Below are 144179 nucleotides of genomic sequence, written 5' to 3'. Positions count from 1 at the left end.
AGACAACAGAGTGGAAAAGACCATTTATAATTTTTTGAGACAACCTAATCCAATTATTCCACAGTTTTTTGGAGTACCTAAAGTCCATAAATCTATTGTTGAACCACCATTCAGACCTATTGTCTCAGCAAGAAATTCTAAAACACACCCCCTGGCGGTCTATATAGATAGAACTACTAAGAATATTGTTACAAAAATGAATCATATTCTTAAAGATTCCTGGGACTTTCTTGGTAAAATTAATAATGACATGTGGTCTGAAAATTGCATTTTTTTAACCATAGATGTAAAGGATTTGTTCACCTGTATCCCACGGTCAGGAGGTTTTGAATTTTTTGAAGACAGTATTCACAAACATCTGGATGCATCCTTAGACCAGAAACTGTAGATTTTGGAACTAATGGAAGGCGTACTAGATAATAACTATATAGGCTTCCAAGGGGAATATTTCCAACAGTTGAGTGGAGTAGCTATGAGGGCTGCATGTGCCCCCATCTACGCCAACCTAGTGATGTTGGAATGGGAAGAAAGATATATATTTAACAGTGTACATACTAAATACATCAAGTGCTACTTTAGGTTCTTGGATGACATTTTTGTTTTATGGGAAGGTACAAAGGAACATTTGAAGGAATTCATGGTCTATTTAAACAACACAACTAATTTTTTATCATTCACACATACTGTTGGTGAAAAAAGTATTAACTTCCTTGACATCACAGTTAGCAAAGTTGCACAGGGTTTTAAGTCTAGGATTTTCAGAAGGAGACATGGTGTAATGGGTATCTACACTTTGATAGTTATCACCCTTTTCATCAAAAAAGGAGCCTGATTAAAGGGCAGGCTGTAAGGTTAGCAAGGATGACTTCAGACTTCGAAGACTTATTCGAAGAATTTGTTTTCTTAGGTGAAAAATTTATAGAGAGGGGGTATCTGAAAGCTTTGGTGGTGGAATTTTAGAGGAAGTATACAATGGTTGGGGGATGAAATTTAAGTCACTACTGGGTAAACCTTTTAAGAAAATAGAGGAACCTGATAAGGAAAAAATAAACTACCAAGGGACATGTATAACTGAATTTAATGGTTTCTCTGAAGAATTTACCAAAATTTTGGAAACCAATTGGTCTATATTAAAGACCAACAAGGAAGTACATGAAGCAGTAGGTAATAGACCCCATTTTACTTACAAGATAGGTACTAATTTTAAAAGAATGTTCGAGAGAGACGGAAGTTATGGTAACATCAAAAAAGCTACTAATTCCTGTGGTAGATGTGGACAATGTACCCATATTTATAAAAAAGAATTTATAAAATTAAACAATGGTTTGGGAAGTATAGTCTATTTCTGTAAGGGTAACTGTCACACAAAGATGTTAGTTTACTTAGCTATTTGCACACAATGTTTGTCTTTTTACATAGAGAAAACTGAAAGGGCACTAAAGGATATGATTTACGAACATATGAATGACATTAGAGTTAAAAAGGAAACCAGTGCCCTTTACAAACATTCATCCGTTTGTAGTTCATTCAAAGGTTTTGAATTTGGGATAATTGACTTGGTCAAAAATGATTTTAGGGGGGGTGATTTGAAGAATATATTACTTTATAGTGAAGTGAGATGGCAGTTGAGACTAAAGGCTAACATTTTCCCTGGTTTGAACGAATAAATTAGCATTAAAGCTATCTTAGTTGACAAAGCAGAGAAAGTATAAAAAATGTTATTCCTGTCCATATTTATTAAATGCAACACATATACATAAATATATATAAAACAATTTTTTGTCCAAATCAATTTTATTAAGTTTTTAACAATTTATTGTTTATGTATAAAAAACTCTTTAAAGTCAATATAGAAGTGTTTTAAATTTTATTAACATTGTTACTGCACATATTAGTGTGATAGATTAATTAATTAATTTTGTTCAGATGTTTTTAAAAATTTTCAACTTTATTGATTGATTGAGACAATTAAGGGTAGTATAAATATAGGAGTGGTGCCATTATAATTTTGTCTGATGAAGTCTATACTGGTAGATGAAAGCGCTTACTATCTGTTGTTGGAATAAAGAATTATTTATCTTCCTTGGTGACTTGGAACCACTTTTTGTCTTATACAGTCGATTCAGGATTATTGGTGTGTTTTGTTCCTTTACTGGTTCCCTTCGTTGCCTGAGGGAGGCTTAGACATTTTTTCATTTTTGTTGGTACCACTATTATGGAAGGAACATCTAGTGATTCTACAATTATAGCTCAAGAAATCCTACTCAGTCCGAGTAGATTTACTAAAACGCAACAAGAAGTGGTTAAGGTACGAGAAGAACTAGCTACCTTAAGGGGTGACCTCACAAGGCTTATTGACTTGCTTAGTCAATCTGAACCAGTAGAGGGAGCCCTAGCACCACAAAATCAGCTTGACTTGCCTTTGACGACTTTTTCGACGTCATCTCCACGCTCGCGGTTTGAGAGCCATGGTGCAACTAAGGCAAACGCCGTTGACAGTGTACGAGGTAATGGAAACGAAGGGGTTTTACTATCCCCACACAGTCGAGGAGAAGTCCAGCGTACTAGTGCGAGGCAAGAGGTGCGGATTTTGCAGCAGCCTAACAACAAAGACAAAGGTACTGTTCTACAAGCCCATGCTTGTTCTAAAGGGCCAACTATTATTCCCAATGCTTTGGGTAACTTGCCCAATTCACCACCGGGCAATGTAGACTATCTTTGTTTTAAGGACATTTTGGAAAGAAATTTTGACTTTAACTTATCATTCTCTGTAAAGCACCCAGTACGTAGTACAAATGAACACAATGTAAACGGAACTGATTTCCCTACGTTAAGGGAAATGATTTTTTCTTTTGAAAAAAAGTTATTTAAATACAAATGTTTGCAATTAGATAACCGTTATTTGCATAGTTGTGTTTGTCATAAGATAGTCCCTCAGGGACTTAGAATTTTTAAATACCCTTTTGGCATATTTTACTCGGAAATTGTTTTAAAAGATTTTCACGAGTTTTTTGATGAATGTGGTCTAGGGTTGATCATGAAACTGATTAAACACAACGAGACAGTGTTGAATAGTTTATTAACAGATTTAAACAAACTTAATGTAGATATTTCTAGAGATTTATTATTTGATGAATATAAATATCTGTATAATAGGGTCTTAGACATAACAGTTACTAGGATCAACAAGGTGTTCATTAGGAAACAAAATAAGTTTTTAAGGGACAAGGAACAATATACAAAGGGTAAAATGTACCCAGGGCCTTTTAACAACAATTTTAAAGAAAGAATAAAATGCAGATTCAGTATAAATATCATGAAACTTTTGAACCTATTATTTCACCTAGGATTAATTCCCAAGGTAGAAATGTACACAGTATGGGTAATGTTAATAGAGGTATGGATGAACTGGATTCTTTTTCTGAAAACAATGAAACTTTTTTAGGCCTCAGAAGATCAGAACGCCTAGCAAGCAAGGCCAGGCTCCCATCCGACCTAGGTCCCCCAGCACATTTGGATGGGAACAATTATGGATGGAAGGATGTGAGAAGGAAGGGCAGATAAACCTTATAACATCGGATGTTAATGGTATAATTTTTGAACATAGGGGTTTTAAGATTTTTAACTACACACCCATTGTTCTGGGTTTTGAACACTTTAATCTACTTTCTAAAGGATTTAAATTTGTCAGATCTCAATATGGAGACTTAGCCCACATTTTGATAGAGCTCAAGATGTATCTTAGGAAATTAAACCTTAAATGATTATACAAAAAATCAGTTATTGAAGGTTCCACGTTCAACAGAGAGTTGTCTAGGAGTAGTACTTACAACCCCCCTCTGCATCCAGCTATATTTACCTTTGAAAATATTGTTACGAATGAGATTTATGAAGCCTACACTAAAAACAGAAAGGATAGACAATACTGCAACTTAAGTAAAGGTGAAGAAAAATTATTATTGGAGTTTAAAGAACAGAACGATATTAGAATTATGAAGCCCGACAAGGGAGGGGGAGTTGTTCTATTCAGCAATGAGGAATACAACAACGTCCTCACCAAAATCTTTTTGGATACTAATATATACGCGTCCGTGTCATACAATGAGATACAAATAGCCTACAGGAGGATTGATTCCCTCTTGTATGAATATTTGTTAGACAACAGAGTGGAAAAGACAATTTATAATTTTTTGAAACAACCTAATCCAATTATTCCACAGTTTTTTGGAGTACCTAAAGTCCATAAGTCTATTGTTGAACCACCATTCAGACCTATTGTCTCAGCAAGAAATTCTAAAACACACCCCCTGGCGGTCTATATAGATAGAACTACTAAGAATATTGTTACAAAAATGAATCATATTCTTAAAGATTCCTGGGACTTTCTTGGTAAAATTAATAACGACATGTGGTCTGAAAATTGCATTTTTTTAACCATAGATGTAAAGGATTTGTTCACCTGTATCCCACGGTCAGGAGGTTTTGAATTTTTTGAAGACAGTATTCACAAACATCTGGATGCATCCTTAGACCAGAAACTGTTGATTTTGGAACTAATGGAAGGCGTACTAGATAATAACTATATAGGCTTCCAAGGGGAATATTTCCAACAGTTGAGTGGAGTAGCTATGGGGGCTGCATGTGCCCCCATCTACGCCAACCTAGTGATGTTGGAATGGGAAGAAAGATATATATTTAACAGTGTACATACTAAATACATCAAGTGCTACTTTAGGTTCTTGGATGACATTTTTGTTTTATGGGAAGGTACAAAGGAACATTTGAAGGAATTCATGGTCTATTTAAACAACACAACTAATTTTTTATCATTCACACATACTGTTGGTGAAAAAAGTATTAACTTCCTTGACATCACAGTTAGCAAAGTTGCACAGGGTTTTAAGTCTAGGATTTTTCGTAAGGAGACATGGTGTAATGGGTATCTACACTTTGATAGTTATCACCCTTTTCATCAAAAAAGGAGCCTGATTAAAGGGCAGGCTGTAAGGTTAGCAAGGATGACTTCAGACTTCGAAGACTTATTCGAAGAATTTGTTTTCTTAGGTGAAAAATTTATAGAGAGGGGGTATCTGAAAGCTTTGGTCGGTGGAATTTTAGAGGAAGTATACAATGGTTGGGGGATGAAATTTAAGTCACTACTGGGTAAACCTTTTAAGAAAATTGAGGAACCTGATAAGGAAAAAATAAACTACCAAGGGACATGTATAACTGAATTTAATGGTTTCTCTGAAGAATTTACCAAAATTTTGGAAACCAATTGGTCTATATTAAAGACCAACAAGGAAGTACATGAAGCAGTAGGTAATAGACCCCATTTTACTTACAAGATAGGTACTAATTTTAAAAGAATGTTCGAGAGGGACGGAAGTTATGGTAACATCAAAAAAGCTACTAATTCCTGTGGTAGATGTGGACAATGTACCCATATTTATAAAAAAGAATTTATAAAATTAAACAATGGCTTGGGAAGTATAGTCTATTTCTGTAAGGGTAACTGTCACACAAAGATGTTAGTTTACTTAGCTATTTGCACACAATGTTTGTCTTTTTACATAGAGAAAACTGAAAGGGCACTAAAGGATATGATTTACGAACATATGAATGACATTAGAGTTAAAAAGGAAACCAGTGCCCTTTACAAACATTCATCTGTTTGTAGTTCATTCAAAGGTTTTGAATTTGGGATAATTGACTTGGTCAAAAATGATTTTAGGGGGGGTGATTTGAAGAATATATTACTTTATAGTGAAGTGAGATGGCAGTTGAGACTAAAGGCTAACATTTTCCCTGGTTTGAACGAATATATTAGCATTAAAGCTATCTTAGTTGACAAAGCAGGGAAAGTATAAAAAATGTTATTCCTGTCCATATTTATTAAATGCAACACATATACATAAATATATATAAAACAATATTTTGTACAAAGCAATTTTATTAAGTTTTTAACAATTTATTGTTTATGTATAAAAAACTCTTTAAAGTCAATATAGAAGTGTTTTAAATTTTATTAACATTGTTACTGCACATATTAGTGTGATAGATTAATTAATTAATTTTGTTCAGATGTTTTTAAAAATTTTCAACTTTATTGATTGATTGAGACAATTAAGGGTAGTATAAATATAGGAGTGGTGCCATTATAATTTTGTCTGATGAAGTCTATACTGGTAGATGAAAGCGCTTACTATCTGTTGTTGGAATAAAGAATTATTTATCTTCCTTGGTGACTTGGAACCACTTTTTGTCTTATACAGTCGATTCAGGATTATTGATGATGGGATAGTCTTCAGTGAAGTTTGTATTGGAAACACATGGCACTTCTGTAAAAACCCAGACTAATTAGGTTACTATAGCTTTTTTTTTTATTTTATTTTTTTTTATATTCTTTCTTTATTTATTTTTTTATACCATTTAGTAAGTTAGTGGTTATTGTGGGTTACATTGTTGCTGTGGTAGGTTTATTAGATGAATTTAGATGCTTAGGTCAGACAGACAGCAATTATATAATTTCAAGTCATTTTGGCATTTATTAACTGAGTTACATTTTTTCACATCCACTGTTTGCTATAAACAACTGTAAAATAAAAATACAATTTTGCCCAGCTTTAGACTTTCTTTTTTCAATAGTTTATGCATGCCATTTTCCCATCAAAGACATTTCAATTACAATTCACATTAACATTTGTGTTATATTTATTCTTGTCAGCAAACCATTTGATGGAAATCTAAAATACAAGTTACATACAAACTGCATATTAGAATCTTAATGGTAATACATTTGTTTTGTATTATAATGCAAATGCTTGTTGTGTATTAGAAAACTTGCACATTTGGCTCACATGTAAAATCCTAAGGAAAAAAATGGTTTCAACATGTATTTTCCTCAGGTTCCAGTACTAATAGCTTTGGGGTTGTGATCATAATCAAGAAATACTGACTAAGTCAGAATTTAAATAAAATGTGTGACTCTTCATGTAGATTTGCTCTAGTGCAGAAATTTTCACAAAATGAGTTTTAACACTACTACAGCCTGATGAGTAAAGAAGCCTTAAACACTGTAAAAGAGGTATGTTGGTTCAATGTGTCACATGATCTAGCCAATGGCAGAGGAATACCCAAGGAATCTAAAGGTAATAAGATCTGTGAATCTGGCACTAAAAAAAAATTCATACTTCTAGGAGCTGAGAAAATGCTGCCCAGCAGTGCAGTCCTCAGTTGGCAAATCCAAGATCACAATTACATACACTTGTAACCTTGATGAACTCTGAAATTACTAGACAGAAAGAATACAAAATATACAAAACAGAACAAGTCGGTTTATTACTGCATGCAAAGGACAGGATGAAGAGTTACTAAATAAATCAAGACACTGATGTAGTTGGATTGCTGTTAATGTATCTGTGACCAGAAGGACAGTGATCTTATGTAAAAAGGAGCATCCATTAGAGAACACTCCACATCGGATAATACAGTGTGCCCCTCTAGTACTGATACCAGGCCAAGGACTTGTAATAACCACCACCTTATTAATGAATTGGATCATCACATGGACACAGCAGATTGCATAAGATACAATAATGCCCACACTACCCATCTTGAAAGACATCAAATCAGAAAACTTGCCCCTTAAAAGGAGGTCCCTTCATTCAAACAGTATTCTAGAAAGTGGATACCTATATCATCAGATATTTAAATCAGAAAATGTGCCCCTTAAAAGGTGGCCTCTACATTCAAATGATATTTTAGAAAGTGGATGGATATATCATCAAGATTGTGATTACCACAAAAGAGAAACTGCAGGACCTAGTAAAGCTATGGATCCTCACTGAAGATGAAAACTTTTCCATCCAGCAAGCAGTCAACAGGCAGTATAATATCGTGTCTATATTAGAACACCGAACATTCAAAATGTCGAGTGTTCTAATATCGAACCCTAGCAATCGAAAAAAAAAACCATTGTTCGGAACAGCTAATTTTTTCCTAGGGAAAAAATTTGCTGTTCCAAAACACATACACACAACACAAGCACACCAAACAAACTGCAATCCACACACATACGCCTAAACTCTAACACCTAACCCTACACTAAACTATACAAACACCACTAACTATCCACTTAACTTAACCCAAACCCTAACCCTAAGGTCCGTCACTATCGCACAGTCACCTCACCCGCGCCCTAATCCTAACTCACCTAACATGCCCTAACCCACACGTCCACACACTCGCACACTTACCTGACCCACTCCCTAACCCTAACTTACCTAACCCGTTGTAAGCCACATGTCCACACATTCGCACACTTACCAGAGCCCGACCTGTAGCTTTCCACCAGAGCGTTGAAAATACCAAAGCAACAGAAATGGACAACCAAATTCTTTTCCTAAGAAAGAATTTGGTTTCCTGTTACTTCGATATTTTCAGTGTTCACTGAAAATGGGTCAATATTAGAACACCCAACATTTCAAATGTTCGGTGGTCTAATATAGACCCATAATATCTGCTCATGAGCAAGATGCCATTGCTGGCATAAATGAGATTCGGTAACAAACCAATTTGCCCATGTGCATATTCAGTGGTGCTAGGGCTGGTAGAAACAGGATGGAGGGTGGCGGGAAGAATGTTAAAGCTAGGATGAAAGGGAAGGAGAAGGGTAGAGCTTTGAGAAGTGAATAGTTAACTTAATAAGGGAAGGTTTGGAGGAAGTGAGGTAGGTTTAGGGTGGGGCTTAGAGGTTTCATGTGAATGCAGCTGGGAAAGGGGTCAGAATTAGGCATGATCTCACTACCCACCCACCCTTCCTTATTTTTTGGGACATTTTGGATTGTTTAGCCATTGTGGTTGGGTGTTTAGGTAGAGAGGAAGGTCAGGCTTGTCCCTCTTCTGTTCCACCTCTGGTTTTGGGTGTTTGATGCAAGGAGTTTGGGGATGAAAATGAGCAGTAGGACACTGCTTGATTAGTAAGAATAAGTGAATGGCGGTGAGGGCACTGCTTATTTGGGCAGGGTCAGCAGGGATACACTACTCAGATGAATGGTTATGAGGATGTTCATGTTGTGATTAATAAACTGAAATGATGCAATAAGGTTAAGTTAATGGAAGTTTAATAAAAGGTCATCAAATGCCATTTTGTTGGATTGAGTTTTATTGAAGGGGACTGGCACAAAGTATCCTGTGGCGTATAGTACCAAAGTGGACCTCTGCAAGAAATACTTATTAGACTTAAAGACTAACTGACATATATCTGCATATCCATATCTATCTATATCTATATCAATCTCTATATATATGGATTCACTTTATAATCTTGAAATACTGAAATATCGAATTTCAATATTTCGAAACTATAAAGTCAAATGTTCAAAATGTCGAAACCGCAAAACTGCAAAAGTAAAAATCTTGAACGTAAACACTCCATACACCACACAACACATACAGCATCCTACTCAGACAACAATCAAAAAACACACAAACACAAAGACACAAATAAACAGATCTACACTACAAATAAGCAGAGGGGAAAGCACCCCTGCACCCCCCATGTGGGGCGCTGCACCCCCACACCCCCGCTACTTATATATACTAACTCCGAGATCACACCAAACTGAAAAAGACAGCAAACTCACCACCAGACACTCTACAGTCCCCCTCGCACACACACATCACATAGATGCAAAGACCACCACTTTTAACACTAAAACAGCCATACTTTTACCTGCCGACCCTAACCCACACCTACAACTTCCAAAAACACTAGCACACATTCAAACACCTACCCAAAACCCTTACAAAATAGTCACTTACCTGAAATTCCAGCCAAATCTACACACTAAACCATACACCATGCAAATAGTACATCCCACGCCATGTACCGGAACACCATAACTGTGAATTTGACATTTCTGGATTCGCAGTTATGAAGTTTCGCTATTTTCAAAATTTGACTTTATAGTCTTGGAATACTGAAATTCAATATTTCAGTATTTCAAGATTATAAAGTGAAACTCTCTCTCTCTCTCTCTATATATATATATATATATATATATATACATATAAGCGCTACAGAATCCTGAAAGCCCAAAATCCTGAAAGTTCAAAATACTGAAAACTCAAAATACTGAAAACACACAGGATACCAACACTCACTATATTCCAGCACAAGTACATACAGAAACACATAAAACACAAACAATATTACTGTTCTCCAACTATAAGCAGGGGGGGCAAGGTCCTGTGGCACCCCCTATGTGGAGGGCTGCTCCCCCCACACCCCCCCGCTACTTAAATATATCAACTCCAAGATTGCACTTAGTATAGTGAAGTGCAATCTCGGAGTTAATATATTTAAGTAGCAGGGGGTATGGGGGTTGCAGGGGGGCTTGCCCCCTGCATATAGTTGAAGGGTAATATGTTTCTGTATGTACTTGTGCTGGAATATTGTGAGTGTTGGTATCCTGTCTGTTTTCAGGATTTTGAGTTTTCAGTATTTTGAACTTTCAGGATTTTGGTGTCAAGATTTTGGTCTTCAGGATTTTGAGCTTTCAGGATTCTGTAGTGCTCATATATATATATATATATATATATATATATATATATATATATATATATATATATATATTTGTGTGTGTGTATGTGTGTGTATGTATATATATATATATATATATATATATATATATATATATATATATATTACATATATACATTTATTGATGTAAACACTTTTGCTATGGATAACTGACTTGTAACTGAGTTTGTTTTTCTGACAAATTTAACTTTTTTTTTCTTTCCTTGAGAGCTGTTTAAAATTCACTTCTTAATATAAATGTTCTATGATACAGATTTACTCCCCAGGTGTACTATAAAATTGGGTCACGCCCATTTGGACATTCCTGGCCAACAAAGGGAAATAAATAAATAAATATAATTTTATTATACTTTGAATGCATCACCACAAAATCTGTCTGATGAAACCTTCCATCACTAATCCCAAAATGATTCTTACAGTGCAGTGCAGTAATGACTTCAGTCACGAGCTAATGCCATTTTAGCCTGTTTAAACTTTATAACATGCATATCCATAATAACCATAAATTAAGTTTTAGTATAATGGCAAACTTCTACTTTTCCTTTCTCTTTGGTAGCAAGTTAAAATCACTACTATTTTTCATGTAATCAAATATAAGTTCTATTTTTTTTTCTTAAAAGTTGTAAGCATCCACATCTTTCGACACATTTTATGGTAGCAGTTGTAGAAACATGTCTAGCACTGCTATACAGATCTGAGAGACAGTTCAGTCACTCAGTATGTTTGTTTATAGCTCTTGCATTCCTTAGGGAGAAGGAAATCATACATGCATAAATTAATCTCCTGGAAAAGATGCCCATTGTCATCCATTATGTAGTGTCATCATCAGTCACAACTATTTCCATAAAATACCCTGTTTAATATAGAATATGACACAATGTGTGCGAAGACACTATCACCAGCATTCACTGTGTACTTTAGGAGCATCTCTGGTCATGGCCAACTTAAACTGTCCAGGAAGCAGAACTGAGTAGAGATCGGGAATTAAAAACTTTATATACTACTGGGTACACAACATGTCATGTCATATGATATCTGTCCTCTGAAAGAACAATTAATATCAGACAATCGTTATAGAGCAGACACTGATACCTTTGAGAAGGCAGGTCATTGTTATATAATGTCATCAATTTTGTGTCCTTCTTTTAAGATCAGAATAAACTATATACATGGACATTTGAAATGCTGTTCATCTTCAGTCCAATATTTAGTCTGCATTTTTATAGTACGTGCAAACACTATGCATATATCCTATTTTAAACTTGCAAAACGATAATATGAATGCTTTAGGAGACTTGCATATGTGCCCACATTATCCCATTTAAGCTGTATATTTTTTCTTTGTGCTACACATCAGGACTACTGGCATGCATGTAGATTCTAATGTGCATAAGACTTATGCCATGACCTTTGTGCATGGCACAATGTATATATGATCACATTTCAAGAACTCAGGTGCAGCTCATGTCACCATTTGAGATGCTGTCACCTTGCACTAGTCCTTAACATGTTTCAGTGGCTGTCAGGGCAGGAGAACTTGTCTAGGCTGCATGAATGCATCGCTTGAAGACCTTACTCAGACAAGGATAAAAAAGCTTGGAATGCATGGAAAAACATCCCTTAAACAATGACCTTTGGCAAGAATATCTCCCTCAGAAAATAAATAGAATTCCTATAAATGTCAGTACGGTGACCCTCTTTAAAAATAAGCTGGTTTCACTGGTATATAGTCATATGCTTTTCTGCAAATCTATAAAGCAAGTTATAGGGCATATAACTCATTCAGCATATCATAATAACTGTGTCAGGATGTATAATAAATTCAGCATTTCTTACCAACTGTGGCAGGGCATTTAGCAAATTCAGGATATAAAGTCAACTGTGACAGGACATATACCAAATGCAACATACTAAACCAACTATCACACAAATTACTCCTTTTATTGCACATTGCATTTGGAGTATTTTCTCCTCTTTCTCAACATGTTCTTAGCTAGGAAGTCATAACCCAAAACTTACTACTGGTAACCTTACAAACTCCTCGCAATCAGAGCTATATGCTTTAATTTGAAAGAAATTTACCTCAGAGCATTATAGAGATATCTTGGCTCTATGGTGCAGTGATAAGGGGTGGCCAGGGTTTAATTAGCAGCCCCAACACTGAAGGGATCAGTCTGAGTGGGTGAGGAGTGAAGGGATGCGGCTCACTTACCTCACCCAGGGGAGGGTATTTGGTGAGCATAAAGGTGTTGAAGGTTTCTCTGCTGGCTATCAGGGGAACAATTACCAGTGCTTGATGGCAGAAGAGCAGAGCTGTCTGCTAGTAATGTCTCCAACTGGAAGTGAGGAGGGAACAGCATGGTCAGGCCATACCATGCCTCCTTCTTGGACAACACAGTATGTGTAAGGGTTGTAAAGTATATAAAATCCAAACCACTCTACTTGCTAGCTTCATAATGGTCTCTACCAGTTGATTCTAACTATGGTGATTGGGAATGAATGGCTTTAGTGGCTTGGAGGGTGATGATCATCTCTACATAGCAGAGGCAAAAAGACAAAAAAAAGAACTGTAGACAGACGTCTTCGAAACATGATAAAATTCCTGATTTAAATTTGTTATCCTGTATCCACCCTTTCTCATCTTTTTGCTAATGCAATAACTCTTTTTGTAGCCTCTCTGTTGCAAATAAAATTGGCAGTTTAGGCATTTCAAAATTATTTTAGTTATGCACCTCAACAGGACAGAGAAAAGAAATCCAATATTATACAATGACTGGCCATTAACATTTAAAAACAAGCATGTTGATTGATCAACCCAACTAGCGTGCCTGTTATAAATCAAGCATATACCAACAGGAAAAGTCCGGCCACTAAAGTATCATTGAGCGGTCACACTTTCCTATTGGCATATGCAAAAGAAATAGCCAGAACACTTCAATCAACAAATAATCTTATACACAGAGAAGGTATTCGTAAGCTACTAAGCCAGTGGTGATGTTCTGCATACAAGAAAAAAAAGGTAAGTACAAAAAAAAAAAAAAAAAAAAAGAAATCAAAAATCTACCTGATTTTTCTTGTACACAGAACAACAGAACAATGTGGCTGACATTATTAACAACTTCTCCAGCTACAAGAATTCAGGGCAGACAGATAATCTTTTATGCACCACCAACCACTATGAAACACAAGGAAAATAACAATAACTTCAAAGTAAAGTAATAGGACCAAAAAGCATGTCAAATACAAATGTATTTAATTTATTTTACTTGTTTCCCGTAAAATATAGAGATGACAAACTTCCAATATTTTGCACAAAAGCTCTCGGTCTTATTAGTTTTCAGCTCCTATTACATTATTTTCAGTTTACTGCTGTTTCACACTGGTAGTAGGTGGATTGTAGATTAAAGATTACCAGTTTGTTTACTGATATGTACAATAATTTAAAATACAAAAAATAATTAATTAATAAACTGATCTACTTAAACAGAACAAATTAATTAATATTCCAAAAGGAGCATGCTGATTTGACAGTCCAAAAACTATGCAAGTTTTGGATAAACTGAATAAATACTTAAAAGAAAAGAAAAATACAACACATACAATATAAATCAAACTATAAAAATAAAGAACTAAAAGTCTGGAACTATTTCCTCTCAGAAAAATTGGAAGAACACAAAATAAAACAAACAGAAACCTAAATAAAAACAATAAAAGCAACACAAAACACCACTGTATAATAACACCAACCCAAGGGTGGGTGTGGGTAATGCTGATTTACCCACGGTTGGCTTTGTTTTTATTTTATTTTATTATACATTTATTTTACATTTGTTGACTGGGATAGTCCAACTGGATGCATGTCCATTTTCAGCGGAGGCCCAGGGAGAAAAGCTCCAAGGTTAAGCAGATACAGCATTACATAATACCAGAATTACATATTACAAACAGACTATTTACAGAGATTACATAAGTAAGCAAGTTAAACAAGTTCCACAGGTTAGAGTAAATCCCGATAGTAAATCAGGATTAAATTAAATTACACAGTAAGCTGGTTAACAGATTTATACACATTCTAGAGAGAGTTAGCCAGGCTTGATACATTGACATAGCCAGTTAAGTGACAAATGTTGTTTGAGTCTAGTTTTAAATTGACCTATGGTGGAAAGTAAGGTAATATCAGCTGGAAGAGAGTTCCAGGATCTACTTACAAAGTTTGCAAAGAGAAAGTCACCGGCTGTGTTTTTAATTTTGCTAGTCTGAATTAGTACTTTGTTAGAGGATCAAAGCAGTCTAGGATTGTTATAGGGGGTGATAATATTTTTAAGTGCAGGAGAATTGTCTGGATTATAGAAGATTTTATAGGCCATAATCAGTTGGTTATACTGGATTAGGCTGGGTAGTTCAAGCCACCCAAGCTGATTTAGATTGATGCAATGATGTGTCCTAAAAGGCAGCCCAGTGGCAAACCTGGTAATGTGGTTGTAGCAAATTGAGAGTTTGTTAAGGACAGTCTTGTTTAAATTTGAGAGTAGAGGGGATGCATACAGAAGGGTTGAAAGAAGGTGAGAGCGAGCTATGGCAATTTTAGCTGGAGGGGATAGGAAGGCTTTTATTCTGTAAAGTGACCCTTGTTTTTTATTGATGGTTTTGATAGTTTGGTTAACATGTAGGTCAAATTTTAGATTATTATCTATTATGACACCTAATAGTTTTGTAGAGGGGTCAGGGGAGATTATTGTGCCATCATTTGAATTTATGGTAAAGGTGAAAGCGGTAGACCTATGTGTTGGTGAAAATAACAGCATTTTAGTTTTTTGGGATTTAGGATCAGATGACGTTTAGAAAGTCAGTTTTCTATTGTATTAAAGGTGGTATGGGTAGCTGACCATAACTCTATTGAAGATGTGGCAGAGCAAATCAGAGTAGAGTCATCAGCATATTGGATACAGCTGACTTTTAGGATGACAGTATAAAGGTCGTTAATGAAGATGGAGAACAGCAAGGGCTCTAGTATAGAGCTTAGTGGTACTCCAAGGTTGTTAGGTAGAAGGTTAGAGAGTTTGTTCTGCCAGAGGACAGCCTGCTGTCAACCATTCAGGTAGGATTGAAACCATTGAAGGGCTCTAGTATCTAGACAGAATGTTTGCAGGGTGTGGATTAAAAGTTGGTGATCAACCATATCGAATGCCTTGGAAAGATCCAAGAAGAGGGCTGAGGATATATAATTATTGTTGCGATTATGGTTTATCGTGTTGGTAAAGGCTAGGAGGGCTGAACTAGTGCTGTGATGAGGACGGAAGCCATGCTGAGTGTCTGCCATAAGGTGATTCTGGATTAGGTGATGCATGAGTTGTCTGAATACATTTTTCCATAATCTTTGCAAGTGGAGATACTATAGCTATTGGCCTATAATTGGAGAATTCAGTAGAGCTGACTCCATTGTGAAGTTGGATATTTTCCAGATGGTGGTAATTTTAGCTTCTACTATGGTTCGATTGAGAAGTATTGAGACGGTGTAAGCAATAGCATCAGCTGAATTTTGTAGGTACTCGGCAGGGAGTTGATCAGCAGAAAGTTTAGTGGGTTTTAATTTTTTGATCAAGGTATGGATAAGTGAAGTCACAACTGGTTGGAAGCTGAACGCGAGTAGATTTCTAGGGGTGCTACTTTCAGGACCAGGGGAGCTAGGAGGTAGTCGGCTAGCTAGGGCTTGAATTGTCTCAGTAAAGAATCTGTTAAAACTGTCAGAAACATCTTCAGGGGTTTTATCAATAGTAGCAGCAGGGATTGGGGTTGATGTTTGTCCAGGATGTAGTAGATTATTTAAACCTGCCCAAAACTTCTGAGGGTTATTTTGATTTACTGTCTGTAAATTACAGTAGTATTGTTTTTTTATCTTGTAAAATGGATTTTTTAGTTTTGTTCCTGGATTGCCTGTATTTAATGTGATCTTGGGGGTCTTTAGAAGAATGCCATAAAGTCCATGCTTTGTTTCTAAGGGTAATTTTGAGTTTAGACTCTTTAGAAAGCCATGGCGCAGTTTTTGCCTTGGTTCTCTTTGAACGAACAGGTGCATGAAAATCAAATTACAGTAGTATTGTTTTTTGTTTTGTAAAGGAATTCTCAAGGAATTTGTTGTTACAGTATGCTACTGCTTCATCTAAGGGGAGGTGTTTTAGAATAGACCAATTACATGAGTTTATTTCTTGTTGGAATTTGGCAGGGTCAAAGTTTTTATTGTTTCTAACCTTTCTGAGTAAGGGTTGTTGGGAATTAATGGCTTTGTGCTTAATTACATATGTAAGAAGGTAACTGCTTAGGCCATCAGGGAGGGTACCTGAGGTGTGCAGTTGGGGGTGACTATTTATGAGTACCCAGTCAAGTATGCTTTCTTTTTGGTTGGGTTTACCTATCCTGGTAGGGGTGGATATGATTTGTGTAAATGCATGCAAGTTAATATGGGTGGTTTGGGATTCTGAGGAACAGGTGCCCCAGTCTATGTTAAAGTCTCCAAGTAGTAGGGTTTCTTGGGGGTAGTGACATGATAGCCAGTGCAGGATATCTTCAAGTGTAGATATATTGTTACCTGTGGGAATGTACATGCAGATGATATTAATGCATTTATTTTTATTAGGTTGCAATTTGGTGGAAAGAATCTCTGAGTTATTAATCTGAGGTGGTTGTATTACATCTATGGTGACATTCAACTCAGATTTATAAAGTACAGCTACCCCACTCCCCTTCCTCAAAGCACGATCCAGCCTCTGTATGTTGTACCCAGGTGGTAAGACTTCATTGTCTGTAGTGTTAGGTTTTAACCAGGTTTCAGATCAACAGAGAATCTCAGGGGAGTGGACATCCAGAAGTGCATGCAATTCATGTACCTTGTTATTAATGCTTCTAATATTGAGATGACATGCTAGGAGAGAGTTAGTTGGCCTATTAATTGTAGGTTTGTAGCTTAGATTGCAAGTAGAGGGGATATGTGTATCTGAAGTGGGTGGGCCAGGGTTGCGGTGAATATCACCACCAAGTATTAGGTTAAGTCTATACTTTGTGATGAACTTCAGGAATTTGTTTATTAGTTTGTGGTAGTGTTTGGATCTAGAGCTAATCTGCCTGGGGTTGAGATGTTGATAGACTGAACAAGATGTTGGATAGGACCTGGTACTGTAAGTATGTTTGAAGGTGGGAGGATTTACAGCTGGGGTGATAGTATGGCCTTTCGGGACCTGAAATCTCGTGAGAAATGGGTTTTCATACAAGGTAAGGAGGTATGGTGTGAACAAGAGGGGTAGTAAAGAGGAGTATATCATTATCTGTGATTCAACTAGTGAGTTAAGGAACTGTTTTTCCTGGTGATGCAAAACCAGAAGATAAAGTGGTGAGGTCAAGGTACTGAAAGGGGGATGGGAGAATGCCAGATGAAAGCTAATAGGTGCTATTAAAATGTAGGTAGAAGAATCGGGGTGGGAGGAATTATCCCAGATAAAAGCAGATAGGACCTAGAAAGTGGGAGAGTGGCTATAGTACTATAAATTTAGAGGTACTGGGGGTGGGAGGGAATTGGGGGCAGGGAGGGTAGCGAAGAGTTCCTGAGCATAGGGAGGGCGAGCGTAGCAGGGCTATTGCAGTTTTCAAGGTTTCCTAAGGTGTCCTAAAGCTATAAAGTAAGTATTATAGCTCTTAATGTAAGAGTCAGTTTACTTAAGTTACAGAGGAAGGGGCAAACACTCAAGTAGAAAAAAGAGCCCTATGGCTGACCAAAATGGTGACCTGCAAAATTACACAGCACTGTAAGTGAAAGCTTAACAAATGCGTTTTCTGTGCAACCTACTCTGCTTAAATGCTGAGAGAAACTGATTTTGTTATGGTGACCAATTGCAGTCCTGTAGACTCTGTTTTGTAGGGAACTGTAGAGTTCAACTAGGAAAAGAGAAAAGCAGAGATTCTAGGCTAAGCATGAAGGCAACAACAGGCAGTTATTTTATAATAATACATTCAAAAAGGTTTGAGGGTGGGGGGGTGGTAAGGTAGCACAATTCAGAATTAACTAAGATTTATAGCTAAGAAACCTAGGCAAGAGAGCAATGCAGTAAATAAGCACTTGCCAGATTTTAAAGATATACCAGAAAAACGAAATCAATTGTTCACAATTGTACAACTGGAAAATTGCCAGTAAAAGCACTTCAGGTATAGCTAGCCCAAGTTATTCAAGTCATAAAATCACTTCTTCAATGTGTGTGTGCAATTTAAACATTAAAAACACATGCAGCAAGTAGGAGCTCTGATTATACACTTTCTCTAGGTACAGGTTCAGTTTAAACACAAATATTACCACAGAAATTCAGTGAAGTCACTAGCTACTTATAGAGCCTCTGCAAAAAAAATACAGCAGTCCGTGCATAATCAGAATTTAGCAGCAGGTCATTCAGTTACACAAAAAACAGCAAAAGATCCATACAATGAAGAAACTTACACTGAGTCACACCAGGTCAGCCAAGGGGGCAAGAGAAAGGGAAATCATAAGCACCTAGATTTGAAAATGATGCCTGAACTGAATTGTAGCAGTTTAACCTGTTTGAGGAAAGAGGGGGGTGGGGGGAAAAGAGAAGGCAGTAGGAGTGGTTACAGGGAATACCCTGATTGACTCAAGACACCACACCAGAGGTAAGTTGAATGTAAGGGTCTAATATCTGCACTCAGTAGTACTATAATGTTATTTGCACTCAGTACTTTAATTTTAATGTTACTTTCACTCAGCACTGTAATTTCACTTATATTTAGCATGAAAGACAGACCAACAGTATACAATTTTGGGAATTTTTACAAGGGTTACTTGTTCAAATGTCAGGCTATTGCAGTTTATAAGGTTTCCTAAGGTGTCCTAAAGCTATAAGGTAAATATTATAGCTCTTAATGTAAGAGTCAGTTTACTTAAGTTACAGGGGAAGGGGCAAACACTCAAGTAGAAAAAAGAGCCCTATGGCTGACCAAAATGGTGACCTGCAAAATTACACAGCACTGTAAGTGAAAGCTTAACAAATGCTTTTTGTGTGCAACCTACTCTGCTTAAATGCTGAGAGAAACTGATTTTGTTATGGTGACCAATTGCAGTCCTGTAGACTCCGTTTTGTAGGGAACTGTTGAGTTCAATCTGCTTAAATGCTGAGAGAAACTGATTTTGTTATGGTGACCAATTGCAGTCCTGTAGACTCCATTTTATAGGGAACTGTAGAGTTCAATCTGATTAAATGCTGAGAGAAACTGATTTTGTTATGGTGACCAATTGCAGTCCTGTAGACTCCGTTTTGTAGGGAACTGTTGAGTTCAATCTGCTTAAATGCTGAGAGAAACTGATTTTGTTATGGTGACCAATTGCAGTCCTGTAGACCCCGTTTTATAGGGAACTGTAGAGTTCAATCTGCTTAAATGCTGAGAGAAACTGATTTTGTTATGGTGACCAATTGCAGTCCTGTAGACTCTGTTTTGTAGGGAACTGTAGAGTTCAATCTGCTTAAATGCTGAGAGAAACTGAATTTGTTATGGTGACCATGCCTGAGTGATGAAATCATACCAACCATGGGTAAATCCAGTATGACCCACAACCACCTGTGGATTATTTCTATAACAGACAACACTATTGTCTGAATAAAATGTACCTTCTATGAGATGTTTTAAAATCCCTGGCACCTTGGCATCATATTGGGGTCAGACAGAACCATAATTTTGCATGCCTCTTATATAACAGCATGCCAATTAGTCAGGTAAACCTGAAGTTATTCTTAAAATGACAGTACATAATTTTAATGTAGAGCATAGAGATAGCTCATTACACTCTGATATTCGGAAAAAGGCAAACTAGTTAACTGCTAAGGTGGCACATGACCCAAACTTAATGTTAAGCACCCCATGTTAAAGGTGTTAAGGTCAAGTCTAGTACTAGGCAGTAAAATCTGACAGAACTGTCCAACAAATGAGAGAGGCAGAACAAAAGATTTGTTTCTGCCTGCTGTCCATACATATAAGGTGTCTCTAATTTCCTATTATGAGCATAAAAAGTAGTTTAATTATCAGGAAGGGCATTCATCTGCATTTCCTAAAGAATACGTAAGTAATTATTTAGAGACTTCAGTCCTTAGTATTTTTTTTCTGAAAACCCAAGATTTTAGGAGGAATAGACCAAAAATAAGAAGCAATAATCTGTAAGTTCTGTGAAAATTTGGATGGTTGAGAGGTGTGAAAGGTGAGTGTAAATGTAAGGGACCATGTTACATACACCACCATCCTCATAATAAGTGTACATGTAAGGGACTATGTTGCATACACCACCATTCTCATAATGAGTGTAAATGTAAGGGACTTTGTTATATACACCTCCATTCTCATAATAAGTGTAAATGTAAGGGATTACATTACATACACCACCATTCTCATAATGCTCATTAAGTGTTTTATGGCTTTGAGTCTCTGCAAAATACTTAGCATTTTATTTTCCTCTTTTAATGTATCTTGTAGTACATGGAGAAGATAAAGCTCCATGCACTACAAATAATTATGACTGGTTCACCGATCCTAACCTATAGTTATGTGTTCTCGACATGGGTGTCATGATTCACCTTGAGAAAAAAGGCATCCATGTCTCAAGCACATAATAAGATGGTTAAGATCGGTGAATTGATCATAATCCTATATATCGATAATATGCATTCACTTTTCAGACCTGATTTCAATAAAATATTTGCAATTTTACAGTACATATTTTTATCATCAACAAACTGCATTCACATTTCAATTATGTATTCAAGAAAATGTTTTGCCTGTACACCTCTGCATTTAATTGCAAGTGCTAATATGTTTAATATTTCAATATAAGCAATGTTCCCTTTCTAAGACAGCTACTGTTCAAATAAGTTCATAGACAATCAGGATTTCATAATAATATTATAAACATTAAACCTGTCATGGCATGCTTTATTTCAGCAAAGGGTATTACTAAAAGATTTGCCAAGCACTCCATTTCTATGTCATCCACATATTGTAATCATCCCCTTTGTACGTCATGTTTCATTTCATCAATATACTAATACTACTAATAATAATAATATCACCCATTTTTATTGTGTAATTTTTTTTTTTTTATTTAACATTAATTTTGTACTATGGATATTAATTCAGGTTTAGTTAGATGCTTTGTGGTAGTTTTGTAGTCCGTTTTATTATTATCATTTTTATTTTTTATTTTTAGTGCATAACATGTAAGCATATTTCATTTTGCCAGACAAGACTTTGTCTAGACTCTCTGACTAATCAGAAGTTTCTGTAATACCCTGAAAATGTGCATATATGTTATAAATGTGCATCATAGCTCTCCACTGTTCAGATTTCCTCAGAATGTCAAGATTTTTGCCTTATATGTTTGGTCTGTTCCTCATAAAATTTGTGGTTTTCTGGATTTTTGGGGCAAATCTGAGAGGATTGACTTCACTAAATAATTATAAGCATTTACATTTTATACTTCATATCCTTTAAAAAATGTATGGTAACCCAGGACACTTTATACTAGCTACTTTTTAAGTTAAGAACAATATTTAAAATATGTCCTATTTTGGGGCTTTGTCCCCCCATTTTTTGGCTTTGCCCAGCTTTTTCATGCTCAGAGATTGAACGCTATTTGGTGGTAATGCAAATGTATCCATTACTGTCAAATTTTGCATTTGCATCCTACAGTGAATCCATGAACCAATACTGCCCTCCACAGGGTTTACTAGACAACAAAGGAATGGGAATATGATTATAGAAGTAGGTTGTCAGGTCTTTCTTCGGTATTATACATACATTGCATACACATCTGAGAACAATTCAAAGTCACAATTCAACTTCTGCATGCCATTAGGATGTAGGATCAAAATGACCAACCCAGAGAAAGCCAACACAAGCACAAGGAAGATGTGCAGGCAGATTGCATGCAAGAAGACATGTCAGCCAAGAACTGAACTGGAAAGCCTCTTATCTCGTATAGAGAAAGCCTCTGTTGTCTTTATATATAAATATGAAATGTGCAAACATTTCAACACAGATAATCTACTGCATGCATTCTATCCCAATGTGTGCATCGGGTCTTTGTCATCACTTCAGGCGTTCAAGTGGAATCTTAACAGTTACTCTGCCACCACCATAATGTGTGACTTGTATTAAAACTAGTGTGTATACAGCCATATATGCACGCACACATGCACACTGGATGACAACTATTACACTGCTAGCTTTGCCACGTGACTTAATAATTCAAACCTACTCCTTTATCCAAATAAAACAAAACTGATACTCTTTAGCCTGAAACATTATTTGCATTAAAATAATCTTTCTTGGTTACATCTGCAAACAGTACTAAAACTGAGGTAGCACCACAGACTAAATTACTGGTTATTGTAATAGATAACAACCTTAAATTTGATCAATATATTCTTCAAACAATTAAAAAGACCTGCCAGAGACTTGGTTCTTTTTGCAGGGAAAACAGTACCTTACTGACCCAGTAAGAAAAAACATATCCTTATTCTATTTGCATCCAAACTTCTTATATGCCTCATCCATCCTGACAAAACTAAGATCTACACTAAAATCCAAACTAGCCTCTTGTGACAATAAAGTAGCTAAATTTGCTACCAACACTGCATATCAAACTCATCACTACTGAGCCTTAAAACAGCTAAACTGGCTAGAGGTTAACAACCACAAAACATCCTCAGCTACTTATGGCATACAAACTGATATATTATCTTGTCAAATGCTCTGCATTAAAAAAAAACACACATAATTTCCCTACACCCCCCACAAGGGACCTCTGTTCTGGTGAAGAATTTCTATTAAGCACTACTAAAGCAAATAATTCATTGGGGGGCTCACTGTACTCCGCTTACATCTCAAAACTCTGGAATGCCATCCCTACACAGGTAAAAATGTTTAACATACTTTCAAGCTATAAAATCCAACTCAAAAAATCCCTTATCCAGTCCTGGTCATGCTGATGTCTATCAACAGACTGAGACCTCTAGTGAAAACACAAACTTCTTTTTTCTTATCACTTACTTTTTCACCTCTTCTACTTCAATCATTACATCCCTAACATTTCTTCCTGCACATGAAAGAATACATCCATTTTCAATGCCCCATAAACAATACTTCTTCTCTTTCTCTTTTTCGAAATGCCCCCTTCCACTGCTCTGCCTTTCTCATGCATCCCATGCATACCTGAGCTATAAACCTTCTAGATACGCCAGTTTGGAACAGGCAGCCTAAGTAGAACTAAACCAACACTGTGGTCTCTAAGTGATACGGTATTATCCCTATCTTCCTATACACTACTAATACAGCCCCTCCCGTCCTACATAATTTTATAATATACTTCATTTTATCTCTTGGACTCTTTATAAACCTATACAATACTAAAATCTGTCTTCCTACATAATTTTATAGCTTACTTCATTATATCTCTTGAACTCTTTGAAAACATTTCTTTACTAAAATGTAAGAATACTAAACTCCATTACAATTTTTTCCCTTTTGCAGTATCAATCCATTTACTTTCTGCAAACAGAACAACTGTGCAGACTTACAATTGCTGACGTAAATACTTTACTGTATATACCTGTCTTGTAAATGGGGTTTGGGAACAAAGCAATTTGTCCAGGAACTTCTTCGAGTGAGGGTCAAGTAAGAATAGCAATGAGAGTTACGATGGTAGTGGAAGAAAGTTAGTTAGTGTTAGAGACATGGAAGACCTCTCTGATTATGTAGCCCACGCCACTATGACCCTGACCCTGAGTAGCATCCTGCCCTCACCAAGACTGATGTCACAGTATAAAGAAAAAATGATCAATTTCAACAACTGGCTAAGTTTCTGATGTCATTCAAAGGGGATACAGTATCTGTCCACCTGGGATGACATGCTCAATAAGCCACATTGCTTCACAAGAGATGGCTTGCACATGTCACCCTTAGGCTTTCAAATACTGGCCAAGGCTTTTGCCGACCTCATAGTGCCTTTTTTTTAGGTAAGGCTCAAAAGACAAACCCACTATCGTAAATAGCACAAGTAATCAAAAACTGAGGGTAATGCTACTCAACGCCAGAAGTCTAACCCTCAAAATGCATGCACTCGAGGCACTCCTTAGTATGGAGAACATTGATATCTGTGCAGTAACAGAAACCTGGTTTAAGGCTCCAGAGAGCACCCCAGCACTACCAGGCTATAACTCATACCATACATTTCGGCCACAGAACCCAGACTGAAACACAAAAGGTGGGGGTGTATCAATATTCATCAAGGATAGCCACACCTCCAGGTTAGTGGCACAGCACAATGCATCAGAGATCATCCATGTGCAACTAACAATGGGCAAAACTGCAATTGAAATTGTAGCTTGCTACAGATCACCCACCATGACCCAGGACCCCCATTCTACGTTTCTGGAGACACTGGAAAATATGAAGGTCCTACCAAATGCCCTAATATTGGGTGATTTCAATTATCCAAACATTAACTGGGAGAACTACTCAAGTACTAACTCCCTTGCCCAACGCTTCCTAGAATTTATAAACACGAATGCCCTGGATCAACTGGTCAGCACCCCCACCAGAGGTGAAAACATATTGGACCTGGTCATCACCAACATGGGCGACCAGTGTTCTACACCAGAGGTCATACCCTCACTGGTGAAATCAGACCATAGATTAATCACTCTGGATATCCACATTCTGCCCCCATCCCCAACCAAGGAAACCACTGTGAAAAAATTTTCAAAAGCAAATGTCACGTTACTTAAGACCAAGGTGGAAAGGTTCACAGCCCCCATGCTAAAGGATGACTCTGTCCAAGCTGCTGAATCCCTTACAAAAGCACTCTATGAACACCTGCAAGAATGCATGGTTCATGCTACCCCAAGCAAAACCAAGACTCACTCCTCCAAGAAAAGGAAACCAGTCTGGTGGACCCCTGCCATAAACAAGCTATACAATAGAAGGAGGAAACTAGTGCAGAAAAGAGTAAAATCTCAAGAAGGAAAGACATCCCTGATCAGTATCAGCAAGAAACTATGATCCCTCATAAAATCATCCAAGGCTATCTTCCAAAGAAAAATTGCCAAGGACTCCAAAGATAACCACAAAGCGATCTTTAGCTATGTCAAGAACCTAAGTGGAAACTCTCAGATCTGCTCTGAGGTAGTGCAGAATGGCACAAAATACACTGAACCGACTGATATTGCCAACATTCTGGCAGACAGGTTTAGTGCAAACTTCACCCCCATCAACCCTAAAGGGCCCATAACCATACCAGAAGAATGTAGTGCCCCAGCAATCACTGACACACAGGTTAAAACAGCCCTATCCAAAGCCAAAAATACAGCTTCAATGGGACCAGACTGGTGTCCCAGGCTGTGTCTTACACGCACTCCAAAATGAACTTACCCCTCACCTAAACACACTGTTCAAGCTCAGCCTCTCTACAGGCTACATACCCATAGAGTGGCACACAGCAACACTTATCCTGTTCCACAAAGATGGAGCCACAATGGACCCTGGGAACTGTTGCCCTATAAGCCTGGTCTGCAAGGCTATGGAGTGCATCATCATGTAATTCATTAACAGAGACATTGGGAACCTTCAAACATTGGACCCTACCCAGTTTGGCTTTGTTAATGGAAGATCATGCCTCCTAAACCTGGTGGACTTCTTTGAGACAGTTGCCAAGACATTAGAAGAGGGAAAGGAGGGCCACACAGCCTACCTAGACCTCGCAAAGGCTTTCAACACCATCCCCCATTCAGGTATAATAGATAAGCTCATCAGCCTGAACATAAACCCCTACGTCACGAGATGGGTTGCCAGTTGGCTCATGGATAGAATCCACACGGTGAGAGTTGCAGGCTCTAGGTCCGACTCTAAACCAGTTACAAGTGGCATCCCCAGGGCTGAGTCCTGGGACCCCTCCTGTTCGGTATATACTTCTCAGAGGTACAGGCAAGCACAGGAGGACTATGGTTGACCAAGTTCACAGACGACTGCAAACTGGGCGCCATAATTGACTCTCCAGCTGATACAGACATCCTCCAGAAGGGTCTCACTGAGACAGATACCTGGTGTCAAAATCATGGCCTCAAGCTAAATGCCAAAAAGTGCATAGTCATCCCCTTTGGAAAAAACAAAGTACCCGCGAACTACCACATATGTGGTAGTCTCCTAAATAAAGAAAATGTAATAAGGGATCTGGGGACCCAAGAAGATAGTAATCTCTCCTTTGATAATTATATTGCCAAGGTGGTTAGAAAATCCTTCTATGTGGCCCACCTAATCACAAAAGGGTTCGCATCTAGAACAAAAGAAGTTATTGTGCCCCTCTACTCATCACTCATCAAACCCATCATAGAGTACAATGCCCCATTTGGGCTGTACCTTACAAGACACCTGCAACAGCTGTAAAGACCACACAAGTACCTCACCAATAGGATTACTGGCCTCAAACATATGCCCTATGCAGCCCGACTGAAGAAACTCCAGCTGTACTCAGTTGCATACTGCTTACTCAGAGATGATCTCTGCCTGACATACAAGGCCATGTCCAACCCAGAATTGATGGACATGCTCCACCTAAAAAAAAACAAATCCCCAAGAGCCATACACTTTAGGGATCTAAATCCCACCACAATGATAAATAGGATGTGCTGGAGGGATAGATTCCTGTCCCAGAGACTCCCCATGCTTTGGAGCAGGATCCAATCTACATTAGGCAGAGCCCCTTACTAACACTCTTCAAGAGAAACCCTGACGAGTGGATGGGAAAAAGAAAATTTACCCCAGGGATCACTGCAGTGGCTCTGCTGGACAGAGGCACAGGGAACTAATGGCTCTGCTGGACCAAGGCACAGGGAACTAATCTAAGGGGGCGGCAAAAGCCAGCACATTCTGGATAGGTTTATAGATGCCCTCGGGCAGATAGCCTAGTACTTACCTATGAACCTATGAGAGGATGGAAGGGTCAAACTGGGAAAGTAGGAGGGTTGGAGGAAATGAGGTATGTACAATGAGGGACTTAACTGGTTTTGTGTGAGTGCAACTGGGTAAGGGATCAGATATTGGTGTGAACTTGCTACTGCAAGTTGTACGACCATGACGACCAGTAGGTACTTGAGAGCAGGTAGTCCTTGGGTTAATTATGGTTGGTACGGGGAAAGGAATTAATGAAAAACATTTTTTTTGTTCTTATGTGATTGGCTTGGGCTAATGGTTGGAGGTTTTTTGTATCAGGTCGTTTTGAGTTAATTGCCCGAGTTTGTTAGGACTGGTTAAGGTCGATTACGGAGGTGTGCTTGCATTTTGTTTTTCTGCTAGGATATGATACATGTCTGTGTGGTAGGAAGAGAGTTTTGGGCTAGTGTTGTTTGTGGTTTATCTATTTGTCTCATGGGTTTCATGTGGGGTTGACGGTTCTTGGGCCTCCATTCGTTCATTGGTAATTTTCCCTGGTAGAGGGTAAACATCTTGGTGGAATAGTGTGCTTTCCTTTCCGTTGTCAGAATAGAGTTCTTGCATCCTTGCAAATGGTTACATTCCCTTATACTCCATCATGTATACCATGTACCCAATGTGTGATACCTGGAGTAGTTTGTCACATCTGGTTAAGAATAAGCTCTTCCTTTTGCTGGGATGATTCACAATGTGTCCACAGTGTTACTGATGGGTTTGTGGACGTCTTTTTATCATCATTAGTGTTAGTAATTTTTCCTTTTACTGGGATGATTCCCAAGTGCATAAAAGATGTTTGCAAGGTGCCTGAGAATAACTGTTGAGGATGCAAGAGGAGGGCTGTTGCTGGGCAGATGTGTGGTCCATTTTTGCAATGGTTCTTCATTTACCAGTGCTACTTGCAATGTTCATTGCATAATGCATCTCGCCCAGCTCGCATAAGGAAAAAAAAAAGAGAGACCAGACTGTTTATTAGTGCAATAGCAGTTAGTGTAGATACATTTTACTTTAGTTTGAGTGACAGAAGTAAAAGGAAAATTATGATATTCTTTGTAGTACGTGTTAAACACCGATCATAGTTTATTGGATTATGGCTATTTTATGGTCCCTGTGATCTTTTATAGCAAGTGAGATGTTTTACATTTTAAGTACTGTGCACGTAGATGTAAACTAGTGCTGTACTGCCACCTGTTTAAAATACTCCAGTAATTTTGTTGGAGCTGTTTTGCAGTAGTTGTTAGTATCTGTGTTGTCTGACTTTCCATCATTCTACAGCAGTTGGTTGTGTGCGTGTGTTTTTTGTTTTGGATTGTAAATCTGAATAGCCTTATATGGTTAAAATTCACAGCTGCTGTTTAAAAAAAAGAGAGAAAAGAATGAAGAATAAGATAGTGCAAGGTATTTGGCACATCGGTACTAAGTGGATACTGCATCAACCAGTCGCCTGAGGAAAGTAAACTCATCAAGTGATGGATGCTGATGTGGTGAATGTTCCAGCCATTAGAGTGGTGAGCAATCAGGTGACAAGTAATGATACAATGTTAGCTGCTCATTTATGCATCTCAGAGTGGGTGCTGTTTGGGAGTAGTGAGTGGAGGGACAGGTGAAGATGAGATATGTCAGGGGCAGAGTAAAGCAGGTGGTGCGGCTGAAGAATGACTGGTTTAGGGGGGGCTCTTTTTAGTGAGGAGAAACACTTTCACAAGGAGGCTTTTGGTGATGAGGAAGGTTTAGGTTAGATTATGTATAAACTGGTGTCAGAGTCATGGACTAAAACTAAATGCCATGCGTAATAGTATCCTTTGGGAAGTCATTCATCCCTGGTAACTATCATATTAACAACACACCCCTTAGAGTTGACCCAGTAGTCAGGGAATTGGGGGCACACATAGACAGTAAGCTAGCCTTTGATCATCACATCTCTACAGTGGTGAGGAAATCATTCTATGTTGTGCAACTTATGAACATAGGTATGGCATCTAAGTCCAAGGAAGTCATTGTTCCACTGTATTCAGCATTCATCAGATCTATCATTTAGTGCAATGCCTCCTTTGGTATGTACCTAACCAGGCATATCCAACAACTGGAACATCCACAGAAGTTCCTCGCTAATAGAATACAGGATGTAAGTAATATGTCCTGTGCAGACTGCATCAAGGCCCTATCCCTGTATTCTGTCTCTTACAGGCTTTTGAGGGGAGATCTATGTCTGGCATACAGGACATTGTCAGACCCCACTCTAATGGATCGCCTGCATATCCACAAAACAAACAGTACCAGAATTACCTGTTCTAAAGACTTAAACCTTGCCTGTGATATAGATAGGACCTGCTAGAGAGATAGGTATGTATTCCAGAGACTACCCCGTCTATGGAGCAGGCTTCCTATCCATGTTAAGCAGATTTCATCTTTAATGCAATTCAAGTGCAGCTTGGACAATTGGATGGGAAATCAAAAATTCATCCTTGGTTTGGCACCTATGTCTCTGATACAAACCGGTAACCTGTAAATGGTTCATCTCCCCAGGCCCATGCTTACACTTATCAAGGGTATCAGAACTCGTCAGAGATTTGGGTTGCATGGCTAGGCTTAAAAGGGCCCTTGTGGTCATTAGCCTAGTAAACACCTGTGAATCTATGAAGCTATGTGAAATCAGGGTTAGCCACAGGTGGGGTGGAGTCACAAAAGCATGAGGTTGGGTCAGACTTTGGGGATCCAGATGGGTGATTTGTTAGATAAGCAGGTACTGGGGCGGTGTGTGTGTGTGGGAGGGGGGTTGAACATTTTTTTCTATTTTCAGATTTTCCATTCTTGAAAGGATCACAGATGAAAATAACAGAGGTGTTGGGAAGAATTTATTATTGCACAAAGAATTATGTTGGCAGTTATGTTTGAATGCCAGGAGTGTACCAAGTTTAAATGAAGCAGTATACAGTACTAGTGAACTGAAATATAAGGCTTCTAAACTTTGAACTTTGACTGCACATTTTAAAGTTATTTTTTCTGCAGCCCAATTTATTTAGAGTACTCAGTGGCAGAATGTTATTTTTACTTTCAAAGTGGATCTTTTAATACTTTCTTGCTTGACTTGTTGCCAGTGATTTTCAGTGTTATAAAGTTTCACTATGTTTTTAAACAGCACAGGTTACTTTTGAATTGCACGTCACTTTAAGAATTTTGGCTGCTTTTTTTACTACATTGTTACATATTTCCTGTTTGTTACACACTTCCTGTTTGATATAAAAAGGGGCTATTTTAGAGTGCTCTCGTGATGTTAGAGTCTGTTTGATCATGTTATTTCTTTCTGAAGATGTCTACAATAAGTTAGATGAAAGCACTAATATTTTAAATGGTTTCACAATAAAAGTTACCCTTGGAACCGGTTGGCTGTCCTGATTGTTTTGGTATTTGGATTTTATTTGGTTTACAATCTGCAGTGGCTCCTTTTGCTGTTTGGTTTATGTTTTAAAGAAACGAGTTGGTAGGGAAATCCACAGACAAGGTGCAAATTAAGTATGCCATGGAGCAGTTTGGGCTCCTGAAGTTTGCATATCAGGTGTTCACTCGGGTCATTCCTTATGTGTGTTCATTGGATTTTGTTGAATGGAGGGAAAACAAACAGCACTGCATGAGGTTTGATAAGTTGGTGCATGCTGATTTAACATTGTGGCTGTCTTTTTGGAGCAGTTTAATGGTATGGTTTTTGGCAGGCTGATTGGATTGCTCAAAGGGATTTGCAATTATTTACAGATGGGGCAGGGCATATTGGGATGGGGAAATATTTTGGGGAAATGGTTTGTGGCTTGCTGTTTGGCAGGATGGAAGGACAATTGGAGGAGGGATGTTGACTGTTTTGGAGTTAGTTCCAATTTGGTGGGCATCAGAGGTCTAGCAGACATTGTGAGGGAATAAGGTTAATTTTCTTTCGGTCCAGGACGACATTTTGATTGTTAAGGAGCAAGGTGATGATATGCAATCAGTCTGTGTATGTGATGAGTTGAGCTTTTTGGTGTTGGTTTTATGGGACAGAGTTTTTTCAGTCATTCTTTGTGCATTGTAAGAGTATCACATTTAGCGAGGGAAGGCAGATTCATTGAATTCATTAAGAGAGTGGGTCATTGGTCATCAAATGCTTTATGGTCTTTTATTAGTTAATTGGGTATGGTGACTGGATTGACATTAAATAATTTTTTTAGTCAAGAAAATCTCATTTTGGTCATTCTTACATCCATTGGGCGGCAAAGAGAGACACAGTCAGGCTGGATGGCACACAATTAATTTGGCATTGTTTTAGGTGGCATTGGGTTCCTTTGAGTCCTGGTGGTACATTTGGCGGGTAACAATTTGGGAATATTTCCTAAGTTAGACTGGGAGTTAGGATAAGTCAGGATCTGTTTATTCCAAAGAGGTTATACCCAGATATGTGTATTATGTTGTCAGAGGTAGCACAACAGTTATTTTGGCTTTGAAAAGAGCTCATCAGTTTGTTAACATTAGGCTAAGCTAGGCAATTGGCAGCTTTGGATATTTATATGCTAGGGCATTGGGATGGCAATGAAAGGGATCCAGTTTCATTCAGACAGGATGGAGTACACCTGAATGATTTTGCTGGGACCTCTTTAATGTTTAGGTTTGTTCTGGAAGATTTGCTGAAGGTTTTGGAGTGAATAAGGAGGAACAGCTTGTGCTGGTCTGGTTGGTGGAGAAGACATGCAGGATTGTACTTCTTATCTTCCCCCTCTGGTGTTGGATGTTTAATTCAGTGAGTAGGGGAATGAAAGTGAGTGATGAGACACTCCTTGATAAGTAAAAGTAAGCAAGCAAAGGTGAGGACGCTACTTATTTTGTTAGGGTAAGCGAGGTTACGCTGCCCTAGTAAATGGTTATATGTATGTTCATGCTGTGATTAATAAATATTGTTCAATAAAGTTATTTTTCTGGAAGGTTAATAAAGGTCATCAAGTGTCATTTGGTGTGGTGTGTTCATTGAAGGGGACAGGGACAATAAATAATGTGAACACATCTCTCTACCTGGATGCAATTATTTCTGGGTATAAACAAAACCAAAAAATTCACTAATAAACAAAAACTGGATAAAGCATCATGATGCTGTCAGCATTAAGGGGCACCTTATTTCTGAGTATAGTTGATAAAAAGTGGTATCAGTCTGTTTGATTACATAGTAAAAGTCTTTTTTCCTCTTTTTTATTAAGCATTTGTTTCAGATATCTTTAGGTGATTAGTTTGTAATGGAAAATGTTCTTTTGGGTCTAGTCTATGTACATACAGTATTAAATAAATAAATATCATATACATGTGTGTATGTAAATAAATGATAGACAAATAGTACACATGCATGTACAAATATATATATCATACTGAACTCAGAGACTGAAAACAGTTTGGATATTTCTGACAAAAAATATCCGAACAGTATAAGTGTACATATCAGAAAGCAGTCTATGTCACCTAACTACCATGGTTGCACCATTATATTTATCCCAGAAAACCTCAGTTTCTTAACTTCCTATCCTCTCCAACATATAAAGTCATGCACTCTAATTAACCATCTGTCCTATACATTCCCTACTATATACCTAGCATTCACCTCTCTTGTTATTAGCTCATTTATTGCAGCACTTAATATTCTACAAGCTCTACTCTCTTCACTCCATACTTACATATACTATGACAGTTATATTGGCTTGATCACATTCACTTTACCTGTAATACCTGTATTATAAATTGCATAGTCCTAATGCAACTTCTTTTTAAATCTGTTTGCAACTATGTGTATATTGTTTTACATGTATGTTATGTTAGGTAACTAAACTGTATAGATATGCTTTTAATCTTACTTTATTACTCTAAGCTTGTAACTAGTCATATTTAATCAGGGCTCTGGAAAACAAAAACTAAATAAATAAATAATGTTGTATGATGTGTACAAGCACTGAAGCACAGCTGATTAATGCTGGGATATTGAAAACATACTTAGTAAAAGTATCAATTAATTAAAACTACAACTGATCATAGATGAAAATGAATACTTACCTTTTAAAAAATCCTACCACAAACTTTAGCAATATGTTGTCTAAATAGGAATAGCATAATAGGAAGTTTTTTTTTCCCTACAGAAAAAAAAATAATTCTGCACATCCTTACTAATGTGTGCTAAGCTTTGACCTAACCCTGCCCTGTACTTAAAGTCAGTCTTGCACCCACCTTACCTTAAGGAAAGCCCATTACCATGGCACTGTCACTAGACAAGTCATTCTGATAGAAATTGTATGCACTAGCATGTGCACGCAGACACACACACACACACAGACACACACACACACACACACACACACACACACACACACACACACGTATGTAAAATATAACTTATAGCAGTTTGCACTAACATTGTACTGTCAATCAATAATTTACATTGAAAAAATAAATAGAAGTTAGATATTCATTAATATGTAAGAAGAATACAAATTTATTGTGAAGAATAAAAGTAAACCTTGACATTAAATGGACAACTAGTTAGAATTTTAAATAAATGGTGTCATGAGGATCTCAGCTTCTTGAGAACTAAGAGCAGTACTCTGATGTGTGTGTGTGTGTGTGTGTGTGTGTGTGTGTGTGTGTGTGTGTGTGCGAGCATCTGTGTGTGTGTGTATTTATGTGTGTGTGTGTGTGTGTGTGTGTGTGTGTGTGTGTGTGTGTGTGTGTGTGTGTGTGTGTGTGTGTGTGTGTGTGTGTGTGTAGTGTATGTACAGACAAGAAAGCACACACATGCACACACACACACACACACACACACACACACACACACACACACACACACACATGCTCACACGTACGCACATATGTATGTGTGTTTGCATTAATGACTTGATATGCATATACATAAGCATGAGCACTCATAAGTGACAGTCTGTGTATTTATGCACATTTTTATTGTATATTTCAACTCCTTAGAACATTCTGAGCACTATATTTTTTAATTATTAGGTGAATGTCATTGAATTTGTTTTTAACATTTTTCTCTTACTTTGCATCCATCTTTGTGAGGTGAGCACCATTCAGCTTCTAACTTGGAGAGCTTTAATGAAGCTGGCCACTCGGTAGGACCATACTCAACTAATCCACCCTTCTTACCATAGCAGGGTGGAACTTTTAGTTAAAGCATACTCCCCATTCTATATTTCCAAATTCCCACTCCCTCTTAGAGAAGCTAACCACAGATTAATTATTATTGAAACTTACCTTACCTTATCTTTAAGCTAAGCTACCTTCTTGCTCAATCAATCTCTTGCTGTTACTGATAGGTTTCTGCAGCTTTAAGTTCTCTTGCTCCAGCCCTCTCCATTCGCCCTTTCAGTTCACTCCTCTCCCCTCCCTGACCCCAAATTCCACCTGCCCCCAGTGCTCCTACACTTATAGCCCATATATCCCCACCCCTCCACAACAGCCTATCACCATCCCTCAGTCATCAGATCCACTCCCACTTCCACAACACCCCCCCCACCTCACAACAACCTCCTCTGTACACCCCACCCACACCATGCAAGGCATACTAGGACTACTACTACTAACTGTCACCACTCTAGCTTACACCACATCCATGCACTCTAACATACAAACAAACACTACCTACCATATAACACACACCCACACACACACACAACCTCACACAAATATAGTAATATGCTCCACACTATTTAACAACTCATTACTCTACATACAAAAAACAGCAACCAAACTACCTCACAAAAGGCTAACAGTACCCAAAAAAACACATCAATGTAGCCCATGCCATAAAACTCACACTATTCCTCAGAAAATGGCTACTAATCTCAAGGGACATACACCCCAGTCCAGGTCCAAGAACCAATCCTATCCTAGAAACATAAGTCAGACATACTTATTATCAATATAAACACACATAGCATATCCAACAAACTACATGACTTTCATGCATTCATGTCAGACTACTCCCCAGACACACTAACTGTTGCAGACACCTGGCTAAAACTTGCCACACAAAATGAAGAAATTCTTCCAATAGGCTATAACATCCTAAGGCAAGATAGAGGTACCAAAAAGGGAGGTGGAGATGCAATCTTATTTAAAAATACACTCAACCTCCAACCACTAAAAACCCCACTTCCCAAATTCCAGAATGCAGAGACATTAGGCTCCATTATGTCCCTTAAAAAAAAAAAGAGAATAAACATCCTTTGTAGTTATATTCCTCCAGGAAATAACTCACCTATAATAGAAGAGATACTACTATGGGCCACAATCAACCTACTCAAAGTAACCATCCTGCTAGGTGACCTAAACTTAGACTGGCTAGCCTGCAACTCCAACAAAACTTAGGCTGGCTATCCTGCAATTCCAACAACCCCTCAAACCATATTAACTTATTTGAATTCTCACAACTAATCCAAGAACCCACCAGCGTAGACAAAAAATCCAATAGAACCTCTATTCTAGATTGGACACTAGTTAATATCCCCACAGAAAATTGCCATGTGGGCTGCTTACTTAATACATTGAGTGACCACTGCCCCATATTCCTCCTTCATAAACAGGCAAAGACACCCAAATCCATGCTATTCAAGGAGACTTAGGGACGAGCACAAAGTCAATCCACAACCTTGTAACAGTATGCTCCTGCAACAGGACTGGAATCCACTAAAAACTCTACCTTTAGACCAGGCAGTTGATTTTTTTAATACTACTTTTATGAATGTACTAAATATACTAGCTCCCATCAGGAAACTCAGGACAAAACTTAACTATGCCCCATGGCTAAATAGGACAATAAAAGCCTTAATAAAAGCCAGAGACAATGCCTGGAAAAACTAGAAAAAGAATAACACTATCCAAGACAGACAGAAATATCATGAACTAAAAAATAAGGCCAAAACCCAAACAAAAGTAGATAAAAAGAACTACTTCTTAGACGTCCAAAACAAGCACTCTAGAAACCCCCAAAAGTTCTGGAAGGCCAGCTATACCCTTCTAAAACTGGGCAAAACCATTGCCCCATCTCCCAACAATTCTGATAATGATAGCATAGCTTCAGAATTCAACCATCACTTCACAGAATCTATCCTCGCATTATCTATCCAACTAACCAACAAGAACACTAAATCCATCCAAACTGTATAACAAACTAACATACCCAACTTCACACTCTCACCTGTACCAACCTCTTCAGTTAAAAAGCTACTCTCTAAACTAAAACCCACCACACTTACAGTAGATGGCTTATACGCAATGTTTCTAAAATTAGCTGCAGAATCACTAGCCTACCCTGTCTCAATTCTTATAAACAGCTCTATACAAGAAACCTATGTACCCCATCTATGGAAAGTATTACATATAATTCCCCTTCACAAAGGCAGAAACCCCTATGAAATATCAAACTACTGGCCAATTGCTATCTTGTCCCCCCTTTCCAAGCTTCTGGAGAAATGTATTCACACCCAAGTAATGCACCTCTTACCCTTACATAACCTCCTCTCCCACACACAGCATGGTTTCCACCAGAACCATAGCACAACCACTGCTCTACTCTCCTTTACCAATCAAATTAACCATCTTAGCAACAACAACAAATTTGTCTCGGCCATATTCCTAGATCTATCAAAAGTGTTTGATATGGTCTCCCATAACCTACTCTTAGATACTCTGTCAGCCTTATCCTTCACCCCCTCTACTACTTCATGGTTTAGAAGCTATCTCTCTGACAGAAAACTATCAGTTAAATGGCAAAGTACACTATCACCTCTATTACCGACTACTATAGGTGTCCCACAAGGATCAATACTGGGTCCTCTACTAGTCACCATTTTCACTAACAAACTATATACTTCCACCCTGCATGCATCACTTATACAGTACACAGGTGACTCCACCCTAATCTGCTCAGCCCCATCCATAACCACTCTTCAAAAGCTTACCCAAGAATCCTTCAGTTCCATGGAACAGTGGAGTACCGATATACAACTCATTCTAAACCCCAACAAGACCAAATTTCTCCTTTTTACCCCCAATAAATCCAAATCCGCACCTCCTACCTTCACTACCACCTCCAAAAACGGGACCACAATCTCCCCCTCCTCTCACACTAAGCTGCATGGGGTTGAAATAGATAACAATCTAAACTGTAATGTCCATATCTCACAAACCATCACAAAGGTACATAAGAAACTAGGAACCCTATACAAACACAAACCGTTCCTATCAGACTAGGCTAGCATCTCCTTAGCCCAAACCCACCTCTTGTCTGCCCTAATGTATGCATCACCAATCCTAATTCATATCAGGAAAACAGACCTAAACAAAGTAGAGTCATGTTACAATAAAATTGTAAAATTCGCTGACAACTCCACTTTTACAAGTCATCACTGTCTTGCCCAGAAGCAACTACAGTGGTTAGAACTCCATCATCTAATTAGCTATCACCCATTAGTCCTCACCTTCAACATAATAAGGACCCCTCAGAAAACCCCAGCCCTAAACCAACTTCTAAAACAATATTCTGCAAATCGCCCTCTACGCTCGTGGAACAAAACCCTGCTCTGCATAACCAAAGCCAATAACAGTGCAGGGAAAAGTCTGTTCTCCCACACCATTGCTAGGAAATGGAATAACCTCCCCCAAAGTATCTCCTCTGCACCATCCACCTCAGTTTTCAAGACATCATTAAAGTCACACTTCTTGCAATCATGGCTCTGTTCCTGTATCACATAAAATCTTTTCTGCTCTCCTCCTAACTTGCCACACCTCATCTCCTCACTGCTTACCTCAGCTATTTCTGTACTACTCAAATACTCCCTATCAGGAACTACAATCCTACAAACTATTTATTTATTTATTTGCAGTTGGTTTACCAGGATAGTCCATTGGGCCAAGATGAACCCGTTTTCAATGGAGTCCTGGGGAGAAAAGCTCCATTAACAAGGTTATATAGTTATACAAATATAATAAAAGATTAGCAATCAAGTTATCAATACAATACAATTACACTGTTAGAGCAATCAAGTTATCAATACAATACAATTACACTGTTAGAGCATAACACTGGTGTTGACTGTTACAGATGGTACTTTCTATAGAAGTGATTCAGTTTGCATTTTGTACAGAGTTAAAATGCAGTATTTACAGAATTGTACAAATTACAGTTTGTAGATGGTACATACTATAAAGTGAGTCATATTGCAGTAATTGTAGAATTTTACAGAATTACTGTTTGAGGATATAGAATCAATGTTTCTTTACGAGATGCAAAGGAACTTATTATCAGGAGGAGGAAGAAAAAAAGGTAGTTTTGAAAATATGAGGGTGGAAGAAAGAACATTGAAATTATGAAGGGTGGGTACAGGAGCATTCCCACTATTCTCACACTATGACATATCTCCCGAATAGCATTATTTTCCAGATTCCATTCCTTCATTTTTATGCTTTGTACAACTAATAGGGAATTCAAAGTTATGCTATCTATATACCAAGCTTGCTCAAATCAAACTAAGGTACAAAAATTCTCCTTGATTGTATATATGCCACTGTATAGGAATTTTCTGTCATTCGTGGATTATGTGTTGTCATATAAAGACATGTAGCTCTGATTGTATATATGCCTCTGTACAGAAACTTTTTTGATATTTGTTGTATTTGTACTGTTATGTTATGGAGCTTTTCTCCCTGTGCCTCCACTGTAAACGGACCTTGTTCCAATTGGATTTTCCCAGTAAACAAATGTAAAATAAAAAAAATATATATATATTTTTTTTTTAAAGCCCTTATCAAAACCTAGCAGGAAAGTAGTGCTTACATAGCTAAATGTCTGCTAAGCTGTTCCTAAAATAGATTTTATAAAATTCAAAACAAAAATAATATTCCTCAATAGATAAAATATATTGTTTCTGAACAAATTCTTTTTTTGGGTATGTTTAGTAAATAACATCAAATCAGTGTGTCACTATTATCTATAAGACTCATTTTACAGGCTTCGCAAAGCAGAGATCCTTAACTAAGACAAAAATCTAGGCATCATTTGAGAAATCCAGACTATGTCAGATCCTGTTATGAATCTGACCCTATTTCTTTGGTACATGTAGCTAGTCTCAACTGCACTATGCCACCAAGGTGAATAAAAGTACACAGCAGCTGTGACAGTGTAAAGGTTAACTGATGAGCTAGGCTGCAAGAATCTCACACTGTCTGTTGCTGTCCACATACTTCTTTGAAGATAATCTATCAAAGGTTCCCTTGAGCATACTGCAGGGAATACTTCTACATGGTTCTTTTCAAAGTTCATCCACACAACTGTCTTTCTGAAGTCATGATCTCCTGGAATGAAACAAAGGAACATTTTTTTTTTTTTTGCTTTTGCACTTGAATGATTTTCCTTTGTTCTGTATGTATTGTTCTGTCACGGTATTTCACAGAAACGCTCTGGTAGTAAAAACAAAACTAACATACTTAAAGCATGTTGCAGTCCAGTTATAATGGGAGGCAATTTTTATTCTGAAAATGTGTAAATGTAAGCAGCCTTCAAAGATTAGCTCTGCACACTTATGGTGTGCTAACATTTGAGGAGGTCTCTGTTCAAAGTGTAGTCGATCTAATCAGACATACTTTAGTCACATACCTCTCAACTGTAAAGATTTTCGCAGAATGTCCAGATTTTTGCTTCATATTTTTGGTGTGTTCCTACTAAAATCTGTACCTCTCTAGCAAATAGCTGAAGATTGAAGTCATTAAATAATGACAAACATTTGAATTTAAGACTCCACATCCTTCAGAAAATTCATGCTAACGCAAAACCTATTATTCTATCAACCTTCTAAGTTTGTAAGAGCAATATTTAAAATCTGTCCCTATTTGTTTCCCCATCATTTTAGGCTTTGTCCAGGATTTTTGCTCTAAGAGGTTGAAAGGTATGTTTAGCCAGTGATAATATCTGCATGCACAATGAGAGTTGTAGTGGTAATGGGAGCGAGAACTAGGCTGTAATATCAAGCTACCAGAGTGAAAGTAGGTCACTTGGTCATTATGAGAGAAGTCACACCCGAGACCTGTGATGAAGTAAAACATTTTTGATTAAGAATGCATTGCAATTGCCTCAACATGACTGTGGGCATCAAAAATACCAGGTGAAATAAAGCAAAAACTATAAATAATATATTTCAGTATTTTTAACAGGGATATCTCAAGCTGATAATAAAGAATAAAGCAAAGATCACGCAGTGTACTAAGACTGAAATCTATGAAAAAGTCTGCATGGGCAGACCATATCTTAGTCTGAGTGGAATCACAAATTTCACTGTCAGGCAGAATATTTTCATGTGCGTTACAAATAAGTTTATTTAAGCTATTTGTTTATTTATAAGTCAGAAACAAAAAGTTTAGAGAAACCAGGCAATTACAATGAATTTTAATGGCATTTCTGTATGGCAATTACATCACACATCCAAGATTGTTGCAGTTTAGCAAGGAGTTGAATTTACCTGCACTAGATAATTAGTCTGATCTTGTCTGCAATAATATCTCAAAATGAACTTCTTGGTTGAATTGTGTTAGGAATATCTTTCTTTTCATATTCACAACTTGGATTGATTTCCTGTATCAAATTGTTGGGATTTATGTCTTTCATTTAACTTTGTTGCTGTAGTGCTCTCCTGGTATCTAAGCTGATTTCCTGTCATGAGTGTTAGATAAAAATTTGGACTCCCATGCTGGGATTCAAAAGCATGCCTCCACACAGTCACACAAATACTTCTATACATATATGGAGTTGCATGATACAGATACAATGCAGTCATCAGTTAAGAAGGAGCTATATGGTACCCCACCATTAACTGATTTAGAAATCCACTCATGGAAATGGCTGTACTAGTGAAGAGAGTGTTGTTTCATTGGTATGTCTGCAGAAATCTCTAGCAGTTGTAGGGTGCATGGTGTATGCATGCAACTCTGCATGTCCCCATGGGAAAATTACTGCAACCCACAATAAGAGACTTACATCAATATCACTAGTAAGCTTTATTTATTGAAATTTGGAGGAAACAAGAGCATGGAAAAGTCTGAATGGTAGAAAAGCAAGCAGCAGCACATACTCAAGGACTGAGGAAAGGAAAGTGATGGAATGAGCAGGGAAACAAAAGGTGTACTTGTTGTGCCATCCTGATCTATATATCTTATTGACCTCTGGTATTAAGCACTGATCAGACCATTTATAGAAAACAATGACATCTTTAGGATGCATCTCGTCGGGAATTTCAAAGTGCAAAAGAGCCAAGACGGTGCTAACAAAGAACATGACAGGCTTAAAATCCCAACAATAAGAAAAGAATAGTAACACTGACCATCTTTCTGTGTATTACAGGCTCTTTAGAGAAGAGCTATACTTCACCTTCTGAGTAGTCATGGACCCAGTAATCCAGAATCCTTTGTAAAATCAAGCTGTCCCACAAAGGTCAGAACAAAGACTCACTACTTTATGGTGCTTCCATCCTTACTAGCCACCAGCCATCACAAAAAGCAAAACATCAGCAATGATGTAATAAAGTAAACCTGTGGCAAATATTCCTTTCAGAACCTACAACTCTATAGCACGAAAAAGCCTAAATTGTTTAGATCTTCCACGCCAGCTAACATATACACAGCTACTTACCACCTGTAAGATTATCCAACATCCATTTGCTTGTCCAGCACTAAATAACATTCTACAGAATTACGTTCCCACTCAGTCATTACAATCCAGTGAACAAGAATTCCTCTCCATCCACAAACCTATGAAATCTACCAGGAATGGTCTGTACCTATACCATGTAGCTAAGGCCTGGAACTTCTTACCTGTATCCATCAGGTCAAAGCCCTCCCTTCCAGGTCTTTAAAAACATTCTGAAAGACTTAAATAAATAAATGGAGGACAAACCACACTGGACCAAAATAAACGATAAAAGTTAGTGCTTTTGTTTACTAGTTTAGCAAACTTCTTCAGAGAAGCATACAAGTGAACAAGTACAATTTATAAATTCAATAGTAGCGACATCATTTCCTGCATATAAAAACCAATTACAGTTTAAAGTCACAACATTCCTACTAAGATCCACATCCAAATTAAACCTACCCTTGTTAACCAAAGTCACAATTTCACAAGAATGTAAACTCAACTAGAAATACACATAAATGCAAATTAGTTAGAAAAAAGAACAAAATATGAATGTTCCCTTCAAAATCATAAAATGTAGTATATAAAAGATAGTAAAAACAATATATATATATATATATATATATATATATATATATATATATATATATACATACATATACACACATGTATGTATACAAAGGTGTATGAACATATATATATATATATATATATATATATATATATATATATATATATATATGCAAATCCATTTATAAATACTTATAAATATAGCATTCATAATTTCAAAAAATGATAAGGAAAGACACAATATATTCCCACCTATAATCAAAAGCAAACCAAGGGAACAAATCCAGTCAAATCAAACATGACTAACAGGTGCTTAAATGGAACTTCAATGTATTAAAACCCTCAATTTTAGAACACTTTTAATAGATACTGAATCATTCAGTCCTGGCAAGGTCAAAGCATTCAGCTTGAGTTGCCAAATCAATTCCTTCTCTTCTAGCCTTAAATCTCTAGTCCCCCCTCTCATGTTGTCAAATATTTTTTCTATAACTAAAAACCTAAATTGATGGTCGGGAAAAGCATTAATGTGTCTTGCCAAAGCATCATTTTAAGTTCTTCTTTTCAATTGCATACAAATGCTCATAAATTCTAATTTTCCGGGGTCTCTCAGTTTTTCCTACATAAAATGCAGGACATTTTGAACACAAACCTAAATATACAACCCCTCTTGTGTTGCAGTTGAATTTACCATTAATATGGTATTTTAAGTCATTAATAATAAAAAAAAGGATGTAACATTAATATGTTTACACCAATGGCAAGATTGACACTTGAACATGCCACAGTGTGGTAAATGGCATTTGGGAATACCAAACTCAAGAAAATGTTTCAAATTTCTACCCTTTCTGAAGACAACAAGTGGAAAATCCCCCACGTTTTCTAATTAAACTGTCATCAGTAAGAAAAGACCAGTTTTTATAAATAATCAATTTCACTAGGGGGGGCATCAATAGAAAAGGTAGTAATAAAACTTAATTTAGCTAGGTTTATCTCAAAGGGGAAATAAGTAGTGTTGGTGACAGCCATATTTTCATTCGAATTACCTAATGGGCAATATCATTGACAACAACCAAATCAATAGGTCCATCAAGATTTATCAAATCCAAGTTAGTAAGAGTAGAACTGTCAATAATATTTAATAAAGGTTTAAAATTACCCATTGATTTTTTCAAAGATACTTCCCAATGACATCTTCTATCAACTTCAAGGGATAACCCCGTTTAATAAACATCTCCTTTAAAAGTTGACACTCAAACAAAAAATCACTTTCTAAAGAAGTCATCCTTGCTGCACGTACTAATTGACCTTTGATTACCCCCTTCTTCTGAAAGAAAGGGTGGCAGCTGGAGAAATGAAGAAATGTGTTGGAATAGGTAGACTTCCTAAATATCTTCGAAGTGTATCCATTCAAAGAATAATTTTTGTTTAAATCAACATCCAAAAAGGAGATTTTATCAGCATTAAATTCCCATGTAAATTCTAAAAAGTTAGTGAATTTAGTGATATGCTGAACAAAAGTTTCAGCTGAATGTCTATCACCTTGCCAAAGTATAAATATTTCATCCAGGTAATGGGTGTATCATCATTAAACAGGAACTTTCTCTCCCAGAAGGCCATAACTGTGTTGGCAAATTTGGCCCCACATGGAGAGCCCATTGCAATACCCATTCTCTGGAGATAATATTCATTATTAAAGAGAAAGAAATTATTACTCAAAATGAGTTCCAGCAAATAAATTACCAAATCAATATCAGAACCCTCAAACCCTTTTTCAAGTAGGAAATCTCTAACCCACTCACATCCGATGTCATGTGGTATAACAGTGTAGAGGTCGCGGACATCTATTGTAAGGAAGTTCAGGTCCTCTGAAAAGGGTAGTTCATTTATGGCTCCCAAAAAGGCACATGAGTCTCTACAAATCTGGGACTCATTTTTCAGGGCGTTTTTTTAACTTAGTTTCAACAAATTTAGCGCATCCATAAGTGATGGATTGTCTTCCGTCAATGATTGGATGAAAGGGGGGGGGTTCAAATCTTTATGAATTTTAGGCAGACCAAATAAAGTAGGTACCAAGGGGTGTGGTATGGACAAAAAGTTAAACAAATCAATGTCAATCCATCCATCTATGAATAAATCATTAATAAACCCCTTGATACGTTGGTAAGCCCCATTAAATTCATTCAAGGATACTTTAACATACACTGAATTAGCTAAAAGTAGATCAATTCTATTATTGTAGTCTGCAATATCCATGAACACCAACCCACCCCCTTTGTCTGGCTTCATAATACGGATGTTAGCAAATCTCAAGTCTTCCAAAGCATCTCTTTCCATTTTTGACAGGTTAAACAAGTTAGTATTACTAAGTACTTTTTTACCAAAAATACTTCTAAAGTCATTCTCACAAATTCTTTCCAACAGTAAGATGATGGGATTTAATGCAGGGTTAAAAACACTATCAACCCTAAAATCCTTAGTCAGGCTGGAATTGTTCCCAAACAAAACATTCAAATTAAGTTTACGAGTAATCATTTTTAAATCTACCAAAGTTCTTGCTAAATCACCTCTAATAGAAGGGACAAAGGTCAAACCCTTAGCAAGAACTTCGATAAGCAATAAGCTAGGAACAAAGGTCGAAAAATTATATATTTTAAAGTCTTATGTGCTATTCAGTAAAACCCGAACAGATTCATCAGAAACATCAGTCAAATTAGAATCTAATTCAGAATGAATAGGAGGGTTTACCTCCTCCTTTTGTTCTGCACTCTCTTCTTCCAATGTTGCCGCTGTTGTGGGTATTTCTGCTGCCCACCAGTATTGAGTTTCTTGTTCCCCTGAAAACCGTGGTTAGTGTTAGAATTGTTCATGTTATTATTATCCCTATTATTATTATTAATACTTGTGTTCGTAACTCTATTAGCTAACCTCTCACTTCTCCTAACAGGGGATACACTAACCAGGGTTTTCAGGGGAAAAGGAAACTCAATACTGGTGGGCAACAGAAATACCCACAACAGCGGCAACATTGGAAGGAGAGAGGGCAGAACAAAAGGAGGAGGTAAACCCTCCTATTCATTCTGAATTAGATTCCAGTTTGACTGATGCTTCTGATGAATCTGTTCGGGTTTTACTGAATAGCACACAAGACTTTAAAATATATAATTTTCGACCTTTGTTCCTAGCTTATTACTTATCGAAGTTCTTGCTAAGGGTTTGACCTTTGTCCCTTCTATTAGAGGTGATTTAGCAAGAACTTTGATAGATTTAAAAATGTTTACTCGTAAACTTAATTTGAATGTTTTGTTTGGGAACAATTCCAGCCTGACTAAGGATTTTAGGGTTGCTAGTGTTTTTAACCCTGCATTAAATCCCATCATCTTACTGTTCGAAAGAATTTGTGAGAATGACTTTAGAAGTATTTTTGGTAAAAAATTACTTAGTAATACTAACTTGTTTAACCTATCAAAAATGGAAAGAGATGCTTTGGAAGATTTGAGATTTGTTAACATCCATATTATGAAGCCGGACAAAGGGGGGGTTGGTGTTCATGGACATTGCAGATTACAATAATAGAATTGATCTACGTTTAGCTAATTCAGCATATGTTAAAGTATCCTTGAATGAATTTAATGGGGCTTACCAACGTATCAAGGGGTTTATTAATGATTTATTCATAGATGGACGGATTGACATTGATATGTTTAACTTTCTGTCCATACCACACCCCTTGGTACCTACTTTATTTGGTCTGCCTAAAATTCATAAAGATTTGAAAAATGCCCCCTTTCGTCTAATCATTGATGGAAGACAATCCGCCACTTATGGATGCGCTAAATTTGTTGACATTAAGTTAAAACAAACCCTGAAAAATGAGTCCCAGATTTGAAGTGACTCATGGGCCTTTTTGGGAGCCATGAATGAACTACCCTTTTCAGAGGACCTGAACTTCCTTACAATAGATGTCCGCTACCTCTACACTGTTATACCACATGACATCGGATGTGAGTGGGTTAGAGATTTCCTACTTGAAAAAGGGTTTGATGGTTCTGATATTGATTTGGTAATTTATTTGCTGGAACTCATTTTGAGTAATAATTTCTTTCTCTTTAATAATGAATATTATCTCTAGAGAACGGGTGTTGCAATGGTCTCTCCATGTGGGGCCAGATTTGCCAACACAGTTATGGCCTTCTGGGAGAAAAAGTTCCTGTTTAATGATGATGTATTCCGTGAGAGAACCGCATGGCACACCCGTTTCCTGGACGATATATTTATACTTTGGCAAGGTGATAGACATTCATCTGAAACTTTCGTTCAGCATATCACTAAATTCACTAACTTTTTAGAATTTACATGCGAATTTAATGCTGATAAAATCTCCTTTTTGGATGTTGATTTAAACAAAAATTATTCTTTGAATGGATACACTTCGAAGATATTTAGGAAGTCTACCTATTCCAACACATTTCTTAATTTCTCCAGCTGCCACCCTTTCTTTCAGAAGAAGGGGGTAATCAAAGGTCAATTAGTACGTGCAGCAAGGATGACTTCTTTAGAAAGTGATTTTTTGTTTGAGTGTCAACTTTTAAAGGAGATGTTTATTAAACGGGGTTATCCCTTGAAGTTGATAGAAGATGTCATTGGGAAGTATGTTTGAAAAAATCAATGTGTAATTTTAAACCTTTATTAAATAGTATTGACAGTTCTACTCTTACTAACTTGGATTTGATAAATCTTGATGGACCTATTGATTTGGTTGTTGTCAATGATATTGCACCATTAGGTGATTCGAATGAAAATATGGCTGTCACCAACACTACTTATTTCCCCTCTGAGATAAACCTAGCTAAATTAAGTTTTATTACTACGTTTTCTATTGACGCCCCCCTAGTGAAATTGATTATTTATAAAAACTGGTCTTTTCTTACTGATGACAGTTTAATTAGAAAACATGTGGGGGATTTTCCACTTGTTGTCTTCAGAAAGGGTAGAAATTTGAAACATTTTCTTGAGTTTGGTATTCCCAAATGCCATTTACCACACTGTGGCATGTTCAAGTGTCAATCTTGCCATTGGTGTTAATATATTAGTGTTACATCCTTTTTTATTATTAATGATTTAAAATACCAAATTAATGGTAAATTCAATTGCAACACAAGAGAGGTTGTATATTTAGGTTTGTGTTCAAAATGTCCTGCATTTTATGTAGGAAAAACTGAGAGACCCCTGAAAAATAGAATTTATGAGCATTTGTATGCAATTGAGAAGAAGAACTTAAAATAATGCTTTGGCAAGACACATTAATGCTTTTCCCGACCATGAATTTAGATTTTTAGTTATAGAAAAAATATTTGACAACATGAGAGGGGGGCCTAGAGATTTAAGGCTGGAAGAGAAGGAATTGATTTGGCAACTCAAGCTGAATGCTTTGACCTTGCCAGGACTGAATGATTCAGTATCTATTAAAAGTGTTTTAAAATTGAGGGCTTTAATATTGAAGTTCCATTTAAGCACCTGTTAGTCATGTTTGATTTGACTGGGTTTGTTCCCTTGGTTTGCTTTTGATTATAGGTGGGAATATATTGTGTCTTTCCTTGTTATTTTTTGAAATTATGAATGCTATATTTATAAGTATTTATAAACAGATTTGTATATATATAGGTTCATACACCTTTGTATACATACATGTGTGTATATGTATGTATATATCTATTGTTTTTATTATCTTTTACATACTACATTTTATGATTTTGAAGGGAACATTCATATTTTGTTCTTTTTTCTAACTAATTTGCATTTATGTGTATTTCTAGTTGAGTTTACATTCTTGTGAAATTGTGACTTTGGTTAACAAGGGTAGGTTTAATTTGGATGTGGATCTTAGTAGGAATGTTGTGACTTTAAATTGTAATTGGTTTTTATATGCAGGAAATGATGTCACTACTATTGAATTTATAAATTGTACTTGTTCACTTGTATGCTTGTCTGAAAAGTTTGCTAAACTAGTAAACGAAAGTGTTAACTTTTACCTTTTATTTTGGTCCAGTGTGGTTTGTCCTCCGTTTATTTATTTTAGTGTTGCAGTTTTGTTTTTTACCAGTTTTTAGTGTATTCTAAAAGACTTGCTAGCCAATGTCTGGGTCTGTTCTTGCTCAACACCAGAATAAACTATATCCCTAAATTATTAACAAGTACCTACTCATTCCTTACAACTCCTTACTCCCCCTTCACTCACTTACTTACTTCAATCAATTTCACTCCTCCTCGACTCTTTATCTAAATATGTCATAACCCTCTTTTTTTCTGTAACTTCTTATTGTAGTTCCTGTTTGCATTATCCTAACTTACTTTTAATTTGTTTATTCTGCCTAAATTACTCTAAATATTAAATCACTAAAATACATGATGTACCTATTCTTATCCAAAGTTTTCACATTCTGTCTAATTTGATATAATTGTTTAAACTGCAGATGTTTTTTATTGTATTATTTCTGAAGACTGGAAAACATTGTTCTTAACTTGTTTTCCTAATACTTTGGAGCTTTTCTCCCAAGGCCTCTAAAGAAAATGGGCACTTATCAGTCGGACTTTCCTGGTAAACACATGTCAATAAAAAATACACAAGGGATCTTAACCTGGTTCAGCATATCAATAAAGTAAGATGGAGGGACTGAGTCATTAGTCAGTGTCTCCATTATCACAAGAATAGCCTCTCCCTGAAGATTAATCAGAGGAATGCACTGTCTTCTCTCAAATGACATAACTACATGAGGTTTCATAAATTTACCCTGACCTTGACTGGTATAGCTCTCTTTAAGTAGGGAGGTAGAATGTAATTTGGTAAATGGGAAGTCATGATGTTCTCAATACAGAGAAGACCTTAACATCCTTTGATTTCTATGACCCCTAATCTAGAATGGTACCATGATATCATATTTCAAGAATGAGGGAAAGAGAACTTATCTGTATAGAGGGGTCTGTATCTCTAATGCATGTCTGTATGCGTGTGTGTGGGTGGCATATATAAAAATAAATTCAGGTAAGTTTCTGTTGCTGTAGATAGAATTGCACTAGAAGGCACTGGGCTCAACTCTGGTTGCTGAAATCCTGGAGAGACACAGAGTATATCTCTTTCTGTAAATACACAGTGGAAAGCTTATCTGGATATGGCAGATGTTGGTCATAACTTGTGGATGTAGCACACATTTTGGATGAAACAGATGTTGGGTATTTATCCAGGAAGTAGTATACATTTACCATATGCCATTAAGGCCAATCACCCCTCAAACGGTTATTTTGTAGTCAGAGGTATGGCTTCTGAGACCATAGCCCCTGTTTCCATATATATATATATATATATATATAAATATATATATATTGGCATTAGCAGTATAAAATTTACAGCTTGTCCCCTTTACCTCACAAACTAAATAAGTGTAGCTAAACTGCATTGCCAGTAGGTTTGTCTCATCTTAATAATGAATGAGATCTGTTGGGATTTTCTTCAATGTCAAAAAAACAAAATTAATGTTTTTCCTCATAATGCACAATGTGATCATGTCAGTCCTTGACACCGGTTTAATTTTTAACTGCACCATCATTATTTTTATGCAGCTCTTAAACTTTCTTTCAGTCTTTCTACTATATTGTACTTTGCTTTACTATGCAGTCGCATAAAAATAGATTTTACAGCACATTATAAACCATAGAATACCACAACTAAAATTCATAAAAGTATTGGCATAAGTTTTTGTTTCAGGAAAATAACCATAACTAATGTATTTTTTTTTTTTATCTATTGACACTGAGTAACTTTTTTCATCTTAATTTCATATCTGAGATGTTAATAACAGCCATTTAGGATAGTTAATTATAGATAGCCACACTTAGAATATTTACCAGTTAAACTATGCAATATGCCGTTTTGGGTAAATACTGTTACACGTCTTAAATATAACATCAAGTCAGTAGTAATTCAAAAGATAAGTCAGCATGAGCAGTGTATTTTTTGTCTTGCCCATGTTTAGCTAACATCTAAAGCATCTCTTTATTTTTATTATGTACTGTTATTATTTACTTCTATCACACAGAAGCCATTTTTTCTGCACTTACTACAACTTCTATCATGTGTTCGAAAAATGAAGGTTGCAGAAAAATAGAGAACTCATTACAAAATGATTCATTTTAAGCATCAGCTCTTCTGCTTTTCCTGAAATGTGCGTCATTGACACGGACTGATTATAATGTTTCATAATGCGCCTGTCATGATAGACCTGCACTCTGAACTGCTGAGGCTAATGGGCATGTAGACTTGCATAGGTATGAATCGAACAAGCACTATGTGGTAGTTACAGCTGCATTGAGGAGATAGACAGATTAAAATCATCATTGGTCCACCACCTCAGTGATTAATGTTATCAGTTCCAGTTCTAAATTTTCACCGTGAAATAGATGGACTGGGCCACTGAACTACTGTGAACTGGAAGAATGTTTATGTCACATAGACAGCCAGGCTGAAAGCTTGTAGGTTATGTAGTGGGACAAGAGAAAAATGTTATATGCTCTAATTTATTGGAATGAAAACAAACCACCCTTAAAAATTCATGGACTGAAATGTTACATGTTGACAGAATATAAATGTTTGTGCAGGGTACAATGTCATTTGTCTACCTCCATTCTAAACAAGATATTGCTAATTTTACAGATTCATTTACTTTGTGATTAAAGTGACAAGGAATGCTATTTTCTGCAGAATAATCAAACTCAGTTTGTAGTTTTGAATTAAATATATTCAATTATTGAATAAAGTCCTTCTGAATATTCTTGACCCACCAACATAGGCTGCCAATGTAACACTGCTACACAATAAAATGCTGTTTATTAGTCTGTATCAGATATATTTGGTTTACCATTCATGCACAAAATAGTAGTGCAAAGTGGTTCTAAGAAGAGCCCCACCATTAATCCTTCCATCTAAATAAATGTTACACCTTCAAATCACACTTGGTAATACTGGAAATAATTCACTGAATTTATGAGAAAAAGAAGAATACAATTTAAGGAATCTTTTCTTAAAAGAGTCTTCATGCTGAAAACATGTAAATAAAGAGGAAATTTCCTGTCAAAAACATAACCTCTAGATTTAATATTACTTTTAAACATCTGCAACAAATGGCCAAAATCTTGCACTTAAGACAAAATGCATTCTATTTATCTTGACAACTATTCATGTAGTACAATTTTAAATGATTTAGCCAAGATGTTAATTTGAATGCTTACTGCAGAACTTAAATTTGGATTTGAAAGGTTTTTGGAATATTGTAGAATTCATAGATTAAGGCAGCCGTGGGATTTCTCATACTCAGTAGTCAGTAGCTTCTTTACACGTGACAGTGAATCTACATAATGTCATGTGACAGTATATAATTGTATTTTATGCTCCAGTACTAGATTACTAGGTTAGGTACAGTGAGTCAGTATAAGCATCTTGTGTTACCTGACTATACTGGATCCTGTCCACTACTGATGCCATCCATGATAAAGGATCAGAAATGGACTGATGTGCAAGGTGGTAAGCTTCTCAAAGCCAGTATTCCATCTGTGCTTTGCTAATATTTGGTTTTAACTTACACATAACATGTAGACCCCCAGAGACACACACACACACACACACACACACACACACACACACACACACACACACACACACACACACACACACACACACTTATCAATAATGAAATACAATGTTCTCTTATGAATTTAAATAGATTCATTCATTCATTTGTTCATTGTATTTCAGGACCATCTCAATCATACTCAGAGGAAGTGTGGGTTGACCCATACTCTTGTCAGCAAATAATAGAAGTGGGTAAACAAATGAAATTGCTCATATTCCATGGATGCAATACAGCTAAAGTCATCCAACCCTCATAGGACTACATATAATTTTGCTATAAATTGTTCCAGAATCTCCAGAAGGACATCATCCGACTAACTATTACTTTTGTATCACATTACTTATTAGCATTCAGTGAGTTCCTTGACTCACCTTCTAGAAAACAAGCAGTTTGTAGTTCACCTTAAACCTGGAACTCACCTACATGGAAAACTGTAGAACTGCAAGCTGAATCACAAAGCTCATTCATTAGTGGACAAGACCTGCTGAACCTAATAAGTCTAAACCATTTTTGTTTGCTAATCAGATCCTTAAAAAAAGATATTGAAATAACCTCATATAGACAAATCTACACATATATACTTATGTATATGTCATAAACAGTACCCTTAACATCCAAAAATGTTGCATTATTTACATTTTAAACAGAAGCTTTTTCAAGTGTTCTACAAAACAATATTGCAGTGCTTTTGCACGCAGGTTGCACATAGTTTTCATTTATGTGATATTATTATCTTAATAACAGAAAGCTTTTTACATTACTCACCAGTTTCAGAAGAGTTAGCTGTTTGCAGTGGCAACACAGCAATGCATTTCTTTCTTATTGGTTTCAGCAGCATGTACATAACGTCTTGGCTGCAACTAAATAAACAGACAAAATAGCAATAAGTAACAGAGCAAATACACCAACCGACTAAACAAACTGTCATCAACTAAATAACGTACTCTAAGTCCATCTATTGTGCACCTGTAAACATCTATATATATTTATATATATATCTACACACACACACACACACACACACACACACACACACACACACACACACACACACACACACACACACACACACACACACACACACACACACGCATAATTATTTTCTACAATGCTTTATTTAACTTGCTTTTTTAATTATTACCATTCATTGCATTTATTGTTTTTATATGCAATGCTTAGTTTTATGCACAGGCACACACACTCATAAACACACAAGCACATACACACATGCATGCGCACAAACACGTTCACGTGCACATATGCAAACACACTCACACAGATGTAAGGAGTCCTACAATTCAAGTAATCCAATCCCTTTATTTTTCTTTTTGAAAACAAATAGAATGATGGCTCATGCCTTTCTTAGGTCACAGTGCAAGAAAAGATGACCAGAAGGTCAGTTCCATTCTTTCATACTGCTATTTCATCTGTTCATGTTACAGTACATTACTAATTCCCGGATGGCACAAATCCTTGTTTACCCTTTAATTACAATGCAGCTTTATTTTCTTTGTGCACATTGCAGTGTAAGTGAGCAGAATGGTTAGCTTGTTTCTTTCACTTACACTACCATCCAGTGGCATTGTCATTGTTCAGCAGAGATTAAGTGACAAGGAGTATAAGGGAGTTTGTCAATTCCTGTGCTGTCGTGCAATCTCAAACGTAATAAATGTGTATGGAGGTGCAGGGATACCGGTCGCTGTAAAAGGATGTGTTTTGTGTCTTTTGGACTCTTGAAAGTTACATGTAAAGCTGACAGTATATACCCAATGTGTTAAATCATGATGCTAGTTTACCTTTTCTTAAATGAGAATATTTACATACAAACACACACAAGCATATATATGTATAAAGCTGTACATCATATATCGGTTGTCTCTTTTTCAGAATTATTAAATTAACTGTGAGACTTTTTTATTCTAAAACATGCTCAAAATTTGAATTGACCTTCCCATACCTGTTTCCACTTCTTCTCATATTTTTTTTTCTTTTTACTCTTGTTATAATTCCCTTATTAAATTTTCAGCAAAAGCATTCAAAAGCAATAATCACTGGTCATAGTTACTTGGTGGTAGTTCTAATTCATGGCAGAAAGTAATTGTCACTGCCACATAAGAGGGTTAACATTTCTATTTTCTGTTTGTAAAGCCATGTTCCTGCGATATCTTTGTGCATGAAAACTTCCAATGTGTAAATTAAAAATTGCTTAACAGATAAAACTTCACACACATACAGATGAAAAGTGCTATTTGAAATTGTTGACAGATCAAAAGACTGTGGGTTTCTATTCTCACAGCAGCTGCTTGGATTATTTGTTTTCAGTTTTGGATATGCAGTATATGATTGGGTTCACCATCACCATCACTAACCTTACTGACCTTCTATATTTATGATATCCGTCAATTTAACCTCATGACACAAATATACACAACATCATAGACTCCAATGCATCCAAATAGGGGTAAACCATACCACAATAAGAGCATTTTCTGAATAAAAATGAATTTTATACATTTCCTTTATAAAAAATAATGTATGTGTCTTTCCCATTCCTAATATATTTTTAACTTCCAATAAAACTGTTCCTTATTTTATATATTTTTTAAACTGTCTGCTGTTAATCATGACATTGTATATGCATGTGAAAAAAATGAAATCCTTATACTTTAAGAAGGCCCATGCCTCTTATAACTATCAAAATTTATTTCCAACCAGATTTTCCTTATGAATACCTAATGTATTCTCATATTTTACTAAAAGCATCACATTATTTGAATGTGACTCCATATGTGGCAACACTTTCCTACCTAATACATTGCCATCTTTTTGTCAAAGTTCTAATTTTTACATGTTCTATATTCACTATCAGATAAAATAATACTAGACTAACACTACAAACCTGCAATATTGTATTTTCATACATATCAACCTTTCCCACCATCCACCCACAACTGGATATAGCCTAGTATTATAATAAACTATTTCCATAGAATTACTAAATTTGTTCCCAATAAGTCAGTAATTAACCTGTAAGCAACATTATCACTAATTTGTTCTTTTATTCATTTCGTCTGTAAATATATGTATGTTTTATAGCATAACTTTGTATCTGTAAACATATTTTGTTCTTTTCTTATGTAGTCCTATTCACCTGGGCTGTGCCTGCAAATGGTCCATGAGATCAGTGCACTACCACAGTAAACAAATATAAATTAATTAATTATAATTAATTTTCCTTGCTAGCTTCCTTAACAGAATCATTAGTTTAACTGTTTGTCAAACACTACTGAATATACATCTGCTTCCATAATTTCCTAACTTTGACAATCATTTACAAACTTTTTGTAAAAATCTTATTCGCCATATTTAAGGAAAGGCAAATGTGTTCATAGTTTAAATCCCTCATTGTATTTTCCTTAAAATATTTAATCAGTCTTTAAAGATAGACAGATGACAGACAGATTGACAGACAGACAGGTAAAACTGTTTTTATTTTATTTGCCTCCATTATCTCCTATTGGCAACCCCAAGCAAATTTATCTAATCATATGTCATAGCTTTACAGTGATTACAACATATGTCATCCATTCCCGGTACAGAGGAAGATCAATGTCTTATAGAACTTCCTTAATTACCCCAACAGAACTATAGCGATCTAAATATTTTGTTGCATTCTCCAATATCTGTTTTACTGGCCATTCCTCTCCACTACTACACTCCTCCTCACCTTTCTGTTCCAAAGGTTTAACAAATATCTTTCCATATATATCAAAATCTTTTGGCTCATACAATTTTATGTTTTTTATTTATTTATCTTTTGTTGTCAAGGTTACTGTCACAAGCCTAGTAGCCTCTTTTTAGGGGAAACCCAATATGTTATTTATATACAACAAGAGTAAATTTGACTTGAGCATCAGTGAATTTCCCTACACTTTGGAGCTCCTAGATTCTGCTGGAGTGCCCCTATAGCAGCAGGGAAGAGGCCTGAGAGAAGCAGCATGTCGCAGGACAGAAAATTTATGGAGGAACTGGAGATAGAAAGTAAGAATTTAGAGAGAAGTCTGTTTGATATGGAGCTTCATAATGTAAACAAAGATTTGTATGTGACAGATGTTAGAAATGAGCAGTGTTTAACTGTCTCTAAGGAGAAAGATGTACGTGAGTCTAATGAAGTGGTGCAGATAACAGAACTAGAATAAAGAGGGTTTGCAGATGATATTCTGTTACAAATAAATGAGTAGAATTATTCACGGGAGTTATTCTGTTTCATGGGTTGAGATGCCAGATAACTTTTCAAAAGTGCGCAGGATGCTAATGTGCAAAAGGAGCCAGGTGATGTGGCAGCAGAAAATACAGCAGGTAAAACTTATGAAACACTGACAGGAATTAAAAGGAGAACGCAGCAACAGACTGAACAGCCGTCTATTTTCTGCCAGCAGATAATGTAACTAAAATATATGCAGCAGCAACAGCAGGCAAAAGGAAAGTAGCAATAAACTATAAGTAAAACAATTTTTTAAAAGAACAGACCAACTGTGAGAATAAGAAGAAAAAATTACTCTGTGATAAAGAGATATTCCCCCAGATTCACTATCCTTCCATGCAGAACTAGCTTAGTCCTTCATGGAAGTGGCCGTTTAGCATTTATATCACATTATTGAAAGATGAAAATAGCGAACGCTATTTCATCGAACCTAAAATATCTAAACAACATAATATCGAACATTCAGAACAGCGGATTTTTTCCTTGGGAAAAAATTTGCTATTCCAAAACACATACACACAACACAAGCACACCTAAAAAACATCAATACACACACATGCACTTATAATCCTACAACTAACCATACACTAAACTATACATACACTACTATCTATCCACTTACCTTAACCCAAACCCTAACCCTAAGGTCTGTCACTATCGCACACTCGTGCCATAACCCTAACTCACTTAACCCACCCCTAAACCTAATTGAACTAACCCGTTCCCTAACCCTAACTCACCTAACCCACGCCCTAACCCTAACTCACCTAACCCGCACCCTAATCCTAACAACCGCACAATCGCAGACTTACCTGAACCTGACCTGTAAATCTCCACCACAGTAGTGAAGCCACAGAACCGGCCAACCAAATTCTTTCCCTAGGAAATAATTTGGTGTTCTGCAGCTTCACTATTTTCAGCATTCGATTAAAATGGGTCGATATTAGAACATTCGAAGTTCTAAAACTTCGATGTTATGATATAGGCCCGCCGTTTAAGAGCAGGATGGCAGCGCACCGTGCATATTACTGAAGGCATGCTGCCTGAGCTCTTAAAGTTAAACTGAGGGTGTACAAGTGCAGGGGGCATGTCTAAGAGCAGAGCTCTCAGAATATACATGCCCCTGCAATGAAGAACAGCAGAGTATGAATAAAAGACTGAACGAGACCGCTCATAGGTGCTCGCATACCCCCAGCAACATCCCCCTCACATTTACAAGAGCAATAGTTAAAACATTAAATATAAAGATATATATATATATATATATATATATATATATATATATATATATATATATTATGAAACAGATTAAATTTAACCGTAGGTGCACGGATTTGCCCATCACTTAGCTATGGTTAATGCAGCTTAAATAGCACAAGAGGATAAAAAGCAAGATATATGCAAATAAAGCAAATACAACAATAGTGTAGTGGGCGGATCATTTGCCTTATGAGCAGTGATTCCCAGCTCGAGTCCCACTCCAGTGCAATACATTTTCCAAGTCAAATCACTGTACGATCAATTTATTTTGTTGCATAACCTATGATAACATATATTTACAATATTTATATATTTATAAGATATATTTGTGAACTGGAGTACTATATTAAATTCAGATGTGAGGTGTCGTTGTCATAATGTTGCAAAATCCAGAGATAATCACAAGTGCTCCAAACAGTATATGTACACAGGAATTAGGGATACAAATGGAAGGTAAGATGTGTAATGAATGACAACTCCATACAGTTTCCAAATCCACCACCTTCCCAAGAACCATTGGACATTACTGTCTAAATTAGTGTTGTGGTAAGCAGGAGAAAGCACTAGTAAGCAAGTGTAAGCACTATTAAGCAGTAGTAAACAGGAGTAAGCATATGTAAGCAGTAGTAAGCGGGTTTAAGCCCATTTGAATGGGGGTAAGCAATGTGCACACAGGTTAAGCAATATTGAAGGTAACTCTCTGTAAGCATATTTAACCAGAGGTTAGCATTGCTTACCTTCATGCAAACCCATGCAAACTCGTTCATAGTTGCTTAAAAGTGCCTTAATCACTATGAATGCAACAACCGCTGTTCTGACCAGAAACAAAATAAATAGCCTTTAGAGGTCTTGAACCCATGACCCTGTATGTACAATATAGTCACAGTAGTTAACCACTAAGCCACTACGGCAGTACATAAGATTAATGTATCACCAAACAGATCCTCACTATAGGAAATTCAAACTGAACATGTGAAAGGAATCTATATACAGTCATATGCTGTATAACCTACTACATAACATAAATATGTGAACTGGAGTACTGCATTAAGCCCAGATGTGAGGTGTCATTGTAATAAAGTGTTGCAATCCCCTAATAAAAGCAAGGACCCCATACAGTGTATGTAAACATGAATCATGGATACCAAACACATATATAACATGTAATGAATAATAAATCAATGTCACAATGCAAATATAATGCAGCTTAAATATTAAGCAATGCTAAGCATTGCACAGCCCAGCTCAGTAGGTGTAAGCAATGTGTAGGCCAGCTAACTCAGTCTACCTATTGGTATACCCCTTTATATAATGCCAACCTTAGGTAAGCAGGTTTGCCCAGAGCTTAGCCTTTTCAAAACCATCCAATCATGGAAAAGTGCAGGAAAGCAGCCCTATTTAAACCCAACAGGTGGGAATACATCTCATAACTGGTTGTAGCTTCCCCTTGTAGGCACTATGTCTGGAATGGGAGAGGGTGTGCATTTTCAGGAGCAGCGCTGGGGCATCCAGGAGTCCAGAGTCATGGCAGGACTCCTTTTGAAAGACATTGACATGAGACTGCTGCAGGGCCAGTACCAGGGTTCCTAATACAAAGCGGAAGCCTGGGACTGTCTCTCCCGTGACCTTACCAGTGCCACTGGCATACCCTAAACTGATGAGCAGGTCAGGTATCACTATGCTGACCTGAAGTGGCAAAAGTGGGATCTCTTGGATAAGGGGATCCAAAAGACCAGGAGGACAGGGGAGGTCCCAGCCATTTGTAGGTATCAGTCCACTACCTGTTTAATAATTGCCAGCTCATGTATATTATGGATAGGTATGGCTAAATATTCCTCTTATGTCTTCCACAGTGGCAAGTGGGCAGGCCATGAACCAGGAGGCCCATGGATGTCGATTGGAGTGGTTGCAACGCGTGGCAGGTTAGTAATACTCTTGCATGTACTGTCATAGGAAACAAATCTAAAAGTAGTAGTAAGTTAATTGCCTGTATAAAACCTGTATTGTTTATGGCATGTACTGCATACACTAGAGAATATGGCAGGAAGAGTCTCATATAGGTTGTATGTAAATAAAAGCATAGTAGCCAGACAATAAATGTCTAACTGCTGGACTGCATGTGTTTACTCTGGTATCATATGGTAATGTAGATTTGCAATCACTTAATAGTACAGTTGTATTATGCACTGTTACCCACACTGTGCTACATAAATAAAATGTGTAGGAATGTCTGTATATGACTTGTAATCCCAAGAGGTCATATAGTACAACTGAGAGAGACATAGACAGAAAACAGTGAAAAGACAAACAACAAAATCCAAATAGCACAATCAACTGAGATGTGAACTGTTGTACCTTTAGCACACACAGCCATGGTTCAAATCCTGGGAGTGGTAGTAGGCTGCATTCGGAATCATACCCCACAGCTGTACAGATATGTCCAGAATGTCCAGTAAATCAACCCATATCTGCTGCCTGTCACCCTGGGAAATCAGTGGGATGATCCCAGACATTTAGGCAGCAAACAAGAAATACAACTGATTATCAGACATCTATGAGAACAAACCTGCCACTCTAGCAACTCCACAAAATGTTTTGAGAGTAATAAGCCAAGTATGTCCCATCTACACCCCCATGTTGTCAAGCTGTGACAAGAGTGTGTACAGTAACAGAGTGAGATTTATGCGCATAATACTAATATGTAATCTGGTAATTTGTGTGGCAACATTCAGGTAGTGCTAACAAACATTGCTCCCACAGGTCTGTCAGATACGTACACTGTGCCTAGAAATAAAAGATTGATACCCTGTACTGGTACTGTTTGCTCTGGTATTGTATGGCATTGTTAGTGTTGCAGTTGCTCTGAATAATGAGGTATCACTCATCATTGTCACCCACACTGTGCTACATAATATAACTGTCTAGGGCATCCTGTATAAGAGTGTTGTAATACAAGGTTAGAATGTAAAACCACAGGAGAATTATAGACAGAAATCAGATAAGAGATACACGGCAATATCAATATAGCGCACATAACTGTGATGGACAGTGTGTTATTTTTAGCAGACACAGCTATGGTCCGAATCCTGGGAGTGGTAGTAAGCTGTATGCAGAATCATACCCCGCAAGTGTACAGAAATGTCCAGAATGTCCAGTAAATCAGCCCATATCTATCGACTGTCACCCTGTCTCCCTGGCATATCAGTGTGCTAATCTCTGACATGTAGGCAGCATTTCACGTCATATAACTGAGTGTCAGGCCTGTACATATGTGGAAAATGTCAATGAAAACAAACCTGTCATTTTACAATTCACTAAAGGTTTAAGAGGGCAATAGTCGAAATATGTCCCGGTTCACCTGCATGTGGTCAAGACATGCCCAGAGTCTGTGCAAAAAGAGATGGACAGGTATGTGCATAACATCAACCTGGAATCTGGGAGTATGTGTAGAAACAGTTAGTGTTAAACAATTCCTCCACAGGTATAGCCTTTAAGAGGTGTATACTGCAGGTAAAACCAGTTCATGTACACAGTTGTCAACAGCCATACCACTGTCCAAACTAAGGCAATAGGATGCAGGGGTGGCTCATGCTATTGGGCTGCAGGACTGCACCCCCCCAGCTGTAAAACAATAAAATGAAAAAAAGAAAAAAAAACCAAAAACGCATCGTGAAACATTGAGCATGTGTGGCATTTCTGATATCTGGACTGCTGGTGAACCAGTCTGGAGCATGCACACAGAATCCAGACTGTCTCACCAGCAGTCCGGATTAGGAAGCAAAGATTCAGCAGCATATTCCAAAAGTCTATGCAGTTACAACTGCATAGACTGGACGGGGGTCAGAGTGCAACGTCCGCAGCATCCAGCCTGCTATTGTGGGAAGAACACATCTGTATTGGGGTTTTGGTTGGATGTTCAGGCTTTAACATCCATGGGCAGAACACATCTGTATTGGGGCTGTGGTTGGATGTTCGGACTGTCGTGGGCTTTTGCAGCAAGGAATACTTGGATTTACTGACCTCAACTACTGCAGGAAGGAATACATACTTTAATGCAACATCCACGGGCTATGGAACAGGAAGAAATACTTACTGTAAGGTAGGTGTGTGTGTGTCTAAAATGCCCCCATTGCTATATGGTGGTGGATAGAGAATCAGGCTTGAACCCTATACCTTGGGCCAGGTGGCAAGAGCCTGAATACCCTACCCACCACCATTTGTAAAAAAATTGCAGATGTTTGCCTCATATTTGTTCTGTTCTGTTCCTCATAAAATCTGTGGCATCTGACTGCATTTGTGTCTTTGCATCATCAGTAGTGCAGTGGTAGCATCATTGCCTTGTAGCTAGAGGTTCTCTGGTTTGAGTCTTCGCTGGGGTGCCTTCTATGTGGAGTCTGCATGTCTTCCCTGTGTTTGTGTGGGAGTGCTCTAATGTCTTCCCATCTTACAAAGACATGTGTTTCTCCCCAGGCCTCTGCTGCAATTTGGCTTTTGTTCCATGTCAGACTTTCCTGGTTAACAAATGTGAAATAAAAATGACAAGCATTTGAATTTCATACTTCATATTCTTAAGAAAGTAAATGGTAACACATAACCTTTTATTCTAGCAATTTTCTAATTTTTTAAGATGGATATTTGAAATACGTCCCTATTATGGAGGCTGTATTCCCCCATTATTGGCTTCATCCAGGTTTTTTTGTGCTAAGGTTGAGAGCTATGGTGACAACTGAATTCACTGAATATGTTTGAGGGCTGTATTCCCCCATTACTGGCTTTGTCCAGGTGTTTTGTGCTGAGAGGTTGACAGCTATGGTGAGAACTGAATTCACTAAATGGTAGCCATTTAAGTTTCAGTCTTCCTCTCTATCCTAAAACTAAGTATTTGGCATAGTGGTATGTTGCTCTGACTGTTTTGCACAGAGTCCTGGGTTCAAGACTTGACAGTGAAATGTATGGTAGTAACACATCATTTTATATTAGCAACTTTCAAAGATTATACAAGCAATGCTTAAAATGTGTCTCTGTTTTTTGGGCTTTTGTCCCCCTCCCAATAAATGTTGACTTTTTCCAGATTTCTTGTGCTGCAAAGTTGAGAGATATACAGTTGAGTGTAGAGTAGATTTTACAAGGATCTGAGAGCTGCAGGGGAAGAGAAGTTTAGTCCTGCTTATGCTAACTTTGCTTGCATTGTTAATAGCACAACAGGTAGTATAGCTGCTTTTGATGGAGAAGGCTGTGGATTTTACTCCCACAGGGAATAGATACTGCCATATTAAGAATGGCCTCTTTGGTGAAGATACAGGCACTTATTTGTAAATGAAATATAAACTTGTTTGCTAGTAGCAACCTCTTCATTAGTTACAGATCTCTTTAATGTGGAATTTCATAGATGACTTTTACTTCTGCAGAGATTCTGCATATTTACTAATACTGGTGGATTGTAGAAGATTGAGTAGACTTTTATGATAGAAATGTTCTCAACTGGGCATTTTTGTCATTATTAGTGCATGCATTTTCTTTCACTGTTTACTGGAAAAATGTTCAAAACAATAAATTTAAAATACCCTCTAACAACTTTACTGTATTATACAAGGAATATCATTTAATACAATCAGGAAGGTGTATCACACAACACATGCATGTCTTGTGTGCAAGGGGCCTATCATTTGAAAACAGACCACAGTTAATCTTTATACTAGCCAAATGTATTTTCTTTGAATGTGGATTTCAATGCTGTTTCAATGAATGTGTGTTTCAAGGGCAGAGAAGTTTTAATACTAAGTCTATTTTCATTGTGAGACTGCATTGCATTGTTTAGCAAATGTGTTAGTGTTTGTGCTGTAAAATGCAAAATAAAACTTTCAAATAAAATCCAAATCATTGTAGAAGTAAAGAAGTATGCAGATTACAGTGTTTATGGTAAATGGTGTGAAATAGCCAAGTAATGGGACATTGAAATGGCTGCAGGGGGGAGGCTCCATTCGACCATGATTTTTTGAGGGGGAAGGGTGGCAAACTCAAAGACAGCCCTGGCTGAACTATACCTCTCAACTGTCCAGATTTTCACAGAATGAATAGATTTTTGCTTCTTATTTTTGTTTTTTTTCCTCATAAAATATGTGGTTTTATGGCAAATCATTTAGGATTAAGTCACTAAATAATGACAGACATTGAGTTTCAGACTTCATAACCTTCAGAAAAATGCATGCTAAAGCAAGACCTGTTATTCTATCAACTAAGTTTATACAAGAGCACTATTTAGTACTGTTTCTATGTTCCTCCAATATATTTGGCCTTGCCCAGATTTCCTGCATTAACAGGTTGAGAGGTACATGCAAATAAATTGCTTTATACAATTAGGCTTATCCAAATCTCTCAAATGTCCCTGATTCTGGCTCAGAATGTTGCTCTCCCTCTAATAATCCCTCCACAAAATGGCAATTTTGGAAGAAAACGTGGAGGGTTTGCAATTAACAAATAACTGTAATAATCAGAGTTATAGATTACTTTTATTCCAGAAATGCATGTAGATTCATTTAGTCAGCTGCTCAAGTTAACAGTGCTAATATTAAAAAAAGTGTCCTTTCTTTGACAGGTTCCCAGCTGTATTGTGTGGCTACTTTATATTTTTGCATCACATTTTGGTCCATTTTTCATAAAAGTGTGGTTTTCTGGCAAATTAGAGGCAAATCATTAAAGAATGAAGTTAGAAAATAATGACAGACTTTTGAGTTTTAGATTTCATACCCTTCAGAAAATTCATACTAATGCAAGACCTACTATATTATTAGAAAGTTTATAAGAGCAATATTTAAATATTGTCCTTATTTGTGAGCCTTTGTCCCACTTCTATGTATGGCTTTGTCCAGATTTCTTGCTCTAAGGTTGAGAGGTATGACAAATATGTCAGGGCCATCACAGTCAGCCAGATACATTTAAAATTGTAACATACTTGTTGCACCCCAGTCCCCCTAGGTAGTGACTATGGATGTGTCCAAGCAAGGCAAGGAGCAGTTATGCAGTGTAAGTGTGCAGAGTATCCTGCCATCCAAGGTAGACAAGTACTAGAGTAGCTTTTCATCTGTCCTTTCTTGATTTTACAGAATGTTCTGGTTTTCTGTCACGTTTTTATACTGTTGATTTATGCTTCTTATTATTCAGAAAGTGCCCATTGCTCTGTGTTTAAGTAGCAATGCTTTCATGACCATCAGGTAAGCTTGTCTGAGAGTGTAAGATGCAAGTAAGCTTTAATAAGCATACTGTTAAAGAATTACCAACATTGAAAGCCTTTTTATTGTTGCCATGCAGCGAATACTTACATAACTAGATAACGTATAAGCCTTGGGTATTGAAATGCATATGAGAGTATTTGTAATAAAGGACAGGATTACAGTATTTTAAGAAGCTCATTACCTTTGTTGGAGATTTGCAGTCATCTTTGCAGGCTTTACCCATAAACTAAACAGAATGCCAATCTATCATGTGTGGTCCATAACCTGTGCAGCAATCCTTTAAGCAATTTATCTTGAGCTTGTTTCTTGTTTGCTGGTCATTTTTTACTTTGATCATGTTTTCCCCATGAAACAATAGATAGTTGTTGTCAGGCAGCAGGTCTTTTTTGGATAAGAAACATTTTTACAAGTGGGGGTATCACAGTATACCGCCCAACCGTACAGAATTGCTAATTTTTTACCGAGTTTTGGGGTTCAAATGATGGGGTGCCACGATTTCCAAGTGGCACCCCTTCATTTCTGATTTTTTTCCAGATTTTGTTTTGAAATTTTTTCCCCCTTGCTTTTGAGCTGATGTCATCACGTGCGCAATGACGTCAGCTCCACCAGCCTGTCAGAATTGAGCTCAAGGGCTCACTCACGTTCATTTCCAGCTTCCATTTCCGGCTGTTTGAATACAAGCGCGCAAGGAAAAGAACTGTTGCTGCGAGAGAATAGGACTGCCTATCTGCATTAAGAAAAGAACTGTTGTGTGCTGCCTGGATCTACCTGCATCAAGAAAAAAACTGCTGCGAGAGAACGGGGAATGGGACTGCCTTATCTTCATCAAGCCAGGGACAGAGGGACTTCAGAAACAAAAACAGAGCTGCAGCTGCACCGAGTTTATTTTATGCAAGCTGGAGTTCATGTAGCAGAGAACGGTGAGCTAGTTTTATTTCCTGCTGAGTTTATTTCTGCAAGGGGTGAGCCAGAAGCTAGTATTATTTCCTGCAAGTGTGTGTTTTCAGCCAGAAGAAGTGTCTGCTGCGAATGGAGTTTTATTTGCTGCTGTTTATGAAAGTGTGTGCTGCAGAGTATGTGAGTGAACCAGAAGCTGTGTGTGTGTGTTTTTCGGCCAGCAGCTGAATGCAACCGGGGTTTCAGCCAGGAGATGAATGCGACCGGCGTTTCAGCCAGCAGATGAATGCGACCAGAGTTTCAGTCAGCAGATGAATGCGACTGGAGTATCAGCCAGCAGATGAATGTGACTGGAGTTTCAGCAGGTATGTGTGTGTTTGTGTGCATGTGTGCGTGTGTGTGTGTGTGTGTGTGTGTGTGTGTGTGTGTGTGTGTGTGTGTGTGTGTGTGTGTGTGAAAATGCCCCAACTGCATACACTTCGTGGCTAGAGGTACTTACGCTTAAACTCTGTACCATGGGTACAGGTAAAAAGAGCCTAAAGTCTCTAGCCACCATCACTTATGCCTCATATTGTTCTATTCCTCATTAAAAAAACACTGAAGGACTGAATTCCCTAAATACTGACAGGCATTTGAATTTCAGACTTCATATTCTTCACAAAATAAATGGTAACAAAGTTTATAAAATCAGTATTTGAAATTTGTCCCCATTTTGGGGCTGTATTCCCCCATTATTGGCTATGTCCAGGTTTTTTTGTGCTAACAGGTTGAGAGCAGTGGTGAAAAATGAGAACTGAATTCACTAAATGATATTGCTTTGGCTTAGTGGTGTGTTTTGATTATAGTGCACAATGTCCTGGATTTAAGACTTGGCAATGAAATGCATGGTGGTAACACATTTTATTCAAGCAACTTTCCAAATTTATACAAGCAATGTTTAAAATGTGTCCCTGGTTTTTGGTCTTTGGTATCCCCCCAAGCTGTGCAAGATGCCTACGGTCATTGTGTGTGTGTGTGTGTGTGTGTGTGTGTGTGTGTGTGTGTGTGTGTGTGTGTGTGTGTGTGTGTGTGTGTGTGTACATGTGGAAGTAATACTTTCATCATGGAAATGTTCTGAACAGGGCAGTTTTATCAAATTGGTTAATGCAGTTTGTTTCATTGCCTACTGGAAAAATGTTTAAACAAGTTTAAAATGCACTGTAACTTAAGGCTAACAAGTGTGCTGTATTATACAAGGAATATAATTTAATAGTCAGCAAGGTGTATCAATGAAAAGAACACGTGTATGTTTTGTGTGCAGGGGAGGCAATGATTTGAAAACAGCCCAAAGGTAATCTTTATCCACCACTGGCCAGATGCATTTTCTTTGGATGTGCTGTGGGTTTCAATGCTCTTTCAATGAATGTGAGTTTAAAGGGCAGAGAAGTTTTAATTCCAAGTCAGTTTTCATTGTGAGACAGTATTGCTTTGTTTAGCAGATATCTATTGGTGTTTGTGCATTGTGATATAAAATGTAAAATAAAATCCAAATCATTGTAGAAGTAAAGCAGTATGGACACATTAGTATTTATGGTAAATGGGGTGAAATAGCCAGGTAATGGGACATTGGGATGGCTGCAGGGGGACTCTGGTGCTATATTTTGGTTAATTTCAGTTTGCGTTTGAATGTTGGTATCCCACAATCCCACTGGAGTGGGCGGGGTTATGTAATTATGTTTGCAAATTTTGCGTTAATTAGCGTACAGATTTGTACCTATTTTTCATGGGCCTTGTCCAGATTTTTGATGTTTCCAGGTTGAGAGGTATGTATCACAGAGATTGCTACTTTGTTACTTAGTACTTTTTTAAAGCTGAATATAAATTATATTTAGAACTGCAGTGCAAGGAGATGTGGCTTGAGTTGAGTGATGCGTGTTTTTCTTATACTTGACTTTGACTCGCATTCCAGTAATGTATTTAAAAAGTAATTTATTTTTTATGCCTTGCAACCTTTTTTGTTTCCATTTAGATATTAAGTAAGCTGTTATGCTGCCAGTGCATTGAAATGTTTTTTTTGTCTACACTTCATTTTGTCTTGAATGGACTCTCCTAATGATGGTTTGGCACCCAGGGCAGAGTATTTAATTAAAGTTCCAGTTTTTGTGGTTTTGAGCATAGCTCCTCCCCTTTATAGTTGGCCACACCCCTTCCCATTGTCCCCACACATTCAGCTATCTCCTGCAACCCCCATTGATTTGAAGTCACCAGCCGCCATTGATAGGGTAGTGTACTAATACTTGTAAGGTACAGATAACAGCACTGACCAGGAAAGTAATGCAAACTACGGGAATATACTAGTTAATTGACATCTCCCCCCCCCCACCATATATCTGCAACAATAAACTAAATACACAGCTCAATTGGTATGTGATGACTTAACTCTAATGTTGGGACATATGTACTAATGTTTGATAATTATTTAAATCTGTTTCTATGCATGTGCTATGTTGAAATACTCCCACATTGGTGGCATGGTGCCATCACTATACCTGCATCCTGTTGTAATTACCACTGTGGTCCCATATATGCATGTGTTCTGTTTGCTATGCAACTGTTCCATGTGTCGTGTTTGGGTTAATGGGAATATCTATGCATGCTGTTATACCTAATCCTGGAATATGTTGACTATTACTAACCCACATATGTTGATAAAATGGAAACACTATAAAACGTATGGGAATGCAGGTCCCAGCAGACCCACCTGTCCCACCTCAGCTGGCCATGGCACTGGGCACCAGCACATCTGGGACCCAACCCCGGACCTCATTTTCCATTGGTCCTGCACCACCTTCGGGTGGTACCACTTCAGGGGATGGGGATTGCCCCCCCTGGGAGTGGGCGTGGACAGGAATCTGTCACCCATTGCCAGGTATGGGTCATGGTGCATAGCAAGCTCAACAGGGAGGTTGGAGATCTGCTACTCCAGCTTGAGGGCCATTTTTCATGACTAGAGAGTTGGTCTGGCTCTATGACTCAGCCCCCAGCATAGCCACCTTCGAGCCTGTGAAGGTGCAGTGGTGAGTGCCCATGGATGGGGACCTCAGTCCCACTGCTTCCACTAGAGGGCTCATGGGCTTCCGATTTCCCGACACTCCCACCAATCAAGGTATTTACCACCCACATCTCATACAACACCCCTGTATGCGTCTTGTTTGTCTTGTCTGTTATGATATCCATCCTACCTCCCCAAACATACCTACAATCTCTACCCAACATCCCACTCTCACCTAAAAAAAAAAAACAATCTGTTCCCCCAAAAAAATCTCGCCCCATACATAGCTGTCCATTTCGCACACATGTCCACTGGACACATGTGACCTGGACTAATTGGCTAAACAACATATTATTTTTATCCTCACCCTTCTTTCAGGGGTATGAATGCCAAAATCTATCTCCAAATTCAGTGTATATGCACAGCTGTTGCTGTAGAAGAAATGGGCAGCTATGGACCTTCCTTACACCCTTCCTGCACATCCCTAGCTATTTTCCCTACTATCTTTCCCTTTTTATGCCCCTTTTTCACCCTTTTCCTATCAACCCTTTTTCATTTCTTTTAAAGCAATTAGGGTGGGGTAAGTGGGAGTAAGCACTTTTAAGCAGCAGTAAGCAGGTTTAAGCCTGTTTGCATGGGTGTAAGCAATGCCTACACAGGTTAAGCAATTTAGAAGTTAACTGAGTATAAGAAACTGTAACCGGAAGTTAGCAGTGCTTACCTCAGAGCAAACCCGTGCAAACACGTTTACAGCTGCTTAAAAGTGGCTTAATCACTCTGTATCAAATGGCCCTTGTTCTGCACAGCAACAAAATAAACAGCCTCTAAAAGGCACGAACCCAGGACCTTGTATACCATAGCCAAAGCAATTTACCACTAAACCTCATCAGATATACAAAACCCTGATGTTTTTACAAACATATTATCCAGCACAGGCATTCATCAGTAGAGGAAATGTATTTAAACATGTAGATGTATGTGTGTGTGTGTGTATATATATTTATATCAAAATAGATATATACATATCTATAGATCTATAGCTATATATCTATATATCTACATATATACATATATATATATATATATATATATATATATATATATATAAATATGCATACATCTATAGATATATATGTATATATATGTATATATATATATATATATATATATATATATATATATATATATATATATATACAACAATATATATAAGTAAGCACACATATATATATATGTATGCATGTATATATATATATATATATATATATATATATATGGGTCTACTTCGAATGCCGAACCGATTCACCGACAGGAAATGACCGACGCCAGAAACCCGACAACGCAGTTGACCGACATCGAATCCCGCAGACGGAAGACCGACAAGGAATGTGTAAGCGACCTGGTAAGTATGCGATAGTGAGGGATGTAGGAGTAGGGAGCGGACAGGTAAGTGTTGAATACTCAGGGATGTAGGGTTAGGGTGTGTGATAGGTGAGTGTGCGGTAGTGTCGGAGCTTGGGGTTTGGGGTGTGTAAGTGAGTTAGGGTTAGGGTGCAGGTAGGGAGTGTGCGGTAGTGTCGGAGCTTGGGGTTTGGGGTGTAAGTGAGTTAGGGTTAGGGTGCAGGTAGGAGTGTGTAAAGGTAGTGTCGGAGCTTGGGGTTTGGGGTGTGTAAGTGAGTTAGGGTTAGGGTGCAGGTAGGGAGTGTGTGTAGTGTCGGAGCTTGGGGTTTGGGGTGTGTAAGTGAGTTAGGGTTAGGGTGCAGGTAGGGAGTGTGTGCGGTAGTGTCGGAGCTTGGGGTTTGGGGTGTGTAAGTGAGTTAGGGTTAGGGTGCAGGTAGGGAGTGTGCGGTAGTGTCGGACCTTAGGGTTAGGGTTTGGGTTAGGGCTAGTGGATATGTGTTGTAGTGTACTGTGTTGTTGACGTGTAGTGTGTCGGTGTTATGGTGTTCGGTGTTTCGCGTTGTCGGGTTTGTGTGTTGTCGGGTTTCTGGCGTCGGTCATTTCCCTGTCGGTGAATCGGCGGTTCGGGCATTCGAAGTAGACCCATATATATATATATATTTATATATATATATATATCTATAAATAGTTCCCCTTCACAAGATCAAATTCCTATAAACTCTAAATTCCTAACCCCAAAGCCAGAATCTCGAGTTTACAGAAACTCGAAAATGTGAAGGGCAAATTAAAAAAAAAACAACTTTCTAATGCATCCCTGCACCCTCCGCAACCCCCCTGCTTAAATATTCCTACTCCGAGATTGCACTACAGCAAAGGAAAGGGAAATCTCCCATTCTATGCTATATGCATAAGCGTTAAACGGAAGATTTCCCAGTCCTCCACTACAGTGCGGTCATGCAGCTCTTAGATGACAGCTGCAAGGGTGCAGGAGGACCTAGCCCCCTGCAAAAAGGTAACTGAACTATTTTTTTTTCTAACCCTAAACTTCCCATTCACAATTTCAAGTGAATGGAAGATCAAGATTCTGGTCTCGAGCTTATGCATTTCGAGCTTCCATTCGTTCGATCTTGTGAAGGGGAACCATATATATGTATATATATATATATATATATATATATATATATATATATATATATATATATATAAAACTATATATGTGTATACAAATATAGATCTACAGATATAACAGGGAACACAACAAATACATATATGACCACAGTCACCGTTAATGGGGGTGAGGGAGCCCAAGCAACATATGTCTTGTACGTACTGATATTCCCCCCCACAGCCAAACTGGTCTGCCCTGCAATACAGTACCAACTGTTGCAAGTCCCATAACCAAGACCTGACACAACATGGGTACAAGATGTTAACAGTAATCCATCCTACCTGTATGATGTTAGGCTGGCATCAATAACATATCATGCAGTACAGTCTGGCTACCATAGGGAATTTACAATGTGGAAGCAATAAACATTCATAATATACATATACCGAGACACATATATATATATATATATATATATATATATATATATATATATATATATATATATATATATATATGTATATATGTAACTACACATGCACATACGGAACAGCCAGTATGCCTACAGTTGCCACCTTACCAATTGGACACTGTATGAGTCACCCTTACAGAAGACAATTGTTGCCCGAAACATATACCCACAAAAAAGTCAAAGGATGTAATACCATACACAGGTTTGCCTACATGAGAAAGCTTTATTTGTGTACTATTACAGTTGTATACGCTGTGTCATATAGCTGTTTAGACTCAGAAATACATATAAACAGACTAATGCAACTCTCAAACAGATAAATTAATACAGTATTTTGGAAAGCATTACATATGTTGCTTCCAGGCCAAGGTCTCCAAGTAGTACAACAGTAAAGACAGACTGGGCCACAGGATAACAATCAATCAACAGTAAGTAATGCAGATGTATCATCCAGCAACCTCTATCTACACTCTCTACACAATCCCTAGGGGGTAAAGACCTCAGCTGACACAATGAGATGTATCTGTTACAAGGCATAACTGAAACCATCACAATCACATGGAAAAACAGAACAGTCTGTATTGCAGGAAGCAGTAGGCCTGCATTTACCCAAGGTTGATTGTATGGTAATGTACATCCAGATACCTTAAGGCAGCTTACCCCTGATACCCCTCACATGTTGTAACAGCCTAGGATAGTTATGGTGCACCCCCCCATAGACTGACATATAGGGCTATATACCACTGTTACATACACTGGCCTCTGGACTGCATAAGGGCACACATGTGTTGTGCAGACGAAGCCCACACATATATGGCCTCAACCTCACAATATGTGTGGGGGACCACAACAGCAGTGGAATGATGGCAGGAATGGCAACATGACATACTCACAGGCCATTACGTCACAACACCTGACAGCATGTCATATGGACAAAGCCTGGTATGTAGGTGAAGGACAGATATTGGAACACAGACCCATATGTGAAATAGTGTTGGCATATACTAAGCAAGTCACTACTGTTACAGGATAGTCTGCAACATACCCATAGTCAGGAATATGAAGTCAGAAACACAAATGGATGTAGCCATGTACTGATAGCAATCAACACACACACAGCCAGTGATATATCTGACACAACACCTGTGTGGTGGACAGGCAAAACATAACACGCACACCTCTGGCCATCAAGTGGATAGGCACACAGTTGAGAACTATGCAGACAGACTGCAATCCATGTTAAGCTAGTATGTACACACAAACCCTGTAACACTGGATCTATACAATGCATACAACAACAGTACTCAAACTCTGTTTGTAGTTCTGGAACCTCATACAAATATGTAGCTGGCCTGAGTGTGCAAGTTCTCCTGTAAGAGGTATTGCTACCTGCTGTCTGTAACACTGCTGCCCACACACAAGAAGGCTGTCTACCATACAGGAAAGGTAAAGGGACCACGCCTACATGATGTAGGGATTTACAGTAGTGGGTTGCCATGACAGTGGTAATTGAAAGTACTACACAGCATGCTGCATGCAGGTAGCAAGTGAAGGACACTGGTGAACTGAGGTGGTTCCACCTGAAGGTAGTGCTGGACCAGTAGATAAGGAGGCCCCAGGGTGCATCCCACATGTGATGTGGTCTGGTAACATGGCCAGATGAGGTTGAAGAGGTGGTTCTGCTGGCAACTATTCCCTAAACATGCTATTGCGTCACTGTTATAGAACATATGTGGGTATTAATAGTCTACACAATCCCGGAACATGTCCAACAGCATGCATAGATATCCCCAATAACACAGAAAGTCAGATGTGCAGCAAACACATAGCAAGCATACCACATGCATATATGTAACCATAGTGGCCCTGACAATGGCATGCAGATGAAATAGTCCGTAACAGGCCAACAATGATAATGTCCACACAGGGAACATGGCTACAAACACATAGCACAAAGTGTGATACAATACAACATATGTCCCACTGGTAGGTAAGCTGTAGCCATACCTATTGAGTTGTGTGAACAGTTTGTTGTCACTGATATGGTGGGGGGGTGACAGAGATGTGTATTAAGAACAATGGTAAGCTTGCTGTATGAGCTGCTCAGACCTGTTTCCATCTTTATGTCTTTCAGGCAAGATTTCCCATGGCCGCCTACCTGCGTATTCAGCAGCAGAAAGCGAGGTTGTGCTGAACTACCTAATCCAGCACTATCCTGTCCTGCTTGGCAGGGCTGCCCATGAGCAGCAGGAGTGGATTGCCCTGTGGAATGACCCAGTCCACAGGGTCAATGATGCCCTGCATAACCGCAGTTATGAGCAGGTCCGGCATCATTGTTCTGACCTGCTTCTCAATGCCCGTCGGTGTGCTGCTGCAGTCCGTGGGGATCACCTCACAACAGGGGTTCATGCCATCCATCCCCCCGAGACTTGTTGAGGAGCCAAAGGTGTATTTCACAGTGACTGACATCAGACTCATTCATAAGATAGAAGAGGTCACTTAAGGTTAATCATTTGTTAACTGAGGGGTGGAACTAGGAACTAAACCTTCTATTTAAGGGGTAAAATAAAACATTTCTGAGCTTTACCAGAAAGGCTCATCCAGACTCTGCTACACTTTGCTGTAAAGGAAAGGTTAGTTTGCTTTTATTTTTTGTATTTTGTGTATTTTAAATACTGTAGTTTGTTTTCTTTACCTTGTGTTTTACCTGCATTCTGCTTTAACAGCATATTAAAACTTCAAAAGAGACCACAGCTCTCTCTCTTCTGAGTCAGGCAGAAATTAAAACTGATCAATTAAGGACTCATTCATACGATAGAAGAGGTCACTTAAGGTTAATAATTTCTTAACTGAGCGGTGGAGCTAGGAACTAAACCTTCTATTTAAGGGGTAAAATAAAACATTTCTGAGCTTTACCAGAAAGGCTCATCCAGACTCTGCTACACTTTGCTGTGAAGGAAAGGTTAGTTTGCTTTTATTTTTTGTATTTTGTATATTTTAAATACTGTAGTTTGTTTTCTTTACCTTATGTTTTACCTGCATTCTGCTTTAACAGCATATTAAAACTTCAAAAGAGACCACAGCTCTCTCTCTCTTCTGCGTCAGGCAGAATTTTTTTTCCCGCCCTCACACCCAGTCATAGTTGTCTTGTTAAATACCATTGTCTTTCTAGTTGCCTGCCTCTTATGTTAATCTGATCATATATCTCATTTCCTCTCTACTTTCAGTGTCTTGTGTGAGTAATCACTAAATCAAAAACCCCTCCCCTTCAACTATTTAAATTTATTGGTCATCCTACTGTATTCCATAGTACCAGAATACAAAAGTGACCACCCCTTTCAACCCATCTTGCTGTTTTAAAAATAGTAACTCTCCACTAAACCTTAACTTTTTAAACAGGTAAAACTTAAGTTACCTACTTTCACGTCTAGCTTCTCTAGTGCACACTGCAGTGTGCATTTTTTTTCATCTTACTTTTAAGCATCCCTTTGACTAGCACTTCCTCTAATACCTGCTGGAAAGCACTAGGAAGCCTTAAACTGATACAAGCACTCAACTCTTCTTGTTAATAAGGAGAAATTAATAGTAGGCACTAAACAGCCTATAATTGCAAAGTACCTTGCTAAGGTAAGAGAAAACAGCTCCTGTACTTTATAAAAAAAAAAAAAGTATCAAACCAGGCATGTCCAAGGGTCAGCTTCCGGTGATTTCTCCTGTCCACCTGGTGAATCTGGGCATACTGGGGCAATGCAGAAATTGCCTCATGTACACAGACACCCCCCTCCTCCTACCACCCAATGCTACAACCTGTGAGAGATGCACTTACATAGCCAAAATGGAAGCAAAGCTCTCTCCACCCAAGATTGTGCTAGACAGTCAAGAGGAGAAGGTTAACACCCACACTACACCTCAAGCAACACGTAGCCCTTCTAAACCCACACCACCAACACCCACATACAGCAACACTAAATCCACATATGCAGAGGCCCTTAACTGTAACCTGCCCAAGCAACAAGGACCTCTGAAGCTGAAACGCAAACAAACACCAATCACAACCAAAGTGTCACATAGTTCAAAACACCTGTGTGCCACCCAGCAACAGCCCCTAAGGCAAGACAATGTACCTAACACTTTAGTCATAGGTCTCTATATAGTCCGGCACACTGATGTCCCTCTCACCAGGTTGAACAAGGAGAAAATTACAGTCAGCTGCCTGTCGGGTGCCAGGATCCGCCACATAACGCATGCACTCAAGTCACTCCACAACAAGTACAAATATGACTCTGTCATTGTCCATGTTGGAGTGAATAACTTGAGACGTACCTCCCTGGACTACATCAAAAGAGACATGGAAGAGCTCTCAGATCATGTGGCCCAGGCAGGTATGACCCTAGCCCTGAGTAGTATCCTGCCTTCGCCCAGAATGATACCACAATATAAGGACAAAATGATTGACTTCAACAATTGGCTAAGCTTCTGGTGTCATTCAAAGGGGATCCAGTATCTGTCTGCCTGGGAAGACATGATTGACAGACCATGATGCTTTGCCAGAGATGGTCTGCACCTGTTGCCTCTGGGATTCAGGTTACTGGCTAAGGCTCTTGCCACCCCTATAGTGCCTTTTTTCGGCAAAGTTCAAAGAACAAAACCACCGCCGTAACAGGTACAAGCATGCAAAATCTGAAGGTAATGCTACTCAGTGCTAGAAGTCTAAACCTCAAAATGCACTCTCTCGAGGCACTTCTAAAAATGGAGAACATCGATATCTGTGCAGTAACTGACACCTGGTTCAAGGCTCCAGAGAGCACCCCTGCAATACCAGGCTACAACTCTTACCACACTTTTCGGCCACCAAAGCAGGACCGAAACACTAAAGGTTGAGGAGTGTCAATATTCACCAAGGATATTCACACCACCAGGCTAGTTGCCCAACACAATGCGTCTGAAATTCTTCAGGTGCAACTAACACTAGGTAAGACTGCAATCCAAATTGTAGCTTGCTACAGATCCCCCACCATACTCCAAGATTCTCACTACACCTTTCTAAACATACTGGAAAATATTAAGATAGAACCAAACACCCTAATACTGGGTGATTTTAACTACCCTGCCATTAACTGGGAAAGCTACTCGTGTACCAACACCTTTGCCCAACGGTTCTTGGAATTCATAAATTCCAAAGCTCTGGATCAACTAATCCATAGTCCCACCAGGGGCTCCAATATCCTAGACCTGGTCATTACCAACATGGGAAATCGATGCTCCACACCTATGGTCACCCCCTCGTTAGTCACGTCTGACCATAAGCTAATCACCCTTAACGTCCACATCCCACCCCCACCCCCCAGTAAGGAAACCTCCATAAAAAAACTTCTCCAAAGCCAACTTCATGCTACTCAAGTCAGAAGTGACAAACTTCATGACACCCATGCAGATGGGAGCTGACAGTTCAACTGCTGAATCCTACACTAAGGCACTGTACAAGCACATCCACTCATGCATAAATCGTGCCATCCCAAATAGAACCAAGATGCTCTCATCCAAAAAAAGAAGCCAATCTGGTGGTCCCCTACCATAAACAAACTTTACAACAAAAGGAAGAAACTGTTGCAGAAAAGAGGAAAATCCCAGGATGCAAAAAACTTCCTTACCAGCCTCAGTAAGAAACTGAGATCCCTCATAAAATCCTCCAAAGCTAGTTACGAAAGTAAAATTGCCAAAGATTCCATAGACAACAACAAGGCATTCTATAACTATGTCAGGAATCTAAATGGCAATGCTCAGATCTGCTCTGAGTAGAACAGAATGGCATTAAATATAATGATCCCAAGGATATTGCCAATATCCTGGCAGATCGATTCAGTGCCAGCTTCACCCCCCTCTCACCCCCTAAATGGCCCATCTCAATACCAGAAGATTGCTAAATTCCGGTAATAATGGCCACACAGGTGAAAAATGCACTCTCCAAAGCTAAGAATACAGCATCCATGGGACCAGATGACATCCCGGGCTGTGTACTACATGAACTACAATATGAACTGGCACCTCACCTAAGTGTCATGTTTAATCATAGCCTCACCTCAGGTTTCATGCCCACTGAGTGGTGCACAGCTACAGTTATCCCACTCCACAAGGGGGGATCCACCTTGGATCCTGGAAACTACCGTCCCATCAGTCTGACAAGCCTATTCTGCAAGGCCATGGAGCGTATTATCATAGAACTTATAAACAAAGACATTGGCAACCTTCAAACACTGGACCCCACCCAGTTTGGGTTCGGGAAGGGCCGATCTTGTCTCCTGAACTTGATTGACTTCTTTGAATCAGTCTCCAGAGCCATGGACAAGGGTAAGGTGGTCCACGCAGCCTATCTAGACCTTGCCAAGGCCTTTGACACCATTCCCCACTCTGGAATCATAGATAAACTTACTAAACTGGGCATTAATCCCTATGTCACCCAATGGGTTGCTAACTGGCTTACTGATAGAACCCACACTGTAAAAGTAGCCGACTCCAAATCCAGCTCCAGACAAGTGACAAGTGGAGTACCTCAGGGTTCAGTCCTGGGACCGCTCTTGTTTGGCATCTACTTCTCTGAAGTACAGGACAACACTAAGGGACTCTGGATAACAAAGTTTGCAGATGACTGCAAACTTTGAGCCATTATTGAATCCCCAAATGATGTGGATACTCTACAAAAGGGCCTTAAAGAAACAGATGCTTGGTGCCAGAGCCATGGGCTCAAGCTCAATGCCAAGAAATGTATAGTTATCCCCTTTGGGAAAAAACATGTATCCGTGAATTACCATATATGTGGCAGTACACTAAACACCGAAAGTTTGATAAGAGACTTAGGGACACAGGTGGACAGTGGTCTCACCTTCGATAACCACATCGTCACAACAGTCAGGAAATCCTTCTATGTGGCACACCTCATCACTGAGGGCTTTTCATCCAGAAAAAAGGAGGTCATTGTCCCACTGTACTCATCCCTCATTAGACCCATTATAGAATACAATGCCCCATTTGGTATGTACCTCTCAAGACATCTGCAACAACTGGAAAGGCCACAGAAATACCTCACTAAAAGAATCACAGGCCTAAAGCAGATGCCCTACACTGACCGCCTTAAAAAACTCCAGCTATACTCTGTCGCATATCGTCTACTCAGAGGTGATCTTTGCTTAACATACAAGGCCATGTCAAACCCAGAGCTGTTGGACATGCTACACTTAAAGAAATCCCAATCCCTCAGAGCCACACGCTCTAGGGATCTAAACCTTGTCATCACAATAAACAAAACATGCTGGAGGGATAGGTTCCTGACCCAGAGACTCCCCAGACTCTGGAATAGATTGCCCATACATGTCAAGCAGAGTGCCTCTTTGGTCCTCTTCAAAAGGAACCTTGATGATTGGATGGGAGAAAGGAAATTCTCCCCGGGGATCATGTCAGTCGCCCTGCTAGACAGGGGTCCAGGGAAGTAAATATTGTGGGAAGAAATAGCCAGGGAATTGTTATGGCTAGGCTTGTATAGGCCCTAGGGCTGATAGCCTAGTACCAACCTATGAACCTATGAACCTATACGCAGGCTTGGCATAGTGGAGCTATGGGGAAGGCAGTGTGTGTGTATATACATGGGCCATAACCCATTCATCTAGAGGTAGACACACCACACTCAGGCACACACAGTTTTATATTCCGTAGGTACGGGTATACAACTGCTAGATGACTACTGCCTTGTACAGTCATGTTGCACAGTTTGCACTAGCACCACAGAGTCTATAATACTGAGGGATACCAGTGGCTAAATTCTACAGTGAGTGACATTTACATATCATGTGGTTGTAGCCATTTGGCTGTGTGCTGGGTGGGACAGGCCTCATGATGGAAAGCTCTTTGTCACTGTCACTCTCTTCCACACATATATGTATGTGAACTTTTGGCATATTATAGTGTGTTGTCCTTGGGTATATGTGTGTATTCCTATCCAATGTGTTTGCAAAGCATGACTGGTGCATACTGAGGAGTGCATGCACTAACATCTGCAACTGTCAGATATGTATGATCCACTGTTGTTGCCAGACATGGGCTTCATTTGTTTGTGTGTGTGAGCATGCCCAGTATGACCTTTCAGTATGTTGTCTGACATTGCCTTCATTTCTCTAAGTGTGGGAGCATGCCCAGTATGCCCTTCTGTATTGAATGCGTGGATCCATTCAAGGTAGATTTTACTCCAGTGCAGATTTTTGTGTTCTAGACCTGCAACTAGCAAACTGTTTCTGCAGGATATCTGTAGATCAGTTGGCAATATGGGGTCAAACTGGACAAGGGATAGTAGGTACTGTAGGTAATTGTGTCTGTGCTGCTTCTGCTACATGGTACTGGTGTTAGCAGAGATATTCAGGCATGTGTAGTGTTATACACTGTGATGCTTTATGTCCTCAAGTACTGTCAGGTAGACATTTTTGCTTGCAGTGATGTCCTGGGGAACACAGGATGAATGCAGCTGTGTCCAGTATTGTGGTCAAATGCCTACACATTCCTGCAAACTAATGCCATTCTGGAGAGGGAGCTGCAGACACTTGCTGCTGGGCCCGTGTAACTGGTTCAGCACCTTGGTACAGTGGTGGCAGAGGATCCCATACTTGTACATCCATCAATGTGACAGTATGTCCTTATGTTGCTGAGGTAATACCTCACGGCTGTACAGATTCACACAGGTTACCCAAAGACAGGGGTCACAAGTCAGGACATTACCCCTATTGTGGTGTATGGGCAGGTTTGTAGCCACCCATTCTTTTGTTTGCAGCCAGGGATAGTATGTGCACATGGCTGCATTTTGGAGTTCGCATATTCCATGCTGCCCATGCTCCCACCCCCACCTCTTTTAATCTATCATTTTACATACATTATGCAAACATTCTCTGATACTTTCCCTATAGTTATCACCTCATCACAGCATTGTATTGTTGTTGGTCCACAGTTGATGCAGTGGGACATGGTGAACATGTTACTTTGGTTTATCCACATAGCCTTGCATATGGGATCTGTGGACTGTGTTATGTTGTTATTTGGGAGTCCATGACATAACATACATTGGCAGTATGGGTGAGATGTAGGCCTTTGGCAGAGGACTGTAGGCCATTTGGTAGTGATGCAGGTCAGCTGTCGCAGGCTATTGCATTCTGTCAGTCCTACAGTACCAGACTGCCATACAGAATATTCCCCTGAGGTGACAGGGTAGGTGTGGCAGGTGTTCATGCCAATACTTTCTATCAGTATTGCTCAGGTGTTGTGGATGCTGGCAGCATGCTGCTTACAACTAGGAACACACCTGAATGGAACACCTGCACTGCATGCTGCATTCTTTCGCTATTGCCATACACAGGTGGGGGTCAAATTGTACCCATCCTCAACAGTAGAAATATGTCTCCAGAGGTACCTGTGGGTGATGTTTGGGTGAGCTGGGTGCATGTGTGCTATGGACACTACTTGCATCTGACTCACAGATATTCATGGGGCATTCCAGTGATGCTGGCTTGTGCAGGGACATCAGCTGTTTCTCAATACATCATTCCTATGTCCTTTGTGATCTGTGAGCGTTTGGCCAGACGACATCAGTATTCCCTACTACAAGGCCAGATAATGTGATGCAAACATGTTCAATTCCAAGGGTGTGTCCATTTCATGATTACACATTATACACTGTCTGTCTGGGGTACTTTCCCCTGTGTACTTCTTGTATATCTAGACCAACAGTCATGCCATGTCCATCTTTCAGATGGTGGCACATATTACTTCCTCCATACATATACAATGGCTTACTGCTAGTATGTGTTATACTGCAGAGCATTGTGTTTGGAACTGCAGTTGTGAGGACTTGGCCCTGTCATCGGCAGTACTGGGCAATGGCAACCAGGTCAAACCTCACCATGTATATATAATGACCACTCTCACACAATATGTAACACACACCAAACTAACACACACATACCTGCATATTGTACAAATGCTGCAATCTATCCTGCTACCTTGGCCACCTCAGGTCATCTGTGCTCCACTGGTATTACACCTACACATAAATGTTACTACATTTCTACATCAGATTGCAGGGGGGCACACCTGACTGTTACAACGTGTCTACATCAGATTGAGGGGGGCACTCCAGACTGTTACTACATTAATACATAGGATTGGTGGGGGGCACACCTGACTGTTACTACATTTCTACATAGAATTGGAGGGCACACCTGACTGTTTCTACATTTCTACATAGGATTGGGGGGCACACATGACACTTGTACACATTTGCTATGACTGTACTGGTATGTACGGTACTCCATTCCATTCTATATACTAACCTAACATGCTGACTAGAGGCATATCAGAGTACTACAGGTCTTAGGTCTGATTGCCCTACATATCAGTTTCTGACTTCCTACCCTTCAGAACTAGCATCCCACTGCCTGACCTGATGTAGTCTGTCTGTGTAGGTGTGGGGGGGTGTTACCCCTAGGCATCATTCAGAGGCCTTAGCACAGCCTTTGTTTGTGATTGTCTATACCTGTCCTGCTGCTGAGACTGTTGTTGGGTATGTGAACCTCACTGTCTGGCATGTGTGTGTCATATGGACACACATGTGGCCCAGCACATTTTAATGCAGTGGGTTTTGTCGCAATGTTTAGTACTGGCTACTATGGTGACACCAGTATTTGTTAAAGATCTCATGCTGCCACTGTATGTGTCTGCTATCTGCTGGCATCCCATTCAGCCACCCAATTCCCTTGCATGCTCACATCCATACCAGAGATACAAGTAACAACACATACTACGCCATTTGGCAATTGGTAAGGAGAGTGACTTACCTTGTGGGTGCGTCAGTATTAAGGATGGTGCTGGAGGGCTGCCTATGTCAGATGCACATAGTACACTCCCTATATATGGTTGGGAACAGGTAGTGTCATGTTTGGCATCCCTTTTACTGTATGTGTGAGTCAGAGAGAGGTGTCATTCCCTGGGTCCCTACTGTGTCAGTATATGTGCTATGCGTTGCCTCTTTGCCAAGGCCAGGGCATACTGGGCACACCTCCTTCTGCATACCGGGGCAGGCTCAGGTTTTCCTCCTCCAAGTCACTCTGTGTCTGTGCAGGCCTTGGCACTGGTGGGGGGCTGTGTGGCCCTGTCCCATGCTATTCCTGCTGCAGCTGTTTCCACAGGATCATATTGTGCAGCATGGCACATACAATGACAATTTGAGTACATGTAGCTGGTGAGTACTGCAAGGTTCCACTGGATGTGTCCAGGCACCGGAACTGTGACTTGAGCATCATAAACACATGCTCTATTATAATTCTGGTCTGTGCATGTGCTTCATTATGGAGTTCTTGTTTGGGTGTGTGTTCATTTCTGATGGGTGTCATCAGCCACGGTTCCAGTGCATAACCAGCATCCCCACTAGGTGACCGTAAGGGATGTCACCATTGGCAAATCTCTGGTAGAGCTGCATCAGATGCCATATGTGGGACTCATGATAGCTTCCAGGGCAGCCAGCACACACATTCATTATAATGCCCTGGGCCACAGAAGTGATCCCTGGAGTGAATTTCCTATCTCCCATCGAATCATCAAGATTTTTCTTGAAGAGTGCTAATGAGGAGCTCTGTTTGACATAGATAGGTAGTCTGTTCCAGAGTATGGGAAGTCTCTGGGACAGGAATCTATCCCTCTTTGGCTAACAAAGTTCGCAGATGACTGCAAACTAAGAGCCATAATCAAAACTCCAAAAGATGTCGACATCCTACAAAAGGGCCTCGTTGAGACAGATGCTTGGTGTCAAAGCCATGGCCTCAAGCTCAATGCCAAAAAGTGCATTGTCATCCCTTTTGATAAAAACTCTGTACCATGAACTACCACATAGGCGGTAGTCTACTTAACACCAAAAGTGTGATAAGAGACCTTGGGACACAGGTGGAAAGTAGTCTCTCCTTTGATAATCACATCGCCACAGTAGTCAGGAAATCCTTCTATGTGACTCACCTCATCATAAAAGGTTTCTCATCCAGGAAAAAAGAGGTCATTGTTCCCCGCTACTCGTCACTCATTACTCCCATTATAGAGTACAATGCCCCTTTTGGTATGTACCTCACAAGACATCTACAACAACTGGAAAGGCCACAGAAATACCTCACAAAGAGGATTACTGGCCTCAAACAGATGCCCTATGCAGACTGTCTCAAAAAACACCAGCTTTACTCCATCGCATATCGCCTACTCAAAGGGGATCTCTGCCTAACACACAAACCTATGTCAAACCCAGAGCTTTTAGACATGCTCCACTTAAAGAAATCACAATCCCTATGAGCTACATGCTCTAGGGACCTAAACCTTGCCACCACAATAAACAGAACATGCTGAAGGGATAGATTCCTGTCCCAGAGACTTCCCATACTCTGGAACAAACTACCTATCTATATCAAACAAAGCTCCTCATTAGCACTCTTCAAGAAAAATCTTGATGATTGGATGGGAGAAAGAAATTTACCCAGGGGATCACTTCTGTGGTTCTGCTCAACAGTGGCACAGGAAAATAATTTTCTTGGGTGGTGAAAGCCAGGGTACCTTTTGGCTAGGCTTATATAGGCCCTAGGGCCAATAGCCTAGTGCCTACCTATGAACCTATGAACTCACACCTCACCTCTCACACAAAATAAGGTCATGATAGATAATCCCACATATGGAGAGGTATTCACTAAAAGCCTACCAAAAGAACAGAGACCTCCAAAATACACACCACCCACACTCACTACTAAGCAAAAAGAAACCACTACACATATCAAAACACACACCCATGTCTCAACAAATAAGCCCCTAAGGCAAAACACATCAAATTTCTTGGTCATATATGACTCCATAGTAAGACACATAGATACCCTCCCATCAGACTTGACAAGTGGAAAGTCACGATCAGTGGCTTATCAGGTACCAGGATCCAACAAATCATGAATTCACTCAAGTCACTCAACAACAAGTACTGTTATAACTCTGTCATAATGCACGATGGAGTGAATGGCATGAGATGCACCTCTCAGGAGATTATGAAGAGAGACATGATAGGACTCTCTGATTATGTGTTCCAGACAGGTATGTCCCTAGCTGTAAGCAGTATCCTACCCTCACCTAGATGATGCCACAATCTAAACAAAAAAATGACTAACTCCAACAACTGGATCAGCTTATGGTGTCATTCCAGTATCTGTCATCCTGGGAGGATATGGTAGACTTACCTCGCTGCTTTGCTAGAGATGGTATACACCTGTCCACACTAGACTTTTGGATACTAGTAAAGGCCCTTGCCTTCCATATAGTGCATTTTTTAGACAATGTCAATACACAAGTTTTTCAACATAACAAAATCTAATTGAGACAAACTCAGGTTCATCCTGATTAATGCTAGAGGTTTAAACATGAAACTGCACTTCCTTGAAGCACTGCTCACCTCGGAGGATACTGCTGTCTGTGCAGTTACTAAGACATGATTCAAGGTCGCTGAGAGCACCCCAGGCATGCAATGCTACAATGCCTTTCACACATTTGTACCTCAAAATGAGTGTAAAGGAACCAAAGGTGAAGGTGTATCCACCATTATTAAAACCAAATACACTTTGAGAATGGTCAAACAGCATGACTTTCTCGAACTACTCCATGTCCAATTAACTACTGGGAAAGTACCATACCACATCATTGCTAGCCATAGATCCCCCACCATGAACCAGGATAAACACATCGCCTACCTAGATTTGCTGAAATTCTTTGCCATACAGCCCAGCATCTTAGTCATGGGAGATTTCAAATATCTTTCCATAGGCTGGGGGACATACATGATCAAAAACATGCTTTCCCAGAGATTTCTGGACTTTATTGACACAGATGCTCTGAAACAGATAGTCTGAACTCCCACTAGGGGCTCTAATGTTCTGGACATAGTGCTCATAAACATGGGGGGGTCACTGTATTTCCCCATGCATGATGTTCTCCCTCACAGGAACAAAAATTATAAAAAAACTTTAGTAAAGCTAACTACAGCCTACTAAGTGATAATAAAAACAGCTTCATACCACCAGCAATCACAGACATCAATGATCACTATACAGAAGTGCATGCAAATACCCTGTACAAATACTTAAGTGACTGCAGAAAGTCTCCTGTATCTGACCGGATCAAAACCAGGTGCTCCCATAAAAACAAGCCCCCATGGTGGACTTCATGTTTAAACAGATTATATAATAAGAGGAAGAAACTGTTGTCCAAAAGCAAAAGGGATATCACTCTGCAGATGAAGTGTTCCCTCGTAAGCCTATACAAGAAAATCATAAATCTTGTAAAGTCTTCTAAAGCAAATTATGAAACTAAAATTGCATCCCTAACCAAGAATAATCATAAGACATTCGTTACCTATAGCCAAAGTCTAAAAGACAATGTCCAGCTATGTGCCAAACTGGTTGCAGATGGGATCACTCATACTACACAGGAAGATATTGCCAACCTGCTTGTTGACAGATTCATTGCAAACTTCACTTCCCTATCCCCACCATTCATATGAACATCTCTGCACTGGCCAAGGCCAAAAGCATGCCCTCAGTGGGACCAAATAATATCCCAGGTTGTTTACTAAACAATCTAAAACAAGCCCTAGCAAGTACACTTGGTGTTCTGTTTAATCATAGCTTGAGAACTGGCTATGTTCCTGCAGAATAGAGAACACAACAGTAATACCCTGGGGGTGTCATCAACTGACCATAGCAAGTACAGACCCATAATTCTAACCAGCCTCATTTGCAAGCCCATGGAAAGATTTATCATGGACCTTATCAGCAAGGACATAGGTGACCTCCAAACACTGGCCCCAACCCAGTTCGGCTTTGTTTAGGGTACATCATGCTTATTAATCCTGATAGACTTCTTCTAGAATGTCACCAAAACCATGGGTTAAGGAAAGACAGTGCACACAGCCTATCTTGACCTTGCCAAAGTTTTTGACACAATTCTCCCACTCTGGCATCATTGAGAAACTCTTCCCAATAGGGATTAACCCTTAAGTTACTGGCTCACAAACAGAACACACTTTGTCAAAGTTGGTGACTCCACCTCCACCAGTAGACCCATCACTAGTGGAGTACCACAGGGGTCTGAGATGGGCCCCTTACTGTTTGGCATCTATTTCTCAAATGTCCAGGCCAAAGTAGACAGCCTTTAGCTAACTAAGTTCCTGATGATTGCAAACTGGGAGCAATCATTGAGTCCTCCAATGATGTCAACATATTACAAGAAGGGCTAACACAACCAAATGATTTGTACAAAAGCCATGGTATAAAACCAAATGCAAAAAAAACAAACAAACATTATTATTCCTTTTGGCAAAAACAGAATTCCCTACAAATTACAATAAAGACAGCATGTCCCTGAGTTCCAACCCAGTGGTGCAAGACCTAGGTACACAGGCAGGCATGCCCCTAGCCTTAAGCAGCATTCTACCTTCACCCACAATGATGCCTCAATACTAACAGAAAATTATTGACTTTTAACAATAGGCTTAGCTACTGGTATCTGAATTTTGACCACCAAGTTTGCAGAGTAGTAAGAAAAGCGTTCTATGTTGTGCACCTCATAAGCAATGGCATAGCATCCAGGTCAAGGGATGTTATAACTCCGATGTACTCGACCCTCATCAGACCATTAATAGAGTATTATCCACCCTTTTGCATGTACCTCACCAAGCACCTGCAGCAGCTGGAGAAACATCAGAGGTTTGTTACTAATAAAATACAGGTACTCCAAACCATGACCTATGTGGACAGGCTGAAAGCCCTGTCACTTTAATCTGTATATTATAAGCTGCTGAGAAGTGAGTTGTGTCTGGGCTATAGGGCAATCTCCAACTCTGTGCTAATGGAAATGCAGCACATCTGCAAGTCAAGTGGCACAAGAGTCACTCGTTGTAGGGATCTCAACCTAGTTTGTGATAGTAACAGAACATGCTCCAGAGATAGATATGTCTCCCAGAGACCGATGCTTCTGTGGAATAGACTTCCTAGTAATGTAAAACAGAGCTCCTTATTGACCCATTTCAAATGGAACATAGACAGTTGGATGAGAGAATGCAAATTTGCCCCTGGAGTGGCACCCTTGTTCCTCATTTACAGAGGTAGCATCACAGACATGCTCTGCTCATAAATTCGATCTGCAAACTACCCAAAAAGACCAAATGGGGATACTTGAGATTAACATGGCTAGGCTTGTAAAGGCTCTAGGGCTGCTAGCCTAGTAATGTCCCATGAAACTATGAACCTATGAAAGGGAAAATGTAAAAAAAAAAAAAAGAGTACAGGAAGTGATAAAAGGTGGTCACTTAGCTGTATGGAACAAAAGTCAATGACTGATATAAGGGGGCACTTGGAACTGAAAGTGATTATTTTGTATTATGATAAATATTAGGTATACCAGATGGTGATATAGCTGTGATGAATATTTCTGTCCATTTAGCAATATGTGAATCAAAAGGGTTTGCTTGGCCTGCTTGCTGTGAACATTGCTGATCTCTGGCTGCATTTTATTTTAAATTGAAGGTTTGATAAGTTTTATTTTTTTATCTTATTCTAGTATTACATTTGTTTTGTTTTAAGTTTTCTATTTTGTTGGAGTTTTAAGAGTTCCTGGCTAGGGTCAGTTAAAAAAAAACGTTAGCTAATAATTCCTTTGCAAACAGTGTATAACATCAGTTAACTAATGGGAGGAGATGAGAAACAGCATTGCTCTTGTATTTATAAATATCTCTATTTAACTCTAGTGTTTGCTTGGCCTGCTTGCTCTGAATATTGCTGATCTCTGGCTGTATTTTATTTTGAATTGAAGCTTTGTATTTAAGGTTTGATCACTTCTGTTTTATGTCTTTTTCTAGTATTACGTTCATTTTAAGTTTCCTATTCTGTTGGAGTTTTAAAAACAGAGAATAATATCAGTTAATTATTGGAAGGAGCTGAGAAACAACATTGCTCTTTTGTTTAGAAATATCTCTAGCTGAAGTGTTTGGTCTGCTTCCTCTGAATATTGCTGATCACTGTCTGCAGTTTATTTTGAATTGAAGCTTTGTATTTAAGGTTTGATTACTTCTATTTTGAATCTTATTCTAGCATTAAATTTGTTTTGTTTTATGTTTTCCTTTAAGTTTTCAATTCTGTTAGGGTTTTAAGAATTCTTGGATAGAGTCAATTAAAAAGTTAGCAAAGAATTCCTTTGCAAACAGTGAATAAAATCAGTGAATTATTGGGAGGAGCTGAGAAACAGCATGGCCCTTTTATTTAGAAATACAGTATCTCTATTTAGCTAAAGTGTTTGTTTGGCCTGCTTGCTCTGAATATTGATGATCTGTTGCTGATTTTTTTCCTCCCACCCACCCAATTTTTGGTGTGTTCTTAAATCTGGTGGCTTCTGAGTTGTTCACCCTTAGCATAAATCTCATTTTGGACACTCCTCCCAGTCCCATCTCATCAGCTCATTCTACTGAGTACAGAGAGATCATGAGGGAAGGCCCACTCCATAAGTTTCTTAACCTTGAATTATCTTCTGTTTCCTCTCTTCCCATTTAACCTAAAAATCACTTTATTCAACTGCTTTTACTGTATTTGTGTTTCTTCCTACTTTATTACTTTATTTTGCTTTTGCTGATTGTTTTTAAAAGTATTCAATTACATTTACCCTGCTGCATTTATTACTGCTTGTTAGTAGCATGATTAAATTGTAACTGATTAAACTATAATTGCTATTCTAAACATTTTAGCTTCTGGCCAGTTGTTTTGCATTAGGAAGGTTTGTGGTCTACACACTTGTGGTAGGAGAGGTAGTTTACATCCTTCTAAGTTGGGAATTGCTGGTTGAAGGCCTAGTGTGTCTGTTATTCTAAAAGTGTCTTAGTTCTGTTTTAGGCACTTGGGCTTCAGGCCAGTTATTTTACATTAAGAAAGTTTGTGGTCTGCACTCTTGTGAGAGGAGATGGTAGGTTCTGCCCTTCTGAGCTGGGAATTGCTGGTTGAAAGCTTATTGTGCCTGCTTATCTCAACTGTTTTTTTTTTCTGAAATTGGTGCACCTTGTTTGTTGTAGCATAGACTAGATTCAGACATGCTGAATCTAAATCTGTTTGTATAACTTGAGCACTAAACCAGATCATCTTTTGTTGGAGAGAGTTTGCCTACATCCTAATACCCATTCCTCTATCCCTAACCTCTCTTCCACAGATTCTGACAACCATGGATTGACAATTTCCTATGGTTTCTCCTGCTAGTCTGGTTGATATGAGCATCCTGAGACAGTTTAGCAACTGCCTCATGTACACAGACAACCCTCTACTACTACCATCTAGGAACACAGTATGTCAGAGATGAAATTACATTAAGAACAAACAACCTTACTGTCTCAATCACAAGCCAGTACATATGGCACTAAGAAGGTTGTATGCACAAACATTACATACCCCACACCACCAATACCACCCACACCTGTACACACACTTCTACATATGCAGAGGTTCTCAACAAGAACATACCTAAACAAAAGAGACCTCTGAGGCAAAACCAGACACGCACATCACAACCCACAGCACCAAGCACTAGACATAGTACACAAGTCTGAGTCTCACAGCCTCTAAGGCCCAGCCACAAACCCAACATTCTAGTTATAGGATGTTCTATTGTGAGACACACGGATGTGCCCCTCACCAGGTTAGACAAGGAGAAAGTCACAGTAAGTTGTGTGTTGTATAATGCATGCACTCAACTCTCTTAATGACAGTTACTGTTATGACTCTGTCATAGTCCATGTTGGTGTGAATGACTTGAGACGTAGCTCTCTGGCCTATATGAAGAGAGACATGACTTAGCTCACTGAATATGTGTCCCAGGAAGGTATGCTCCTAGCCTTAAGCAGCATTCTACCTTCACCCACAATAATGCCTCAATACCAACAGAAAATGATTGACTTTTAACAATGGGCTTAACTTCTGGTATCATTTCAAGGGAAACTCCTTACTGTAGCAAAAGGAAGGTCCCAGCAGCCAAGCACAAGCCCACAAAAAGCCAAGGCATAGTTAGTAGCTAAGTCCACAATACGAACACTTCTTTATTTAAAAACAGCAAACAGCAAAAATAACGTAAAGTGCTTTTTGTCTCACTGGTAGTGAGACTTCCTCAGATAAAGTTTCAAGTGTAAAGCATGTCTTTAAATACCCTACCCAATGTCTAATTAACACTCCTTCAATTAATTCATTGAATTAATACCAACCATTTCAATGTGATAGCTTTGCAATTCAGTGTCAGACAGTACTGCAATCCTGTTTACATTCACATTTCCAAATGCAATGCTTCAGTCTATAATCTCAACATTCCGAACTTTACTACAACAGCTTTAAACCTAAGGTTCTAACAAACCTTCACTAAAACATTAAATCCATATTTAATTTAATATAATTTCAAACCTTTACAGCTAGCTGGAAACATAACTAGTTAAATGCAGTCCGTTACAACTGATACATTCGCAGACTGAAATAAAACAGTTGATGTTACTTGTCTGTCCATACTCGGGTAGTAACCAACATTCTTTTGATAATTACAATATCCAAATTGGAAAAATATTTTTTGTCCTTTAGTCATAAAAAGTAGTTGAACTGTTTCTATCATTGTTGACTAATTGTTACAATTCACCTCCCCCTTGTCAGTTATGAGTATACGTAACAGCACTACGTAGTGGAGTCTGCATTTAAAGCAACAGTTCTGTACTTAATAAGCTCCACTGTAACCTATTCCACACGAACACCCAAAGCCTGGATAGCAGCATGGTCAATTAATCCCATAGCAGTCAGGTGTTCTAAAGTGTTTCACACTTTAAAATAAAATCCTATGTCAATGTTAAAAACTCTTAAACTTCCAAATATATTAAAAATGTTAAAAATGTACATAAAGACCCCTTCAACTGCACTTAAACATGCGACTGCACATAAGTAAATATGTCCTACAGACGTTAAAAATGAACAGTTTCAATTCAACCATAGTGATATAGAAAATGTTCAAAAATGTGTAGAAATAATATAAATATGTTTGCTGAATAAATGTATTGGACCTAGTCCCCAATCCCTAAGAAAGGTGTCCCCTCAGCTATTGATCTCCGTCATCTTGCTAGACTTTTCAGTTTTAATATACATTTGATTGAATAATATTCATTCAGTCCTTGGTACTGCCAGGCTCTGATCCGTATTTGCCACATTAATTCTAATTTTTCCAACATCAAAGAACTAGGACCTCCTCTCATCTCATCTACCTTAATTGAGTCTATAGCTCTAAATTTAAATGAATGTGTAGGACAGTCTAGGGTATGTTTAGCAATTGCGCTGTCCTGTTTCAAGGTTCAGGTGCTGTAAAAATGCTCATGCACCCTTTCCTTAAATTTCCAGTCTGTTTTCCCTATGTAGAAAACAGGGAAATTCTGGCAGCATGCCAAATAAACCACACCTTTTGTATTACAATCAAATCTCTGTGGGGTCATATAAACCCCCCCTCTGATGCTGACTCTTTCCCCTATGTCCATGTATGGACAATATGTACATCTACCACACTTGGTCATATCTACTTTTACTATGCTTTGCCTATTTTCTTTCTTTTTTGATAATAAACACTTAAGGTTGTTACCCCTTCTAAACACTACTTTAGGGGGGGTCTTTCAGTTTACAGGTCAATACAGCATCTGATCTAATAATCTCCCAGTTTTTGTAGATGATCTCTCTGATGTTATAACCATCCAAGCTGAACTTCTTCATTAGGTTGACCCCAACTAAAGAAGCTTTTTCTGTGATTTTATCACTAATTTGGGAGTCCTGTTGACCTAATTCCTGTATGTCAAACAGGATGGGTTGGTAAAGGCCTCTCAATCTTTTCCCTTTTACCTCCTCGGTTAGTTCATTGATCAGTTGGGTGGGATATCCTCTTTTAGAGAACATATTTCCTAACCTATCACATTCTCATGAAAATCATCTTCACTAGTCACCATGCGGGCAGCCCTGACTAATTGTTTCCAAGGGAATCCAGAAACTGACAGCCTGGGAGGACATGATTGACAGACCACAATGCTTTGCTAGAGATGGCCTTCATCTGTCTTCCCTGGGCTTCAGGCTACTGGCAAAGGCTCTTGCCTACCCCATAGTGCCTTTTTTAGGCAAAGTCATGAGGACAAAATTATCAATGTGAAAAATTCTTCTAGATGAAATTTAAAGGACATCCTGCTAAACCCTGTGAGTCTTAGCATGAAACTGCACTTATTGTAAGCATTCCTCACCCTGGAGGATGCTGACATTTGTGCAGTCACTGAAACCTGGTTCAAAGCTGCAGAGAGCACACCAGCCTTACCAGGTTACTTGTTCTACAATACTTTCAGACCACAAATGAAGGGCTACAAAGCCAAAGTAGGTATCAAAGACATACACACCTCCAGGCTGGTCAAACAGTATGATGCACAAGAGACACTCCAAGGGCGGTTAACTGATGAAAAAACACCTATTCAAATCATAGCTAGCTAGAGACCCCCAACCATGACTCAGGAAGCCCACCCCACCTATCTGGATTTACTTGTATCCATCAAGATTCAACCCTCTACCCTGATCCTGGGTGACTTTAACTACCCAACTATAGAGTGGGAGACATATTCTAACCCAAACATGAATGCCCTGAGAATTCCCAACTTCATGAATGGCAATTCATTGGATTAGCTGGTTGATACCCCCATGAGAGCTGTAAATATCTTTGACTTGGTACTACCCAACATGAATAGCCACCCCTATAGTGTCATGCTCTTTGGCAAGATCAGATCATAAAGTGATCACTTTCAAAGTCACCATCATCCCTGTCTGCCCACTTGCCATGGGCAAACAAAAAAAAAAAACTTTTCCAAAGCTGACTATGGTCTCCTGAGAGGAGGTATAAGCAGATTCACAGCCACCATCCCATCAGATGGAACTAGCACTAATGTCCAGCCTACACCAAAAAACAATATGAGCACCTACATAGCTGCATGGACTCAGCAATACCTTACAGAAACACATCATCTTCCTCAAGGAAAAGTCAACCTGTCTGGTGGACAGCAGCAATAAACACACTCTATAATAAAAAGAAAAAAATGCTGTCCAGAACAAAGAATGAGCAGGTGCCATGTTGGAAGCAATCTCTCATTTGTCTGAACAAGCAAATAAGGTCACTGGTGAAATCCTCTAAAGCTAACTTTGAGTCCAAATTGGCCACATTCACTAAGGACAATCACAAGGCCTTCTTCACATACACCCACAATATTAAAGGTAACACCCAAATCTGCTCTGAACTAGTAGTCAAGAATATGACATACACAAACACCATAGATGTAGCTAACCTGCTACCAGACAGGTTGAATGAAAACTTCACCCCCTGACCCCCCATAAGTAAACCAGGACATCCCCAGCACCTGCCCCCCACCCTCATCATCAGGGAGCAGGTCTTTAATGCCCTCTCAATGGCAAAAAAATGCAGCCTTCATGGGACCCGACAACATCCCTGCCTGATCCTACATAAACTCAGGCATGAGCTCTCAGCACCATCAGTCACTCTATTCAACCAAAACCTGAACACTGACTTCATCCCAGCTGAATGGAGAACAGCCACTGTCATCCCTCTACACAAAGGTGGAGCGTGCACTGACCCGGGCAATTATAGGCCTATCACCCTAACTAACCTGATCTGCAAGGCCATGGAATGCATTATCTTGGACCTTATAAACAAAGTCATTGGCAACTTCCTAACACTTGACCCCACACAGTTTGGTTTTGTCAAATGGGGATCATGCCTATTAAACTTGATTGACTTCTTTGAAACAGTCACCAAAGCCATGGGCAAGGGGAAGACAGTGCACACCACTTGCCTTGATCTAGCCAAAGCCTTCGACACTATTCCTCACTCAGGCATAATATATAAACTCTACCAACTAGTTATCAACCCATATTTTAGCAGATGGGTAGCAACGTGGCTCACTGATAGAACCCACTTAGTCAAAATAGGGGAGGCCACCTCTAGTAGTAGACCTGTAATGAGCGGCACACACCAAGGATTGGTTATGGGGCCTCTACGGTTTGGGATTTACTTTTATGAGGTGCAAGACAAAACCAGTGGTCTGTGGATGACCAAGCCTGCAGATGACTGCAAGCTGGGTGCTGTCTTAAATTCTCCTAGTGATGTGAACATCCTCCAAGATCCTCCAAGAAGGCCTTACCCAAAGTAATGACTGGTGGGAGAAGCATGGCCTCAAATTGAATACTAAAAAATGCATCATTATCCCCTTTGGGGAAAATGGCATCCCCACTAGTTATCACATTAATAACAATGTACTAAGCAAGAAATCAGTATGAGGGACTTGGGCACCCATGTTGATAGCAACCTGACTTTTGACCACCTTGTTGTACAGAAGGTTTTCTTCATGGCCTACCTCATAATTAAGGGTATTTCACCCAGGAACAAGAAGGTCATAACATTCATGTACTCCTCCTTTATCATACCCATTATTGAGTACAATGTCCCCTTCGACGTGTACCTTGCCAAGCACATGCAACAGCTGGAGAGACCACAGCAGTTCCTGACCATGAAAATCCAGGGTCTAAAAACATTATCCTATACAAATAGGCTAAAATACCTGTCCCTCTTCTTAGTATCATACAGTCTGCTCAGAGGTGACCTGTGTCTGGAATGCAAGCCCGTCTCAGACCCAGCCTTGATGGAACTGCTGCATATCTGTAAGTCAAACATCACTTGGGCAACTCACATGCAAGGACTCAACCTGGTCTTTGATATTAATAGAACTTGTTGCTGGGATAGATTTGTCTCCCAAAGACTCCCCCTTCTGTGGAATAGACTCCCTCTCCATGTCAGAGACCTCACTAGCCCTCTTTAACAGGAACCTGGATGACTGGATGGGAAACAGAAATTACACCCCTGGGATCCCACCTGTGTCCCTGATGGACAGGGGAAACAGGTGCTGACTTTGTGGGAACATGGATGAAATTCTTGGCTAGTCTTATAAGGGCCTCTGGGCCAATAACCTAGTATTGTCCTATGAATCAATGAACCTATGGATGGATATGATGGAAAGAAGGGTATATATTAAAATAGGAAATGGAATAAAAAGAATAAAAAATAAATGAGAAATTATGGGATGAAATTGGACAGTGAGATGTACTGCAGTTTTGGAAGGATCAAATATAACCACAAACGACTTCTATAAAAATGGTTTGAATGGTGGATTTAATTTAAAAGGAAGTATGAAATGTGTCTTTATTTTCTAATGGCAAAATGATGTAAGAAAGGTAGGGAAAATGAAGCATGGGAGAATGTACAGAAATGTAGTAGAGACTTTAGAGAATAACACAAGACAGTATTAAGAAATGGAAAAAAGAAATATTTAAAATCAATCAAGAAAAAAATAAGACATTACTCTTTAGGCAGAGAAATTATTTACAAGGGGAAAGGAAGCAGTATCTGCATATATTGAGTGAAATAGTAAAGGAGGATATTAGCAAAATGAGAGAAATGAAAAATGAAATTGGAAAGGTTAAAAGAACACAAGAGCAAATTATGAGTATTGCAGTACAGCATGCAAAAAATATGAATAAGCGTAAAAAGAAGGAATATAAGAGAAAATTGAAAGTAAAAAAAAATCCAGAAAGAGAAGGAAGAATTTGTAAATGTAATCACTATTGGAAAACTGGATGAAGTACTTAGGAAAATAAATGCTGATTCGGTATAAGGTCCAGATAGTATAGTGTATGAAATGTGCAAGAAATTAATGAACTGACAAAGAGAATATTTTGTAAATGGATTTAATGAATGGCTGAAGGAAGGGTTTGCTTGTAAAGAGTTATATAACAGCATATTAAAATTGATATGGAAGAAATATGCGTAGAATTAAATAAAAACAAACTGGGATATTGTTTACATTGGTAATAAATGCGAAAGTGAGTGAAGTGCTTATAAAATGAATATTGCTACACATGAGCTGCCAAAGTATGTGGGCATTCCAGGAGTTGTGACATACACAGATGCTATAATTCTAGTTGCTAAGAAAAAATATGGTGGAGGAAATATTGGTTTGTCTTGAAAGGATGTTTAAAGAAAATGGAAATAACCATGAATTGAGATAAAAGTAAGAGTTTGTGTGATCTAGTGAAAACTTGTAGTGTGTATTTTTCAATGTATGATGTGAATTTGCTAGGGATAAAATTTGAGGAAAATGGTATAGTTAAGATACAGTGGGAGGGTTTAATAAAATAAATGAAATAAATATGTCTTCTGTGAAGGACACATATATTAGCATTCAGGAAGCAGTTTTGTCTAGTGAATTCTGTATTAATTCTGTATTCATTGGAAAAAGAGAAAACAGCATGTATATCAAATGTTTATATGATCCCAGAAAAATCTGAAATGGAAGTTGTGCAATTACTGTTTTCTTTCATACAAGGTTAAAGATTAAACCAAATGAAAAGAGGTGTGCTTTATATGAGTGAAGATAAAAGGGGAATTGGGATTATTAAATCCAGTTGTTTATTCTGCATCTTTAAATTTGTACAGAGTATTAAAGTGGGTAAAGGAATAAAATGAGAAATTAATAGTGAGTATGTTTAAATATAAGTACAAAATGTTCTGGAATATGATGAGAATAAGAAAAAGAGAAAAAAATATGTAAATGAAGAAATTATAAAATATCAAGGAAAAATACAGACATAGAAATAAAAATTGATTTCAAATGTAAAAGAGTTGTAAAACTCTGGAAAACATTCTGTGAAAAAAGATTTTGAGCATATTAATCACATAAACAATATAGATATCAATATGATTCCGTATAGGTACTATAAGAAAAAGAAATAATATGTGGAAAGGGTAGATAAGAATTTATTTTATGCACTATGGGTTATTTGGAATGGAAGACAACTAAATTTTGTTTAATGGGAAAATGGGTTTGGCAGTTATATTGATTATGTTGTGGAAGAAGGAGAGGAGTAAGTTATGGAAGAATAACAATAACAATGTTAGAAATAATCTAAATAGTAAAAAAATAACAATATGTATATATGTGCCTATGAATATGTACATTTTGTAAATTTGCAAATATGTATATAAGATGCAGCCTTGGTTTAACATATCATGCTATGAATGATATACTCACTAGTGCAGCACTGGCCTTATGCTGCAATGCAGTGAAAGCAATTCATCTAACTGGTATGGGAATGGAACCCAAGGACTTCTGCAGTGAAGATGAGGGTGCTGTCTGTCTCACCACTGAAATTAAACATGCTCAGCTTTTTTCCACCTAGAGATATTTGCTCCCAGCCCCCTTTATTTTTACTGATGTTTTCCATGCACCTCATTTTCAAATCTAAGTATCTTTACTTAATTGCTAAAAAATAGGTGAGGATGAACACAATGAGAGCCGGCAAACTGACAATAAAATAAAAGAAACTGGCATTTATTAGTAAGCGCTTTCGGTGTGGATCAGTGCCTCACCTTCATCAGACTGAAACAAGATAGAAATCAATTAACATTCTTTATATAGAAAAAAACCTGACAATCATTATATTAAAACCTTAATTAATGAACCCAATCAATTCTTAAAAGAGAAAGCCTTTATACACATTCTTCAAATAATGCCCTGCTGAATTGCACTATTTTTAACTTAAAATCGTGTGCAAGCATGAACGCATTTGCTTTATATTATTAAATTAATTAAATAAAAATGGCAAGAACAACAATACACATTAATTCAAAAGGTGCCTAAAAATTGCCATGAATTAAAACGACATCAAGCCTTATAACTGATTAACTAAACTAACCATAGCAAGGTTAATGGTTATACAAACCATAAAATGGTTTGTAAACTGAGGTTGACAATATATATGTAAAAAATTAATTAATTTGTAAATTCATCCATTGCCTATATAGTTACTAACTAAGGTTTTTTCTATATAAAGAATGTTAATTGATTTCTATCTTGTTTCAGTCTGATGAAGGTGAGGCACTGATCCACACCGAAAGCGCTTACTAATAAATGCCAGTTTCTTTTATTTTATTGTCAGTTTGCCGGCTCTCATTGTGTTCATCCTCGCCTATTTTTTAGCAGTTTGGTTTCTTGTTTTCCGTTTCTGTATCTTTACTTAATTCTTTTCCATCTTCAAATACATTTCTGCTGTACAATTTATGTATATACATCAGTTGTCTTTATAAACCTACCATCATTCAGATTAATAAATGGTTTAATTCAACATGATCTTAAAGTCCTGCCACGGACTCTTTACCTTTCCAATATTTCTAAACTTTTCTTTACATAACATAATCAAGTCTGGTCTGTATTAGTCGCTTGTTATGTATGATTTCCATGTCTGCTTTACCAAGTATAGAACTTTCGTCTTGCTTTTTGAATCCCTAGGTTTTCCTGCAGATCACAATTAAAATCAACAAACGAGACAGTGTCTTTCATCACAAATAAACTTTCTATCTTTACAAATAGCTCTAGTCTCTCTTTCTCCTTACTGTAATCATACACTCTGAACAGCGTATAACTTGCTGCCTGTTATGAATTAATAACATAACACGCAACACTTTTAAGTAACTCTTTCGTTATACCAATACAAAATGGACACCACTGACCATTCCTCTTTTGTCTAAAAGTCATACTGTACTTCTTACCACCAAGCTTCCTTCCTCTCCATATCTGGCCTAAAAATAAATTAGAAAACCAGAAGGAAAACTCACCTCACATTTTAATGTGTAATCCACTGAAACACCATCAGCCTTTTTTATAACAATGTAATATAATTTACTTTAATTAAAAGATATCCACTTTATTTTTTTAACTTTACCCATGCTTAGTATTTGTATCCCTTTTTATTTTTTCTTTATTCCTTACTCTTTATTCCTTTTTAAATTGTTTTCTTCCTTCCTGTACTTCAACTACTCAGTGTCATCATGATCTATCATCTTCTCTTCATTCCCTTAATCAGGCTATAATTGTGCATATCTGCTGTCAACTCCTATGTCTTCATCACTTTTAGCAATCACATATACCTCATCACCCTCTATATCCCGACTATCTGCAGTGTCTTCATTAACTTCCACAGTTGTTAAACGATTGTGTCCTTTCACTAACTGCTGTTTTAAAATTTATTTTTATGGCATAACCAAATCAAAAATAAGCTGTTATTGTGCATGTTATTCTTTCGGGTTTACTCCTGCATGCCCCACAGCTTTTCCGTAATATGCACCAATTTCTATTTAAATAACACAAATTTGTTTGATCTAGATAAAACACAGTTCACCTACAGTTTTCAGTTTGTATAATATCTGGAAATTTCCTTTTACAAACAATACTGCTTCCACTTTCCATTTCCCAGGATGTTATTGCCCATTACTTTTCTAGAATAGTTAACATACTCATGATGTTTTGAATGTTCTTTTTTTTTCACTTGGTTCATTCAATCATGGGAGTCAAGAATTGCAGAAATACCATCTATTATGTCATGTTTGTGCCTTGACATGCTGCCACTGTAATTCTGTTTGCTTGTCACAGTTGTAGTTTAATAGAGTAACTTGTATAAAATAAATGCCAGTATTTTTCTCAAATGAATTTGTGCTCTCAAGTCTGCAATCTTTTGATCAAGGGGATGTAGTGCCTATCCTGAAAGGCTCTTCATAACAATGAAACAGACAAACAATTTGTCACATTATGTCCTTGTTTCTGCATTATTTGTAAGATAATATGACTGGTAGCCATTTCTGTATTACTTCATGTTATCTATTTTTTTTCTGTACAACTGTTTTCATCCACTGCAGTGGGCTGGCTCAGGAACACTTCTGTCTGTGGTTGGAAGCTCCAAACAACTGCATGATCTTAATGAAATTGATACTGTTTATAGTTCCAGGATCATCACATAGTTCAAATATAACAATAGTATTGAATTGTCCAGACTTTGTTTTGCCTTATTAAAAACTTGTACACATATTTAACATTTATCTTGCATCTTACACTGTAATTGCTCCTGTCAAAATCTCTTAACATGCAAGACTAGAAAAGTTTCTAGTCCCTAGACCAGATTTCCTATAATGAGTATGGATACCCCATTCCTATCTCCCCTGAATATGGACTACAAGCCTAGGACTAACCCAGACAACGTAAAGCATAACTATCTAACTAACTTACTAACAAGGGTGATACAGATGCTTGTACATGTTGTACATATAATCTGAACAAGAGCTTCAGAGTTTTAAACTATCTGTTCCATTTCCACTCAGATGTGTTACTGGCAGCTGACATGTTGGCTTGAAATTTTTCGGTGCTGTGTTTCTATGGGTGGCTATATTGTTTTCCCTTCACTGTCAATCTTAGTTATTTGTTTTTTTATACTTTTTTGATTAACAATCAGTCTAATGGATAACTGGAGCAAAAAACTGAGGAGGATAAAAGCATACTCAGATACATCACAGACATGCTGAAGTCTGTTTTGCTAGGCCTGCACATTTGGATTTGTTCTCACCAGGGGAGTATTTCACGTTTGCAAGACAACAGTCATCAATGCATAGGTTGGTAGATTAGAAATCCATGCTGCTTGTGAAGGTTAAATACAAACAGCAAGAGTTCTGGATAAAGGACAGGTTCCAAAAGAAACAGAGCACCAAAACAGAAGTGCATAACACCTTGTCCACCATGGCTGGATACAAATGCTTTATTTAAAATACCAAAACGAAAGCGCTTTCACAGTCTCTATGACTGCTTCCTCAGACAACTTAAAACAACTGAAGCACATTCATTATACAGTTAAAAATCAATTAACAAGTAATTGATAGCAATTAGGGCATTTAAAGTGTCCCTTACACTTTGCTACTAAAAAACATCTAATACGTAATTTACAACCTTGTTTATTAAAAACCTTTTTTAAAAAATGTGTTCACATTTGTCTGCACATTTTAAAATGCTGTGCATATGTGTGTTAATGTCTGAGTGCTGTAGCTTTTAAGAATGGTTTCAATGATGCTGCTTCATTTATACCTGGTGGTGTATCTGCTTTAAGTTTAATTATCCACCTCTGCTCAGCTGCTTCATTCCTATTCCTCACATCACCTCTTCTCATCCCTTCTCTGATAACCTCTAGAACAAAGAATTTGAAAGTATGGTCTCTCCCTTCTGCCTCAACACGCTTGGCCAATGCACTATTCTCCTTTCCATTAATGATGTCTCAAGTGTGTTCTAATATATGGTCCTTAAACATCCTGCTTGTGAAGGTTGAAGGAATAATCATGGCTATTGGGCATATCTGAACAGATGAACTATAAGGACTTTATGTCTTATTTTTAAAATACATTATTGCCTGTGGTTAATGCTCCATGGATATGAACTGGGACCTAGATCAGAATCACAGGGTGGTGAAGTGTACCGGTAATCCTTCTAGTCAAAGGCAAGTTTTGTTTAAACTGCATTCCTTCTCACCTATGGAGTGTCTGTTGAAACATGCCTTTTGCTGCATGGCATTAGAGCAGACAATGTGCTAGTGTGACATATCAGGACTGTTCAGGGAGAATGTATTTAAAGAGAACAACCTTCACTCAATTAAGTAGGATATTGCAGACTACAGATTAAATTTCTTGTCCTGCTTTTCCAGATGAGCTCTTGATAGTGATGAATGGACAAAGACAGAAGTTCTCCACTACACTGGAAATGCTGGACTTCCTGAAGACTTGGGAGGGACAATATAATCTACAGGGCACAGAGAAGACACTCAAGTGGAGAAGTTAATGAATAAGGTACAGCTACAAGGGAATGCAGTGTTGGAAGGTCAACAGATGGACTGTGCATACAGTTGGAGGAATGTGTAGGAGCTCAAAAGGATGAGCCATCTCAAGATGGGGGACATTCTACAAAAAGGCAAATAGATAAAGGGGCTGAATTGCTGTCTAGGGGTTCATTGGAACCAGGGGAAGAAAGAAATTTGGTTGGTGAGCTGAAGAAAATATGGTTGCTCAGAGTGCAGCAAGGAGTGGAAAGGATAGTCTGTGAGTGAGAAAGTGTGTCCTAATTTAGCCCAAGTGGATTCACAGAGAGAAACTGATGACTGGAGCATGAGGTAGGATGGTCAACTTTCTTGAGCTAGAGTCCAAAATTTTGCACCCCTAAGAAGAAGCTTTCAAAATGCTTGGAGGTTGTTTAAAATATGGATGTTTAATTACATGACTAGGCTGGAGTTTCCTCATGCATGCCCATTTTAATAGAATTTGATATATATATATATATATATATATATATATATATATATATATATATATATATATATATATTTTTTTTATTACATGTAACTAAGACTATATGAAGAACTATGCAGCATGCACACAGGATGATGGGTGGGTAGACATATGGAGATGGAGAGACCTGGAAGAAAATAGCTTCTACCTATTACAGAGCTGAAGTTACACAAGCAGCAGGCTGGATTGATTTCTGGTGAGAGTGACTGGTTTGTGGCAAGTTTGAAGGTGGTTGTAGATGAGTGCTGTTTATCACATGATGCATATATGGCCATAATCCTGAAATGTACTAAACACAATCTATATAAGGAAAAAGGGAGATGGAAGGCAAGGTACTGGGTGGACAAAAGACTATGGCAAGAGGGTTTTGACAAAGGTATAGAGGTTTTTTAATGGAATACATGGAGTGAGGATAATGCCTTTCTATTAAAATGTGGTGGGATGCAATTAAATGGGGTCTTAAAGGTCATCTTATGGGAATAAAAAGTGCATAGGAGAGGATGGAGTTAGGCCATACAAAACAATGGGAAATTTGATAAAATGTTTACAGAGGCAAAATTATGTAGTGGAGAAAAGTGAGGAGACTAGGATATTTGGTTTAAAGGAACAAATTGTAAACCTTAAGGATAAAATTGCAGAACAAGAAACCATATTATTAGAGAAACAACAGATTAGCATCCAGTACTTTTATTTATTTTATTTTATTTTATTTTATTGATTTATTTATTTTTTGAAGAGGGGGGAAACAGGGAAACATGATAAAAGGTTTGCTTATAGCTTTAAGGGGATGAAAAATATGATGATTTTGCTTTTGTTGTATGACAAGATGATAGGGTAGTGACAGATATTGAACAGATTAAGAAATTTTCTGTGAATTCTGCAGCAATTTATATTCAAAACCAATCCAAAAAATACCAAAATGCAGCTAATAATTGAGTTAAAAGGCTGATAATTTATTAAAAACCAAAACTCATAAGTGCTTTCGTCCCATGAATAGAGACTTCTTCACATCTGAAGAAGTCTCTATTTATGGGACAAACACGCTTATGAGTTTTGTTTTTTAATAAATTATCCAACTTTTAACTTCATTATTAGCTGAGTTTGGCATTTTTTTTTATTGGGTTTAGTTTACTGTTTGCCATATACTATTTTATTTCATTTACTGGAGTGATTTATATTCATCTAGTTTTTGAAAAAAAGAGACTCAAGGAAAGCGCAAGTTGGATTTTGGTTTTTCAGGGATAAGGCTAACTCGGGATCAAACAGTTGAGGTATGCTTAACTTTAAACTGCATGCAGAAGTGGCTGTTATGTGTGTTCTTGAACTGGGACCCTTTGATGTAGGATAAATGTTTTAATGAATGTTTGGGGCGGAAGCAGGATTGTGCACATTTGGATAAGTTTGGCCAAGTACCTAAAGCATCATGAGACTCGCTTTTTAGCATTCTGAGGGTTTTGCTCTGGAATAATAGGCATATTAAATTTCAAAACAAATTGGGGTATTGAAAAGCTTGGTTTTCCAAGGGGATAGGATATTAGCAGCAACTCCTTAAATTAGAGGGGGATACAGGTTATGAATTTAGAAGCTGGCAAGATTTTAGGGCATCATTTCTAAAGCCAGAGAGGGCATGGCTATAATTTGAACAACTGAAGCAAGTAGTGAAATTTTGAATAAAAGATATAGATATAGAGGAGTGTTTGAAAGATTTGCCTCTCTACACCATGGATTATAATGAAATTATAATATGATCCTACAGTAAAATATTTATATTTATGGCAAGGAAAAAAGCAGGTTATACATGAAATGTGAAGCTAGAGAAAAGGTTAGGTTTCATGAGACACACCGAGAACCTGCTGTGAAAATGACTCACAAAATTCTCAGCTTTCTTCTGATATGGGATCACAATTTGTGGTGGGTTCATAGATGGTTCAGAACTCCAGAATGCTTTCAAAGATCTTTTGGGTCACATGACAGAATTTGTTGGCTGTATGGAGAAGAAGTGAGTGATCAAATATGCATGTTTTAGAGTTGTGGAAATATACACGTTTGTTGGAAATACTCCATAACAGAATGGGAGACCATTTCAAAAACAGGTGCCCAGACATCGGTTATTCTGTTTGTTTGAGGAGGGAAGAGAGGATTTACAATAGAATTTATCAGAAAAAAGTAATTCTCTTGTTGGAGGGTGGTTGGAAGATAAGTTATATAGTTAAAATGGGAAAGGATGAAATTTTAAAGAAAACATCGATAAAACAAAATAACATTATCACCTATCAGAGGTTCTTAAATGACTAAGAAGGGAGAACTGGTAAGCTTAGAATTTCTAAGCAATGGCACAAGCTGATGATTTATTATCAGTTGGAAAGCTATCTTTTTGGATATGGGAAATTGCGATAACGGTAGGGATGGCATGAGCATGAAATTTAGATGTTACTGAAGGGATGATTTTTTTATGTCTTGGATGCAAATGTGATGTCATGATGTCATGCTCTCTTATATTGTAATGTGACTGTGTTGGTATCTTCCTTAGTAATGCTGCCTACATTTTTGATGTTTATTGTTAGAAAGAACATTTTTTAGAAGTGTGGGTACTTTTCTCCTGTTTGGAAATGCTTCTAAAACAACTTAATTCAATAAAAAGTACTTAAAACTGCTCTGTGGCACTTTTTAATTATTAGTTAGACTGATTGATTTATAAGTAAACGTGTCCATCTAAGGTCCCTTTTCGGCCATGACCTGAGCTATTTAACAAAAATATTTCAATACAGCACACATTTTAATTAATCAGTGCTCTCAGAAAGACTACAATCAAGTTCAGTAAATGTGCAGTTCTGATATGACATCAGTAGTATTCACTAGTAGAATAAATTCAAGTTAGCTAGACATACTGTTGTTATACGCAAGCGATACAGTTCATTTAAATTTGTGTTTCTTAAATCAGGCAGTATAGATAAACAATATACAATTAAACTCTATGAACATACAATACCAAGCATCTCATCATATAATCCTTGTAAGAGTTAACATCATTGATAGTAGAATGAGTGGATACAGAAGGAAGCCTGTATGTTATTCAGTGCTTCTGATCAAAAACATAATAGAAATCACTATACAGGGAATATATTGAGTAACTTTCCATGCAACTTTTATGACAAACATCATTTACTACCACTATCACAGTATCAATTATTAGTAATCATAATTTTAAATAAGAAGGTGACACACTCCATGTCCCAAAACTCAAACAGATGTGGAAATACAGAGTACGAACTCCTAGCTGGCATGGTATATAACTTCAGTGTATGTATGTATGTATGCAACTTTAATTTCCTTTATGGGTGTATATGGAGAGATGCTGTTGCTTCCTACTAGTTTTGCATCTTTCTGTGTTTGTAATGCAGCTACCGTTTTAATTATTTTGTCTTATTATGAATTTGAGCTTGGATTGTACTGAAAGGTCATGCATTATGTTCCACATTATCAGAGATTTCATTTAATCCACCTTGTCTGTCTGCTATCATGTTTAAATACCTCAGGCATTTAATGATGGATTTACATTTTATTCCCTGAAGTGGCAGACGTTCTGTTGACTTTTCTAACTTTTTCTTCTTGTTCTGGTAAAAAAAAAAAGTTTTCTGACTTCACTGAATGCCATCTTTGTTTTTGCTTTCAGAAGAAAATTCTTTGTTTATCCCAGGGAAATATAATTTCCTTAGGCTTTAGAAAAATGCATTTCTTATGCACAAAGAAGAAAGATTTGAAAATAACTTGCCATGGTCTGTGACATGTAGATGCAAGTGGTCTTATTAATCTGTGTGTGCTTTCCTTAAGGAAGTGATTGGATCAGGAAAACTAAGGGCTTTTCCAGATGCTTGTGAAAAAAATAAAGAAATAAACAGTGCTTTATCCTCCCTCACACTTGGTTTAATCCTACCAGGTACATCTATTCATTTGTCTGTTTTCCAAATTCCAGATCGACTGCCACAGTACTAATGATATCATGATGGCATCAAATCATGACCTAAATGACTTGCATTTGTGTTGTTTTACTTTCATTGCTAACTTAAAAACGATAACTTTTTTGACCATTATTTTTCTAATTCAGCTTACTATGAAGATCCGACAGCCTTAGTTTCAGTTGTGACTTCAAGAACTTTGAATAGCTGAATAGGCTATTAACCTATTTTTTCTGCCAAATTTGCATAGGTTCATAGGTGTGTTCTAGGCTAATGACCATAACGGCCTTTATAAGCCTAACCATACATCCCTAATCTCTGACAAGTTCTGTTACCATTAATAAGTGTAAGTAGGGGCTTGGGAGGTAAAACATTTACAAGCAGGTGCCTGGGCAATGAACCATTTACAGGCTGCCTGTGTCCATTAGAGACTGAGCTGCCAAACCAGTGATGAATTTTCTGTTTCCTATCCAGTTGTCCAAGTTACACCTGAATTTGCTTAGGGAGGATCTCTGCTTCATATAGATAGGGATTATCTTTCAGAGAAGGGATAGTCTCTGGGACACATACATGTCTCTCCAGCAGGTTCTATTTATATCACAGGCAAGGTTTAATTTTTTATAATGGGTAACTCTGGTACATTTTTTTTGTGGCTATGCAGGAAATCCATCAGAGTGGGGTCTGACAATCTCTTTTATGCGAGGCATAGATCTCCCCTCAACAGGCTGTGGGAGACAGAATACAGGGATGGGGCCTATAGGTAATATGCACAGGACATGTTACTTGTGCCTTGTATTCTTTTAGTGAGGAACCTCTGTGGACATTCCATTTGTTGGATATGCCTGGTTAGGCACATAACAAATGGAGCACTGTACTTAATGGTAGATCTGATGATTGCTGAATACAGTGAAACAATGATTTGTTTGGACCTAGATGCCATACCTTTGTTTATAAGTTGCACAAGATAGAATGACTTCCTCATTAATGTAGACACATGACGGTCAAGGGCTAGATTGCTGTCTATGTGTGTCCCCAAGCCCCAGACAAATGGGTCAACTCTTAGGGGTGTGCTGTCAATATGTTTCCAGGTGTGGATGACTTCTCAAAGGATACTAGTATGCATTTCTTGGCATTTAGTTTTAGGCCATGTCTCTGACACCAGTTATTTTTGTGTGCCAGCCCTTTCTGTAGAAAATTTGTGGCATGAGGGAATCTATGACTGTTCCTAATTTGCAATCATCTGAAAATGTTGTCAGCTAGAGGGCATTCAGAAAAGTAAATGCAAAAAAAAAACTGGTCACATGGCCAATCCCCGAGGGACTCCTCTTGTGGCTGGCCTCTTTGTAGAGGTGGAATCCCCAATTCTAAACTGGGTCCTGTTTGTGAACCAGCTGGCTTTCCACTGGGTGAGACATGTGTTTATTATTATTATTATTATTATTATTTTATTTTACTGACATTTGTTTACCAGGAAAGTCCACTGGGCCAAAAGACCCCATTTTCAGTGGAGGCCTGGGGAGAAAATCGCCAACAGTAAGTTAGTATAGTAGTGTATAAAAAATACTTATAAAAATGTTAGATACATGTAATATTAAAACAAAGAACAGTGATATTATACAGTAATAAACAGAAGTATTACTCCTAACCTCTTGAGTTTGTCAACAATGCCTGAGTGGGGTATTGTGTTAAATGCCCTGGCCAAGTCAAGGTAGGCAGTGTGAACCATTTTACCCTCATTCACTGCTTTATTGACCTTCTCAAAGAAGTCCACCAGGTTGAGTAGGCATGACCTACCCTTGTCAAAACCAAACTGGATTTGGTCCAGTGTCTGGAGGTCTCCTATCTCATTGTTGACCATTTCCATAATAATTAATTCCATGGCTTTGCATATGAAACTAATGAGACTTATGGGGTTGTAGTTTCTAGGGTCTGTTGATGGCCCACTTTTGTGCTCTTCTCCACTCATGAGGCATAAAACCTGTTTGGAGGTTACAGTTAAATAGCAATTCCAGAGGGTGCAATAGGTCATATTTTATGCTATTTAGAAAGCATCCTGGGATATTGTCTGAGGCCATTGATGCAGTGTTCTTGGCCATAGAGACAGCATTAAGGACCTGTTCCCTAGTGATAGCAGGTGGAGTTATACTTGATGGTATTTCCTAAGGGGAAGTTGAGGGAGACAGGGGTTAAATTTGGAGCTGAATTCCTCAGCAAACAGGTTTGCTATATCTTCTGGCTCAGTATAGGTGTTTCCATTAACAATGAGCTTCATACATGGCTGTCTATTGCCTTTGAGGTTGTAGACTTAACTAAAGAATGCCTTGTGGTTGCCCTTGGCCTAAGAGGTCAAAGTTGCCTCATATCTGGTTTTGGTAGACTTCCTCTGAGTTGTTTGTTTATTTTGATGAGTGATTTTACTTTGCTGGGTGCTACACCTCCTAAATTTTGCTATGATTTTCTTACTTCTGTTATAAAGCATACTGATGTTATGATTCCACCAGGGTGGCTAGTTTTTTGAGTTAGTTCTCTTCTTCTTCCTAGAGGGTAGCGCTGACTCTGTGCAGCTATTAATATGATTGTATAGGGTTTCTGTGAACAGTTGCACATAGACAGCAGTGTTTCCAGGGTTTATGGGAGTTTGACATTTTGCCAGGTTATCACTTAGTAGAAGAATGTTAGCCTTTGAGTAGTTACTGAATGCTCCAGGTTTAGCTGGGTTTCCAGGATTTGTTTTTACTTTAAAGGAGATCATTTTGTGGTCTGCATTGCCAGTAAAGAGATTACACTAGGGGGTATGTAAAACTCTCCCATATCAGTGAGTACTAAATCCGGAATTTTTTCTTGCTTGACTGGTGGATTGACAACCTGGTTCAGGTAGTTTGTGTTTACAAAATCAAGGAATCTCTGGGTCTGCACATGTAGTGTTGTACATCATTCCCAATTAATTGTGTGGTAATTAAAGTTAACTATAAATATGGTATTGGGTTGGATGGTGAGCGTATCCAATAAGTTTAAATACATGTTATGGGTTTCCTGGGTCAAAGAGGGGGAACTATAGCTTGTAAGAAAATTTTGTGATATTTTGCTTGTGGTGATTTCAAAGTAAAGAAGCTCAAGTGCATTGTCCTGTTTGACCAGCCTTGAGATATATTTATTTCAGATGAAAATCGAGACACCTCCATCTTTAGTCCTTATCTGTGTAGTAGCTGGTCTAAATATGTGGAAGGCATTATAGCCTTGGACTGAAGGTGTGCTCTCCATGGCTTTAAAACATGTCCCAGTGACTGCACAGATGTCAGCATTTGTTTAGACTCCTACAGTTGAGCAGTGACACCTTTGGATTTTCTTGGTTTTGATTTGCTATGTCAGAAGTCCTTTCAGTTTGGCATTGCCTAAAAAGGCACTATGGGGGGAGGACGATGTTTTAGCTAATATTCAAAAGGAGGTGCAGACCATCCCTGGCAAAGCAGTGCAATCTGTTGGCCATCTCCTTCCATGCAGATCATATACTGACAAATACTGCACCCCCCTAGAAAGACTCTAGATACTAAGCCAATTATTAAAGTCAGCCATCTTCTGTTCATATTGTGGTATCATCCTTGGAGAAGATAAAATGCTGCCCAATGCTAGGCTCATACCAACCTGGGACACAAATTCAGAGAGCTTCATGATGTCTCTCTTCATACAATCTAGGTAGGTGGTTCTCAAGTCCTTTACACTCACATGGACTATGAGTGAGTCTTGTGGTCCAATAACCTGAGTGCATATGTAATGTGGTGGATCCTGGCCCATAGTAAGCAACTGACCATTATTTTCTCCTTACACTTCCTGGTGAGAGGGACATCATTATGTTTCACAATGTGTGTCCAAAGCTCAGAATGTTGGATTGTGTGGTAGCTTGCCTTCTGGGCTTAGAAAGTAAATAATCCATGAGATGTGGTTGCATGTGTTGATGTGGGTGCTGTTTTGAAAGAGTGCATTTAGTACTGGTGAGGGGATTTATTATCTGTACTTCATCACAGAGGTCTCCGGGAATTAGGTAGGTTACATTTTTGTGCCTCAGTATGTGTGAGTCTATGTGTTTGCTTTGTACTGTGTTTGGAGGGTGCAGCGAGTGTACTACTGACAACCTGGTTGACATAAGAACTGCTTTTATGTGAGAGCTTTGCCTCCAGTGACATGGTGTAAATACATCTCTAACACACCATATCTAGTTGCTTGAGAATTAGCAGATTGTCAGTAAACATGAGGCAATTTCTACATTGCCCCAGGATGCTCATATCTATAGAGTTGATAACAGAGATAGTGGAAAAGTTCATATCCATTACAATAGGCCCTTTTATATTGATTATATCTTTGCAGTGAGAATGTAAGTAATGTCAGGAGTACCTGTCTGGTTTGCAAATCTGAGGGCAGTGCGGACTAGTTGTTGTGTGTGCCACTGGGTATTAATGAAATTTCTAGGATGTTTTTACAAGAAAATTTTCAACTCACAGTGTCTACATTTATACAGGGCACTCTAAACACTTGAGGGGAAACTAATAATTAGACCCTGATAATTTAAGGAATAAGTATTTAGGGAGATATTCTGAAGCTAGGTTAGACTGCAGATAATCAAGCAGTACTTACCAAAGAAAAAGAATTATGTGTGTCACTAATAATGAAAAGAATGGATTTACCTGACTGACCTACTTCTTTTTTACTGCTAGAGCTATGTTCCCCACAGCTTCAAGCTGTTAGGATACAGTGCTCCTTTGCTTCATCTCTCACCAGAAGCAAAATAGTAGCACCAATCTCACAATAAGAAACAGGCCGTATGCTATTTGGTGATCAACAATCTTGTCCTATATGATGTAAGAGTCTTTAACTTGTAGATTTTTCCTGGTAGATGCCTTGAATAGCAACCGGACCAATCAGGAAGGTGCAACACAGGCGTTTATCCAATCAGAAACAGTCAGGAATCAATGCACTGTACCCCTTCTCTCACCAGGAACAAAATTTAAACACAAATTCCAAGCTGACATGTATGAAGTAGTTAGCCAGTTTTATGGTGATCAGCAGTCTCCAGGAAATAAGGTCTCCATGCTCCTTTTCTCACAAGGAGTAGAACAGAAGCACTAATCTCAAGATGAGAGGTAGAATGTGGGCTCTCCAGAAACTGGTAATCTTGGGCTAGATGTTGCAGATTTTGATGGTAAGATGGAAAAAATGGGTTAATATCCTAAGAACTGTAGTGTGGACTAAGTAGTTAGATGTAACAGAGAGGGCAACTTAAGCTTTAGAAATCTAAGTAGACGGCCAATAATTGTAAAAGGGTAAGATAGTTTGGAAGGGGTGGACACTTTGTATTCTGTCTCTATTGAATACAGTGGGATGGCCAATAAATTTAAATAGCTGAAGGGGAGTGATCTCACAAAGTGATAGTTTTGTGCTTACTCACAATAACCAATGAAAGAAGACAGGGAAGGAAATATGTGGTCAAATTAATTTCTGTGTGACTTACAAGGGGCACAAATAACCCCGACTTAAGGAAATGCTAAGTTATTTATTAAACAAAAGCAAAGCATTTAGATAACAACCCTTCCTCAGTGTTAATACATTCCATGAAGCAACATCCCAATTTAAGGAAGTATGGATCAAACATATGATAACAACAAGCCAATAGTAAACCTTTATCTGCAGTAATTTTCTTATACCAGTAAATCAGTTCTGGTTTATTTTTCACAAATTGTAAGCCAGTATGCAGGGCCACATTCATTGTTTTGTTTCTTTTGCCATTATTTCAGTTTTTCTTCAAAGAGTCACTATGCAAATAATGTGCATTCTTCTTTATAAATCTGGCCACATATTACCATTTATTTTGATTATGTAAATACACTTGCCCCCGGATTTGTCCTGCACGGAGGTGGCTGTTTAGAAGCAGCATGGCAGCGCGCCATGCATGGTAATGAGGCACATTGCCTGAACCCCTAATCTTACATGGAGCATGTAAGAGTGCAGGGGGCATGTCTGAGAGCAGAGCTCTCAGAATATACATGCTCCCACAGTGAAGAACAGTGGAAAGGGGTAGGAAATGAGTGAGACGGCTCATAGGTGTCTGCATATCCCCACCAACAGTCCCCCTCATGTACAACAGCAAAAGTATACAGAAATAAAATGAACAAACCCCTGTATTTTTTTTTTAATCTGATGAAAGATAACCATAGGTGTGCAGGTGTGCCCATTGCTTAGCTAAGATTAATGCAGCTTAAATGGCTGAAGAGGCTAACAAGGAAGATATATGCAAATGAAACAGCATAGCAATAGTGTAGTGGGCAGAGCATTTGCCTTACAAGCAGGCATTCCCAGCTCGAGTCCCACTGCAGCACATTCCATTTTCTATGGCAAAGCACAGTATGACTAATATTTATGTTGCATAACCCAATAAATAACATATATTTATGAACTGGAGTACTGCAGTAAATGCACAAGTGAAGTGTCAGTATCATAATGAATAAAGCACTAGTAAGCAGGTTTAAGCACCAATAAGCAGTAGTAAGCATATTTAAGTGCTATTAAGTGGGTTTAAGCTCTTTTGTACAGGGGGGGGGGGGTAAGCAAAGTGCACACAGATTAAGCAATCCTGAAGCTAACTTTCTATAAGCATATGTAACCGGAGGTTAGCATTGCTTACCGTCACGCAAACCCACTTATAAATGCTCAAAACTGCCTTAATCACTCTGTATCCAATGGCCCTTGTTCTGCCCATCAACAAAATAAACAGCCACGCAGGTCTTGAACCCAGGACCCTATACACCATAGTCACAGTAATGAACCACCAAGCCATCACAGTACTACAGAAGAATGAGGTATCAGCAAACAAGCCTTCACCATAGCGAAATCAAACTGAACCTGTGAAAGGAATCAGTATACAGACATATGTGCCTTAACCCACTAAATAATATAAATATGTGAACTGGAGTACAGCAGTAAGCACAGAAGTCAGGTGTAATTGTAATGGAGTGTTGAAGTCCCCAATAAAACACAAGGACCCCATACAGTGTATGCACACATGAATCATGGATACCAGGCATACATATAAGGTGTAATGAATAATAAATCAATGCCAAAAAGGAATTATAATGCAAAGTCTAATGTAAGCAATGCTAAGCATTGCACAGGCAGCTTAGGAGGTGCAAGCAATGTGTAGGTTAGCTAACTCAGTGTACCCAGAGATATACCCCTTTAAACAATGCCAACCCTAGGTAAGCAGGTTTGCCCATAGCCTAGACTTTTTAAAAACAGCCAATCATGGAAAAGTGTGGGAAATTGGCCCTACTTAAACCCAAGAGGTGGGAATACATCTTATAACTGGTTGTAGCTTCCCCTTGCAGGCACCATGTCAGGAAGGGAAGAAGGTGTGTGTTTTCAGGTGCAGCACCCGTGCATCCAGGAGTCCAGAGTCATGGCAGGACTCCTTGCCAAAGACCATGATCAGAGATTGCTGCAGGGCCAGTACCAGGGTTCCCAATATAAGGCGGAGGCCTGGGACCAACTCGACCATGACCTCATCAGTGCCACTGGCATACTCCGAACTGGAGAGCAGATCAGGCATTACTATGCCAACCTGAAGTAGCGTGAGGGGGACCTCTTGGAGCAGTGGATCCAAGAGGCTAGAGCAGCAGGGGATGTTCCATTTGTGTGTAAGTATCACCCCACTATGTGTGCAATAATTGCCTGCTCATGTATATCATGGATAGGTATGGCTAAATATTCCTCTTATGTCCCAGACAGCTGCAATAGAGCAGACCACAAACCAGGAGGCCCATGTCAGTTGCCTGGCAAGGTTGCGATGTGAGGCAGGTCAGTAATACTCATACATTTACTGTCATAGGAAATAAAACTAAAAGGAGTAGTACATTATTTGCCTGTATAAAACCTGTATTGTTTAAGCCAAGTACTGCATACACTGGAGAATATGGCAGGAAGAGTCTCATATAGTTCGTATATAAATAAAAGCATAATAGCCTGACAATAAAGGTCTAACTGCTGGACTGCATGTGTATACTCAGGTATCATATGGTAATGTAGATTTGCAATCATGTAATAGTACTGTTGTATTAAGCAATGTTACCCACACTGTGCACCATAAATTGAATATGTAGGAATGCCTGTATATGACTGGTGTAATCCCCGGAGGCCATTTAGTACAACTGAGAGACACATAGACAGAAAACAGGGAAAATGCAGACAACAAAACCCAAACAGCACATGCAACTGAGATGTGAACTGTTTTTTTTTTTTTTAGCACACACAGCCATGGTACAAATCCTGCCAGTGGTAGTAGTCTGCATACAGAATCATACCCCACAACTGTACAGATATGTCCAGAATGTCCAGTAAAGTGAACCCATATCTGTTGCCTATCAACTTGTCCCCATGGGAAATCAGTGGGATGATCCCAGATGTATAGGCAGCGAACAGGAAATATAACCAATCGACACCCATCTATGAGAACAAAACTGGCACACTAGCAACTCCCCAAAATGTTATGAGACTAAGAAGCCATGTATGCCCTATTTACACCCCAGTTTGTCAAGCTGTGGCCAGAGTGTGTACAGTAACAGAGTGAGATGTATGTGCATAATAGTAATATGGAATCTGGTACTGTGTGTGGGAACATTCAGGTACTGCTAACAAACATTTCTCCCACAGGTTTGCCAGATACCAACACTGTGCCCAGAAATACAAGAATTATACCCTGTACTGGTACTGTTTACATTGGTATGGTATGGCATTGCAACTGATGCAGTTGCTCTGAATAATGAGGTGTTACACATCACTGTCGCCCACACTGTCCTACAAAATATTACTGTCTAGATCTGTATAAGAGTGTTGTAATACAAGGTCAGAATACAGAAGCACAGGGGATTAATAAGACAGAAAGCAGATAGGAGATATACAGCAATATCTATATAGCAGACACAACTGTGATGGAGAGTGTTTAAGTTGTAGCAGACACAGCCATGGTCTGTATCCTGGGAGTGGATGTAGGCTGCATACAGAACCATACCCCACAACTGTACAGATGAGGCCAGAATATTCAGTATATGGGCCCATATCTGCTGCCTGTCCCCCTGTCCCCCTGGTAAGTCTGTGGGATGATCCCAGATGTTTAGCCAGCAAACAGGGAATATAAGTGATTGTTAAACATCTATGAAAACAAACCTGTCACTGTAGCAACCCCTGAAACTGTTAGGAGAGTAATATGCTAAGTATGTCCTGTCTACACCCCCATGTTGTCAAGCTGTGACCAGAGTGTGTACAGTAACAGAGTGAGATGTATGTGCATAATACTAATGTGCAATCTGGAAGTTTGTGTGGCAACAGTCAGGTAGTGCTAACAAACATTGGTCCCACAGGTACGTCAGATATGAACACTGTGCTGAGAAATAAAGACCATTATAACCTTTACTGGTACTGTTCACTCTGGTATTGTAGGGAATTGTGAGTGTTGCAGTTTCTCTGAATAATAAAGTATCACTGATCACTGTCACCCACACTGTGCTACATAATATAACTGTGTAGGAAAGCATGTATATGTGTGTGTCAGGTCACTAATGGTGGAAGAGGGCAATATTCTAGATATGTCTCGGCACACCTGCAAGTGGTCAACACATGGCCAGAGTCTGTGCAGAAAGAGTTGGATAGCTATGTGCACAACAACAACCCAGAATCTGGGAGTAAGAGTAGAAACAGTTAGTTAGTGTTAACAAACATTCCCTCCACAGGTATATCAGATGAGAGGTATATACTGCAGGTAAAACCAGTTCATACCTAACTATGATGACAGCCATATCACTGCCTAAACTAAGGCTATAAGGTAGTGTAGTAAGACTTATAAGGTACAGATAACAGCACTGACTAGGAAAGTAATGTGGACTACAGGAATATACTAGTTGTTAATTGACATCTTTCTGTCCCTCCCACCATATCTCCAACAATAATCAATATACCCACCTCGACTGGTATGTAATGACACCTATGTTCTGATAATGTCCAGTTGTTTGATAAATATTTTAATTGTTCCCATGCATGTGCTATATTGAATTATTCTAACATTGGTGGCATGGTGCCATCACTGTACCTGCATGCCGTTCTTATTACCACTGTGGTCCCATATATGCATGTGTTCTGTTTGCCATGCAACTGTTCTGTATCTGGTGTCTGGGTTAATGGGAATATCTATGCATACTGTTATACCTAACCCTGGAATGTGTTGATGATTCTAACCCACATATGATGATGAAATCCAAGCACAATAACACGTTTGGGAAGGCCGGTCCCAGCGGGCCCACCTATTCCACCTCAGCTGGCCATGGCCCCGGGCACCAGCATGTCTGGGGCCCAAGCTGGGACCTCCCTGTCTGTTGGTCCTGCACCACCTTTGGGTGGAACTGCCTCAGGGGATGGGGCTCACCCCCTCTGGGAGCGGGCACGGACAGGTACATGTCACCCGTCACCAGGTCGGGGTCATGGTGAGTAAAGAGATCAACCAGCAGCTCGGAGATCTATGCCAGCTCGAAGGCTGCATGTCACAATTACAGCATCAGTCTGGCTCTGCAACTCAGTCCCCAGCACAGCCACCATTGGGGCTATGAAGGTGCAGTGGTGACTGCCCATGGGTGGGGACCTCAGTCCCGCTGTTTCCACTAGGAGCCTTTTTGGCTTGAATTTCCCCAACACCCCTCCCCATCAAGGTGTTTACCCCCCACAAATGTCATGTACCACCCCTGCATGCGTATTGTTTGTCTTGTTTGTTAACCTACCAAACCTACCTCCCCAAATATGCCTACTACCCCTCCCCAACATCCCACTCTCACCTGAGGAAAAAAAAAAGGGCAATCTGTTCCCAAAAAAAATCTCGCCCCATACATAGCTGTCCATTTCACACACATGTACACTGGACACATGTAACCGGTCTAATTGGCGTCACAATTTATTATTGTTGTCCTCACCCCCCTCCAGAGGTTTGAGTGTCCAAATATACCTCCAAATTCAGTGTATATGCACAGCTGTTGCTGTAGAAGAAATGGGCAGCTATGGACCTTCCCTACACCCGTCCTGCACATCTCCGGCTATTTTCCCTATTGTCTTTCCCTCTTTGTGCCCCTTTTTTCACCACTTTCCTATCAACCCTTTTTTATTTTCTTTTAAAGAAATTATCACAGGGGTAAGCAGGAGTAAACACTTTTAAGCAGCAGTAAGAAGGTTTAAGGATGTTTGTGCAGAGGTAAACAATGCCTTCACTGTTTAAGTAAATTAGAAGCTGAGTATAAGAAACTGTAACCGGAAGTTAGCAGTCTAACGCAAACCCGCAGAAACCTACTTGAAACTGCTCAAAAGTGCCTTAATCACTCTGTATCCAACAGCCCTTGTTCTGCACAGCAACAAAATAAACAGCCTCTGCAAGGCTAAAACCCAGGACCCTGCACACCATAGACAAAGTGATTTACCACTAAGCCATGTCAGATATACATAACCCTCATGTATTCACAAACATACCATCCAGCCCAGTCATTCAACAGTACAGAGAATGTATTCCAACATGTAGATGTATGTGTGTGTATAAATATAATATCTAAACAGATACAACATATCTATTTATGTATATATATATATATATATAGAGAGAGAGAGAGAGAGAGAAATACACACACACACACACACACACACATATATATATATATATATATATATATATATATATATAAACATATATACATACAAATGCCTACATCTATAGATATATGTCTACATCTATATGTCTAAATATATACAAGTTATATATATGTATGCAAATATATATATATATATATATATATATATATATATATATATATATATATATATATGTTTCTATGTAGGTATATACGGACAAGGAAAAAGAAACTAAGGGTAATGCTGCTAAATGCCAGAAGTCTTAACCTCAAGATGCATGCAGTCAAAGCTCTACTCAGTAAGGAGAACATCGATATCTGTGCAGTGACAGAAACCTGGTTCAAGGCTCCAGAGAGCACCCCAGCACTACCAGGTTATACCTCATATCATGCTTTTCGGCCCCAAAACCCGGACCGAACCACAAAAGGAGGGGGAGTTTCCATATTTATCAAGGATATCCACACCTCCAGGTTAGTGGCAATGCATGAAGTATCAGAGACCATCCATGTGCAACTGACAGTGGGCAAGACTGCTTTTCAGTTTATAGCATCCTACAGACCACCCTCTCAAAGTCAGGAATCCCACTCAGCTTTCCTGAAAACATTGGAGAACAATAAGATCTCTCCGAACACCATTATATTGGGTGACTTCAACTACCCAAACATAGACTGGGAGCATTACTCAAGCCCCAGCACCTTAGCCCAAAGGTTCCTGGAATTTATAAACTCAAATGCTATGGAACAACTAGTCACCACTCCCACAAGAGGGGAAAACATACTAGACCTGATCATTACCAACATGAGGACTCTATGCTCCATACCAGAAGTATATCCCTCATTGGTAAGATCAGACCATAAATTAATTTCACTGGATATCCACATCCCGACCCCACCCCCAGCCCAGAAAATCACAGTGAAAAACTTCTCAAAAGCGAACTTCACACTTCTCAAAACTGAAGTGGAATCCTTCAAGGCCCCAGGGCCAGTGGAAACTACGGCCCAAACTGCAGAATCCTATATAAACGCATTCTACGGACATCTCCAGGAATGCATGGATCATGCTATCCCAAACAAAATCAAGACCCAATCATCCAAAGGCAGGCATCCAGTCTGGTGGACCCCAGCCATAAATAAACTGTACAACAGAAGGAGGAAGCTACTACATGATAGAGCAAAATCCCTAAAAGGGAAGGTATCTCTGATCAGTACTAGCAAAAAATTACGATCCCTCATAAAATCCTCCAAGGCCAGCTTTGAGAGAAAAATTGCACAGGACACTAAAGACAATCATAAGGCTTTTTTCAGTTATGTTAGGAACCTGGGATGCAACTCCCAGACTTGTTCTGAGTTGATTCTAAACGACAAAAAATACACTGAATCCACAGACATCGCCAATATCCTGGCAGACAGGTTCAGTGCAAACTTCTTCACCCCCTCCCCCCCAAAAGAGCAAGTATCTATCCCGGCAGAGTGCAGCCTCCCAAACATCTCTGATGCTCAGGTGAAGGCCGCCCTCTCCAAAGCAAAAAACACTGCTTCCATGGGACCAGATGGCGTCCCGGGTTGCGTCCTACATGAACTCCAAGAAGAACTAATCCCTCAAGTAAAACTACTGTACAATCTCAGCCTAACTACAGGATATGTGCCCAAAGAATGGCGTACTGCAACAGTGGTTCCACTCCACAAAGGTGGCGCCTCTGCGGACCCTGGAAACTATCGCCCCATAAGCCTGACTAGCCTAGTATGCAAAGCTATGGAGAGGATCATCATGGAACTCATAAACAAAGACATTGGGGACCTACAGACACTAGATCCTACCCAATCCTGCCTTTTGAACCTGGTCGACTTCTTCGAAACAGTCACCAAGGCCATAGATGAAGGGAAGGTAGTCCACACAGCCTATCTGGACCTCACAAAAGCATTTGACACAATACCCCACCCGGGCATCATAGATAAGCTATCCAGCCTAAATATAAACCCCTATGTCACAAGATGGGTCGCAAACTGGCTCAAAGACAGAACCCACAGAGTCAGAGTTGCTGAAGCCATGTCAGACTCGAAACCGGTCACAAGTGGCGTCCCACAAGGTTCTGTCCTGGGACCTCTCTTGTTCGGTATTTACTTTTCTGAGGTACAGGCCAACGTGGGAGGACTATGGCTCACCAAGTTTGCAGATGACTGCAAACTGGGCGCCATAATCGACTCTCCAGCTGACACAAACATCCTTCAAAAAGGTCTCGCACAGACGGATAATTGGTGCCAGAGCCATGGTCTAAAGCTAAATGCCAAAAAGTGTATAATCATACCCTTTGGCAAAAACAATGTGCCCACAAATTACCACATAGGTGGTAACCCATTAAGTACAGAGAAAGTAATTAGGGATCTGGGGACCCAAGTTGATAGCAATCTCTCCTTTGACAACCACATTGCCAAAGTGGTTAGAAAGACCTTCTACATAGCCCACCTCATCATGAAAGGATTCACATCTAGATCAAGAGAGGTAATCGTGCCCCTTTATTCATCCCTCATCAGGCCCATCATAGAATACAATGCCCCCTTTGGGATGTACCTTACCCGATACCTGCAGCAATTAGAAAGACCCCAAAAGTACCTCACCAGGAGGATCAAGGGACTCAAACAGATGCCATATGCTGCTCGGTTAAAAAAACTCCAGCTCTACTCAGTTGCATACTGCCTACTTCGAGGCGATCTATGCCTGACATATAAAGCTATGTCCAACCCAGAATTAATGGACATGCTCCACCTCATTAAATCTAAATCCCTTAGAGCCATGCACTCGAGGGACTTGAACCTCAGCACAGAAATAAATAGAACATGCTGGAGGGACAGATTCATAACCCAGAGCCTCCCTTCGCTCTGGAATAGAATTCCAATTCATGTTAGGCAGAGCACCTCACTGACTCTCTTCAAGAAGAATCTTGATGAGTGGATGGGGGATCATAGGTTTGTCCCGGGGATTACTTCCATGTCACTATCAGACAGAGGCACAGTAAACTAAACTTTAAAAAGGGCACAGTATACTCAAATCAATGGGTGGCATAAGCCAAACACAATCGGGCTAGGCTTATAAATGCCCCAGGGCAGATAGCCTAGTATGAACCTATGAACCTATAGTTATATTGATGTAAACAGATATATGTATCTATATAGGTATATACGGACATACATCTGTAGATAACAATGGGAAAATAACAAAAACATATATGTCCACATGTACCGTTAATGGGGTTGAGAGGCCCCAAACAATATACGTCTTGTATGAATAGGTATACCCCCCCCACAACCAAACTCTTCCACCCTAAAACAACATGGGCACAAGATGTTAACAGTACTCCATCCCACCTGTATGATGTCAGGCTGCTGTTGGTAATATATCATGCAGTACAGTCTAGCTCCTATAGGTAATGTATAATGTAGAAGCTATCAACATCCCTAGGATACATATACACAGACACATATATGCAGATACAGATATACATACATATATATATATATATATATATATATATATATATATATATATATATATATACATATATATACATATATATGTAACTACACATACACACGCAGAGATATGCATAGTAAGATACATATGTAGAAGGTGCACAAAATATGTAATAGCCACTATGCCTGCAGTTAACACCTTAACAACTGGACACTGTATGAGCCACCCATACAAATGACAATCGTTGCCAGCAACATATACCCACAGAGAGGTCATAGGATATAGCACCACACACAGGTTTGCATAAATGGAAAACCTTTATTTTTGTACTATTACAGTTGTATATGCCATGTTATATAGCTGTTCAGACACTGATATACATATAAACACAATAATGCAACTGTGAAACAGTTATGCTAATACAGTAGTCTGGAAAGGTTTACAAATGTTCCTGCCCAGGCTGAGCCCTTCATACAGTACAATAGTAAAGAATGACTGGGCCACAGGATACCAAACAATCAACAGTAAGTAATGCAGGTATATAGCTCAGGGGCCTCTATGCACACAATCACTAGGTGGTAAAGATCTCAGTTGACACAATGGGATGTAACTGTTACATAACAAGGCATAACTGACACCATCACAAGCACACTGACAAACAGAACAGTCTGTATGGCATGAGGCAGTAGGCTTGCATTAACCCAATTTATGTAATTCATTTAAATATAGGTGAATTGTATGTTAATGTACATCCAGATACCTTAAGGCAGCTCACCCCTGATATCCCCACATGTTGTAGCAGCCTAGGTTATTTATGGTGCATCCCACCTCCAAGACTCAATAATACAGGGCCATATACCACTGTTACATACACTGGCCTCTGGAGTGCATAAAGGCACACATGTATTGTGTAGGTGAAGCCCACACATATATGGCCCCAGCCCCACTGTATGTGTGTGGGGCATACAACAGCAGTAGACTGATGGCAGGAATGACAGCATGATATACTCACAGCCCTTCTGTATATGTATATATCTGGATGTTTATATGTATATATATATATATATATATATATATATATATATATATATATATATAGATGTACTTATACATATCCATCTATATATTTCAATATGTATATGTGTATATATCTATATGGATATCTGGATAATTATATATACATATATTTTCACCATATGTCCTGAACATGGAGTGTAGCCCTACCTCAGCTCCTATAGTCCCAACTCCATAGTGCAAGGGGATGTCAGGTGTCTATAGCAGGTATATTTGTAGACTATTGCTACTGTAATAGGGAATGTCTTCATAGACTTGGTGTGTGTGGCAGGTCACATCTGCTTTTAAAATGTGCACCATTGGCTACTGACAGGCATCCTAAGCATATCATAGTACAGTACCGCTGCTAGCACATAATGCCCCTGTGGACTACAGCAGAGATATTGGCTAATATATGTGGACATTCTGACACACTCTGGACAGTCCAGAGGTGTACATGGAACCCCTTAGTGCAAGACATGTGGACCAAGCCTGGCAATGTGGATGTTAACAGCCATGTAGATGGGTATAACACGTAACGACTGTTATACATTTGCTCCCATAGGTTATGCATTCACACACCCCTGTCTGTCCTGACACATAATAACCACTGGTACAGAGGAGCCATGGCCACATACTACCCACTAAATATTGACATACATCTGTACAGCATCTTACTTCTCTGTATGACATACATGACTGTTAGGGGAGGACCAGCAGCAGTACATCTAGCAAGTATCTGGACATGACATCTCACTGGGTACGTACACTAAGCTGCTAGGCATGTAACAAAGCACTGTGCAGGCTACAGGCAGACTGGCTCAACACTGGCCTACATTTCCTATGGTGGAATGCCATGTACATGCATATATAGCAGGCTCTACAGGCATGTCACATCACAGAGTACAATACATCAGTGTGAAAGTGCATAACCACAGCCAATGTGAACACAGCCACAGCTATGTCTGGTAAGCTAGTTTATATTACAGTCTATGGACTATTTGTTCAACACCATCCTCATATGTGCCACTCACACACTAACCCTACATATATTGGGCCACTACACAGTGTGGTCCAATGCCTGTCTGTGGTATGGGATGTGCGTGTTTGGCCCTGCAAACATGTAAGCCGATAAGGTAACATACAGTGGAGCAGCATGTAACATCAGATAGAACAGGACCAAGAACAATGACATGTACCACAGTCTGTACACAGGCCAAAGTACATATTATCAACACACGCACTGTTGAAATTCACCTTACATACACAGACCTCAGTACTGTACACAAAACCACAGAATGTCCAGGTGATGTCATCAGATATAACCCCTACTATACATAACATGTGTAGCAGTCTGATATCTCACTGGCTTGTTATCCGTTATGATGTCACAAATTATGGTGTACAGCACATATGCACCTCTTACTGCATGACATATGTACAAAGGTTGACAGAGTTGTGGCTGGAGGCACATACACAGGGCCAATATTGACATGTTGCTGTAATAACCTCATACATTTACTGTTGTAACAAGGTTTGTTGCAACATATGTCCTGTAAGGGATATGACATCAGTAACTCTCATGGCTGTCACCATCTGCAATCCTAACACTACCTTCTGCAGTCCACAGATAGGTGCTCTGTGGGTAACACATGAAACAAAATGCACCACACACTGCCCAGTGTGCAGATGACCTTACAGATGGGGTTCCCTCATAAACATAGTACTGACATGCAATTATTAAAACATGTAGGGCAGCCATATCCACACACACCCTGTTAAACCAGCATTACTCCAAATGCAGTATAGCAGCACTTACAGTCTGTAGTCATGTCAGGCACAACCCCCACCAGTGTGTTGCCCTGTTTCCACAGTGTATGTTGTTAGAGGTAAATCCCCAATCCATCTGAGATGCTGTTTGCCAAACAACAGAACAAGCTCCTGCTCGCAGTGAATGAAAAGGCCCAACACCAGCATGATGTTCCTAGATAATAGAGTGTATTTCCATGCAACTGGCTATGGGAATGTTACCACAGCTTTTCCACATGCAATCAGCTAGAGGAGGGTTGCAATTCATGCAGAGGCCATAAGCTGATCATGAGCATCGTTTAAAATACACATGCTGCTGCCTAAGCAAAATAGGTGTAGGTCTCCACATCCACCAGAGAGGGAGTGAGAGAGGCAGACAGAGGCAAAGTAAAGTCAGGGATGGGTGGGAGAGTAAAACTTAAGCATGTTTGTGTCACACACCTACCAGCACAGGGTATCAAACCCCTGACGACTATGTAGTGATATCACATTTCTATGCACTTATCAGATGAGCCACATAGGTTACATGTTGAGCAGCCCTCGAAACGTATATGTGATGGTGAGTGGCATTTGCAACAGGGATATGGTAGCTATACGGTAGGTATAGTACACGTGCCTGTCCGTATGAACAGGTGCCAGTATCAACACAGCCACACTCACATTAGACAGCATGCTTCAGTATGCCAATGGGGGTTGTAGTGAGTGTGAATGTGATCATACGCATCATATAACACACACACACACACACACACACACACACACACACACACAGACACACTGCAAGTACTGACATGCATGGGTGCATTGCTTCACGGGCGTGTAGTGGTCCACTGTGCCAGACATCTATACAAGGCTAGGTGATGGGTGTACCTTGGCATCAGCCCACATGACAAAGGTCTGCATTGTGCCTCAGGGGTGTAGTTTCTGGATTTGCCCACACAGGTAGGTATTGTAGTCACCATCCAGTCACCTGGGTGTCTATTGTGTGTGGCCAATGTTTTACATTGCTTTCTATGTATGTGTTCCTTAGTCCATGACATGGACGGTGTCTGGGATGTGCACACCTCCCACATGCATGTACAGTGACACGTGGAACTGTTCCTGGGGTGTCTGGCTCATGTTGTGTACACAGATTATCATCAGATGTGCCAGCCCTGGTCTCATGTGGCGGGAACTGGTAATGGACAGCAGGTTTACCCTGCACTTACATTGATACCATGATGCCGGCATTCCCTGGTGTCAGTGGCATCTGTCCATACAGGAAATGTTTTCAGGCACGGTATGTCCTTTGTGGGTCACATTTGATGGCACCACAGGTGTTGCATGTGTCCAGTGGGGAACATGGGGATGGTGCACTGTCAGCATGTGCGTGCCTATTAGACAGATGGACAGGGGGCCAGGCCCTCTGCAGCTCACTGCAGTCACACCATGGTTACTATCAGTGGGTAATATGCAGGGTACTACCAACATAGCGGCTGTTGCCTAGACAAGTGTGTGTGTGTGTGTGTGTGTGTGTGTGTGTGTGTGTGTGTGTGTGTGTGTGTGTGTGTGTATGAGACATGGGTTGAGAGTGTTCTCTGGGTAATACTAGGGTTACCAACTTTGTTTGCCTGGCCTTGATGTCACATGTAGGGGTATGGATTTGCACCCCAGCCTTTCGGCTATTTCACATCTGCTATCCCCGTACGGTGGACACTGTGCTTACACACTCAAAACCACCTCCACACAGGATACCAGTTACAAACACAGAACACACACACACACACACACACACACACACACACACACACACACACACACGCGCACACACGTACACATGCACACACAGACACTCAGACACACAGACACAAACACACACACACACACACTCACATGCACACACACACACACACACACACACACACACACACACACACACACACACACACACACACACACACACACACCTGCCATGTCTGGGATTAGAGCTCCTACCTAACTAGTTTAGTACACTGCAGCACTACATAATTATAGGGCACACCAGGGAGATTACTGGAGTGCTCCTTCCCCAAAGGTGTATTTCACAATGAATGACATCAGCAGGATTGCCAAAGTAGGACATTTGAATTGTGGTAAGTGTGGCTAGACTAAAATGCATTTCTCTCTACACAGACAGAGGTGCACACACACACACACACACACACGCACACACACACACACACACACACACACACACACACACACACACACACACACACACACACTACAGAGTTATCATGTCTGGGATTACAATTCCTACCTAACTAGTTCATCACACTACAGCAGTACACAGTTATAGGACACACCATGGAGATTACTGGGCTACACCTTTCCAAAAGGTGTATTTCACAGTGTATGACATCAGCAACCTTGACAGAGTAGGGCAATTGAATTGTAGTGAGTGTGACTAACCTAAAAGCGTTGCTTTCTACACAGATGGTGAAACACAGACACACATGCACATATGCACACACACAGACACAAACACAATTGCCATGTTTGGGATTAGAACTCCTACTTATTTTATCACACTACAGCAGTACGCAGTTATGGGATGCGCTTTGGAAATTACTTGGCTACAACCTTCCCAGAGGTTTATTTCCAGGTGGATGACATCAGCAGCCTTGCCAAAGTAGGACATTTGAATTGTAGGGAGTATGAGTAGCCTAAAAGGCATTGCTCTCTACACAGGCAGGAACAGACACACACACACTTGCCAAGTCTGGGATTAGAACTCATACCTAACTATTTTATAACACTACAGCAGTACACAGTTATGGGATGCGCTATGGAGATTACTGGGCTACAACCTTCCCAGAGGTGTATTTCTAGGTGGATGACATCAGCAGTCTTGCCAAAGTAGGACATTTGAATTGTAGGGAGTGTGAGTAGCCTAAAAGGTATTGCTCTCTACACTGACAAGGACAGACACACACACACAGACACTTGCCAAGTCTGAGATTAGAGCTCCTACCTATTTTGTCACACTACAGCAGTACACAGTTATGGGACGTGCTATGGAGATTACTGGGCTACAATCTTCTCAGAGGTGTATTTCTAGGTGGATGGCATCAGCAGCCTTACCAAAATAAAGCAGTTCAATTGTAGGGAGTGTGTCCACCCTAAAAAGCATTGCTCTCTACACAGACAGACACACACACACAAACACACACTCTTGACAAGTCTGGAATTAGACCTCCTACCTAATTAGTTTATCACACTACAGCAGTATGCAGTTATGGCACTGCTACTGAGATTACTGGGCTACAAACTTCCCAGAGGCGTATTTCTAGGTGGATGACATCAGCAGCCTTACCAAAGTAGAGCATTTGAATTGTAGGGAGTGTGACTACCCTAAAAAGCATTGTTCTCTACACAGACAGAGACAGACAGACACAAACACACACACACACGGTTACCATGTCTGGGATTGGTACTCCTATCTAACTAGTTTATCACACTACAGCAGTATGCAGTTATAGGACTCACCATGGAGATTACTGGGCTACAACTTTCACAAAGGCGTATTTCACAGTGGATGACCTCAGCAGGCTTGTCATGGTAGGGCTATGGGGAGGGCAGTGAATGTGCATGGACCATAACCCATTCATCTAGAGATTGACACACCACATGCGGGCACACGCAGGGTCATATTTCAGAGGTACGTGTATACAGCTGCTAGATGACTACTTCCTTGTATAGTCATGTTGCACAGCTAGCACTTGCACCACATAGTCTGTAATGCTGACAGATACTGGTGGCTAGTATCTACAGTGAGTGAAATCTGAATCTCATGTGGGTGTGGCCCTTTGGCTGTGTGCTGGGTGGGACAGGCCTGGATGGCTCCTTGTCACAGTCACCCTCTTCCACATATCTATGTACGTCTACTTTGGGATTATTATAGTGTGTTGTCCTTAGACATATGTCTGTATTCCTATCCACTGTGTGTGCAAAGCATGAGTGGTGCATACTGAGGAGTGTCTGCACTAACATTTGCGATTGCCAAATATGTCTGGTCCACTAGTGTTTGCAGACATGGCCTTTATTTAAGTGTGTGAGCATGCCCAATATTACCTTTCAGTATGTTGTTGACTGACATTGCCTTCTTTTCTCTAAGTGTGTGAGCATGCCCAGTATGCCAGTCTGTATTGAATGTGTGGATTGAGTCCAGGTAGTTTGTGCTGCAGTGCAGACCTTTGTGTTGTACACCTACAGGTAGCATACTGTTTCTGCAGGGTATCCGTCAATCATTTGGCAATATGGGGACAAACTGTGCAGGGGATAGTGTGTACTGTAGGTGATTGTATCTGTGCTGCTTCAGCTGCATGGTACTGCTGTTAGCAGAGATATTCAGACATGTACTGTTATACACAGTGATGTTTTCTGTCCTCATGTAGTGTCAAGTGGACATTCTTGCTCACCATAATGTCTTGGGGACAAGGGTGACTGCAGCTGTGTCCGGTATTGTGGGCAGACACCTACATATTCATAGTAAGTTATGCCATTCTGGAGGGGGAGCTGTAGACACTTGGTGCTGGGTTTGTGTATCTCGTTCAGCAATTTGGTACAATACTGGCAGAGGATCCCATACTTGTACACCCATCAGCATGACAGTATGGGCTTATCTTGCTGTGGCAATGCCTCACAGCTGTACAGATTCACACAGGCCAGCCAGGGGCAGGGGCCATGGTGTGTAGCCACCAATGTATGTGTTTGCAGCCAGAGACAGTGTGTGCACACAGCTTGGTGTCGGACCCTGCACATTCCATACTGCCCATGCTCCCACCCCCCGTGTTATTCTAACCTCTTCCGTACATTATGCATACATTCTCTGATACTTTCCCAAAGGGTATCCCCCATCACAGGTGTGTGTTAGTGTTGGTTTACAATTCATGCAGTGGGACATGGTGGGCATGTTACTGTGGTTTGTCCACATGACCTTGCATATGCCTTATGTGGAGTGTGTTATGTTGTTATTAGGGTGTCCGTGACATAACATGCATTGGCAGTACATGTGAGACACACGCTTTTAGCAGATGCCTGTGGGGCATTAGGTGTTGCTACATGCCATATGTGGCAGGTAATTGCATTCTGTCAGTCCTACAGTCCCAGAGCACCATACAGTATATTCCCCTGGGGTGACAGGGTAGGTGTGATAGGTGTTCATGCCAACACCTCTGAACAGTCTTGCGCAGGTAGTGTGGATGCTGGCAGGGTGCTACCTACAGCTAGGTACACACCTACATGGGACACTTGCACTGCATGCTGTAGTCTTCCACTATTGCCATATACAGGTGGAGTCTTACTGTACTCATTCCCCACAGCAGGGATATGACCAGAGAGGTGCCTCTGGGTGGTGTTTGCATGAGCTGGGTGCATGTGTGCTATGGGCACTACTTGCATCTGACAGACAGATATGCATTGGGCATTCTAGTTATGCTTGCATGTGCAGGTACATCAGCTATTTCCCAATACATCAGTCCTACCTCCTTTGTGATCTGCAAGTGTTTGGGCAGACAGCACCAGTATCCCCTACTACTGGACCAAATAATGTGATGCATACCTGTATGTACTTTTCCAAGGGTGTGTCCATTTCACAATGACACAATATATATTGTGTGTCTGGGGTACTTTCCCCTGTGTACTGCCTGTATATCTAGACCAACAGTCATGCCATGTCAGTCTTTCAGATGGTGACACATATTACATACATTTGCAATGGCTTACTGCTAGCTTGTGTTATACTGATGGGTATTGTGTATGACACTGCAGTTGTGAGAACATGTCCCTGTCATTAGCAGTAGTGGGCAATGGCCACCAGGCTTACCTCAACATGCATACATACTGACAACTCTCACACGATATGGGACACACACCAACCTAACACACACATACCTGCATATTGTGCAAATGCTACAACCTATCCTGCTACCTTGGCCACCTCTGTGCATCTGTGCTCCACTGGTATTAGACCTACACATACATGTTACTAGATTTCTACATACGGTTGTGGAGGGCACACCTGACTGTTACGATATGTGTACATCACATTGGGGGGGGCACACCGACTGTTACTATATAATTAAGTAGGGTTGGGGGGAGCACACCTGACTGTTTCTGCATTTCTACACAGGATTGAGGGGGCACACCTGACTATTTCTGCATTTCTACACAGGATTCGGGGGGGGCACACCTGACTGTTATTGCATTGCTACATAGGATGGGGAAAACACCTGACACTTGTACACATTTGCTATGACTGTACTGGTATGTTAGGTACTCCATTTCATTCTGTATTCTAACCTATCATGCTGACTAGAGCATACCAGTGCACTATAGATCTTAGCTTTGATTTACCTACATATTAATTTCTGACTTCCTACCCTTCAGAACTAACATCCCACTGCCTGACCTGCTGTGGTCTGTCTCTGTAGGCCTGGTGGGGGGAGGTTACCCATAGGCATCATTCAGAGGCCATAGCATAGCCTTTGTTTGTGTTTTTCTACACCTGTCCTGCTGGCTGTGACTGTTGTTGGGTATGTGAACCCCTCCTGACTGGCATGTGTGAGTCACTTACCATGTGGGTGTCTCAGTATTGAGGATGGTGCTGCATGGTTTCCTATGTCGGATGCACATAGTACACTCCCTACACATGGTTGGGAACAGGTAGTGTCATGTTTGCATCCCTTTTACTGTATGTGAGAGAGAGAGGTGTTATTGCCTGGGTCCCTCCTGTGTCAGTGTATGTGCTATGCATTGCCTCTTTGCCAAGGCCAGGGCATTCTGGGCACACCTACTTCTGCCTACTGGGGCAGGCTCAGGTTGTTCCTCCTCCAAGTCACTCTGTGCCTGTGCAGGCTTTGGCAATGGTGGGGGGCTGTGTGGCCCTGCCATGTGCTGTTCCTGCTGCAGCTGTTTCCGCAGGATCATATTATGTAGCATGGCACATACGATGACAATTTGGGTACATGTAGCTGGTGAGTACTGTAAGGCTCCACCGGATGTGTCCAGGCATCGGAGCCGTGACTTGAGCATCCCAAACATGTGCTCTACTACAATTCTGGTCTGTGCATGTGCCTCATTATGGAGTTCTTGTTCAGGTGTGTGTGCATTTATGAAAGGTGTCATCAACCACAGCTCCAGTGCGTAGCCAGCATCCCCCACTAGTTGACCATGTGGGATGTCCCCAGTGGCAAATCTCTGATATAACTGCGTCAGATGCCAGATGTGGGAATCGTGAGAGCTTCCAGGGCAGCCAGCACACACATTCATTATTATGCCCTGGGCATTACACACCACCTGGCAGTTGATGGAGGGGGGAGCCCTTGTGGTTGATGTAGACCCTATGCTGCTCACTGGGAGGTGCTTTGATGCATATGTGCGTGCAGTCTATAGCACCCACTACCTCAGGGTATTCTGCTATTTGGTGGAACAGTTGCATATTGCTGGCCAACGCCTCACGGGTGTTGGGGAAATATACGTGCTAACCAACATGTGCTGACATGGCATCTGGGAACTGGTGGAGTACCCTGGATGCTGATGCCTGTGAGATCCCCATCATATCCCCAGTTGACCTTTGGAAGGTACCTGAAGCTAGTATTCTTAGGCCTACACATACCTTGATATTCACTGGGATGGGTTCCCCTCTGTTAGTTCTGTGTGTCAGGCATGGCCGGCACAGCTCAACAATTTGCTGTAGGAGGTCCCAGTCCACCATATAGTGCTCCACTGTCTCCAGCTCATGTAGCCTCTAGTAGGTTACCCTGGGTCTGTAAACTCTTCTCCATCTCCTCACTGTGGGTTGGTCAACAGCATTCACATCCTCGCCACCCTCAGCCTCTTCCACAAGTTGTTGTATGATAGCTATTGCAGCCCCTATCATTTTGTTGTTTTGTTTGTTACAAGTTCCCCGCTTGTATCCATCAGTGATGTAGAGTGTGGGGTAAAATCAGAGGAGAAGGTGTTTGCATAGTTTATAGTAGTGTTCTGGGCTGGTCTGCTGCCTATGTAATTGGCTGATCCTGATACATTTCACCTGACAGCTATGCTAGGTCTCCTAGATTACCTTTCTACTGCTGTTTTCCCTTCCCATTTCTTTCCTGTTTAAGCCCGGGGGGCGCTGCATAAACAGAGTGCTCAAATGTGCACAGAGCTGGAATTTCCTGGTTTAACTTTTTTTTTATACTTTTAAAACCCGGTGCACGGCTTGCACACCCGCTTAGGCAATGTAAAGAGTGCTAGGCAGCTTCAGACACACCCCCTTTTTTAGCTGTGCTTAGCTAGGAGCAAATCTGAGCCACAGGGCTCCAATCCGCTTACAGTATGCCTGAAACACCCCCCCCATGATGTTGGCTAACTCCTAGACTTGCACCAATCTATTCCTATTCTTACACTGTTGGGACCTGACTAACATTCTGGGGAAAACTGGGATTCACTATCATTCCCCTCATTTGCATAGGATTGCGTGCTAATGCATAGTTACATGTCTCACACTGAGCCTCCCCACTTAGCAACCACTACTCACTGGCCATGTTGTCTTCTGCCTGCCATTGACTTTCATGGCAGAATAGTGATTTTAGTTAGAATGCTTATTTTAGGTTTATTTTCTTATTTTCCCTCCGATCCCATATGCGCGCTGCTGCCCTACGCTTAAACAGCCGAGATCGGCTAAAAAAAAAAAAAAAGTTGATTTTTTTTTTTTAAGCTGTTTGCAATACCAGTGGCCTTATACTTGGCCATTGGTAGGCATCCTGACTGATATGCAGCCTTTATTTAGAGCTGTCATGGCTCCACTCTGGATTTTGCAGAAATGTACTCGGTTACTAACCGAGTACATTTCTGCAGATTACACTAGTCCTGCTCGGCTGGTTTCAATCTTCCCGGATCGTAAATTCACGTCATTTGCATGGATTTCTCTTGCAAATAGAGTGATTTGCATACAGGGGCTTAGTCTGTGCAGAACAAGTGCAGGAGTACCCGTGAATACCTCTGCAGGCTATTCCTGGATTGCACAGCACACATATTGCCTGCTAGAGCTCCTGCACTAATCCTGCACGTCATGCAAGGCATGCAGAATCCAGGGGTTGTTCTATTCCCCTCCCTTTTTAATTCCAAGATACCACTATAGATGTTTCTTAAAGCACCCATGGCACTTAGTACATGAATATAAGCTTGTTTATTACAAGTACATCTGGGTTTATATCTCTGAATCAGACTATAGCTGTAAGCATATGCACTGACTATGCAAATACTGCTTTGAATGGATAAAATGCATTAATTATTTCCCTTCTCTACTCCCATGATGGAGAAAGACCCTTCCTGTAGTAAATATCAGTGTTGTTAAGTAAGGAACTAACATTGCACAATCCCATTTAATTTCAGCTCTTCTGTATGCCTCACCCATATATACTAATCTAAAGAAAAATAATCTTATCGGACTAATTAATTCCTATAATAACATCACCAGATTTGCCACCGGTAATCCCTTTAGAACTCACCACTGTCTGAATCTAATGCAGCTAGGCTGGCTTGAATTTCAAAACCAACTGAAAGTCTTCCAACTCACCATTGCCCACAAGATATTTTATAAACCTAACAGCACTCCTATACTCTCCAATCTCATAATCCCCTACAAAAATCTAAATTCTCTACGCTCTTCCAGAAAACTTCTTGCTAGCATAAGCAAGTCTAACAACATGGCTGGAGTTTCTCTGTTTTCCAACTCTGTGGGAAAAAACTGGAACCTACTGCCTAATGAACTAACTTTAATTTCTTCACTGCCTCTCTTTAAACAAAACCTCGAAAGACACCTCAAAACACATTGGTTATGCCCCTGCAGCAACCCTGATTAACCTGCTGCTTCACTACAGATATTTTCTCCTCCTGAACCACTACTTAATTCACATTCCTTGAAGCAGGACTGTAACTGCTGAACAGAATTCAACATACTGGTGTAATCTATCCTGCTTGATGCTCTGAAAGTCTCTATCCTGTTTGATGCACTGATAGTCCACATGAATCACACTGCATAATAAATTATCCTGTACATATTGTCACCTTTACTGTTGTAAATACCTACTTTACTTTATTATTACTTCCTGTATTTTTTTTTAATATTCTTATTACTTCCTGTATTTTTAGTAATATTCTATTGAAATCCTTGCATTTACTATGTATTAATATTGATTTTTAATTTTTTATTTCAATTTTTATTTGTTGCCACTGGAGCTTTTCTCCCCGGGCCTCTACTGAAAATGGAAATATATCCAGTTAGACTAGCCCGGTTAACAAATGTAAAATAAATAAAAATAAATAAAGTACTGAATTCACAAATACCCAGGCCATCAAAGTATACTGCCTGTGTTACAATATCACAGTACTTGCAAACCTATGCGCCCTTGTCCACCGATATTCAGCCACAGCTGGCATGCACATGTTGGCTTAGTGTACATAATGCTCTTATATCATTATGGTCAGTTTACACATGAAACAAAACTTGTAACAAATGCTGCTTTGTGCAAATAATAGTAGTACCCTGCTCCCTCTGTCATTATGGCAATTTTCAGCTCACTAAGGTGCAACAACAAAAAAATCGGACAAGAGCTAATGGGCTGTGAAAGCACAACAGAAAATTGTGGTATTCCTTAACAACAGAGTATCTGACAATCATTAAATGGCTACTTAGCACCAGTACTCTGGAATGCAACTGATGTGCCTTTTTTTTCATTCTGTGTTTCTGAGACTACAATATCACTTTAGAGTGCATTTGCCTTTCTTGACAACAGTGCTGCATAAGAATTACCTAATGTAACATGTTATATTATTAGAATTTGTTATGGTACAACATGTACAGTTTGCTGAGAATCCTAAATAGAAACGGTGTTACAATACATGATTTGATCCATATCACACAGCCTTGCATTTATTGGTAATGTTTTATCTTTCTATTCAGACAGTACAGCAAAACAATATCAGATGCAGCAAAGTCACGTGTAGAAGGCAACTTTCAGGATGTTTGTGCCACGTGTGTGTGTGTGTGTGTGTGTGTGTGTGTGTGTGTGTGTGTGTGTGTCTGTGTGTGTCTGTGTGCATGTGCGTGTGCGTGTGTGTGTGTGTCTGTCTGTCTGTCTGTGTGCGTGTTTGTGTGTGTGCGTTTGTGTGTGTGTGTCTGTGTGCATGTGTGTGTGTGTGTGTGTGTGTGTGTGTGTGTGTGTGTGTGTGTGTGTGTGTGTGTGTGTGTGTGTGTGTGTGTGTGTGTGTGTGTGCCTAAGCAACTTCATAAAAGGTACTGTTTCTTTTTTATTATATAAAAGTACTTAACACTTTAATTTTCTACACCTTTAATTGAAGATGTAAACACAATGACATATAGTGTGGTCTGAGTTATATACTAACAACAGCATACCAACTGTAAGAAGCAACCTGAAATGTTTTCTGCCTTAAAAGGTATAGAACTACCAGCACCAAAAGGAAATGCTAACACCTCAGCATATTGAAATCCTACTACCTTTTGGGTTCAGGGAAAACTTGGCTGACAACACAGTTCAGGTCAGGGTAAATATGACTAACCTGGATGTAGGAGGCTATTGCATGTATCAAAAGCATGGCAAAAAAGGATCAACTAATGTAGGGAGAATATGACTAAGGGAATACAATAGTCAGAATGGCAAGAATAGGGGGTGATAACAGGAGCTATAGGACAGAATTCAGCATGCTGATAGGAGCTAAAAGTAAATATAAGAACCTGCCCAGGTTAAGTACACTTCATAAATGCTCAGTGGTCGTAGTGAAACCTCCAGTTAAAGTGCGTCCACAGTCTTGGCTGTCACAGTGTGTCTGACAGTCTGAGCATCCTGCCAGGGTTTCACTACACAAGTCTTATTTATGTTACTACACTTAAACCTAATACAATGTTGCCAGGTTAAGCTGGTGAAGTATGCTATAATTAAGTGAAGAGAGCCATATGTATGACTAGATAGCATTTTTCCAGCCAAGTCCTTTAGACATCAAGCATATTTTTTATCATAATTATGTGTACAATAAAATTAAGCCAGCTTAACTCATTTTGTGTACTGATGCACTCCCACTCAACTGTCCATTGTTAACACTGGTGATCATGCTCCCTCTTAATAGCTTGTGCCTCATTTAACCATCATCTTCACTCCATCCTAGTTAGAGAACTGGCAGCACTAGCTGCATGAATATCAAGGTTATGAAAATATCGTCATGCATCATGTTTTGTAAGTAGTGAATATTTGCTAATTAAGTTCTAAGATGTAAAAAGGTTGCCACACAGATGTCTGTAAACAAGTAATAATACTAGTCTGTGTGGTATAAAAATCATGACTATGGACCTATAAATCAAATGTCAAATTCTGGATGCAGTTGAAGTAATGTGCCTAGACCAGTGACCCTGGAGATAATGCTGCAAAAGACAATATACAACATGAAAAAGCTAAAGTATCCTGAATATTTTCTAATACTTTAGACAGATGGAAGATGACGGAAGTTACCTCCAGACTGTATCAAAACTAGCACGAAAAAGAGAAGTTTTTGTTAACTTGCACACAAATGTTAGTGCTGTTTTATTTTATACCAGATATATGAACAACCCAAAGGCACGCACGTGGGACAAAGTGCTCGGTCCAAACCAAAACAATAGGTAAAACAAATTGTGGACCAGCACAATGGTAAAGCAGGACAATAATTTAATTATTTCAAAAAGTTAAAGCCATATAAATGGCTCACAACAACCAACAGACCGGTTTCGGCTATACAAAGCCTTCTTCAATGCTCATAAATTATAACAGAAAATTATGTAGCACCCAACATCCTGGTCTTAAATAGGAAAGATTTAAAGAGACATTACAAAAATAAATATATAATGACAAATCCATTAAAGTTAAATACTTATGGAAAATCTTCTGGTAGTAACTACATGTAAATATTAAAACTAAAAAGAACACAAAATGATACTTGTAAATATGAGTGTAAATGAATCAAAATGCAATATAATAAAGAAAGATGGATTGGCATGATCCACATAATTATACATGAGGATAAAGAGTATATCTTATTAATATTGTTATTAAGATAACTCACCTCTATACATTGTTGTTGGGGAATCATAATGCCAATCAAAATACGTGTGGATTATTGATGGCTTGGTAAATACACACAAACTAAATAATTGTAAACATGTTATTCTATTTCATTAAGCCCAGGTTTGAACAATGCTACTAATCTGGTTATCCACATGTTTTCCATATTATTGAGCTTCATGTGCCAACCTACTTTAAAATTCCTATGCATTTGAATCTTGTCAATAATCACAAATTTAAAAACAGCAGTGGGGTGATTCGTAATATGTTTGTATAGGGCATTAGACAACCTTTTATTTCTTATCGCACTAAAATGTTCACTAATTCTGAGTTTAACTGGCCTGGATGTCTGACCCACATGAAAAGCAGAACAGGTACAGGTGACCAAATAGATGACCCAATCTGAGCTGCAATTGCCAAAGATGGTGATATTATAAACTTTTGATGTGTTTTTACTAGAGAATTCCTTGGTTTTTAAGATGTGTTGACAAGCACTACAATGACCACAAGGAAAACAGCCTACCAATGGATCACCAAATAACGTAGTTTGGGCAGTCATCTCAGGTGTGTACCTCTTATAATGAGTTAGGCGAGAGTGTATAGTGCGTACCCTGCGGTATGAGAAAGCACATTGCTCTGGTAAAATCTCATTAAGAAATTCATGAGATTTTAATATGTCCCAGTGTCTATTGATGATTTCCCTGAATCTGGATGTATTATTTCCATAAGTAGTTACAAGCCTGATTGGTTGGACAGAATTGGAATTGTCATCATGTTTCAAATGTTTATATTGTAATTAATTTGAACGTGTCACATGGTTCGTCTGATCAATAGTATTGGAAATATGATGCTTTGTATATCCACGGTTGATAAACCTATTAGCCAAATCTTGTCTACAGACTTGATGTTGTTCTTGTGAAGAACATATGCGTTTCATGCGCAAAAACTGAGATTTAGGAATATTACTGATGATGTGGCGTGGATGAGAACTGGTTGCATGAAGCAATGTGTAGTATTGAGGGAATTTTCTATGAACAGAGGTGGCCAATGTATCAATGACAGACTCATCATGCTTTGGACTTTATACAGTCAATCAATATATTTCTGATTCCCATAGACAGTGTATCTCTTACTTTTTGATTTACATTATTGGTTTGGCTATATTCTAGTTTAACTAAGGGACACTGTTTTGTTTGTTAACCATCTAATAATTACAAACATGGCAAACATGTTAGCAATAATGTTTGGTCTTAAATATGCTTATTTACTAATATGAATGTGCCACTTAACTCTGGTTATGTTCATTGGATAGGTTAAGACTTTTGCATTTGTATCTTAATACTTTTGCATTTGTATCTTATTGCTTATAACATACGATTGCTTTGAGATTTTGAACAAGTAAGATTTGTTTGTCATTGTGATTTTTACATCTACTCTGGCTGTCTTTTATACATTTAGATATTTTCCTACAAGTGCAGACTTATTCCATTGATTATTTAGTAACAGGCCAACAACTGACCACTAAGGTGCTGCATATTGAATTATGCTTATAATGATTTATATTATCCATCTCAACTTATCCACTTGACGTATATAATGTGCTTACTCTAGTCCTGACTCACTAGACTTGCTGTTTAAAATACCCATAGGGTTTATATATCTCTTTATCATTATTGATTTATGTATGATTATGCACTGTAGGTTATCTATTCATTGATATATAAATATTCAATATCAACAACTTAGCATATCACTATCTGTATATACAAACTTTCTTCTACCTATCTACCAATAGTCCATATTTTCATTGTGGTTCAACATTTTAAAGGAGTTATCTCCAATTTGGTTTATTGATATGTCCTTTACGGTGGCAGAGATGAATGGTCAGATATCTTAGAATTACTGACCAAACAATCTTGTTTTGCTCATTTATTCATTTATCATTTATGTTAGCAGAGACGAAGTGTCGGCTATCAGAAGCTGTATACCGAATAGATTGACCACTGATTATAAGTGACATTGAGACAAACCTTTTTGTTTGCTATCCAGTGGCAAGTTTAATATATGGACATTCATACTTTTATATACAGTGGGTGTTTTTTTCAGTTGTTGAATTGGACATACATAACTCTAATAATTATTATATATTTGGTATACTCAGTGCTTACTCACACATTTCAATAAGCATAGTTTATTTAGTTCACAGCAATAATCTTTGGGTCAGGAGCTAGATTCAGACACATTATTTGGTATGGATTTGAGTGGAATTTTGCAAGGTCTTTCAGTTGATAAGGACAACCTTGATGCTTTTGGTTTTAATACCAACAATGTACATAATTCAAATAATAGTGCAGCTGATACTAGACAGAGATGTGGGTCGGTCTTTCAAAAATTAAACAGAAACATGAAGTCCCTAAGATCAAACATCTGGCACTTGAAATTATTCAAAGCCTACAAACTTAAAGATATTACACCAAGAGGTCTTAGGATCCGTCTTCAACCACTTGTGTCAAATGTTGATACTCAGTTGTCACAGGATTGGGCTTCTGCTCAACATCAGGCCTCGATGCTTTTTGTTGACACCTTATCTAGTTATTATGAGAGGACTATTGAATCTCAAATAGCAGAAATTCAAACATTTTGTATGGAAGCTCAAGCATTTGCAACTGAAGTTTTTTTCCAGGAACATATTTCTGATTTAGCTAAAGACTTAGCCAGTTTAGAACAACAATTGATGAAGAGGAAAATACACAAATTTAATAGGGATTTAGCTGATTATGACAAAGGTAAACCCTTTGTCACATCCAAGAATGTTAGGTTTACTGACAGAACTAACAAAAATAATAAAGGCAGGAAAAGGCCAAGATCTATACAGAGAAGGACAGAATCCACACTTAGTGGCACATCAGAGGATGAGACCTCATCTGTCACAGATCATGATGTCCCCTCACGCCAGGCGTCCCCAGCTGCTAAGAGAAAGCAGCCGGCCCCTTTAGACACAAGACACGCAGGGGGGGCAGGAAGCACAGAAATAGATATAGGAACATCCACTCTGCAGGCTTTACTACAACAAATTGTGAAACAATAAATAATGTTCTTAATATTTCATCTTTTGAATTATTACCTGTACACTACCAAGTATTGAATAAAGGCCTAAATTTTGTTCCCACTGCACCTGTTTCTGAACATAATTTGTTACAAGATGTTAATGTTTTTTGTAGATTGTTAAACCTTAAGCTATTTTTTTCAGGTCATGACAATACTCAAAGATCTACTGGTTTCAAATTTGGTAAATCTACCTTTACACCACCCATGGACAAACATGTTTCCATCTTCAAAGAATGTGTCATGAAAGATTTACATTTTTCAACATTATATCAACCCATTAGAAATAATCTTACTCAAGTCAAGAGATTTGCTCTTTCCGAGCTTCAACATAACCATGACATTGTCATCACTCCAGCTGATAAGGGGGGAGGAATTGTGGTTATGGATCATTCTAAGTATAAGGCGGAGGCCTTAAGACAACTGTCTGCTGCTCGTTATTACATTCAAATGGTTGTAGATCCCACACCTAACTTTAAGGTACAAATTGATTCCTTTTTGGATCTGGCAATTGAGGAGGGTATTATTACTAAACAGGTTGGTAAACAACTTAAAGTGGATGAACCCATGCCACAATACCTATACCTTCTCCCAAAAATACATAAAGATTCCAACAATCCCCCAGGTAGACCAATTGTTTCTGGTAGAGGATCCTTAACTGAACCATTATCTGCTTTTCTAACTTATTATCTGAAGCCATTGCTACCTATGGTCAGACCAAGGATTCAAGATACTACAGAATTTCTAAATATCATCCAGGATTCTCAGTTAGAAGCACACTGGTGGTTATGCACATTGGATGTTTCATCTTTATATACAAGTATCCCCCATGATGCTGGTATTTTGGCTATTTCATACTGGTTAGAGAAATCAGAATTATATTCCACTGGCTTCAATAATTTTTTGGTGAAACTTACGGAATATGTTCTGCGCAAAAACATTTTCTATTTTGATGGAAACCCATATTGGCAAATCAAATGTACTGCAATGGGGGCATCTTTTGCCCCCATATATGCAGATTTATTTATGGGATTGTTTGAACAATCCTATATATATGATGTCCATCAGAATCTTTATAACAATCATTTAGATATCTGGAGAAGATATCTGGATGATTGCTGGATGGTGTGGCGTGCTAACAAAGACCAAGTGGTTGATTTTGTAGGTTATTTGAATAATAATCCCTTTGACATACTATTTACTGTCAACATAGAGCACCAAGAAATTGTTTTTTTGGATGTTGGGGTCTCAAGTGATACATTGGCCACATCTGTTCATAGAAAATTCCCTCAATACAACACATTGCTTCATGCAACCAGTTCTCATCCACGCCACATCATCAGTAATATTCCTAAATCTCAGTTTTTGTGCATGAAATGCATATGTTATTCACAAGAACAACATCAAGTCTGTAGACAAGATTTGGCTAATAGGCTTATCAACCGTGGATATACAAAGCATCATATTTCCAATACTATTGATCAGATGAACCATGTGACACGTTCAAATTAATTACAATATAAACATTTGAAACATGATGACAATTCCAATTCTGTCCACCCAATCAGGCTTGTAACTACTTATGGAAATAATACATCCAGATTCAGGGAAATCATCAATAGACACTGGGACATATTAAAATCTCATGAATTTCTTAATGAGATTTTACCAGAGCAATGTGCTTTCTCATATCGCAGGGGACGCACTATACACTCTCGCCTTACTCATTATAAGAGGTACACACCTGAGATGACTGTCCAAACCACGTTATTTGGTGATCCATTGGTTGGCTGTTTTCCTTGTGGTCATTGTAGTGCCTGTCAACACATCTTAAAAACCAAGGAATTCTCTAGTAAAAACACATCAAAAGTTTATAATATCACCGTCTTTGGCAATTGCAGCTCAGATTGGGTCATCTATTTGGCCACCTGTGCCTGCTCTGCTTTTAATGTGGGTCAGACATCCAGGCCAGTTAAACTCAGAATTAGTGAACATTTTAGTGCGATAAGAAATAAAAGGTTGTCTAATGCCCTATACAAACATATTACGAATCACCCCACTGCTGTTTTCAAATTTGTGATTATTGACAAGATTCAAATGCATAGGAATTTTGAACTAGGTTGGCACACGAAGCTCAATAATATGGAAAACATGTGGATAACCAGATTAGGAGCATTGTTCAAACCTGGGCTTAATGAAATAGAATAACATGTTTACAATTATTTAGTTTGTGTGTATTTACCAAGCCATCAATAATCCACATATATTTTGATTGGCATTATGATTCCTCAACAACAATGTATAGAGGTGAGTTATCTTAATAACAATATTAATAAGATA

The sequence above is a fragment of the Protopterus annectens genome, chromosome 16.part0, assembly GCF_019279795.1.
Source record: "Protopterus annectens isolate FY-2018-M chromosome 16.part0, PAN1.0, whole genome shotgun sequence".
NCBI classification, from domain to species: domain Eukaryota; kingdom Metazoa; phylum Chordata; order Ceratodontiformes; family Protopteridae; genus Protopterus; species Protopterus annectens.
The sequence above is the reverse complement of the archived record's forward strand: the minus strand, read 5'-3'. Positions refer to the sequence as shown.